The sequence below is a fragment of the Bubalus kerabau genome, chromosome 9, assembly GCF_029407905.1.
Source record: "Bubalus kerabau isolate K-KA32 ecotype Philippines breed swamp buffalo chromosome 9, PCC_UOA_SB_1v2, whole genome shotgun sequence".
NCBI classification, from domain to species: domain Eukaryota; kingdom Metazoa; phylum Chordata; class Mammalia; order Artiodactyla; family Bovidae; genus Bubalus; species Bubalus kerabau.
In genome coordinates this window covers 96,779,438-96,923,616 of record NC_073632.1, presented here as the reverse complement: position 1 = coordinate 96,923,616, position 144,179 = coordinate 96,779,438, and the positions used below count along the sequence as shown (strand labels likewise).

The 144,179-nt window shown below is 40.5% G+C and overlaps 2 protein-coding genes across 3 annotated transcripts; one reads left to right on the top strand and one right to left on the bottom strand.

Annotated features, from left to right (window-relative positions):
- Positions 1-45,779: 45,779 nt before the first annotated feature.
- Positions 45,780-133,525, bottom strand: CCDC170 (coiled-coil domain containing 170). 2 transcript variants are annotated; one of them, XM_055534707.1, is made up of 12 exons: positions 133,404-133,507; positions 125,680-125,717; positions 111,076-111,204; positions 108,356-108,612; positions 104,457-104,598; positions 99,399-99,584; positions 80,892-81,209; positions 70,516-70,716; positions 63,266-63,439; positions 60,196-60,438; positions 49,851-50,087; positions 45,780-47,712 (listed from the first exon to the last, which is right to left on the bottom strand). In XM_055534707.1, the coding sequence occupies exons 1-12, from the start codon at positions 133,465-133,467 to the stop codon at positions 47,524-47,526; spliced, it is 2,178 nt and encodes a 725-aa protein (XP_055390682.1). In that variant the 5' UTR covers positions 133,468-133,507; the 3' UTR covers positions 45,780-47,523. The 2 variants fall into 2 exon arrangements, 1 of the variants encoding a protein (XP_055390682.1); XR_008697892.1 differs by lacking the exons at positions 45,780-47,712; positions 49,851-50,087; positions 60,196-60,438; ... (5 more) ...; positions 108,356-108,612; positions 111,076-111,204 and having other exon boundaries at positions 125,266-125,791; positions 133,404-133,525.
- Positions 133,526-140,778: 7,253 nt separating this feature from the next.
- On the top strand, positions 140,779-143,121 carry LOC129659932 (translation initiation factor IF-2-like). Its single transcript, XM_055591447.1, has 3 exons — positions 140,779-140,833; positions 140,908-141,764; positions 142,712-143,121. Exons 1-3 carry the CDS (start codon positions 140,779-140,781, stop codon positions 142,760-142,762), a joined length of 963 nt encoding a protein of 320 aa, XP_055447422.1. The 3' UTR covers positions 142,763-143,121.
- The last annotated feature ends 1,058 nt before the right edge of the window (positions 143,122-144,179 follow it).

Genomic DNA, 144,179 nt, shown 5'->3' with positions numbered 1-144,179 from the left:
TCGAATGCAGTCTTATTACTATTGCCTTTGACAGGTCCTTGCACCAATGTCTGGAAGGTATTTAATGGAGCTGGTAAGTCTTAGACAAAAACAGAACTGCAACTTAGATTCAATAGAAAATTATTCATTATCTTTTGTAACAGAGAAAAGCCATTTGGCTTTAATTAACATCCAAATTAAGTGATAGGTCTTTTAAATGGCAAAAAGTAACATGAAATTTTTTGTAGTTTATTTTGATAGACTCAAGATGGAGTCTGTATGTCTTAGGAAGATAAACCCAAAGGCCCAGTACAACATGATGGGAGCAGAGCTGCCTATGCTAGTTTGAAAAAGCAATGTTAATACCATGGCATTTTAATTATTTATGGGAAAACTGACCAAAAAAGATAGAGATTTTGTGAAATATAAATAGTATGCTCTTATAAAGGATGTATAACAGTCGGTAGACTGAAGGGCTCAAACAATGTAATAGCTAAATACATAAAGCAAAAGTTCTTTCGAAGTGTAAGAATTTGATTAAAATGCAATTATAGTGGAAGATGTCAATAGATCTCTAGTAGGAGAAAATCAGTGTTACATTCAATTATCTACATTTGATAGTGACATAGAGACCCTGAGATTCAACTGCAGAGTATTTTCCCATCAACCATTTATAAAACTTAATTATGAACTCAGGCACAAAGAATGCGCTGAAAAATTTTTTCAGAGAAATTATAGGTCTACAGGAGAAATAATCTGATAATAATCCAATAAAATTGGAATATAAAAGATAAAGTTTTTACTTAAAAATTAAGATATATAAGGGCTTCCCTTGTGGCTCAGCTGGTAAAGAATTTGCCCGCAATGCCGGAGACCTGGGTTCAAACCCTGGGTTGGGAAGATCCCCTGGAGAAAGGAAAGGCTACCCACTCCAGTATTCTGGCCTGGAGAATTCCATGGACTATACTGTCTGTGGTGTTGCAAAGAGTCGGACATTACTGAGCGAATTTCATTTTCACTTTTTAAGATATATAAGCTTAACTAACCTTTAGAATTGAGGAAATCAAAGATGATGCTCAAACTATCTTGACAGCAATGCAAAAGATGCTTCAGACCAAAACCTATGGGCCACAAAAAAGCTGACTTAAATGAAGTTTTTTTATATATCATATATAATGATACATTCTATATAAGTTATATATAATTATAAGGATATCTATATAATTGTATCTTATATTTATAATTATCTGTATAATTATATCTATATTATATAGACATCATTATAATTATATATGTGATTTTATATTATATATAAACATACATAATAATATAAAATAATACATACAACATATCAGTATGAAAACATATATCATTATATACTATATATATATACAAATATACAATTTAATGCTCATTTTAAGAAATCAGAAAAGAGCAAAATAAATCCAAAAATTTAAGATAAATTAGAACCTGAAGTTAAGGAAGGACCAAAAAAAGATGAAAAGAATAAATAAATCTGAAAGCTGTTTATTTGAAAAGACCAATAAAATAGATAAATCTCTTGTAAACCTGATACAGAAGAAAAAAGAGAGAGAGAAAGAATTAAATATATCAAACTAGCAATGAGAAAATAGTAGTGTTTAAAAGAATTACACATACAAACCTAAAACAACATAAAAAATGTCCTGGCAGGCCTTCCTAGAAAAAATCTAAATTACTAAAATTGACCCAAGAAATTGTGGGAAAGTTGAGTAGGCAAATTATCACACAGTGGGGCTGAGGGGCTTCGCTGGTGGCTCAGTGGTAAACAACCCACCTGCCAATGCAGGAACTCCAGGGTTCAATCCCCAGTCCAGGAAAAATCCTATTATGCCGAAGGCCACTGAGTTTGTGCACCACAACTGCGGAAGGCCCTACAGCCCACTCTCCACACGACAACAAGAGAAGCCACCGAAATGAGAAGCCCACGCACGGCAACAGGGAGTAACCCCCTGTCTCTGCACCTGGAGAAAGCCTGAGCGCAACAAGGAAGAGCCAGCACAGACAGGAAAAAAAGAAAAAGAAAATGAGATTATGATCCTACAGGATCACCGCTGATTCCTGTGTAACACATAAAGGAAACATGAATTCATTCCCTTAATGCCCTAGTCAGCTCCCCACTCCTCACGGGCCAGAGGCATGGAGTTGGGGTCTGGTGGGACCAGAGGCAGCAAACACTCCTCCTACATTCCCACCTTTATTTGGTGGCACCAAAGCAGCAGTGAAACTTGAAGCCAGGCCACCACGAGGAGCAGCCGGAAAGCCTGCCTGACCACTTGTGGGAAAATACAGCTAGTTGGTGGAGCAGGGTGGTTAAGACAGTAGGTGCAGCAGTTGGGCCTGGGATTGGCTCCTCTCAAAGCCTCCATTTTGTCATCCATAAAATGGGACTAATAGAGGTGCCCACTTCAGGGGTTACTGTGTTGATGAGATGAGCAGTAAAGACATGCAAAGATTTACCACCATGCCAAGCACATGGCATGTTCAGAAAGTGTTAACTATTATTTTGTAGAAAACTACAAAAATAAATACACAAATAAAAGAGAGCAAAAAGTAACAAGAGAACAGCTGCCATCAGGAGCAAGAACTTCTGGACTCCCCTGGTGGTGCAGTGGGTAAGACTCCACCTGCCAATGCAGGGGACACAGGTTCTATCCCTGGTCCGAGAAGATGCCCCATGCCAGCGGGCAACTAAACCTATGCACCACAACTGCTGAAGCCGACTCACCCTAGAGCCCGTGCTCCGCAACAAGAGAAGCCCCTGCAATGAGAAGCCCACACCAGCAATAAGACAGTAGCCCCAGCTCCCTGCAACTAGAAAGCCCGCTTGCAGCAGTGAAGACCCAGGACAGCCAAAAATAAATGAAAATTTAAAAGAGCAAGGACTTCTAACTCCTGATCACCTTGTGCTGGGAATTCTCCAAGAACTTCCTCCCATTCCCTCAGATCAGATCAGATCAGTCGCTCAGTCGTGTCCAACTCTTTGCGACCCCATGAATTGCAGCACGCCAGGCCTCCCTGTCCATCACCAACTCCCGGAGTTCACTGAGACTCACGTCCATCGAGTCCCATTCCCTGGGGGCACAGCTATACCACATGTTCTTCTCTTGTCTCTGCTCCACTTCCTGCTTGATCCCTTTAACACATTCCTCTGAGATCTATTTTGAGCTCCATCCCACCTCACTTTCTACATGTTATTTCACTACATCTTTTTCTGTGAAAAAGGTAAAAGATAGGTAAGGTGAGCCATTTCCTCAACTCCTTCCTCTCCAATATGTATGTTCTTCACCTAGACGTGCCTCCCATTTTTCTCACCTATTAGAGAAAGAACCATTGATTCATTCAACAGACATTTCATTGAGCTCCTACTGTGTACCAGCAGCAAAGGACCCTGTGCTGATGGAGCAGAAGCGGTCTCTGCCCCAGTGAAGCTTGTGCACCAGTGGAGAGAGGCGGACAAGAGATAAACAAGAGAACATCAAGTGGTAATAAATGCAGTGAGACATGGATATGTGGGTATTGGAATGGACACTGGCTGCTTTGGGTTGGATGGTCAAGGAAGGCCTTGATGAATTTAAAGTGAGAGCTGGGTGCTACAAAGAAGCCAGCCAAGAAAGGGTCTGAAAACAGAGCACTGTGGGAAGACAGACTTGCTGGAGCAAAGATCCTGGTGAGCATAGCCTGGGCAGGGGTGAAATAATGCAAGAAACATACAGTCATCCCTCGGATTTCGGAGAGACGGATTTCAGGACCTCCATGGACACCAAAATCCTCGGATGCTCAAGTCTTTTACATAAAATGGTGCATACAGAGTGAAGTACGTTAGACAGAGAAAAACAAATACTGTATATTAACGCATATATGTGGAATCTAGAAAAATGGCATAGATGAACTTATTTGCAAAGCAGAAATAGAGACACAGACATAAAGAACAAATGTACAGACACCAAGAGAGGAAGGGGGTGGGAAGGGAATAATGGATTGGGAGACTGGGTCTGACATATATCCACCACTATATATAAAGTAGGTAACTAATGAGAACCGACTGTACAGCTCAGGGAACTCTACTCAGGGCTCTCTGGTGATCCAGTTGGGAAGGAAATCCAAAAAAGAGGGCATCTATGTATATGTATTGCTGGTTCACTTTGCTGCACAGTAGAAACTAAGACAACAGTGTAAAGAAACTCTACTCCAATTAAAAATAAATAAACAAAATAAAATGTTCAGTTTAGTCGCTCAGTTGTGTCCGACTCTTTGCGATCCCATGGACTGCAGCGCGCCAGGCCTCCCTGTCCATCACCAACTCCCAAAATTTACTCAAACTCATGTCCATTGAGTCCGTGATGCCATCCAACCATCTCATCCTCTGTCATCCCCTTCTCCTCCTGCCTTCAATCTTTTCCAGCATAAGGGTCTTTTCAAATGCGTCAGTTCTTTGCATCAGGTGGACAAAGTATTGAAGTTTCAGCTTCAACACCAGTTCTTCCGATAAACACCCAGGACTGATCTCCTTTAGAATGGACTGGTTGGATCTCCTTGCAGTCCAAGGGACTCTCAAGAGTCTTCTCCAACACCACAGTTCGAAAGCATCAGTTCTTCAGCGCTCAACTTTCTTCACAGTCCAACTCTCACATCCATACATGATGACTGGGAAAACCATAGCCTTGACTAGATGGACCTTTGTTGGCAAAGTAATGTCTCTGCTTTTTAATATTCTGGCTAGGTTGGTCATAACTTTTCTTTCAAGGAATAAGCGACTTTTAATTTCATGGCTGCAGTCACCATCTGCAGTGATTTTGGAGCCCAAAAAAATAGTCTGCCACTGTTTCCACTGTTTCCCCATCTATTTGCCATGAAATGATGGGATCAGATGCCATGATCTTGGTGTTCTGAATGTTGAGCTTTAAGCCAACTTTTTCACTCTCCACTTTCACTTTCATCAAGAGGCTTTTGAGTTCTTCTTCGATTTCTGCCATAAGGGTGGTGCCATCTGCATATCTGAGGTTATTGATATTTCTCCCGGCAATCTTGATTCCAGCTTGTGCTTCCTCCAGCCCAGCGTTTCTCATGATGTACTCTGCATATAAGTTAAATAAGCAGAGTGACAATATACAGCCTTGACGTACTCCTTTCCCTATTTGGAACCAGTCTGTTGTTCCATGTCCAGTTCTAACTGTTGTTTCTTGACCTGCATACAGATTTCTCAAGACGCAGGTCAGGCGGTCTGGTATTCCCATCTCTGAAGAATTTTCCACAGTTTGTGGTGATCCACACAGTCAAATGCTTTGGCATAGAGTCAATAAAGCAGAAATAGATGTTTTTCTGGAACTCTCTTGCTTTTTCGATAATCCAACGGATGTTGACAATTTGATCTCTGGTTCCCCTGCCTTTTGTAAAACCAAGCTTTCACATCTGGAAGTACACATCCTCCTGTATATTTTAAATCATCTCCAGGTTACCTAATGCAATGTAAATAGTTGCCAGTGCAGGGAAAATTCAAGTTTTGCTTTTTGGAGATTTCTGGAAACTTCTGGAAAGCATTTTGGATATGCAGTTGGTTGAATCTATAGATACAGAACCTGTGGACGTGAAGGACTGGGTGTAAAAGACAATAGAGACAATAGGAAATATAGCTAGAAAGGCAGATAGGGGCCAGTTCACGAGGGCTTTGGAGGTCCAGGAAAAGAGCCTAGATTTTATTCCAGGTGCAAAGCAAGGCCATTTTTTTCCTCCCTGCAATACTAAGTGCCCCCCACACACACACCCCTCAATGCAGTTGATCCATAGCCTCTGGTCTAAGTTTACCTTCAATATCTTTCATTTGTTCCCTCTCTCATATGCCCTTTCCCTCAACTTGATACATTCTTTAAAATCTCCCATGAACTAAAGAAATAAACTTCCCTGGATTCCCTCCTCACTCCAACCAGTCTCATTTATATCCATTTTCACTACACCACTATAAAACCTCCTAAAGATGTCAGACACACATAATACTTATGATGCCTGGCTCTGTTCTCAGAGCCTTATCTTTATTAACTCTTTTAACCCTCACAACAACCCTATCAGTGATTATGTGGTGATGCCCATTTTACAGATGAAGAAACTGAGGCGGGGGTAGTTAATTACTTGCCCAAGGTCAGCCCACTAATCCCAAGATTCCCACTCAAACATTTGGTGCCAGAGTCTTCCCTCTTAATCTGAACTCGGTGCGCCTGGGGCTTGCTCCTTGAAGCAAACTTTTCCCTCCCAAGGCTGTCACTGTCCCTTCTTTCTCTACCTTCCTAAATTTTTGTCATCTTCATCGTGTTGAAAACCTTCTCTGTGGTGGGACTCACTCCTCCCATGTCTCCTCTCCCCTGCTCTCCCCTCCCGCGAACAGTAGCCCATCTCCAGAAATTAGCACCACACCCAGATCTCAGGACGGCAGCTTCCACACTGATGTAAGCCCTCCAGGAGGCTTCCCACCTCCCATCCAACCTCCCTACCGCTGCTGCGAGTGTCTCTAGTCGGCAGCTGTCATCGACACCCCGCTCAGAGATCTGCTCCGGCTCCTATAGACCTGAGGGGTCTTGGAGCAGGTCAAGGAGGAAACTGCAACGGGCCTGGCCAGCTCGGTGGAGACTGGATGGAGGGGACAAGTGGTCTCAGAGCGGTGGGCCCTTTTGTCATACTCATCTACTGGGAACATGATTGCTGTTTCCACAGGGTGGGGGGAACATGTAGTTTTCACCATAGAAGTAGTTGACACTCTTAAAAATCATCCAATAGATGCTCTTAAAGTATCATGATGGCCAGAAGATGCACCTGTCTTTGCCCCCAGGCCAGCTGTGCAACTTCTTTTCTTCATTGAACAGCTGAAAAAAAGAGGGCCCGTATTTGGGATCCCCTGGGAAAGGGACTTTATTTTTTGTAATATCTCCAAATCTCAGGCTTAATTTTTTTCCAGTGCAGTTTTTCTTCCCCACTGCAGCTTTAAATCAATTTCAGAATGCCAGTTACTTATGGCAGACCCCTTTCAACAATTTTCTGTGAAGAGCCCAAAGAAAGACACTGAAATTAGCCAATTTCTTCTGATGACTATAGTTGTACTAATGGAATTTTTTCAATAATTTCTTAGTTTTTCAATGCAATTCTTTAGACCCTGACAAAGTAAAATGTAATTTTTAAGTGATACAAGGAAATACAGCAGGAAATAACCGTCCAAGAGATTTAGGGGAATTGAAATAAAATAACCTAAATGATTTGAGAACTAAAATGGGGAAAAATTCTTGTCTCTGTCTCTTTGGAGTAATCATTTGAGATAATATCTCTACATCCCTAAAAGAAGATATGTGTAAGAATGAAATCATTTCTTAATATGCCATTCTGTTTTAGAAAATGTGATAAAACATTTTATGTTAGCCATGCGAGATGATTTAGAAATCATTTATTCTTGAAGTATTTGAAACCTTTTAAGTCTTGGCATGGGAAAAGGGAGGGTAGATCTGTTTTTAAAAGGAGAAGAAAGAGAATGCAGGAAAGGATGAAAAGAATAGTGCTGGCCTAGGACGGTTACCACGAGGATGCTCATCCCTCTCTCCGGGGCCAGCCAGCTGTCACCCCCTTCCCAGCCCCTTCACCTTCAGCTAGGGCATCAAGGGACTTGTTCCGTATCTGCCAAAATCAGAGTTCAGCCTGAAAGTAAAATATCAATGTTTACTCTCAGTAAGCTCCGAGTGGCCCAAGAAAGGAAAGGGGAGAAGAAAGGGCAGCGATGAGCAGGCTTGTGTGCAGAAGACAGAGGAGGCCACGCAGACAGCAGCCAAAAGCCGCCCCTCCTCCTACCTCCCGGACCACGGAGGGGGGCTTTCGCCGGTCCAGTGGCATCCAAGTTCCGAGTTCACAATCCTTTCCCCGCATTGTCTCTTTAAAACAAAAATCTCTCCAAGGCCAGATTTAATGATGAAATTAACAATGATTTATGTTTCATGACAGACGCTTCTAAAAAACAAACCACTTAAAAAAAATCAGTGGACTGGATGGAGCTTAGGTTCAAGTCCAATTCCCTGTTACCCTGCTATTTCTCTGACCCAACCCACCTCATTTTCTTGTTTAATGGAGGAGGCTCCCAGCCAGGAAAATAAGAGCATGAAAGCGACCGCGCAGGACACAGCTGCGAGCAAGGAAGAATATTAATTCTGCTCATTCTGAACTACACCCCCTCCCACAAAGAGAATTTCGGGTGTTCACAAAGCTCACTCTGATTTTTATCACTGCTATTTCTGTTCATAATAATAATAGCAATACAAGAAAAACATATTTTGAGGACTACAAATTTTTGGCAGTTAGATTTGGCATGTCTTCTACCTAATCTATAATTGAAAGCAATAACTTGGAAAATACTTATGTTTAGTTGTTCAGTCATGTCTGACTCTTTGCGACCCCATGGACTGTAGCCCATCAAGCTCCTCTATTGCTTTGTAAACCCATGATAAAAGGATTATGAGTGTTATCGTTGTTTCTCCTAAGACCATCTTCAAGGCAAGTCTGTCTTCCTTTCCTATTTCCTTCTAAGTTTAGCAGTGAGAGAGTTTTGTTGAGGGAAAGAAAGGGTTCAGAGGCAGAAAAAAAAGACATCAGATTTCTCTTTACTGACTTTAAGCAACCACACTGATCAGTCTCACACGTGGAAAAAATGGAAAATAAAACTTTACACACAGGATAGGGAGATTTAGACTGTTTTTCAAACTTTAAGAAAACGGTGCAGTCCGGGTTGAAAAAAATAATTTTACTGTTTTTGCCAGGCAGGTGCTGTGTGTATGGACTTGTTTGGGTGCTCCATCACTGACCTTTATCAGATGGGCTAAAGAGCTGGGTATTTGGCAGGTCACGCCGGCAAAGATAAATCTGTACCTGGTATTTTTCTGCCTAAAGAAAAACTACCTTCTCGTGTTATCTGAAACATTATCCTTATCATACCTGATACATTTTTAATACTTATTTCTTTGGTAATCCTTTTTTAAATATGTTATTGGGTTTACCAGTAGATCATTTAGAAACTAAGTCAATATCAGTATTAAGTTCTCTAAATTAATTTACTTGAAAATACGGTAATGGCGTCCTGGTTTAATGTGCTCTCAGGGAAGTCTGACCTTCTCCCAGTAATCCGTAAAAGCAGTGTTCACTTCCATCTGGTGGTAACAGGAGTTTTCAGCGTGTTCTACAGTCTAAGTATGGTTTTCTCTGTGGGATCTACATCTCAACACTTCTTTTTCTTTTGAAGTATGGTTGATTTACAACGTCGTATTAGTTTCTGGCGTACAGCATAGTGATTCAGTTATACATATATGCAGGTTCTTTTTCATATTCTTTTCCATTATGGTTTATTACACGATATATTGCTGCTAAGTCACTTCAGTCGTGTCCGACTCTGTGCGACCCCATAGACGGCAGCTCACCAGGCTCCCCCGTCCCTGGGATTCTCCAGGCAAGAACACCGGAGTGGGTTGCCATTTCCTTCTCCAATGCATGAAAGTGAGAAGTGAAAGTGAAGTCGCTCAGTCGTGCCCGACTCTTAGCGACCCCATGCACTGCAGCCTACCAGGCTCCTCCATCCATGGGATTTTCCAGGCAAGAGTACTGGAGTGGGGTGCCATTGCCTTCTCCGATATATTACCTCGCTGCTAAATCATCAGTTCAATCTTTTTTTTTTTTTTTTTTTTTTACTTCAAATCATGGTAACCTTTATCCACGTACCAAGAGTGTAATGCACTGGCATGACATCAGAGGCAACCAGAGGGAAGTGGAGGTGGTTTAGTCACTCAGTCGTGTTCAACTCTTGTGGCCCCATGGACTGTAGCTTGTCAGGCTCCTCTGCCCATGGAATTCTCCAGGCAAGAGTACTGGAGAGGGTTGCCATTTCCTTCACCAGGTGATCTTCCCAGCCCAGGACTCGAACTCAGGTCTCCTGAATTGCAGGCAGATTCTTTACCAACTGAGCTATTAGGGAAGCCCTGGAAGCGGCTAAATACACCCAGGATCCTTTCTGGAGTGGACATCTTTGACGAACAGGGTCTGAGGCAGTGAGCCAAAACCACCACCACAAAGAGAACCCCGCCAAGCAATAGGGTTTCAGTGAAAACCTTCACGCTCTGAGTTCCCTTTGGAGTTCATTTCCTTCACTTTTACGTTGCTGATTCTTTCACAGTCTTGTTTTTTCAGTATCTGGAAGAATGGGTGCTTTGTTCTAGACCACAGCCACAAAACACATAGTCAGAGCTTCCCTTGTGCATTGTTCTCCTCTGGTCTCTAATCGTCACCTGTGTAAGGCTTTTTCTCCAAAAAGACTGTTGTCTCCCCAAATATCAGACTGTACACTTCTGAGCCACTGTAGCACCTCTCTCAGCCCTGGGGACACAGTGAAAGCTCTCCCAGGAAATAAATGGGATTGAACAAAGAAGGGACACAAATCTAATTCTCAGGTCAGTGATTCATAACCCAGAGAAACTAATGCGTTTCCGTAATTACAGTAACCACAATTTGAGGTAGTTAGGCACCAATTGAAGGCACTAATCCTTCGATTACTATGGGCAATCAATCTGGAAAAAAAAAAAATTGAAACCAAAGGCACCAATACATTGGTGAGAACCAACTCTGAGTCTATATTCCTCAGGTCTTACTAAATGTATTGAGGAAAAGTGCTGACATTTAGACTGTAGTCCAGAAATCTCACTTAGATGCAGCGGAAGAATAGGTCTCAAAATAAAAGTGTTGAGTAGAATATTATAAATGAGATTTTGAAGTAACCAACCCACTGGGAGATCTACAGGCCCAAGTTAATTTCTAAACCAACTCCTTCCTGCAATAGAGACACAATCTCAGACACGATGTGTCCCAGGTGCTATACAAAGCATGCCGCATGTAACTGAATAATCACCAAAAAGGAAACTGAGGCTCAAACAGGTGAGAAAATGTCTCCAAAAGCATGCAGCCAAAATCCACCTTACCAGTAGAATAGCCCAAACCATCTGTTAAACAGTGAGCATCATGACCCTCAGGTAGTTTTAGAGACTTACCCACCATTACATTGGGTTCAGGGCCAAGCCATTCCTAGACCCAGGTCTCCTGAGTCACGCTTGAGGCATGCTTTCCTTTATAGAATAAACAATGACTTAATTTACTAGCTGCACAAAAATTCAACAAGAATTTTCCAGAGAAGCATGGAACAACACTCCACATATTTTTTCTTATAAACAAACCCCTTCATCTTCCAAATAACGCACTAAAAACTTTTAAAACTCTTCTTTGCCACTGATGTTGAACAGAAACTGAGACGTGGTGGACTTGGGACTCATTTGGACCCTGGGGTTGAGAGCTGCCTCACAGAAGAGGAAGCAGAACCTCCAAACACTTCCTCGTGGCCCATGTCCTCTGGTTGGTGCCACTTGCTTACCTGCGGTCTTCCCTGCTTTTCAAGTCACCACCCACGGATTTGCTGCCACAAAAGTCAGGGATGAGGAGATGGAGAGAATTGGTAGCAGCAGTCCTGGGCAATATGGCACAGATGTCAAGCTCAGCCCAAGACCCAGACAGACTTGGGTTTGGATCCTGGTTCTTTCATTTCCCAACCATTGATGGAGGACAGTTTATTAACCTCTGTTTCCTTGTCTTTCACCATGGTGCTTATCCCCAAGGTTGATATGAAAAGGAGATGAAAATCAGTTCTCAAAACGTGTTAGCCATTATTATTTCCTAGAGCTGGAAGTAAAACTGTGTGGTTGCCCATAAACTGTATGCTGGCAGCTAAAGAAATGGAGTTTTTCGCTATGACTGCATTCCTACTGGATACCTTCTAATGAGACTTCCTACTTTTAACTCAGATTTATATTTCGAAGCATTTTACATGCATTTTTCATTTAATCCTCACAATAATCCCATAAATGAGGTTTGGAAGATGAGGAAATACACACTTAAAAGGGCAAAGAGTTTGACCAGAGTCATGTTCTACCAGTGACAGCAGTGTCTTCAGAACGTAGGTCTGTTCATCTCAAAGTTTAGCTACTGATCTACACTGACCAACCGTCATACTGAACTTGCCACGGAATCATAACAAATGTGAGAAGTGAAGTCATGGCATAACCAGGTTGAGAGTATAAGAATGACACATATTTATACTAATCATCCTTAGCTATGCAATGGTCACTGAAGTTGCCAGAGCAAGTCATAAAGTCCTTTGAAGAAATTATAGGGAATTATATACATTTTCGGAGAAGGCAATGGAACCCCACTCCAGCACTCTTGCCTGGAAAATCCCACGGATGGAGGAGCCTGGTAGGCTGCAGTCCATGGGGTCGCAAAGAGTCGGACACGACTGAGCGACTTCACTTTCACTCTTCACTTTCATGCATTGGAGAAGGAAATGGCACCCCACTCCAGTGTTCTTGCCTGGAGAATCCCAGGGATGGAGGAGCCTTGTGGGCTGCCGTCTAAGGGGTCGCATAGAGTCAGACACGACTGAAGTGACTTAGCAGCAGCATATACATTTTATATACATTTTCCACATTATATACATTCATTGCACCTAGACTTGATGCTTTTGAACTGTGGTGTTGGAGAAGACTCTTGAGAGTCCTTTGTACTGCAAGGAGATCCAACCAGTCCATCCTAAAGGAGATCAGTCCTGAGTGTTCATTGGAGGGACTGATGTTGAAGCTGAAACTCCAATACTTTGGCCACCTCATGCGGAGAGCTGACTCATTTGAAAAGACCCTGATGCTGGGAAAGATTGAGGGCAGGAGGAGAAGGGGATGACATAGGATGAGATGATTGGATGGCATCACTGACACAATGGACATGGGTTTGGGTGGACTCCAGGAGTTGGTGATGGACAGAGAGGCCTGGCGTGCTGTGGTTCATGGGGTCACAAAGAGTCCAACACGACTAAGCAACTGAACTGAATTGAACTAGTTAAATATACAGAACTGATGTTCCATTCTGATTTCTTTGAAAGTATTGAACTCCAAAGTGCTGAACTTATGAGTATGCAGACACATCTATTATAAAATGGACATATTGCACATAGATACATGCTAGTAATTCTCTTATTCTTTTCACCATCATAAATAAAGATGCCTTTCCCACAAACAACTGTCAGTAGAAATGCATTATTTTTCAAGACAAATTATGCCTAATAGTTTCTTATGTTTCCGTACCTGTTGCCACCTTAGTTTGGCTTTAATGATCAGCCAAAATCTTCTATAAATTTTAGGAGTAAACATTATAGATTGACATGTATATCACACATGTTCTTTTTCTGTTCTTTGTTTTTTGGCTTAGTTGAGATTCACACTATTAACTGTTACTTTGAAGAGAAAGCTCTTGGTGAGGTTGGAGTGTTGGCAAGGAAGACTCTGGCCTTGATGACTTACCCCTAACAAGGGTCCAATCCCTAGACTTTGCCAACAACCAGGGCATGGAGCTTTTTTTCAGAGGCTGGCTCACAGAGTCCTATAGCTCAGCCTGGATACCACCAGTTTATTCCTTAGTCATAAGGTCTTGATGGTAAAAAGGGCTGGGACACTCACATCACTGGCCAAACCATTTTATGAGTGGAAGTTTGCAGGATAAACAAAGGAACCAGAAAAGGAGAGAGTTGCTGGCTGATTCTATATAGGAAAGACTTCCCCCTGGGGCTGAATGAGTCTGGGGTTCCAGTCACCCCCTCTGCCAGTCAGTGCTTTGCCATTGCCTTCATGTCTTGGAACAGACTCCTGGGGCTTTCTTTTGGGAGCCTAGATGGGCTGTTTTCAGGAAACCTATTCTAGTAGACTTATACACATATGTACTATGGCATTTAAAACCTGGATTTAGACCCAGGCTGGGCTGCTTTCCTAGCTCTGCAGTCTTAGTTAGACATAAATTCTCTAAGCCTGAGTTTCCTTATCTGTAAAGTGAGAATGATATTCCTTCTCTCAGGACTATGTAGGGATTAAATGAGATAAGGTTTTCCCTAGTGGCTCAGATGGTAAAGTGTCTGTCTGCAATCCAGGAGACTCGGGTTCAATCCCTGAGTTGGGAAGATCCCCTAAGAAGGAAATGGCAGCCCACTCCAGTATTCTTGCCTGGAAAATCCCATGGACCCAGAGCCTGGTAGGCTACAGTCCATGGGGTCACAAAGAGTCGGACATGACTGAGCAACTTCACTTCACTTCACTAAATGAGATAATAACTTTAATGCACTAAGAACAGTGCCTACCACATAGAAGGTGCTTATTATATGACATCAATCACCATTTTAAATAAAAATGTTATAAGCACATATTATTTATAAATACATATTTAATATTGGCATCTGAATTTTGCATGGAAGGAAAAACAGTGCGAGGTTGCTGACGCATTGAAATTAGTGGTCTTTAGTGCTTTGTGCATGCTGGGAATCAACTATTTTTATTAGATAAGTGGTGTCAATAAGCACGATTTTAATAAAATTAGCAAGTAACAGCACTAACTGTGTTTGTATGTAAAGATTATGAAATCTTTGTTAAATTCAGAGTTCAAAAATTTAGTGGCTTATTGTTACCAAAAGGGAAATGTGGGGGTGGGGATAAATTAAGAATTGGGGAATAACATACACTTACAACTATAAAATAGTGTACACTATTATTTTATGTATACTGTACTTTATATATATTATGTATAAAATAGATAACCATCAAGGACCTACAGTATAGCACAGGGACCTATACTCAATACTTTGTAATAACCGGTATGGGAAAAGAATCTGAATACATATATATAACTGAATCACTTTGCTATATACCTGAAACTAACAAAGCATTGTAAATCAATTAAACCTCAATTTAAAATTAATTAATTCCTTAAAAAATTGTAGAAGGGTAAAAGGATTTCATAATCAATAAGTGCTTATGTGGGCCATTTCATCTCCATGGAAGGAAATATTTAGAGAAACCAAAAAGGTCAAACTAACCTGAAGCACAATTTTGTTGACAAGAGTTTAAGTTACCTTTAGCATATTTCATTACACTGTAATCAGAACCATCAACAAATATTTACCAAAGTGCCTACCACACTCAAGGCACTGTAGCGTGGGTTGCATTCATGGCTAACTGATATGAAAAATTAGTAAGAAGTGTACAATAAGGTACCTTTCTTGGATGATTAAAATCTAATTGAGCAGACAGAAGGTAGCATAAACATAAATCTATAAAAAAAAAAAGTGACAAAAACGAGCCTACAAAATTTTCCACTTTTTTGGGAATGTGGCCAGATTACTCTAATACTGAAAAATGTTTTAAAACACAAAGCTTATGATGAGGGAAGACAGTAAAGAATTCTCTAATTATCACAAAATGTTGGTCAATAACCTTAAAAAGAAAGATTTAGATCAAATGATATGAAAATGTCAATATTCAACCATTTTTTAACATGCGTAACCACAAATTTTTTATGGTTTCATTTCAGTGAGCCATTCTTTAACCTCAGATATATATATATTGGCCTGTGTGTAACCCATAAATTTTACCCACTCTAAACTCCTGCTTATTTCTTCTGGGGCTTTTTCAGATTCAAAGTCAATTTGGGGAGAAAAAAATTACATGATATTTAAACTCAGGGGATGGAAGAAGTAGCATAAAAAGTTGATTAGTGATGCATGAAGTTTCACTCAATACATTTCATAAAGGGAAAAGTGCTAATGTGCTTGGTAGAGTCACTCCAGTAACTCCAGTTATTGACACAGTACAATGCAGTGAAATTAACTAACAATCAGATTTAAGAATAATTTTCCCCAATAAAGGACTTGTTTTGCTTAGAAGATTGTGCAGATTACAAACACTTGTGGGCTACACTTTCTACCCAAAATATTTAACTTCACAACAGATTGTAAATAATTTCAATGTAATATAATGGAGAAAATTTTATTTTTCAAGTTTTATGTCTTCAGAGGTTGTCCAGTTTAACTAAAGTCCCTTTTGTCATGATACAGTGGATCCCAAAATTTTAAATGCATCTATATTTTGCCATGTATTTTCAAAATAAGTTTTAATTCCTACACAACATTAAACTTACTTATAACCATACATTTAAAATCCAAGTTTTTAAGAAGATGTGATAACCTGATCTGAATAGACAAAGAAAGATTTTAAAAAAACAATCAAAATATGCTCCCTGTAAATAAGCATAGTTGAAGCATTACTTTATCATTTGCTGATAAACTAAGAACTCTCCTAATGTGAAAGGTTGTCATGATAATTTAGGAGCTCTGAAAATCTAATAACCTTGCATTTTCAAGCACTTGAAGACACCAAACACACAGCCCACATCCATGTCTTGGCATCACTTTATAAGAACCAAATTCTTTCTGTCTTGTATGATTGTAACCCATAATGTGAGGTCTTGATCTGATTATATCTTTTCCTAGTATATTAGAGTATTGAAGATTATTATTTCATCAAGTAGAAAAATTAAAACTTAACCATTTTTGAGAGCTAGAGAATATAAGTCCCAATCAAATGAATTGGTATCAGATTCTGAAGACATTTGAAGCTAGACATTCATTTATCTTACCAATCAGAAATTTAGGTCTACCAAAATAAAATCTATTAACCAAAATTTTTTTGGACGAAGCTCACAAAAAGTTTGTTTAGGCATTGATAGTATGTCTGGCTGAGTCACTTCTGCTTTCAGATAAATTTGTTTACTGAAAGAAAACTCAAAACAACTGTCTCAAAAGCCTTCAGTAATTTCTCCAAAATCTGGCAAATATTTGCAGTAAAGGGAATACTGACTGTCACTGGTATTCATGGTCAATACATCACTGCTGCTGCTGCTGCTGCTGCTGCTGCTGCTGCTAAGTCACTTCAGTCGTGTCCAACTCTGTGCAACCCCATAGACGGCAGCCCACCAGGCTCCCCCGTCCCTGGGATTCTCCAGGCAAGAACACTGGAGTGGGTTGCCATTTCCTTCTCCAATGCATGAAAGTGAAAAGTGAAAGTGAAGTCGCTCAGTCGTGTCCGACTCTTTGCGACCCCATGGACTGCAGCCTACCAGGCTCCTCCGTCCATGGGATTTTCCAGGCAAGAGTACTGGAGTGGGGTGCCAATACATCACTAGTTACTGAAAAAGTGCTATAGCAAATAACCAGCTTGCATTCCGAGCTTTAGCTAAAAACTAAAACCAAAAATAAATGCATTTAGAAAAGAGATCCTGTAAAGGATTGAGCTGGCCTAAATGTTTGTTCAAGTTTTTCCATAATATGACAGAAAATCCAAATGAACTTTTTGGCAAACCCAATACTAATTATAATAAACACTGGGTTAATAGTCATAACATATAAAGAGCTCTTTAAAACTCTACTCAAATCTCCATAATGGCCTATATGGGAAAAGAACCTGAAAAAGCGAGGATATGTGTATATGTATAACAGATTGACTTTGCTATACACCTGAAACTAACACAACATTGTAAATCAACTGTACTCCAATAAAAATTAGTTTTTTAAAATCTATTTTTTAAATGAAACATGTGAACAGGAAAACTAACTAAAGATTTACAAAAGACAAAATACTGAAGGCCAATAAATATAATTTTTTAAGCTCTACCTCATCAGTAATCAAAGACTTAGAAATTTTTAAAACCGTATGCTCCCAGCTTTGAAATACTATTTATAGTTCTGATGATGCAGGAAATAGGCCCTATGGGACAGAGCTGGGGGCAGAATAAATTGTTACAATATTCCTCAACAACAATTTAAGTTCAAAATCTCAAAGCAATCAAGAAAGAGAAAACCTTTCCGATTGCCTCATCTACAATTCAGAAAAAATAATTGAAAAAATATCCCACTCATGAAAACAAACAAACAAAAATCTTTATATTTTCCCTGGTGGCTCAGACAATAAGGAATCTGCCTTCAGTGCAGGAGACTGGGATTCAATCCCTGGGTGGAAAAGATCCTCTGGAGAAGGGAATGGCTACTCAATCCAGGATTCTTCCCTGGAGAATAAAATATCTTAAAGTATCCATTATGTTATAGATTCAGAAACTTTATATTGCAAATGTAATCTTATTTCCAAAATCAGTCTCTGCATTGAGGTCTTCTGGAAGAATAAACACGTAAGAGTAGCCTAGATATATCTCAAAGGAGAAAAGTTAACCTGCACATTTTACTAAGTATTATTTTAAAACTAATATTGATTTAGTATGAAACAGTTCATTAATACACCAAATTACTAGTCTCAAACAGTACTGCTGTGTCAGGCTCTGTCATGCAATGGGTAGCCCATTGGACTTCTTCTCTTTTTTTTTTAGTCACTTTTTTTTTTAATTAATTTATTTTAATTGGAGGCTAATTACTTTATAATATTGTAGTGGTTTTGCCATACATTGACAGCAAAGAGACACAGACGTATAGAACAGTCTTTTGGACCTACTGGACTTCTAAAACAGCACTGTTATGAGATGAACTGTGTCTCCCCGCCCCCACAAAATTCCTATCTACTCAGTACTTCAGAATGTGATTGTGTTTGGAGATCAAATGTTTAAATAAGCAATTAAATTAAAATGACATCATTAGGGTGGGCCCTAATCCAAGATGACTGGTACCCTTATAAGAAAAGGAAATTTAGACACACACACACACACACACACACATAACAATGCCAAGACACAGGGAGGCCAAGGAGAAAGACCTCAAGCAGAAACAAACCCTGCTGACAACTTGTTCTTGGTCTACTAGCCTCCAGAATTGTGAGAAAATAAATTTCTGTGGCCTGTCTGTGGCATTTGTTATAGCAGCCCCAGCAAACTGAAATACAAAAATGAAGGATATTTAATAATTTAGTACATGATGAAAATGGCCTTTCAACTCAGTGAGGAAAGAAGAGAATATAGGCAAAACATTTTCAGACATAAATTGTAGCAGTGTTTTCTTGGGCCAGCCTTCCAAAGCAACATAAATAAAATCAAATGGGACCTAATCAACTCAGTGAGGAAAGGATCAGTTCAACAAATTATTTTGGAATAATATTGGCTTCCCTTTGGCTCAGTTTGTAAAGAATATGCCTGCAAGGCGGGAGACCTGAGTTCGATCATGGGTTGGGAAGATCCCCTAGAGAAAGGAAAGGCTACCCTCTCCAGTATTCTGGCCTGGAGAATTCCATGGACTGTTTAGTCCATCAGGTCGCAAAGAGTCGGACACAACTAAGCTACTTTAACTTTCACTTTTCACATATTGGGAGAAAATGCATTATTTTGAGTTCATAATTTGTAGCTGTATTGTAAAGCATAAACTAGAACACCTTGGTTGGTCTTCATTTTCAATGAAAAGCATTTTTATAGTACTAGAAGAAAAATAAATTTAACCTTGAGGGAAGGGAGAGTTTTCTAAGCAGTAAAATATCATTTAATGTATCATCTTATCTGTCTCATTTACCAAACTTTAATTCACGTGTAGTTCTGTTTATTAAATTCTATATAACAAAAAATACAAAAAGCAAAACTAAATGTAAAGCCACAAGTGAAGGAAAATATTTACTACATATACAGCAGACAAAGAATTTTTTAATGTAAAGAGTTCTTATTAATGAATGAGAAACAAATATCACAGTCAAAAAATAGCCATGGATTGACAAAAGAAGAAATAAAAATGGCCACAGGACATGAAAAAGATTCAACTTCACAGCAGTAATGAAAATATAAATGAATGAATGAGATACAGTTTGTACTCATCAAACTAGCAAAAAGTTTCTTAAAATAATAACAATGAGAATCTTTTCTTTCATATTTAGCACTTATTTTAAAAAAAAGATATTGTTCCCTACCAAAAGTTCAATATACAGTCATGAAATTTTCTGCAAAAAAATTAAACTTTGTTTTTTGACATTGAAGCCCTTGAGACATCTGGAGTTGGATTTTGTATGTGGTATGACACACAGGGCTTCCCTGGTGGCTCAGACTGTGAAGAATCTGCCTGCAATGCAGGAGACCCAAGTTCGATCCCTAGGTTGGGATGATCCCCTGAAGAAGGGAATGGCTACCCAGTCCAGTATCCTTGCTTGGAGAAGTCCATGGACAGAGGAGCCTGATGGGCTACAGTCCATGGAGTTGCAAAGAGTCAGACATAGACTGAGCCACTTTCACTTTCATGACACTGGAATTCAATTTTCAGTTTTATCTTTTCCTATTATATTTAACCATTTTTACCCAGTAGAATAATCCATCCTTGCCTCAATAATCTAGCATACCACCTCTGTTATATGGCAAACTTCAGTTCATGGGCTGTCAAGAATATTAATATTTTGTTTGTCAATTTGCTTATTTCTATGCCTTGTTTAATGATAGGTTCAGAATAAATCCTAATATCTAATAGGGCAAGACTCTCTTTTTTATTTTTCTTCTTTAAAATGTTCTAGTTACTCTTAGCTCTTTACTTTTTCACAAAAATTTATTAATTTATCACATATCATGAAAAACCTTGTTGGGACTTTTATTGGACTTTCATTGAAATTATAGATCAATTTGAGAATTGACATTCTCAAAATAGTATCTTCTCATGGATGAATATGATACGAACCTTCTTAGTCTTTTTAATATCTCAATGAAGTTTTATGACTTTTTCTTTCTCAAAGAACTTGTAACATTTTATACTGTTCTCAGATTCTTGATATTCTCTAATGTCAGAGTCTTTTTTTCCTGTCATCTTTGCTAGTACATTGAAATGATAGTGACTTTTGTATATTCAGCCATATTATGGTCTCTCCTATTGTTTTAGTAATTTTCCAAAGGTTCTTTTTTGCTACGTAAATAAAATATAATTTGAAAGTGATAGATTTCTTTCTTTCTTTGCAAACCTTATGCTTAAATCTATAGGTCTCACATTTTTTGCTTCATTTATTTTGAGGTGGTTAATTGGGTGTATATGTGTTTAGAATTTACTACATCTTCCTGGTGAGTTGAAACTTATTTCTTTTCCCTATTACTAGTAAAGATTTTTGTCAAAAAATGAGTTTTGTCTGATGTTAATGTAGCTGTACTCACTTTCCTTTGGTTAATATTTGTTCATTTCCTCCATCCTCTTATTTTCTGGTTTTGGGTGTATTTATGCTCCAGCTATAGTCATATGAAAAACATAGGCCTGGCATATTTATAATCTGAAAGTTCCTTTGAGCTGGTAAATTCAATCCGTTTGTAGTTACCGTAATTAGTGATATATTTATATACCTTTCTATCATCTTATTTTACTCTTTCAATTTGATTCTGTTTTCTGTTTCTTTTTTTAACCCTTTCTTATTTTTTTTCTTCTTCCAACAAGTTAAGAATTGAGCATAATCTGATATCCCTTATCTTTCCCTACATCTTCATCAGTTCCCTTTATGTTGATCTAGCATTTTAAGCCTGGGAAATCATGAGTAAAGTTTCCCATTTTGTATTCTTTGCTATTGATTATATCTTTAAGTTAACAAACTTTACTGAGATGCTTGATCATCTTTATTTCACACATCTCTTGTGTGCATGTGACAGTGAAGAGTCTGGGTACCAGAAATTGCAATCATTTCCTGCCCCACCGAACACCTCCTCGTGTCAGCGTTTCATCCTCAGCTACCTATGGGCAGGCAGCACTAAGATGAGGCAGTCCTTAAATTACAGCCCACCACCTCCTCTTTCCCTCAACCTCCTGCTCTCCCAGGAAGCTTCCTCACTGCCCAGACTTTGCTTCTGAGGATACACACGGCAGCAGTCTGAGCCACTGCCGTGGGGGCAGACACTGAATGCTCCAGGCTAAAGCAGAACTCCGAAATCTCATCTCCTATTTAATCATCCCACAGACACACCTGGCTGCAGTCACCACCCCTAACACACACAAACACACACACACACACACACACACACACACACCAGTTCAAAGCAATCTTCTCAGTTCTTTTTCTAAATCTTAATATTTTCCTTCTATAATTTGTCCAGATGCAGAAGATGAGAACCAGTAATCTCTGCTAGTTCAGCATTGTATAAGAACTCAAATCTCAGAAAATTTTATATACAGAAACGTCCATCACAGGGACTTCCCTGGTGGTCCAGCGGCTAAGACTGCACTCCCAATGCACAGGGTCCGGGCTCAATCCCTGGTCAGGGAACTAGATTCCACATCCACAAGTAAGAGTTACATGACACAGTTAAAAATCCTGCATGATACAACTAAGACTCACCATCGCACATGCCTCAACTAAGACCCAGTGCAACTGAATAAATATTAAAAAAAAAAAAAAAAAGAAAGACATGTCCATCACAGGATCTTTATAACACTGAAAGTTTTTTTTAGCCCATAGTAAAATTTTAAATAAATAGATTCAATGTATCTATAACATAGAACACAATGTAGCCATTAAATTGTATTATAGAAAAAACATCAAATGGTATGGGAAAGCAGCTTTAATAGTTGATAAAATTTTTAAAAACAGTTTACAAAACAAGCCTGCAATATGATTTGAATTCTGTCTCTCTCTTTGTCTCTCTGTCTGTCGTCTCTCTCCATGTGTATATATATACATGTATATATATATAAACATATATGTATATATACACACATAAAATATATACACACATATGTATACAAACACATGTTCATATACAAATAGGAATAGCAGAATGCATGTAAATATTGACAAAACCAGAATAAGTCTGCAGCTCATTTGATAGCATTTTACCAATGTCAATTTCCTTATTTTAATAATGGTTATATGAGATGTTATCATTGAGGGAAGCTAGGTGAAGTTTACATGGGACTCTGTATTGTGTTTGTAACTTCTTATGAGTCTAAACTTATTTTAAATTACACATTGCAACAGAATTTTGGGGGTGGGAGGGGTGGTAATCCTGCTTAGCAGCCATTCCTCCTTTCTGAGATCACTTCATTTCCCTTTGGAGAATAAAAGTGTAAATATTCCCCCACCGTGCACAGACAGTCTTGATGGAGTTCTAATCTAGGAGACTCGAATTTCCAAGCCAAATTCATCCACAAGATCCATCACAGATAACTTCAGCAAGAAAATTCCTCTCATAGCCAAGGCCTAGGGACACCACCCCAGCTGGTCTCATCAGACCCTCTCTCGAGGGACTTTTCTTCTGACCAGAGTGACGCAAGAAAGGAAGATGGTTGGAGACTCTTCATTCCCAAGTGCCCAAATAACTCTTGTTGTCCTGGTCCAGTGATTTTACTCTATGATCTACATGGCACCGAACCAATACAATCCTTTTGTGTTTGAGTTTACTGAAGCCAATAAACAAAGAACTATAACTCAATAAATGCTGTCTCATCCATGTCCATTTTAAATAAACTCAAGTGAATGTGTCCTTTGTGAACTCACTCCAAATTAGGGGCTAGTGTTCACAGATTCTTGTTTCTTTGAATAATAGCTCTAATTAAAATCTTTCCCAACTCTGCCAAAATTTTATAGATTTTCCCTAACTCTGTCTCTGGTCTCCAGACTGATACTTTCACAGAGCATTTTTGTCTACCAGATCAATTTTTCGGCCAGACAGTCTTAAGATAGTTGGTTTCACCTCAGGGAAATTCTCTGTCAAAACTAAAAGACTTGTGCTCGCAATTCTCTGGAACATTATTTAGACAAAGGACATCAAGAAATTGATTGTAGGTAAGACTATAGACTTTGGAATCAAGCTGAGCTGACTGGAAGCTTGTCTCCATTGTGTGCTGGTGGTTCAGAGCTTGTGCGACTTAGCTGACCTCTTTGAACTTCCGTTTTCTCCTTCAAAAATGAAAGATTATATCACTGCCTTGTGGATCATTTGGAGAATTAAGTAACAGTTTCTGTACTGCACCTGGAATTGTGTCAGGCACGAAGCGAGAGAGTCATTAAGCCTTCGGCTGTGCATCAAACAACACAAGGAAGAATAAAAAGAAAAAGAGGATGAAGAAGAGAAAAAGAAAAGGAGGAATGAAGAGGGGAACATTGTGCTCCTTCCTCTACTGTAAAGACAACAGAATGGAGACGGCTTTATGTTTTTGTGTAACTTTATATACATCATCTCCTTGTATCCTCACAGCAGATTGACGAAATCAACAAAGCGCGTATTCTTTTCCCTGCTGTGATGAGTGGAGACTGAGGCATTGTGCTGAGGTAGGGGAAGGTGCCAGGCCCAACAACTAAAATTCTGACCCAGGCCCTGTGATTTCCTCTTCCTGATCCACTTTTTTTTATAACATTTATAGATGCCACCTGGAGAAGGCAATGGCACCCTACTCCAGTACTCTTGCCTGGAAAATCCCATGGATGGAGGAGCCTGGTGGGCTGCAGTCCATGGGGTCGCTAAGAGTCAGACATGACTGAGCGACTTCACTTTCACTTTTCACTTTAATGCACTGGAGAAGGAAATGGCAACCCACTCTAGTATTCTTGCCTGGAGAATCCCAGGGACGGGGGAGCCTGGTGGGCTGCCGTCTATGGGGTCGCACAGAGTCAGACACGACTGAAGCGACTTAGCAGCAGCAGCAGCATAGATGCCACCAACAATTGCCTGGTTCAGAATCATCTCCCTCCCATGCCAAAACTCAAGACTGTCACTGGTGTTCTATCCTGAACAATCACTTAGGCTAGGTGTGCAAAAGAAAAAGTACTATATGTGCAGAAAAGTAACAGATATGAGCATTGTCCCCTAAATCAAGTCATAAAATCAGGACAGTTATCTGCAAAATGGTTCCGACTATGTCACCTAATGGACTGCAGTGGTACTCAACTGGAACTTGACCATGGACAGTGTCAGGCCAGGACAAAATAATATATGCATTTTATGACGTCTCATTATGAGCTGCAACAGCTTTCAAATCCACACAGACATTTGACTATGAGACGGTATCATGACAGGACAAAATCTGACTTATTCTTTCTCTCTGTTAGAGAAAACACGATCTTGTTAAAAAAAAAAAACAAAAAAACAAAAAACCTCTCACCATATTTTGTATTTTATGATTTTGACAATATCCTAGAGAGAAAGCAAATAATTCTATCAAATGTATCACTGCAATAAGCTATAACAATGAATGGAAACACATTCTACCATAGACTAACAGCTGGCTCTCATCACAATTTCAATAATAGAATTAAGAGCCCATAGTGAACTTATCAAAATGTTTAATCTGTAAATGAAGGTATTAATACAAATCAAGGTAGACTCCTAAAATGTTTGGTGAGGAAACTTTAGAAATGATTACCTTAACCACTGTCCCCTTTACCCATTTTTAGGTCATGAATCTGAAGGTCAGGGAGATGAACAGGATTTCCAAGCCAATGAAGACACAGCAAATAAGATGGTAGAAAGCTTTCAAGATTTGGAATTTGGAATATGAATTTTGTCTCTACATCATGCCATTTCTATCACCTTTCTTGTGTCATTTAATAATCTATACAATTAATGGGAACCTACTGTGTAGTACAGGGAGCTCTATTCAGTGCTCTGTGGTGACATAAATGGGGAGAAAATCCAAAAAGAGGGAATATATGTATACGCATAACTGATTCACTTTGCTGTACAATGGACACTAACACAATATTGCAAAGCAACTATATGCCAATAAGAGCTATTTTAAAAATAAATGAAAATACAAATATAAAAATTGTCTATATATAAGCTACAATAATTCATATTTTGGTATCTGGGGAAAAAATAGTCCAACTATTTCCTCATAGTAAAATGGTGTAGTTATAAAAAAATATGTACGGCTGATTCACTTTGCTGTACAGCAGAAAGCAACACAACATTGCAAAGCAACTATCCTCCAATTTTTTTAAAAAATTACCAAAACAGACTCCAGGGAGTGAAACCATTCAGAGTAAAACTTTTACAAGTACAGTTGTGGAACAAAGTGAGCACATAATCACCTAGGACTAATAACGTGCTGACAATAAGTAGCACTTACCGGTACCAGATACGCTTCTAAATACCCTACATGCATTAATGCTTTTATTTGTCACAGCATTGCACGGCACGTACGATTATGAACTCCATTATACAAACATGGACTTTGAACTCCATTGTACAAATATTATGAAGTCCATTATACAAAAATTAGGCTTCCCCGGTGGCTCAGATGGTAAAGAATCTGCCTGCAATGCAGGAGACCGGCGTTCAATCCCTGGGTTGGGAAGATTCCCTAAGAGGGAAAAGGCAACTCACTCCAATATTTTTGCCTGAAGAATCCCATGGACAGAGGAGCCTGGCAGGCTACAGTCTATGAGGTCGCACAGAGTCAGACGCAACGGAGCGACTAACACTATACAAACAAGAAGCTGGGGCAGAACAGTTTCTTTTCTATTGTTCACAATTCTCATCAATGGTGGAGGACTTGGACACATACATTCTAACTCCAGAATCTATTCTCTTAGCCACTATAATTTTTCTTTAATACATGAATCTGGGTGTCAACAGGATACCTTGACTCAGTAAATGACTTTATTTATGGATGGCTTTTAAAAAGAAAAGAATGAACAAATCTGGCTAGATTGATAAGATGTCATCATAACTGGCTATTGCTCTTCCTTATCTACAGAGCAATCATGATTTAGACAAATAATTGATATCACCTTGAGTTCTATACAGTTATTTGATTTCTATTTATTTGTACTAAGGGCTTTTTAAAAATTTCAGGTAGTTTATCCAAAATAAAACATCAATTTTTAAAATACAGAATTAAAAATGTGATATAGAAATTTTGAAAAGTAAGGGCAAACTAGGTAAAAATTGGTAGTAAGAAAAGTGAAATCTACATAATATGTCTGATCTTCTAAAAACAATATGAATTATCAATATAGGTACAAGAGTAAATGAACTTAACTATACCAATAACCATAGAATAAATTAGAAAGTTAGTCAAAGTCTTTCTCCTAAGAAAAGCACTGGGTCTGAATATCTTTACAGGAAAATTTTAGAATCCTCTCAAGAAACAGATCTATATAAAAGTCACCTCATAGACCAGGAGTCAGGAAACCACAGCATAGGTAGTCCTGTCACCTGCTTTTGCAAATAAAGTTGTACTGAAACACATGCCTGTCATTTGCATATAGGCTATATGGTCACATAATCATTTGGAATAAATACTTGAAATATATACAGTAACACAAGTATAATGTGTTTCATTGCAATGCTGCTTATAATTGTGAACAATTGAGAATATCCAACAGCATGATTAAATAAATTATGAAATATTCATGTTATGAAATACCACACAAGATATCATGGGAGGGAAGATAAATATATACGTATTGAAAGATCTTTAGACATCCTAGTAAGTGATAAAAGCAAGATCTAGAATACTGCATACCATGTAATACCATTTATGTTTAAAACTCCCAATAGCTTTTCTCTCTCCCATTATATCTCCATATACACACACACAGACACACACAGACACACGCACACATACATCTATTTATAAACTGATTATTAACTGATTGTATTTGGATTCAGTTCAGTTCAGTTGCTCAGTCGTATCCAACTCTTTACAACCGCATGAACTGCAGCACCCCAGGCCTCCCTGTCCATCACCAACTCTTGGAGTTTACCCAAACTCATGTCCACTGAGTCAGTGATGCCATCAAACCATCTCATCCTCTGTCGTCCCCTTCTCCTCCTGACCTCAATTTTTCCCAGCATCAGGGTCTTTTCAGATGAGTCAGCTCTTTGTATTAGGTGGCCAAAGTATCGGAGTTTCAGCTTCAACATCAGTCCTTCCAATGAACACCCAGGACTGATCTCCTTTAGAATGGACTGGTTGGATCTCCTTGCAGTCCAAGGGACTCTCAAGAGTCTTCTCCAACACCACACTTCAAAAGCATCAATTCTTCATCACTCATCTTTCTTTATAGTCCAACTATCACATCCATACATGACTGCTGGAAAAACCATAGCCTTGACTAGACGGACCTTTGTTGACAAAGTCATGTCTCTGCTTTTTAATATGCTGTCTAGGTTGGTCATAACTTTCCTTCCAAGGAGTAAGCGTCTTTTAATTTCATGGCTGCAGTCACCATCTGTGGTGATTTTGGAGCCCCCAAAAATAAAGTCAGCCACTGTTTCCATTGTTTCCCCATCTATTTGCCATGAAGTGACAGGACTGGATGCCATGATCTTCGTTTTCTGAATGTTGAGCTTTAAGCCAACTTTTTCACTCTCCTCTTTCACTTTCATCAAGAGGCTCTTTAGTTCCTCTTCACTTTCTACCATAAGGGTGGTGTCATCTGAGGTCATTGATATTTCTCCCAGCAATCTTGATTCCAGCTTGTGCTTCATCCAGCCCAGCATTTCTCATGATGTACTCTGCATGTAAGTTAAATAAATAAGCAGGGTGACAATATACAGCCTTGATGAACTCCTTTTCCTATTTGGAACCAGTCTGTTGTTCCATGTCCAGTTCTAACTGTTGCTTCCTGACCTGCATACAGGTTTCTCAAGAGGCAGGTCAGGTGGTCTGGTATTCCCATCTCTTTCAGAATTTTCCACAGTTTGTGGTGATCCACACAGTCAAAGGCTTTGGCATAATGAATAAACCAGAAATAGATATTTTCTGGAACACTCTTGCTTTTTCGATGATTCAGCAGATGTTGGCAATTTGATCTCTGGTTCCTCTGCCTTCTTCTTATTTGGGTGGAAGAATGCAATTAGGAGTGGTGAAAGAAATTTTAGCTTTACCTGTTTTTTTATTAATATCCATGAAAATAATCTATTCATATATTTTTTCATGGAAAATGTATATTTTTAAAAATCCAAATCATAGCAACAGTTCTTTTTTTTTTCTCTTTATGGCCTACAGAGCAATATCTGAGGCCCCCTAAACATTGCATATATTGGCATGTGTTACATAGGTAGGATCTAGAAACTCCTCCAAAGATTAAGGTTACAAAGAAATGACATTGTCTGGGAGTTTTGTTTCTACTAATTCCACAGAAAAGCATTGCATGATTATCAGAGAAGAGTCCATGAAACATTGCTTCCAGTAAACTTTCTAACAGATAAGACAGAACTCATTCGTGATAGGTGGATAGCTTGATCGATGATTGATAGACAGACAAGAAGAAATAAACATACATATGTTCAGTAATTGTCTAGATATCAAAATATACATCACACTACTGTTTGCTGTTTGCAGTCAATGTGACTAAGCATCAAGGAGAAAAATCTGCTGTGTTTTCTGAGAAGGTTTTACAAAGGAACTGACAGATTACAAAGAGCTCTAAGAACCATCTTCCTTTGAACCTGGCGACTACTTCTGTCCTCAAGACTCAGAACTAGATAAAACATTTTGTGAAGACCAAGCCTGGAACCAAAGACCCTCACCCAGGCCAAGAGCCTGTTCTTTTTCCACTTAGCCTCACTTTTGTAGGAACTGTTTACCAAAGATGGGATAGTTTATTTATCCACCCACCCACAGTTATCCATCTGCTCCTAATATCTCTCCAGTGAAACCTTTTAATACTACATGAGCTGGACATCAATTCCTAAGAGCAGCCAGAGCTCATGTTTTCACTTTCCCTTCAAGAATGTACAGCAGTAACTCTCCTCATTAAGTTCTTGTCACCCTTAGCGCCCTCTTCCATGTTAGCCCTTGGAGTAAACCATGGAGCAGGATTTAGTAATCATGTAAGCAACAATGTTTTCTTTGTGCTTGGGGTTTTATGGTTGTTGATAGCAAACCAAGAGACCACCGGTTGTTATTAATCAATCTGAATCCTAGGACTGGGGACTTGGGGTAGGAGCCTTGTGGAGGGTCTATAAGGACTAGCAGATTGCTACAGGCTGGCCATCTAGACGTGAAGTCAGTCCTGAATCTTATCTTTACCCACTCGTGACCTGTCTACAGTCTGAATGTGACTGTAGGGTTCCGTAAATATAAGTGTCCTTGGCCTAGACCAACCACAATATAGAGAAAGGATATCAACAGAGAGACACTGTAGCCCAGAGAAGCCTGTGCTAAAGCAAGGCTCACTCTTGCCTCCTAGCACCACCTCCTTAATCTAGCTGTGCTTCTGGATTCCAAGGGTTCCCTGTCTCTACCAGCAGGACTTGGCATTCCTCCCTTTGCTGTTCAAACACAATCTTGTTTGTGCATCACGTAGTTTATTTAACATAAGCATGACTAACATCTCCTGAGTCCCATTCCTATGCCAGGCACTTTCCAGCCATGTTCTTATTTAATCTTCACAACCACCCCATGAGACAGGCATTACATTTTGTCCCATTTTACTCAGGATAATAGCAATACATTGTCCAAGATCACACAGCTTTAAAGTGGTGAATCAGCACTCAGCTCCGATCTTTCTGATTTCAAAGCCCAAGCTCTCAACCACTGTGTAATAAGATTTCCAATGTCTTAGTGCCACAAGATGGTCATCAAATGACATTTAAGATTGTTTCTGACAAATCCAATTACATGGAAACCTTAGAATATTAAGTCTGTTTACATTCATTCAAATATTCATTCATCAAAGAAACATTTACTTAAGCTCTGCTATGTCTCATTTCAGCTTCAATAAAGATTCACATATCAGGAAGATACTATCCCAGCAGCTCATAGTCAAGCAGAAGAGACAGACACATAAATAATCACAATACGGTAGACAGAAGTGACGGAGTGGAAAGACACTGGCAGTTCCCCTCTTCTCTACAAACATTTCCTATTTCTCAGCCTTAATTAGATCTCCTATTCTTTCATAATTTTCATAACTACATTGTTGCACAAAGATTTTTACTATAATACCTCCTGCACATAAAATTATCAGACTCATCAAAGAACTAACAATCTACTAATCTTTTGCCCAAAATTTGATCATGATAGCTAATGTATTTGTATTTGTTCTTAAATTTTGTAATTTGATAATACAATGCTAAGATTAACTTAAATCTCCCAAAGATTATTTACCTTAAAAATTGTTATGAAAAAAATTTGTAAAAAACATACCTGATTAAACACTATTACCCAAAACATACAAAGAACTCTTAAAAATCAACAGTAAGAAAACAGCCCAATTTAAAAAAGAGCAAAAGATCTGAAGAGACACTTACCAAAGAAGATATACAGATGGCCAACAAACATGTGAAAAGATGCTCCACATTATTTGTCATTAACAGACCGTATTTAAAACCACAATGAGATATCACTCTACCCCAGTAGAATGGCCAAAATCTGGAACACCAACAACAACAAATGCTGACAAGGGTTTGGAGCAACAGGAAATCTCATGTATTGCTGGTGGGAATGCAAAACAATAAAGCTTCTTTGGAAGACAGGCAGTTTCCTACAAAATTAAGCAACATTCTCTTACCATGTGGTCTAACAATCATGCTCCTTGGTATTTACCCTTGTGAGCTGAAAATGTATGTCCACACAAAAACCTATACACAGATGTTTGTAGCCTAACTTGCCAAAACTTGGAAGCAACCAAAATGTCCTACAAGTAGGCGAATCAATCAATAAATTTTGGTGCATCCAGATAATAGGATATTATTCAGAACTAAAAAAGAAATGAGTTGTCAAGCCATCAAAAGACATGTAGGAAATGTAAATGCAGACAACTAAGTGAAAGAATCCAATCTGAAAAGACTATATACTGTGTGATTCCAATTATATGACATTCTGGAAAGAGCAAAACTATGGAGACAGTAACAAGATCCGTGATTTTCAGAGGTAGGAGGTTTGCATAGGCAGAGCACAGAGGATTTTTAGGTCACTGAAACTACTGTGTATCATACCATACTGATGGATACATGTCATTATGTATTTGTCAAAACCCATAGAATGTACAACACCAAGAGTTGTAAAGCTCATGGGGCTTTGGGTGATGTAGGCTCATCAGTTATAACAAATGGACCTCTCTGATAGAAAATGTTGACAGTGGAGAGGCGATGCATGTAGAAAGGAGAGGTTTTGTGGGAAATCTTTCCCTTAGTTTTGCTACAAACCTAAAGCAGCTCTTAAAAATAATTTTCTTTTAATGTCCATTCAAAATTAATTCTGTTTTATCTATTCCATCCTAGTCGTGGATTAAATGTATTTTCCCCTGAAGATGTATCATCCTCTTCAATGTCCAAACCACTCAATTCATTTCATCTAAATGAAAAGAATAAAAAGAGGTCCAGGAAGGGAAGCTGAGTCACTGAAACACAGCAGCGTCTGTGTGTATATTTCGGTTGGCCCACGTAGAAAGAATAAGTCGCATGTCACTTCTATTCGGCAGCCACGGTACAAACAGGCTCCCATCCCTTCAAATACAGTAACATTCAATATTATTTAGTCAACTTCTTAGAGCTCTCTAAAATAACCCAAGTCCTTACTCCACTCTCCTTACTAACCACATGTTTTGGAAAAACACCATTAGGGTGCAACTGGCACTGACATTTTCCAAATAAAACATGCATTTCTGAAAATATAAATTGTCTTATTTTTCTGTTGTAAACACTGGTTTTGTTGGCAAATGGAATGTGACTAGCAGTTATTGTGGTGAAGCAGTTGGAGTGCCTGTGGCGTTTTTTCATATTTCCACAGGCCCAAGGCCACAGTGATGGCTTTCCCATCAGGCCCGTGTCCTGGCAACTCCCTGGGCAACTCCTGATGGACTTCTTGGCAACAGGACATAGGAGGTGCTGCTCTGAGTTCTTTCCTCACAGCTGTTCACTTGTCACTGGGATTATAGTATTCACGCTGCATTCTTATCACCATAGGTTTCATGAAAGGTAAGGCCTCACAGTTTTATGCAGTCGTGACAGAGAATAAGCCAATCATCTATTTCTCCATCACAAATCAACCCCCTAAAGATCAGTGGCCAGGCTTCCCTGGTGGCTCAGCAGTAAAGAATCCACCTGCCAATGCAGGAGACACGGGTTCAATCCCTGATCCAGGAAGATCCCGCGTGCCTCGGCACAACTGAGCCCATGTGCCACAACTCTTGGGGTTGTGCTCTAGAGCCCAGGGGCTGCAACTACTGAACCCACGTGCTTAAGAGCCCAAGCTCTGCCACAAGAGAAGCCACCATCACGAGAAGCCCAGGCATCGCAACTAGAGAGTAGCCCCCGCTTCCCTTAACTAGATAAAGGCCCACGCAGCAACGAAGACCTGGCACAGCCAAAATAAAATTTATTAATTAAGCTATTTTTAAAACATTCAGTAACCTAAAACAATACTAATTTATTAATCCCCGGATTCTGTGGGTTCTGTTCACCACTGGGGTCCCCTGAGTAGTTGCACTCAGCTGGAAAATGGACTCAGGGTTGGGCTCACTCAGAACACTGGGATGGCTGGGCCTCTCTCCCCACAGGTTCTGAGGATATCTCTCCAAGACTAGCAGGGTCTGGTCTTTCTGGCACGGCAACTAGGTTTCAAGACGGTGGGTCCCAATATGCGAGTGTGTATCAAACCTCTGGTTATATTACACCTGCTGACCTCCCAACTGTCCAAAGCAAGTCACATAGCCAAGACCACACTCATCATGGAGGGGGAATATTGTGGCCTCGGTATCAAGAGGCATGATTCATGGGTGGCCATCCACGTAACATCATCCAGAGGGAGGGAAAAAAACAGTCTTTGATGATAGTGATCTAATCTAGGAACAAAAGTATTAAATATGAAAACATGATAATTGGGCATAGTAAGGGTTTAATATTAACAATAATTTAATTAATATAACTAATAAATATACAGACAATTATGCTATACCAGGCATTGTACTAAACAGTTCGCATTATTATTTAACTAGATTTTCATAGCAACTGTAGAACATTTGGTGCCATTGTGATTCCTCATTTTACAGAGGAGAGAACCAATCGATGCCTGAGTATGGAAGCAAACAGTCAAAGGTAGAGCTCAGTTGAAAGTCCAGTGAGTACAACTCCAAAGTCCATGCTATTACTCCCCAAGTTACCTGACTTCTGACCAATGGTCCCGAGGTCCCCATGGTAGTGGCAGTAGCATGTCTTTTTTTTAACATCTAAGTATTTAATTTTATGCAAGGCTAGGCAGATTATACTTAATAAAATTGAGATTTTGTAATAATTTAGGAAGTAAACATGGATCTAATTCCATAGGATTTTCTATCTTAATGCATGAGAAAGGAGTCTTTGGGGATTTATTTCACTATTCTCCCAAAATGTACTCAGAGTAGCCCTTAGCTCTTACAATTCAAATAAGTGAAAGGAAAAAGGGAAGTGAAAGGAAAAAAGGAGAAGGCAATGACAGAGGACGAGATGGTTGGATGGCATCACCGACTCGATGGATATGAATCTGAGCAAACTCCAGGAGTTGGTGATGGACAGGGAAGCCTGGTGTGCTGCAGTCCACGGGGTTGCAAAGAGTTGCACACAACTTAGCAACTGAACAACAACAATGGGGCATAACTGTCAGAGTAGCCTGTCTTTTAAAACTAACGTTTAACATTCAGTTGAAGTCAATGGTCCCAACTCCCTAACCGGTGAGTCCGCGTCAGCTCCTGTCCACACAAAGATTGCTGCTGAGCATATCCCTTCTTCCTTGTCCACTCCTCTAGGCTAATCCACCTAGAGGATTCTCTGGCTAATCCACCTTCAAGACGCTCCCACTCTCACTCTCCTTTAGGTCAGGGCACAACCGGCCAGGTCCCCACCTTCAGGACTGGCAAGGGGTTCCTCCATGGAGAAGTGCAAGAGGGATAGCACTGCTTAGAACACCCAGCGCCCAGCAGGGCCACTTGACCCTAGTCCCTTGAGGTACTTTAGACCGTTTCTTCAGCTTTAAAGCGAGGCTAATAACAGTGTCTGCCTCGGAGAGTTTAGGGGAAGATTAAATTAGATAAAGTTTACACAGCAGTCTCTGATACATAAATAAGTGGATACCACTGGTGTTGAGATTAAGCGCTTTTCACAGGGAAGTCTGCCCAATGTTATGTGGTAGCCTGGCTGGGAGGGGCGTCTGGGGGAGAATGGGTACATGTATGTGTATGGCTGAGTCCCTTTGCTGTCCACCCGAAACTATCACAACATTCACTGTTAGTCAGCTATCAGTTCAGTTATCCAGTCATGTCCTACTGTTTGTGACCCCATGGACTACACCACGCCAGGCTTTGCTGTCCATCACCAATTCACGGAGCTTGCTCAAACTCATGACCATTGAGCCAGTGATGCCATCCAATCATCTCATCCTCTGTCATCCCCTTCTCCTGCCTTCAATCACTCGTAGCATCAGGGTTTTTTCCAATGAGTCCATTCTTCACATCAGGTATTGGAGTTTCAGCTTCAACTTCAATCCTTCCAATGAATATTCAGGACTGATTTTCTTTAGGATGGACTGCTTTGATCTTCTCGAAGTCCAAGGGACTCTCAAGAGTCTTCTCCAACACCACAGTTCCAAAGCATCAGTTCTTCAGTGCTCAACTGTCTTTATGGTCCAACTCTCACATCCATACATGACTACTGGACAAACCATAGCTTTGACTAGACAGACCTTTGTTAGCAAAGTAATGTCTCTGCATTTTAATATGCTGTCTAGGTTTGCCATAGTTTTTCTTCCAAGGAGCAAGCACCTTTTAATTTCATGGCTACAGTCACCATCTACAGTGATTTTGGAAGCCAAAAAAAAAAAATAAAATCTGTCACTGTTTCCATTGTTTCCCAATTTATTTGCCATGAAGTGAGGGGACCGGATACCATGATCTTGTCTTTTGAATGTTGAGTTTTAAGCCAGCTTTTTCACTCTTCTCTTTCACTTTCATCAAGAGGCTCTTTAGTTCTTCTTTGCTTTCTGCCATAAGGAGTGTGTCATTTGCATACCTGAGGTTATTAATATTTCTCCCAGCAATCTTGATTAAAGTCTGTGCTTCATCCAGCCTAGCATTTCACATGATGTACTCTGCATATAAGTTAAATAAGCAGGGTGACAATATACAGCCTTGACATAATCCTTTACCAATTTGGAACCAGTCTGTTGTTCCATGTCCAGTTCTAACTTTTTGACCTGCATACAGATTTCTCAAGGAGGCAGGTAAGATGGTCTGGTATTCCCATCTCTTGAAGAATTTCCACAGTTTGTTGCATCCACACAGTCAAAGGCTTTAGTGTAATCAGTACAACAGAAGTAGATATTTTTCTGGAACTCTCTTGCTTTTTCTATGATCCAGTGGATGTTGGCAGTTTGATTTCTGGTTCCTCTGCCTTTTCTAAATCAAGCTGGAACATCTGGAAGTTCTTGGTTCATGTACTGTTGAAGCCTCACTTGGAGAATTTTGAGCACTACTTTGCTCAAAATGTGAGATGAGTGCAATTGTGTGGTAGTTTGAGCATTCTTTGGCATTGCCTTTCTTTGGGATTGGAATGAAAAATGACCTTTTCCAGTCCTGTGGCCACTGCTGAGTCTTCCAATTTGCTGGCATATTGAGTGCAGTACTTTCACAACATCATCTTTTAGGATTTGAAATAGTTCAACTGGAATTCCATCACCTCCACTAGCTTTGTTCGTAGTGATGCTTCCTAAGGCCCACTTGACTTCACATTCGAGGATGTCTGGCTCTAGGTGAGTGATCATACCATCATGTTTATCTGGTTCATGAAGATCTTTTTTGTACAGTTCTGTGTATTCTTCCACCTCTGCTTAATATCTTCTGCATCTGTTAGGTCCATACCATTTCTGTCCTTTATTGAGCCCATCTTTGCATGAAATGTTCCCTTGGTATCTCTAATTTTCTTGAAGAGATCTCCAGTCTTTCCCATTCTATTGTTTTCCTCTATTTCTTTGCACCGATCACTGAAGAAGGCTTTCTTATCTCTCCTTGTTATTTTTTGGAACTCTGGATTCAAATGGGTATATCTTTCCTTTTCTCCCTTGCTTTTCACTTCTTTTCTTGTCACAGCTATTGGTAAGGACTCTTCAGACACTCATTTTTCTTTTTTTGCATTTCTTTTTCTTGGGAATGGTCTTGATCCTTATTTCCTATACTATGTCACAAACCTCCATACATAGTTTTTCAGGCACTCTATCTATCAGATCTAATCCCTATATTAATCAGCTATATACTCCAATATAAAATAAAAAATTTAATAACAAAAATAATTTTAATAAAAAAAGATTTTTTAAAAGATTAAGTGTTCTTCAGAACTTCTTTACAATTTATCACATATTCTGTGAGAGCATCCAAGAGGCTTTATCACCTCTGTGAAGGACCTCCTCAGAACTAACAGCATTAGCTTACTTATTAGAAATAATCAAAGAAAACTTTTAAATAAGACACTTAGCTGGGGTTGGGGGGGAATAGCAATGTGATTCTTGAAAGCATGTGAATCACATGTCCCAAAGCCATGTATTATATATCCTGTTGGTTTATATGCTCAACCTCTGTACTGAGGGTAATAAAAATTAAATTGCACTGATGAAGAATCACATTGAAATGTGCTCTTTTTAACCAAATATTTTACTTAATTTTATGTATTTTAGCTAAAACAGGAAAAATTCAAAAACAAATACTGAGTTAAGATGTTTAAAGAGGCCTGAAGACTTTGTGGATGCTTTTCCCATGTTTTACAAGCTTGGCATTCCTCACTCTGCTACAACCAGACACAACTAAAGTCCCATATGCATGATACACCATTGTGCTAAGTTTACAAAATGGAGATTCCTAGGGAAATCTTTTTGGTTACTTACAAATTCTTCCCTGGTGGCTCAGACAGTAAAGAATCCGCCTCCATTGTGGGAGACGTGGGATCAATCCCTGGGTTGGGAAAATCCACTGGAGGAGGGCATGGCAACCCACGCCAGTATTCTTGCCTGGAGAATCCCATGGACAGAATAGGCTGGCGGACTACAGTCCATAGAGTAGCAAAGAGTGACTAAGCACAAATGATAAATTCTCCCAGTTAGATTCTTTAAACACTATCACAAACACAAGGAAACCATAGGATGCTAAAATAATGCCTGCAAATAATCCTCACAATTCCCAGTTACTTTTGACCATCAATGCCCTGGAAAGAGCAAAGTATGTCTTAGAAAGCTTTGGATAAAATGGGCAGTTTAAGTACCCATTAGAATGTCTCTTTTTCTAAAACATGAAAGCTCAGTCTGCCTGATAAAATCTGTTTTGAGCATTTTTCACTTATACTCACCTTGAACAATGAAAGCAATGGAGACATTCTGGTACAGTATGAAAAGCAAGAGCTATACCTCAGCCAGAACTGAGTGCAAACTCCACATTCTTTCCCTTGCTGGTTTAAGGATCTTGAATGAGCCCCTCTTAATCACTTTAACCTTTTTTCTCTTCATATGCAAAAATGAGAATCATAATTCCTCCTTTAAAGATTATTGCAAGGATTATAAGAGTTATTGCAAGTGAAATGTTTGGCACACTATTTGGCACAGAATAGTCATTTGTTAAATGTTTATTTATTCTGTCTTCTCAATAGGCTTTTGTTTCTTAAAATCAATTACCTTCCAACCTACACTGAATTACGGAAAAAGTCCTTCTTGAAAGCCTCAGTCACTGGCATATAGGAGCTTTTACTTAAAAGCTCTACATTAAGGGATTAAATTCTTTACATACCTTAACAATGAAATTAACAATCGCCTTCAAACATGCGACAGGTGAACTAATCTTACACTTCACATTCAATACACACTACCATACTCTTAGACTAAATCATTAGATTTTACACCTACGTGTATAACCAGAAACTTAATTAAAGCCAAACAATATTTTTTAGGAGTACAACAACTGATCCACAAGTGTGTTTGCCATCAAAATTGCCTTGTGAGCTTAATCCAACTTCTACTGAAAAATTACAAGGTACCAATCACTCTTTCTCTCTGTTTTCTCAGACAAGTGTCAATCAGGTTATTAAGCACACAGAGCTATTGCAAAGTACAAATTTACAAAAGGAGAAATTGCTGCCCCAAAGACTAGAACCTGCTCTCCTGATTCTCAACCCACTGTACTCTGTATCAGATTACTAAATCCCTTCTGTGAGCAGCCTTAAATCCTTTCTGTTAATTCAGAGGCAAGGGAGGGAACAGTAGAGTAGAGTAGATACTGTGGATTGGCACTCAACATCCATTTGTCCCTTCTTAAGATGTAGTATTTTTCAAACTACCAGTTGCCATCCATTAGTCCGTCACAAAATCAACTTGGGGGGTCAAGACCAGCATTTCTTAATGGAGTGGAGTAGCCTAGATCAGCATAGAATTGCACAGCAGAGATTAGAATAAAAGTCATTGGGGGCATCACATTGTCTTGTGAATCTTTTATTTCAGTTATACATGAATGTGATTTTGTATACGTGTGGATCAAATAAATTTTACAGCAGAGTATGTCCAAAATGTGAAAAACGTTGTCCTGACATGTCTTCCTACACCTCCAACATTGGGAAGCTAAGTACTCTGTGTTCAGAAATAAAAGATTTCGGGTATAATTTGGGTTTGGTTGATCAGATGCCCAAGGGTGCGATGTGGAAGATGGCAGTGGTCAGAGCTCTACTGCCACATCTATCTCTCTTGGCAAGCATGTCACTGACACTTTGCATCTTCTGGGGCATCATTAGCAGAGGTCTCAGCACACGGTCACAAGATCCATGTGTAGCAAGAGGGAGGACACAAGGCACCCCAGATGGCTGCAGGGGAATGAGGTTCTGGAGTTAACAGCAGTGGGGGAGGCACTCTGCAAACCTGAAATGGTGGCTTCCAGAGTTTGGAGACAGCAACGGGATTCTGCCTCCACTGACTTTCTGGTTGTAGCAGTAGCGGCAGCTCTCTTGGTGGTTTAGTTCTGTGATGGGCCCTTGGGAACTGCTATGGAAATTCAACCTCAAGTCTATTCCTTCAGCCTCCACATGATTCTACAAGCGACTTAACACCTTGTAATAAATCCCTTCTTGCTTAAGCTACTTGGAAAAATGTCTGTTCCATACCCTATTGAGACTGATTGTTGTTGTTCAGTCGTCGTGTCCGATTCTTTGCAATCCCATGGATTGCAGCATGCCAGCCCTTCTTTTCCCTTCAGGAGGCAGCATGGCTGAAAGTGAACACTGTGGATTTAGAAATAAGATTAGTGTAGCTTTCAATTCCAGACTCTGAGTCTTCGTGTTCTTTTGTCCATGAAAGGAGATGTAACCATAAGGATTATTGTAATTAAGTGCCGGTAGAGTTATCCACAGGATACCATGGAAACCCATAGGCAGATGAGCTAATTCTCTGGTGGGGGTATCAGAGACCCTAAGAATAAGCAGGAATCTGTCAAGTGAGGGAAGAAAAGACAATCCCAAAGGTCAGCAGTTGCAAAGCCCTAGAGGGGAAAGAGCACTGTGGGGACTGCAAACATGGTTTTATAGAAAGTATGACATTCATAGAGGAGAAGGGGAGGAATAGAGCCCCGTGTGCTGAGTCAGCAAGGCTGGCCTCCATCCAAAGCGCAGTGAGAACAATTGATGGGCATAAAGCAAGAAGTCATAGGATGCTATTTGTACTTTTTAAGAGATCCCTCAGACTACAATGGAGAAGGAGGGGACAATGCCTCATGCCAGGAACATTAAAGCAGAGACTGAGTAAGAGATAATGATGTGTAAACAACTGTGGTGTTAATGGTGTATAACGGGTAGATGAGGGAGAAGGTAAGCGGCGGAACAGACAGGATTTAATCACATTCATTGAGCTCTTGTAACACCCAATGTTCCAAGCTATGCACCTTACATATGTCAACTCATTGTACTGTTATAAGGACTCTATGAGGAAACTACTCTTGCTATTCCTATTATAGTCCTGAAGCACTATAGTGCTCAGAGTTTAATCAAGTAGCTCAAGTCACTCAGGAGAGCCTGTATTTGAATCCAAGTCTATTTTGCTCAAATCCTGTATGTATCCCCTTCACACCCCTCAGCTGCCTAGGTCAGTGTGAAAATCAGGACAAAGTCCTTATCTAGAGAGACAAAAGCTGGCATCATCATCACATAAATGATCATTAAAGCCATGAGAATGGGAGGAACTGCTTAGTGATATTCACATGCATTGAGTACTCCCCATGTTCCAGAATATTTTGTAAAGACTTTCTATTATTTATTCCTTACAGCAATCTTAGACTGTATTAGTTTCCTAGGGCTTCATTAACAAAATTCTACAAACTCGGTGGCTTAAACAACAGGATTCACTGACTCACAGTTCTGGAGGCCAGAAGTGTGGAACCAAGGTGTTGGCAGGGTGGTTCCTTCTGAGGGTTGTGAGAACCACCTGCGGCATGTTTCTCTCCCAGCTTCTGGTGTTGTGCTGGCCACGTCTGGCATTCTTCAGTTGGTGGCTACATCACCCCAATCTCTGCCTTCATCCTCACCGGGTGTTCTCCCTGTGTGTGTGTCTTTCTGTGTCCAAATTTCCCCTTTTTATAGACACCAGTCATATTGGATTAAGGTCCACCCTGATCACCTCATCTTAACTTGTTCATCTGCAAAGACTCCATTTCCAAATGAGATGTCGTTCACAGGTCCTGAGAGTTACGACTTTAACATCTTTGGCGGGGGGAGCACAAGTCGACCCATAACAGACGGGTATTTTACGTCCATTTTACAGATGAGGAAGTTGAGGCACAGGGAGAAAAGTAACTTGCCTAAGGCTAATGCACCGGAGAGTGTATAAGGTATGGGGAAAGGAGACCAGGGACTGAGGGAACACTTACATCCAAGAGACAGACAAGGAGACCCCACTTTCGTGACCACAGTACACAGACCGGAAATGGGGGCCTGATCTGAGGGGGAACCGATTTACAGGCTTGTCCCTGCGTAAACGTGCTGCTCATCCTGAAGAGTGACTGACTACACCAACCAAGCTCTCCCTAGGAAGTGAATCAGAGAGAGACAGAATGAGGGGAGTTGATGGTGGGAGCCGAGGTGGGAAGATATGCAGAAAAGCCAGGAAGCACGGGAAAACAGAGACAAGGGGAAGCCCTGAAGACGCAGAAATGGATGCTAAAGGCTGAGAGGGAAACAGAGAGCGGATGGCGGTATGGGCAGAAGCAGTAGAAGGAGAGGTTGAGTCATTGTGGCATCCAAGGACACCAGCACTCATGTGACAAGAATCCAGCCATGGCAGCCGTACAGTACCCAGAAACTGGCACTCCAGTGCCTGGATTAACAACTTGTTCCAGCTGATGGGATGCATGACAACTCCACTGAGTTCTGACCGTGAGGTCAAGATTCCCATTCACAGTTATATCCACACTTATCCTTACACGAATCTCTCATTTCGTGTCTGATAACCTTAAAATAATCTAACTCAAGTGCCCAGAGAGGCAGAAAGAAAGGGAGTTGAATGTCACAGTATGGGAGTTAATGGAAGAGAATGTTTCAAGAAGGAAATGGTCAATTACATCAAATGTTTCAGAAAGATCAAGTGAGACAACACTTTAAAAGAAACAGATTTGTTAACCAAAAAATGTAAGAGCTGGGTGAGGGGAGACAGAGGCCAGGTTGCCAAGGATGATGGCATGAATGGGACATAAGACCAGAAAAAGACAACAGTACAAACCACACTTTCAACTGGTTCAACTGTGAAGAGAGAGAAAACCAAGGTTCTAAGTTGTGGAGTAGAAGCAGTGACATTTTTTAAGACAAAAGAGATTTGAATATATTCAAATGCTGATGGAAAGAAGGTACTAATGGTGAGGTTGGGAACAGTTGAGAGAGGAAAACAACTAATAGGGCTAAGTTGCTGAAGATATAAGAGGCCAGGTAGAGGGAATAACCCAAGGCAGGAGGAGAGAAGGAGGCAAAGATGGGTGGGCACATGTACTGGGCTATGTTCGGATCAGATATTAAAGGTATTTCCTGTAATGACTTCTATTTTCTGGGTGAAGTAGGAAACAAGATTATTGGCTGACAGTGAAGAAGGAGGACACAAGGTAAGAGCCTTGAGGGAATGGAGAACATTTGCAACAGTCATTTTGGAAAATGGCAGTGAGATCTAACCAGGAATATGGTGAAGGATTACCAATTGGTGCAAAGGGCTCAAGTGAGATCAAAGGCCATGGATCCAGCATAACACTTAGCCATGCCTTCATGTGATTTCCAGTCTCATTCAGTGAGGCAGGAAAAGCAGCAAAAACATTGCTAGTTGGGATTAATTCCAAGTTAAGGGAAGAAGGGCAAGGGAACAAGAAGTTTAAGGTATTAGGAAGAGAATGATTGAGGAAATATCTTGGCTGGCTCCAGATGAAGACTAGCAAGTCTAGTAAGGAGAAAAATATGAGGACCAAGGGATCGCAAAGAACAGCTATTTGGGAGTGAAAGATGGAGTTCTGGGATATAAGAGGCTCTGGAGAATTTAAGATTTCAGAGGTGGAGAAGTTCTAAGTGATTAGAAGGTCTTCAATTTGGCCATGTGCAATAGATTGTGCTGTCTGTCCTTCCAGCTTCTCTTTCTCTGGGGAGCTTTCTATTTTTACACGTGGTTCTTGTTGAACAGATTATCCTGGAGCTTCACCCCACCCTCACTGCAGGGGCTGGCATGGGTGCAAGTCAGTGAGCTCATCCTTCTGGCTACAGTGATTGACTCAGGGGTGGGTATATGACTAAGAAGAGATGATCAGACCATTCCCTGAGATTTCTTCCATGAATGTTAGAGGCAAATCTCTCTTTCTCAGCTGTTTCTAACTTATGAGGATCTTGTAACTGCTTATGAGCATCTTTCTTGGCAGCCTAGAGAAACCATTTTCAGAAGGAGCAAGTGAGTCCAACGTACAAAGACAAACAAATCAAGCATAGACAAAAGATGGATAAAAGCAAAAAGAATCAGAAAACAGTGTTCAATCCCTGGATCTAGCCATGCTGAAGCTAGTCTAACCCTGGATCTTTCCACAGGGCTCCCCAAAATCTCTCTGCTTAAGGTGCCATGCCATGCTAAGTCACTTAAGTAGAGTCCGACTCTTTGCAACCCTATGGACTGTAGCCCTCCAAGCTCCTCTGTGCATGGGATTCTCCAGGCAAGAATACTGAAGTGGGTTGCCATGCCCTCCTCCAGGGGATCTTCCCAACCCAGGGATAGAACCCACATCTCCTTGGCTTCTGCATTGTATATTCTTTACCACTGAGCTGCTGGGGAAGCCCCTGTCTAAGGTAGTCTACATTAAAAATAACACTGTGCTCAGTTGCTTCAGTCGTGTCCAACTCCTTGTGACCCTATGGACTGTAGCCCCCCGGGCTCCTCTGTCCATGGGATTTCCCAGGCAAGAATACTGCAGTTGGTTGCCATTTCTTTCTCCAGAGAAGGTCTTCCCAACCCAGGGATCAAACCAGTGTCTCCTGCAGTTCCTGCATCACAGGAGGAATCTTGAGCACTGCTATAATCTTCAGTCTAGGAAGTAAGTGGATGAAACAAAGGAGGTAAAGATACGACAGCTGAGATGGCTGAGAAACTAAAGACAGAATGTTGCGTCGGTTTGCTTTACAGGCTTGAAAGTCATCTAAGACAAAGACAGTTCTTGATGGGAGTGGAAAAGACACCTCTGAACCATTCTGACAGTCTTAGGTAGGAAGAATAGAAAAGATGTTAGTAGGTAGCTGCTATAAGGATAGAAAGTTATATGTTAGCAGGAGCCTCAAAAGAATGATGCTTTTTATACAAAGGCGAAAGAAGAATAGGGTGGAGGTTGCAGAGGGGAAAGGGAAACAGCCAGACCCCACTTGCTGAAGAGAAGTTACTGGGGTGTGTGATAATGGAGATAAGATTGCTGCTGGGTGAAGCGGGCGGAGCCTTCTCAGTCAAAGGCTATGTAACCACGAGGTGCTTCCCCAGTGAAAATCAGGCTCCATGTCTAAGTCCTAAATATGACTACAATATCAATAACGTAGACATTCTTTAACAACTTTTCCACCTACCACTCTTTGTCCTTGAATCACTCACTGTTCATCTGAAAGACAAAGGAAAACTGGAAATTTAGATGGATCAGGTTTAAATGTATTTTTCCTAATGGAGATATTCTATGCATACATTCAAATGCCTCAGACCATGATCAGAATAACAACCTCGGTAGCAATTATCACTCAAGTGATTCAGTAGAATAGTTAATGTTAAATATTTTAACACTCTATTTAGAAAATCACATCACACTAATGCATTTTATTGGACAACATAAAATATACATGGATATTACAGAAGAACAAAATCTAACACAAAATTTTATGAAGCTGGCCTGCCAACTCTGGAATGAAGCCACAAAGGGAAGGACGACACCCAGCTGGCACTTCAACAAGGAGGGTAATAGCTTTACTAAAGGGTTGTCAATGTGTCCAAATGACACATGCTTACTGCGCATGTGGACATATGTACACAGACAGAGTTTATTTTCCTTATCCCATGTAGACATAGTCTTTCCACCAGAAATTCCTAAAGATTATATTCAAAGAGTTTAAATATTTCTACGTGTATTAAAGATGATTGTATCTGTACTTGAGTTATATATTGGAAATATTATATAAATGTCTATTTGGATAAGTGGAATGTAATTCTGTACGATAAAGAGAAAGTACAGTACTAACCACTCCAGACCCTTTTTAATCCCTTATATGAGTATAGAAATAGAATTAATGAATAGAATTAATAAATCAAAATGGAAAAATAACATTATGACAGTTTATGTTTTTAAAGTGATGTTGTTAAAAGTACCTTTGAAGAGTATAGAAAGGAAATGTACACAGAAAATAAATGAAGTTCATCAAAGAGTGTATTTGGAAAATAATAACAGAGTGAATGTACAAATACTGATCTCCCCCTGCCCTGGACCTGCCCCTCATAGCCGGCAGCAGACTGTGTTCTGTGGCCTGGCTGGAGCAGAACCACCCAGCACTTCCATCCCCCAGGAACCCAAAGAGTGAAGTCGCCTTCTCCACGGAGGTGAATGTGGTCCAGAGCAGCAGCCACTGCACCTTTGGAGACGTGAAGGATCTCCAGAGACCTCGGACCTTCCCCTGGAGGAATACACAGCTGCCTCCCCCCCTGTGCAGAGCTGGTCCATGTCCTCAGTCAGGGCTGTGCAACAGCAGAATGCATGTGGTGGGAAAAGCCAGGCAGAGATGACCCACGCCCAGCAGAGTCTCTTGGTCACACTCCCTCTATGTCAGCTGTCATCCAAACTGTGTGAAACTCATTTCCTTTCTTCTAGAGTCTTCATTTTCTCTTAATGTTTGGGGAAAGTCTATTTTCTTCCTTCTCCTTTAATTAGACACTCATGCTTTGTTAAGGGATTGTAAAAAAAAAAAAAAAACTTTTTTGGAGGCAAGAAATAAGAATATTGCCCAAAGAGAACACGTTTTTCTTGGGAAGATAAGAATATGGTTTCCTGGAAAATATTTGTGAAACAGAAATTTAAAAGGAAGACATAAAATAATAGAAATGCACTACATAATCTCCATCTTGAAAAAATTATCCCTGTTGTCAGTACATTTGATATAAAGTAAAAGTACAGTGAAAGTCATTCAGTTGTGTCTGACTCTTTCTGACCCCATGGACTGCAGCCCACCAGGCTCCTCTGTCCATGGAATTCTCCAGGCAAGAATTACTGGAGTGGGTTGCCATTTCCTTCTCCAGGGTATCTTCCCTACCCAGGGATCGAAACTGGGTCTCCTGCAGAGTAGGCAGATTCTTTACCATCTGAACCACCAGCAAAGCCCCTTACATTTGATATATTAGTGAATAAACTGTGTAGATTTTCTTTATCTTATAGGTATTTTATGTTAAAGTTTTTATTTTTCAAGTACAGAGCTCAGCTCTGTTCAAACATTAAAGATTACCACCATATGTGATATGGTTGCAACATTTAAAAGAGGTACTTTTTTTTTTTACAGGACCTCAGTCTTAGGTGTGTTTCAGTCAAATTATTAGGTATATGGCTTTTTAAAGAAATCATATGTGTCACACTTATAAATCTCAGTCACTTTTGGGCTTCAATCCTTGATTGTAAGGATGTTTTCCTCCCTTTGTGGTGCAGGTAATTTTCACCAGAATCACAGGAGTTCAAGAGAAACAGAAAGACTGAAATAACAGAGAAGGTGTAGCTTTTGATACAGAGGCAGTGTAGTATTCATTCTGGTTCTGTCAGAAATTAACTGCAATCATAGGGAGGTAACCAAGATCACCTCTCTGAGCCTCAGAGAGGTTATAAAATAAAAGCATTACAGTTTCTCCACATTATTATTACGAGAATTAAAGTGGGTAGTAGAATCCCTGACTCATAATAGATACCACATAAATGTTCATTCCCTACCATCATTTCCAGTTCTAGATAATCCAGTAAAATTTTTCTTGAGTCCCAAAGTGCTAGCAAATAAAATAGTAGTTGTTTATAGTGCCAAACACCTAAGGATGGCACTCTTAAGATCCTTTTTTGTCCATGATAGATTCTTGTAGTATCATCAGAGAATGCAATATTCACTCCCAGATCAAATTTCAGAGGATTGGGGAATTTATGAAATTGAGAATTGCATCCTATCTCTCATCATCTCCACCTCCCTCAAGAGACACAGTGTTCAGTGAAGAAGTTGTGGGGGCCTGTCTTGCTTTGCAGTCACATCTTTGAGGCAGGCACAGGGGACAAAGTGATGCTGGTGTGCATGGATCAGTCTTTCCAGACACTTGATGATTTCATAGTCAGGAAGAGCAAGACTCATCATGTTCAAGCCCAGCATCTGAGAAACCACCTCCCTGAAGTCCACCAGCTGCAATAGCAAACAGAACCACATGAATCGCGAGAACAGATTGCAGCAACACTACCAGATCAAAGGCAATCCAAACACCTGTGGAAAACCGAGGTCTGCATGAGCTAGCCCAATTACTTAGTCTCGTTACTCTTCAGGTAATTCTCTCATTTATAAAAAGATGAAGAAGAAGAAGGAAGGGGAGTATGGAGGAGGCTAGCCTACAAAATTACCTCTAAAGTCCTTTCAGACACCAACTTTCAGCAATTTAATAACCACTTTGTTTTTTATTTACTTTTGATTGGAGGATGATTGCTTTACAATATTTGCTGGCCTCCGCCATACATCAACATGAATCAGCCATAGATATAAGCACGTCCCCTCCCTCCTGAGCCTTCCACCCACCTCCCACCTCCCACTCCATCCTACCCTCTAGAAAACCACTTTTATGATGAGACAATTAATGTGGTAGTAGCAGTAAAGTCACTCACTTCTGTCTGACTCTTTGACACCCCGTGGACTGTAACCCATCAGGCTCTTCTATCCATGGGATTCTCCAGGCAAGAATGCTGGAGTGGATAGCCATTTCCTTCTCCAGGGATCTCCCCGACCCAGGGATCAAACCTGGGTCACCTGCATTGCAGGCAGATTCTTTACCGTCTGAACTACCAATTAATGTGGTATTGGCTACCAAATCAAGAAACCCAGTTCAGCAACTATAAAGGAGACTCTGCCCTTGATAAGATTTCATTTTCTCACTTCTAGGGTTAATGAGCAACCTACCTACCTCCCTCCCATGCCTGTTCTGAAGTTAAGATCAAATGAAATGATAGTTGACTGTGTATGTGTTCTGCACACTAAGAAATGCTTTACAATTGTTGGTGTGGTTGAGTCTGTCACATGATAAATGCTTATGCCCTGGGGCGTTAACTGGGCAATGAACCTCTTCAACTAAAGGAAGAACCAATAGCAGAAGAAGTATGAGCTGATGAATATGGAGGACTTCTAAGTGTTGATCAAATCACATCACACAGATTGCCATTTCACAGCACATTGGACTCTCTGGGACAATTATTTGTCCATCACAAAAGGAAAAATGGGAGTTTGGGGCCAGAGAAGATGGACAACATGTGACTTATACCCCTTCAATTCTCACAGACTGGTTGCTGTGATTCTAGCCAAAAGCAGTAGTAGATCAACTAGAGATGGCCAGACGACCCCTTCCATTTCAGAAAAGGTGTGAACCCATCCAAAGACAGATGTTCCTCCAGGAGAAGTGCTGTCCAAACATCACCTCCGTGTGCTCATTAACTTCCCAAGCCCTTTCCTATGCTGAGTCCAACATGGGAAAGCAAACGCTCTCTCCAGCCTAATCTCCCCAGTGAAAAAGCTTTCCTCAAACTTTCCCCCCTTCTGAATATGGCCAAAGCTATTAAGCTGAGAAGTTCCCACTGAGACCACTCACTCTTGGACTTTGGCCTTCCTCAGCTCTGCCTGACACATGAGCCAAAGCAGAGGCTGCTAAAGAGAAAAAATATCCTGGGATCAGAGTCCTCACTGTGCCCTTCTGGGCTGCAGAGAGCGAGTGAGATGAAAGCCAAAAGCAGGGGTCAGGCTGCCCACGACATGTTTCTTTCTGCCTGACCTCCTGATGGGCTCACCAGATAGCACCCCGCCTTGCACCCAGCGGGCGCACAAGTTCTGTTTTATGGTTTACATCTGGGATCGGCCGGCCATTGGGTCTGGGTGCCACTGTTTGTGATTTGGGACCGTTTCCTGCAACTGATCTCTGCTGGAGATAAAATTTCCCTCCTGAGGCTGAAGCCCTGGATAACGTTAGATCTGGGATAACTCGAACTTCAGAGGCAATCAGCAAACATAATAAAAAAAAGAAAAAAAACTCTCCATAGCCAGGACCTGGCTTTTCACAGGCTTTCCATGGCTTTGCAAGCCATTAAAAGGTGAATTGCTTTTCTTAGTGGAGTAAATTCATAATGGTTGTTTTGATGCCAAAAGGATGGGAGGGGGCAGATATAGATATGTTGGAATTATGTAGAAAGCCTGATTAAATAGTTATAAAGAGATACATGAATAATTATCACACTTTTGAATTGTCTTATCTTTCCAAAATAAGGTTTCACCACCAGGTTTCTACCCACCTGCCTTTCTCTCTTTTCTGCTTCTTCCAGAGATTTTTTTAGTGTCTTCATTTCACTGGTTACAACTTCTAGCATGTTCCTGGCCCTCTCTTTATTCTCCTTAGCCTCATGCTCTGTAGTCTCCAGTTCTGATTTGACAGACAGCAGCTTTTTCTCAGCTTTCTCCTTCATTTTTTCCAGTTTGTCTCTGGATTTATTTAGGTCTTCAATGGCTCTGGTCTGTTCCAAAGTTTTAATCTAAGAAGTCAAAGAGAATGCTAATAATTTCGTCTGCATTTATTTAGGAAAGCTGTATAAACAAGACAAACCAGAAGTCAATGAAATTCACTTAACAACTTTTTTTAATAAACAAATAATGGAATGAAAAATGATGTAACTGCTGTGAATAACAGTTGGGCCATTTTCAAACTGTAAACACAGAGTTGACCTATGACCCAGCGATTTCACTCCAAGGTACATAAATCCAAGAGAACTAAAAACTTATGTCCACACAAAATCTGTGCATGAATGTTTCTAGTAGCACTATTCATAATCACCAAAATGTGAAAATAGCCTGAATATCCATTAATGGATGAGTAGATAAAGAAGATGTGGTATATCCATACAACAGAGTATTATATAGCAGCAAAAAGGAACAATGTACTGATACATATTACAATACGGATAAGCCTTGAAAACATTATGCTAAGAGAAAAAAGTCAGTCACAAAAGACCACTTATTGTATGATTCCATTTATAGGAAGGATCCAGAAAAGGCCAGGGGCTGGTGGGAGTAGAGAATGAAGAGTAACTGCTGACAGATACAGGGCTTCTTTTTTGGGGTGATGAAAATATTCTGAAATTAGATAGCAGTGACGTTTACACAATTCTGTGAATATACTAAAAACCACTGAATTGTACACTTTTAAAAGAGTGAGATTTATGGAATGTAAATTGCATCTTGATAAAACTGAGATCAGAAAGCATATTTACAAAGAAGCCTCTAAAAAGGATCAAAAGGAATTGCTTTGAAATAAATTAAGAAGTGCATATGGGATGGACAAAGCAGAAAGACTAGCAGAGCTCTGAATTTAGTTCTGAGCCTCCTAACAGTTCAGACAAGGCCTACAGTCATAGTCTCCAAGAAAAAGCAAGAATTTGTGTTTCAATTTTATTGAAAGTCATTTAAAGGTAACATCTGAAAGTAATAAAAATAAAAGATAACAAATAATGAGTGTGCGCTGTCTCCTCCCTCCCCCTTTCATCACATCCCTTCTTTCCTGAGAAGGAAGGATAATTTCTTGTTGCATCTACTCCCATCCTGTGGTTCCCAGGGTGAAGCTGAATAATGGGGAGAGTGTCAGGGAAGAAGAAAGTCTGAGAGACTAAACTGATCTACTGAGAGAGGAATGGAAAGAGTCTCTGTTAAGTAGGCTGCAAAAGCTACTCTTGGAAGAAACTTGGGAGGATGGAAGAGGGACTTGTGAGGAGATGTAGGATGCCATGTAGGGAGGAAACTAAAGAGAGAGAAATGGAAAAAAGATGCTTTAAAATATTGCCACTCTTGAATGAAATCCTTCTTTGGTTTTCTCTTTTTTTCTTCCTTTTTTTTTTCTTTTGAATAACAATAATAAAGCAACCACTATCGTTTAGTTTGTCAGACAGCTGATTGTTTATTGCTGAGGGATTTTGAGATTGTTGTGATTTCCCTAGACTACATTTGGACGCTACCGTCAGAGATTAAAATCTTGACCGAGTCTTGGGGTTAGAGCGCATCTTCACAGAGACTGAGTTCCAGAATTATGGCGTAAGGAGCACAAGCTGACCTGACCTAAACCCTGAAGAGTCCTCCAACACTTCTGGAAAGTCAGAGGAATGGTAGAAGCTATTCTCAGATTGGATTATGACACGCTATGGAAGAAAAGTGCCTGCTTGGGATACTGATGTCCAGATGGAAAATCATCAGATTTATATTGTCTGGGTGACATCATTAAACTGAGAAAGCTTGAGTCAAATGCCTAAACTGGAAACTTGTTTTTACCTACCATCACACACACACACACACACAACTTCTTAAGAAACTAAATTCCTTTCCAGGCAGAGAGGAAGTTGATGGCAGACATGCTCACACAAGTTCACCAAATTTTTTACTGGTTCCATGAAGGAGAGAGGAAATCCCTTGGGAACCTGACAGCTGCTGTGGGACTTGCAATTGAGAAGGTGTGAGAACAACTGCTATAGCTTGGGAAACATGGAGGAAATAAAAGCAACATCAAGGGGAAGGGGTTCTGAGTCAGCTTTCTAGTCAATGAAATAGCAGCAGTAGAGCAAGCATTCGCGACAAGGAAATGGGGGCTGACCTTGGAGATCATTCAGGAACTCCAAGTTATCGAAGCCCATATTTGAATATAGATGGTAAATCAGCACCAGTATATTACAATGATATCTCAGTGTTGATTCCTGGGTGCAGCTATTTTACTATGGTCACACAGAAGAATTCTCTTGTTCTTAAGAGATACCTGGGAAGTATTTAGGCATGAAGTGTCATGATGTACTCTCAAATGATTCCTCTCTCTGTCTTTGTCTCTCTCTCATTATGCAAAATATAGCAATCAGTAAAATGTTAACAATCTACATGAACAGTAGAAGAATGTCTGTTATGCTATTCTTGAAACTGTTCTATTTGTTTGAAATTTTGCAAAATAAAAACTTGAGAAGGGAGCTTTCCCATGCATGATTGAGGCATGTGTAAAGTATCCTATCAGTAAAAAATTTTGAATATATATGCACATTTATTTATAAATTATATAAACAAGAACTCTAAAAATACATTCTGTATTTTTTCAAATATTTTACAAATAGGGGACGTTAGAGGGGCAAAATCAGTATCAACCTTAAAACAAAGTGATCTCCCTTTCACAGAGATACCCTTCACGTGCCAACAATCTCAGGGCTGCAGAGAAAATACGGGGTAAAGAGAGAAGTTTCTGGAATTGTTACATGGAATTAAAAATGTTGTATTAACAGAAGAGGAGATATATTCAGCCTTTCTGCTCAGCTTGGAAAAAACATTTACAGTGGGCCATCTACCAAAAGAGATGGAACACAGCTTGGAGAGTTAGAAGCACATAAATCAAGTCCTAATGAGAAGAATTTATAGCCAAGAATTTCTCAAAAATATGAGACTTTATCACAGTCCTGAGGGCTGCCTGAATTCCTGTTGTCAGGGAGCAAGTTACAGAGTCCAAGCCAAACCACCAGGACAGAACTGGGAGCCAACTTTGGGAAGGCATTCTCAGCCTCCTAAGTCAAACAAGATTGCTGGGAGGGGAGCAGGGCAAATGGGTTTCTTAATCCAACTAAGGGAGCTTCTCAGAGCCAGCCCAGAGTTCAGTGAGAGTCTGTGTCCCTAAGTTTTTCCCAGTGGGTCTGAGATGGTCATAAACAGGACTGATGCACCATGCAGACCCCAGCCAGGATGGATCACATTCTAAGAGTTTCCCTTCTGGTGAATAACGTATCTGGCATCTGCCTCCTGGAGGAAAAGCATTTCAAATCTGGCGAACGATTCTCTCTTGTGTTATAAGGGCCAAGGGCTCTGAAAGATAAGGTGATTAAATTTAAAATCTGATCTGTTGAATCTGCAAGTGGATCTACAATCTTCACCTGGAGGGTTTTCTGAAGATTGTACAGAAAAGAGGACCCTAAGGTTACAGCCACTATGGAGAACAATATAAAAGATCCTTAAAAAACTAAAAATAGATCTATCATATGACCCTGCAATCCCACTCCTGGGTATATATCTGGAGAAAAATGTGATCCAAAAGGATACATGCACCCCAACGTTCATTGCAGCACAGTTTACAATAGCCAAGAAATGTCCATCAACAGAAGAATGGATAAAGATGTGGTACAGGTATACAATGGAATATTACTCAGTTATAAAAAAGAAAGAAGGAATGCTATTTGCCACAACATGGATAGACCTGGAGATTATCATACTGAGTGAAGTAAGTCAAACAGAGAAGAAATATTGTATGACATCCCTTATATGTGGAATCAAAAAAGAAACAATACAAATGAACTTACAAGACAGAAAAGAGACTCACAGGCAGAGAACAAACTTAGGATTGCCAGGAGGGAAGGGATAATTAGGGACTTTGGGAAGGTCATGTACACACTGTTATATATAAAATGGATAACCAACAAGAACCTACTGTATAGCACATGGAACTCTGCTCAATGTTATGTGTTAGCCTGGATGGAAGGAAAGTTTGCAAGAGAGTGGATATATGCATATGTATGACTTAGTCCCTTTGCTGTTCACCTGAAACTATCACAACATTGTTAATCGGCTATACTCCAACACAAAATAAAAAGTTTAAATAAACAAAAAAACAGGACTCTGCAGAAGCCCTGAACTGTACAGGCACTCTCTAAAGAGGGTGGGACAGCAGAGGAGAAGGGTTGCCCAGGAAAGCTGCATTCCTCCACAAAGAACCCCAGAGATTTTGCTAGGAGGGAACTATAGCAGAAACCATAGGAAGCTGTTCTACTTTGCAGGCTGAGTTCACCTCCACTCCCCCACCTCACCCAAGAGGTCCTTTCTCACAGGTTCTGCTTGATGCACACATTCAAAGCTGGGTGAGTCCAGGGCAATTCAAGGTCAATGAGTCAACATAATCAGAGCTCAGTTCATGATTGGTAGGTTAGGGGGAAAAATATAAACTAAAGTCACACGGGCTGGATTGGAGAGCATTCTGAACTGTGGGAGGAGCATGGGAAGCAGAGTCTGTAAGCAGATGAGAGCTTTGCTGGTGGCTGAAGATTCTTATTCCTTTTGAGTGTGTCCTTGAGAGACTACAAGAAAGATAATGGTTGTTTTCCACTAGTTTCTGGTTATCTGACTACCGATTTTTGGCCACAGCTCCCTACTAAGATTGTGTCCTGTAGAACAGTCTGAAAGCGCTCCATTGAATATCTGGTCTTCCTTTATTACTTCCCAGAATAAAGATCCATCTAAGTGAGCTCCTGGGGCTAAGTTCCAGCCAATGAAGACTAAGAAGTGTTGTACTGTTCCTGGAAAGCAGCGTACTGGGTATCCTTCCACCTTGCTTCCTGCCTCGTGCCTGGAATGAGGCAGAGCCCAGGTAGCTGGCTTGCCCTAAGAGGTGGTCTTGAGGAGGAGTTATTGCCACGACAGTAAAGCAGAGAGAACAAGCCAGGATTAATGATGACCATGAAGCTATCCTCCTAAACATGGAATGACTACGCCCATGCTTTCTTTCAGTGAGAAAGTAGCAAACATCTCTCCTGACCAAGCCACTGTTTTGCGTTTCAGCCTTTTCAGCTGAAACTAATCATAACTCACACCAGCTATGAAGCAACTGGCATTTCATGAGTTATGCAAAGGGCTGGAGTCCTGCCACCTGTTTCAGTCCCTGCGTTTGCATTTGTGCATAAGGCTACGCTTCTGCCAATTAGTAACACACCTTTAATTATCTTAGGTTAATGAAGAAAGAGCAAAGGTAGAGTTAATACATAAATAATGTGTTCATGCCAAGTGGAGGCCACGCTGTGTCATGATATATGTACAAACAAAGCATCTGCAGCAGCAACATAAAGGCACATAGTAGAATAATTCACTCTTGCTGCTGCTGCTGCTGCTAAGTCGCTTCAGTCGTGTTCGACTCTGTGCGACCCCATAGACAGTCTCCTACCAGGCTCCTCTGTCTCTGGGATTCTTCAGGCAAGAACACTGGAGTAGGTTGCATTTCCTTCTCCAATGCAGGAAAGTGAAAAGTGAAAGCGAAGTCGCTCAGTCATGTCCGACTCTTAGCGACCTCATGGACTGCAGCCTACCAGGCTCCTCCGTCAATGGAATTTCACTCTTAGACAACATAAACTGTCCACATGTCAGAACCAAAAGAGCCCATACCACACACAAGCAATTGGTACTATGCGTTCTTGGTAATGGTGATTTCAGTGAAATAAAATCTAGCATAGTGAATTAATATTGCCCATCTTTGCTGCTAAGTCACTTCAGTCGTGTCCGACTCTGTGCGACCCCGTAAACGGTAGCCCACCAGGCTCCGCCGTCCCTGGGATTCTCCAGGCAAGAACACTGGAGTGGGTTGCCATTTCCTTCTCCAATGCAGGAAAGTGAAAAGTGAAAGCGAAGTCGCTCAGTCGTGTCCGGCTCTTAGCGACCCCATGCACTGCAGCCTACCAGGCTCCTCCATCCATGGGATTTTCCAGGCAAGAGTACTGGAGTGGGGTGCCATTGCCTTCTCCGATTGCCCATCTTTAAATATATATTTATTTCTTTGGCTGCACCAGGTCTTAGCTGTGGCACTTGGGATCTTTAGCTGTGCCATGTGGGATCTAGTTATCTGACCAGGGATCGAATAAGGATCAACCAGGATCTGACAGGCCCCTAAATGGGGAGAGCAGAGTCTTAGCCACTGGACCACAAGGGAAGTCCCCAATATTGCCAATTTTTAAATTCTAGTTTTACACTTTGTTTTGATTTCTAAATTGATTTGGATTTTATAGTGGTAAAAATGTAATGAGATTAAGAAATTTCTATATAGTATTAAGTTTGTACATATGCAAGCAATATTAAAATAAAATTACTCTGGCTCAACACAGGAAGGGGAAATACAGACAATACTTTTTCTTTCAAAAACGGATTTCTGCAATACTTATGTTTGTCTGCTAAACTAAAATTTAGTAATTTATCTGGAAAGGTCTGCTTTTCCCTGGTCTAGAATTCAGGAGGAAATTTAATACAAACCTTTAAAAGAAAGGTTTGAGTAAGCTATGTTTTGCAATAGACATAGAAACACATAAAAAAAAACTGGCATGCAAATTTTCAAAACAGACTTATTCATCATAAACAAAAATAATGGAAATAATCCAAATGCCCATCAGATACTGAATAAACAAAACACAGTATGCCCATACAATGGAACATTATTCAGCCATTATAAAGAAATGCGATAGTTAAGTTTATGTGTCAATTTGACTGGGCCACAAGGTCCAGATATTTGGTCAAGCATTATCATGAATTTTCTGTGAGGTTGTTTCAGCATAAGATTAACATTTCCCTTCCGTAATGTGGGTGCACTTCAACCAATCAGTTGAAGGCCTGAATAGAAAAAAGACAGACTTCCCCTGAAGCAAGAGAAGAACTCTTCCAGCAGACAGGCTTTGGACTGGCTCTTCCTGGATTTCCAGCCTGCTGGCTCATCCTGCAGATTCTGAACTTGCCAGCTTCCATAATTATGTAGGTCACTTCCTTAAAATAAATCTGTGTGTGTGTACACATCCAATTAGCTCTGTTTCTCTGGAGAACTCTGATTAATACAGGAATGAAGTACTGATCACAATATGGGTGAACCTCGAAAACACAGAAAGTGAAAGAAGCCAGAGGCAATAGGCTCCATGATGTATGGGTCTATTTATATGAAATGTCCAGAATGGGCAAATCCACAGAGACAGTAGCTCAATCATTACAGAATCTGCCTGCAGTGCAGGAGACCTGGGTTCAATCTCTGGTTCAGGAAGATTCCCTGGAGAAGGAAATGGCAACACACTTCAGTACTCTTGCCTGGAAAAGCCCATGGACAGAGGAGCCTGGCAGGCTACGGTATGTGCGGTCTCAAGAGTCGGACGCGACTTAGCAACTAAATCATCATAGAGATAGAAAGTAGATTATTGATTTACAGAGTTTGAGGAAAGGATGAATATGGAGTATTGTCTCTTGGGTTTTTGTGTTTTTTTTTTTTTGTAGGGGTGGATAATGGGCAAATTCTAGAATTAGGGAATGGGGATAGTTGTACAACCTTGTCAATATATTACACCAAAAACCACTGAACTTTGTACTTTCAAAGAGTGGATTTTATAGCATGTAATTTCAATCTCAATTTTTAAAATAAAACACATAGAAATGTAGTCCAAATGATTATTTTGGATTGACCATCTATAAATGGTGAAATTAATTCTTAATTGAATAAGAGTGTCCCCCAACCCATGCAAAAAATACATCTACCAGAACCTCAGACTGTCATCTTATTTGTAATAAGGGCCTTTGCAAGTGTAATTAAGAAGCTCAAGGTGAAATTATCCTGGATTTGGGTGGGTCCCAGATCCACCAGTGGGCTTCTCCAGTGGCTCAGATAGTAAAGAACCCACCTGCAATGCAGAGACCTGGGTCTGATCCCTGGGGTGGGAAGATCTCCTGGAGGAGGGCATGGTAACCCACTCCAGTATTCTTGCCTGGAGAATCCCCATGCACATAGGAGGCTGGTGGCTACAGTTCATGGGGTCACAAACAGTCAGACACAACTGAACGATTAAGCACAGCACAGCAGATCCACTGGAGCTGGTACTCAGCACTGAGTATAAAGCTTATTGTTTAAAAAGTAGACCAGAACAGGTTATAGGACATAATTACCTCTAATTAAGATTTTCACCTTGATGGTGAAAGAATTGAAAGCAAAGTTAAAGGGAACTCATTTTTCACTTAAGGATGGAACATTATATAATACCCCATCCTGTACCACCTAGAAGCAGTGTGCACACACCAGTGGTGTCTGTTCCACATTTGAAAATGTTGCTTACAATGTTGATACTGGAATTGGAAATTCTCAGGCCAGCCACAGTGACCAGAAACACAACTTGTATAATCACATCATCCGGAAAGCAAAACTTCATTATAAGAATCAGGCTTTCTTGTGAAAAGGTTAAGTGGAAAGACGCTTGTAAATAATTAAAAATAACGCAGTGAAAAAATGATGAAGACCTAAGTCGCTGAGACCAAAAGGGGAACAAACTACAGACATAGCCCTCAGTTTCCACTTGCTGCTTCCTGCTTCCGCTCTCTCTTCCGGCTTCCGCTCTCTCTTCCGGCTTCCGCTCTCTCTTCCTGCTTCTGCTCTCTGCTACCGCTAGGGTGACTCCTCTTAACCCAACGCTTCTGGTTCACAGGGTTGTCTTGGGCCAGGAGTCCTATGGCCACTCTCACTACACTTAGCCAGGATCACGACTTAGAACATCTGCCCCAGAGTCTCTGATGGCGTGTCACTGTGTCCGTCACTTGAGAGGGTCACCCTCGCCTGCTCCCACAGCACGCTGTCCCTCTCGCATCTTTAGCCACCTTCCATATTCCCCATGGGCGCAAATGGAGCCTCAGGCTCTGGAAGGGTGCAGTCTAGGCCCCCTGCCCCAGCACTCCTGCAGCCCCCACCAGCCAGGGTGGAACCAACCGCATGCTGACGTCAGGGATTTTCCCTATACCCACCAGACACACACCCTAAAGGTCAATTTCAAGGTGTGAGCAGGGTGTCCAGGATACTTACCTCCGACACTTTCTCCTCACCCAGGGACCCCATCAGATGCTTTCCCTAGCTTCTTCCTTTACATGCAAATGTGTCCCTTCCCCTGGGCTATGTCTGCCCTTTCCTTCTCTAGGGAAGCCAGCCTCTGTTTAGCTACCTTGTTCTGATGCCAGAAGGGCTTGGAGGAGGGAGCGGGGAAGAGCTAATGACTCAGAAGAGAAAATCAAGTGGGAACTATGCCCTAAGATATGGTTCTGCTACACAGATTCAACTGCTGGCTTTATTCCAGATTCCTTTTCCCAACTGATCTGTCTCCAGACTCAGAAACATTCCATTTCAGAGCCCTCATCTGCAGAGAGGAAGGACATCACTGTTGCCAGTACGCAAGACAGGTGTACCTGCCAGGGATTCCAGTGTATATGAAGTTAACATATTATTGCCAGGGGCATACACACGTGACATTTGAATATTTTTATTAAATCCTAAGTTTTTATTTCATTCTTCTCTATACTCATTAGAAGTCAAAGACCTCGAATCCAGGAAGCACATGGCCCCAGCCTGTCTGCCCTCTTCCCTGCTTGGTGTGACAATATCCCAAAGCATAATAACACACACCCTACTGCCGTCTGATCCTTCTCAGTGAACACTTGTGTGTATTCATTTTCTCATCTTCTCTAAGCAAATGCCAACGCAAAAAAAAAAAAAGCCTATATGATTCCTAATATCATAGTCACCCACACTTTGAAGATATGTTTTTATTTTCTGTACATCACATCACCCCTTTTTGACTTGATTTTTCATTCAGCAACTATGGATGGCTTCATTTCAGATATTGAAGAGACACAAAGTTGATCTACCCTGCTGATTTGTGAAATTTGTTGCATTTTCTCACAGCTCTAGAAAATCAGAGAAAGTTTTCAGCTTTTTTTTTTTTTCCTAGTGTGGCCCTTATAAGGCTGTCACTCTTTTGCATAAATTTTTATGGAAACACAAACAGTGACAAGGAAACACAGCTGAGCACTTGCCTTAAGTTCATTGGTGTCAGCCAGTTTGGCTTTGAGCTCGGTGTTCAGCTCTTGACACACACTCAGCTCTTTCTGCAGCCTCTCCACCTTCTTCTGCAGCTTCCTGATGGTGACATTGGCCTCATCGCGCTCCACCATCAGAGCCGAGCGCACCTGCTTCTCCTGCTCCAGGTGGGCTATTTTCTGCCGGAGGAGGTTCATGTGCAGCTCTTTGCTCTCCAGTCTTTCCTTCTGAGTCTTTAGCTGGTTTGATACAAAAAAAGGATTTTTTTTTTTAGCTGTGAAATCCCATTCATTTATTTTTTAGGTTTTTTAAATGTATTTAATTTTAATTGCAGGATAATTGCTTTACAATATTGTGTTGGTTTCTGCCAAACATCAGCATGAATCAGTCATAGGTATACATATGTTTCCTCCCTCTTGAGTCTCTCTTCTACCTCCCTCCCCAAGGGATTTTTTAAAATAATCATTGAATAGTCAGTAAATATAAATGAATTCCTCAGATAATATTGATCTTTATCTATACTTCAATAAGACTAATTTGTAAACCATCAAAAAAAGGCTATTGGATTCCTCTTCCTGATTGCATTTTTTTATCCCTATTTTTCCAAGAATTAATTTGGTAGCTGCAAAGTATGAGACAAAAGAGCCACAGAAAATGCACCAAGGAGTAGGCTTTCAATGTCTCATTCCCTCCAACATGACGTGCATTGTAATAAAAATGTAAAATTACTTTTAAAACTACTAAAATTAGATTATCAAGAACAGAACATAATAAGACAGACAAAATCCTCTCCAACACCCCATGGCAACTATGCTCACACTGGTCTTTTCTGAAAGAAGATACAGTGCAAGTTAGCACCAAATACCCAGACCGGCTAATTTCAACCATTTAGAAACAGCTTCAGTGGCACCAAACATGGGATTTGATATGTTTTTAAAATAAGCTACATGAAGGAGATTTTGAAGAAAGCTTTATTTATATATTGAAGATTTTAGAAATAGGTGTTAATTCACCTTCAAGAAGGTGTTATTTCATTAGTGTCTTTATTACACACCAGACCTAAACCATCCTCAAACCAAGCTGAACAAGGTCTTCACTTGGCACTTAGCATTGACAGTCAAACTTAATGAAAGAAATTGAAATGTTTTTTAGAAAAAGATTATGGACTCTAAAAGAAAAAATCCTCTTGGTCTTCACATGTCACAATTAGTGAGTGGAATATTAAGTATAGGAACCTCATTCATCCATTACAGACACTGAAAATTGGAATCGTGTAGAAATATAGAATCTTAGAGCTAAAAAACATCCCATTTTCTCCAATTATATAATCTGCATTAGTAAAGTGTGAAGAACTTTGTGAAACATGGGCTTAAATATCTTGCCAAACAGTGACAAGCAATGATCGTGCCCATATCCTTTTTTAACAAGGCTCTTTTAGTATTTCTGTAACTAACCTCCTTTCCCTGAGCTTCTTCATGTCAAGTTCCACTCTTTTGCAAATTTACCCTGGTAAATTCTGTACACTGGTCATTTTAATAATTATACAACACTTAAGAAAGAATAGTATTGGATATTGAGGGAAAATCAATTATCTGAGAACTTCAGAAAGAACCTCAGCTCAGTTTCATGTCTCTGATGGGAATAGGGGTTGTCTGCTTTCTTTTAGAAAATATTCCTTAAGACACCATAAATGGAGGTCATATATGAATAGAGCATCTTCTATGAACCAAGAGTTCAAAAATGCTGTTTTTAAAAAATTAACACCACGAGATAGGTATCATTCCCATCTTAAATACAAGGAAATGAAGACAGAAAGGTATATAATTTTGCCTAATATCATACAGCTTGGTGGAGCCAAATTGAGAACCCAGATGTGAGTCATTAAGCAGCCTATACATGATAATTCTACCACAGAATTTTCTCCTAAGAACTATTCTAAGGATACATCTGTGTTTACCTCTTTCTTTCCCCAATGCCAATAATTATATAACTAATAATTATGTTTTTATCCATTTCATCCATTCATTCATTTATGTAGTCTAAACTGTTTCTAAGTCTTCCTTTGAGTTAGTGGAAAGTAAGCGCTTCTCCCCTCTACTTTCTACTGCAAGAGAGCTTATGTAAAGGCATAAGCTTTTACTCTCCTCTTCTCCCACAGTCATAGAAATAGTGATTTTTTTCAGCTAGGCAAATGGCTACAGAGTAAAGACTACAGTTTCTAGCCTCCCTTGCAGCTAGGTTTAACCATCAGAACACATTCTAGCTGTGGGAGATAAACACAAGTTCATGTAGAAAACTCTGGGAGCCTCCTTTAAAAGATAGTTCATGCATGCTCTTTTGCATTTCTCTTCTTCATCCCTTTCTTTTTTTAAACTTCTGCCTGGTCCTAGGTACTTCTGTGAACCATGGTCATAAGGAACAGAGAAGCAATGGCACCCCACTCCAGCACTCTTGCCTGGAAAATCCTATGGACGGAGGAGCCTGGTGGGCCACAGTCCATGGGGTTGCTAAGAGTCGGACAGGACAGAGTGACTTCACTTTCACTTTTCACTTTCATGCATTGGAGAAGGAAATGGCAACCCACTCCAGTGTTCTTGCCTGGAGAATCCCAGGGACAGGGGAGCCTCCTGGGCTGCCGTCTATGGGGTCGCACAGAGTCAGACACGACTGAAGAGACTTAGCAGCAGCAGCAGCAGCAGGGATGAGAAATTGCTAACTGAAAAGAGCCTAGGTCCTTGGAAACTTTACAGAGCAAAGATGTCACATTCACCCTAACCTGCTACCTCCAGAAATGTATGTTAGAAAAAAAAATACCAAAAACAAAAAGCAAAACAACAAAACTACTTCTAATTGCTTGAGTCTGCAACTTTGGGCCTCTATTACTCAGTTAAACATAACCTTGGATGATACATTTACTTTCCCTTCAGGCTTGAAATCAAGACTCAGCTTCTGAACACATATTTGTATGTTTCCTATCCACATTGGCAAATATGGTAGAAGTACATTATTTTTCAAGATTTAAGTTTCTCAGAATTTCCTTCTCACAACACCCACAACACTCCCTACCTTTCTCTGTAAATTGTGGGCGATCGTCTTGTTTTCAATGACTGCATTGCTCTCAAGGCGGACCAGCTGCTCTGTGCGAGCTAAAACTACATCCAGACGCATGTCAAAGCCAAGTTCAGCAGCCATCTGGTCCAACTTCATTTTCTCTGAAAGCTGATCCAGAAATTTAAGATACTAAACTCAAGAACAAAAATAAAAATTGGACACAAAAGTAGAGTTAATAAGCCATCTCACAGAATCTTTCTCTTTCTCCCAAGCTTACAGGTAGTTCTTATTAAACCCAGTACAGAGCCCAGCCCCTGACTCCAGTGCTTGGTGATGAATTCTTGAACTGCCCTGTGAGCTCCATGTTCTGTTTCTTGTCCAAATTTTCTTGACTCTTCTGGTCAGTGGCCTTGATGTTTAGTCTAACATTACACAGTCTTCTTAACCCTGTGTTGTTGTTTAGTCGCTAAGTCATGCCAGATTCTTTTGTGACCCCATGAACTGTAGCCCCCCAGACTCCTCTGTCCATGGGATTTCCTAGGCAGTAATACTGGAGTGGGTTGCCATTTCCTTCCCCAACTCAGAGGATCTTCCCAACTCAGGGATTGAACCAGGTCTCTTGCATTGGCAGACAGAAAATTTGCACTGAGCCACCTGGGAAGCCCTGCCATCTGACAAATGAGGCATGTCCCCGACTACATCCACATCTCTCTGCTTTGACTAGATGCTGCTGCTACCATGACCCTCCCAACCCCTGGGATCTACTGGTTAATCCAGCCCCTGTAGACCAATCATCTACATACCTTCCATGGCAATTTTGTCCACCTAAGTGAGCCCTGGCCTCCAAGGTGGAAACTGACCACTTAGCCAACCATTTTACTCTTCCTGGGTTGTGGTTCTACAAATCACACTAAAACCAGAGCTCTCCATACAAACAAACGTGGACGATGTTTTTGTTTAAGTTAAAATTCTTTAGAAAATGTCTTTAAAAGTTTTTAAGTATCAAGGATAAAGGAACAACTTTTTTTTTTTAAGTCTTTATTGAATTTGTTATAGTATTGCTTCTGTCTTGTGTTTTGGTTTTTTGGCTGGGAGGCATGTGGGATCTTAGCATCCAGGAATCGAACCCATACCACCTGCATTGAAGGCAAAGTCTTAACCACTGGACCACCAGGGAAGTCCCAACATTCTAAAACAGAGCTGTATCAGAAAAGTCAAAATTCAGTTTAGTAGGTAAAAGTCACAAAACTAGCCTAGGATCCTCCTCCACTTGATCTCTGGGGCTTATCTGGTCACATCAGACATTAAATGCTTACTGAGTTCTTGACAGATGAATAAATCAACCAATGGGCTTTCTGTAACAGAATTCCATGATTTAGATTCTATCTTGAAATTTCTTCTCATTGCAATAGCTCTTCATCCAACAGGCATTTTTAGGCAATTATATGTTGAAACAAGTATCATTTTCTGATGACTGAAGCATGCCAGCTTAAAGCCCTGAACTACCTATATTTCAGTCATCAGGATGAAAGTATTTGTAAGTGTATATCTTCTAATTTTGTTGAAAAGCATACATAAAACTTCATCTTTCCTATATAAGTCACAGTCATCACAGGCATCGCGGTTGTATCAGGTGACAAAACCACAGGCTGTTTCTGTCTCTGCATCATCAGTTTGTAACTTCTAAATGCTCTGTCGGCCCCCCACCCCACTCCCAGCATGGACTATTTCATTTCTAATCTATGCAAATGAAAGTGAAATAACTGCTATTGCTTGTATTTTAAATAAAATAGAGTTGGTAACTTTTCTGGGAAGGTATAAAAGCTTCATTTTCTATTTCTATTGCCCCATCCACTCAGCAGGCAAACATCTACCTCAGGCCAAAGGGGATTAAGATAAGAGGGAGCCAAGACCCGAAAGAGGAAGCGCCTTTTCAAGAATCTTGGCCAAGCCTCAGAAAGTTAAAGTTGCTGAAAGGATTCCTGTACATTTTGTTCATTTGAATCACAATGAATCACAACTTAGCATGAATATATTCTATGCTGTGTAAATTTCAATTACCTGTATTTAAATTTAATTTCTGTACACCTTTGCTTTTCAATCTTACATGCCTAGAAAAAGCAAGAGAATTAAAAAAAAAAAAAACATCTACTTCTGCTTCTTTTACTATGCTAAAGCCTTTGTCTGTGTGAATCACAACAAACTGTGGAAAATTCTTAAGTAGATGGGAAACCAGATTTTTACCTGTCTCCTGAGAAACCTGCATTCAGGACAAGAAGCAATAGTTAGAACAGGACATGGAACAATGGACTGGTTCCAAACTGGGAAAGGAGTATGTCAAGGCTGTATATTGTCACCTAGTTTATTGAACTTCTATGCAGAGTACATCATTCAAAATGCTGGGTTGGATGAAGCACAAGCTGGAATCAAGATTTCTGGGAGAAATATCAACAACCTCATATATGCAGATCATACCACCCTACTGGAAGAAAGCAAAGAGGAACTAAAGAGCCTCTTGATGAGGGTTAAAGAAGAGAGAGGGAAAGCTGGCTTAAAACTTGACATTCAAAAAACTTAAGATTATGGCATCCAGTCCCATCACTTCATGGCAAATAGATGGGGAAAAGTGGAGATAGTGACAGATTTTATTTTCTTGGGCTCCAAAATCACTCCAGATGGTGACTGCAGCCATGAAATTAGAAGATATTTGCTCCTTGGAAGTAAAGCTATGACAAACCTAGACAGTGTATTAAAAAGCAGAGATATCACTTTGCTGACAAAAGTCCATATACTCAAAGCTATGGTTTTTCCAGTAGTCAGGTATAGATGTGAGAGTTGGTCCATAAAGAAGGCTAAGTGTCAAAAAATTGATGCTTTTGAATTGTGCTGGAGAAGACTCTTGAGAGTTCCTTGAATAGCAAGGAGATCAAACTAATCAATCCTAAAGGAAATCAACCCTGAACATTCACTGGAAGGACTGCTGCTGAAGCTGAACTTCCAATACTTTGGTCACCTGATGTGAAGAGCCAACTCACTGGAAAAGACTCTGATGCTGGGAAAGATTGAGGGCAGGAGGAGAAGGGGGTGACACATGATAAGAAGGTTGGATGGCATCACCAGCTCAAACAACAAGAGCTTGAGCAAACTTTGGGAGATAATGAAGGACAGGGAAGCCTGGCATGCTGCAGTCCATGGGGTCACCAAGAGTGGGACACGACTTAGCAACTGAACAACAACATGCCTACTATCCTTATTGGGCAGTAAGGATACTAGTACAAGTTTATAGGCAGTTATCTATGGAAGATTCACCACGGGCAGAACCAGTTTACACAACTCGCTTTCATAACTGAGAGCTATTTTGATATGAAAGTGTGAAAGTGTTAGTTGCTCAGTCGTGTCCGACTCTTTGCGACCCCATGGACTGTAGCCTGCCAGGCTCCTCTGTCCATGGGATTTCCCAGGCACGAATACTGGAGTGAGTGACGTTGCTCAGTCGTGTCCGACTCTTTATGACCCCATGGACTGTAGCCTACCACGCTCCTCTGTCCATGGGATTTTCCAGGGAAGAGTACTGAAGTGGGTTGCCATTTCCTTCTCCAGAGGATCTTCCAAACCCAGGAATTGAACCGGGCTCTTCCACATTGTAGGCAGACGCTTTACTGTCTGAGCTATTCCCTTCTCTAGGAGATCTTCCCAACCCCAGGCCTCCTGTATTGCAAGCAGATTCTTTACCTATGAGCCACCAGGAAAGCCTATATTTTGATATAACCTCTATTCAAATTAATGACATCATAATGAAGGATGGAAGACACAATGATCTACCTAAGAGTCTTGCCTTTGATGTCCTTCTTCTATTACTTAAATAATATTTATTGATTCTTGCTCTAAGTCCTGGAAAAACTCCAGAAAAAAAGATTTTCCTAGGCCTCAAGAAATTCAGAGTAGGTTGGAAAAGTCGAGTTAAAACATGGATACAAAAAGGGTGGTGAGTGCCATGACAGAGTCACATACACGATGAACAAAGAACTAAGCCTCTAAGGAAAGGTTTCTAGAAGAAATGACAATGGAACTGGATCCGAAGGGACAGCTAATGGGACAGTAGGGCAGTTTATCTCCAGGAGAAGAAGATGAGGAGAACACTTTTCAGAGAGACCAGCAATGTGCAATTTGGGTTGCCGAGGGGGCCTTATCTTAGACCACAGGACAAATTTGAATGTGGACGTGTTTGGACTCTGACCACTCATTGCACCCAACCAGTACCCCGATGGTCCCTCGAGGCTTCTGACTTTGCAACCACTGTCCTGAGAGATTGCAGGTGAGAGAAGAGCCTGGACTGATGAACTGGCCAGGTCACAGCCATATAAAGAAGGAATCAAGACCTAATCCTGAGGGAGGCCCATACAGAACCTTTGACCAGATGGAGGAAGATAAGATTAGACACGCATTTTATTAAGACCATGCTGGGAGTGGTGGAGCGATCAGTAAGAAGGTTGTTTCCACAGTCTATGCAAATGATCGTAATGCTCCAAACTACAGCACTGCTTCTAAATTAGAGATGGGGAGGGGATATCTGAGATCCATTGTGGATATAATGCTTTAGGATTTACAGTGCTTAGGAATCGACTGAAAAGATGGAGGCCTTCAGGCTGACCCTCAGGATTCTGGCTTGAGCAACTGGAGGCAGATTACATCATCACTGAGAAGGACAGAAACAAATTTGAGAAGGGAGAGTCATTTTTCTTTTGAATATTTAGTGCAAGGTATTGGTGGAACCCATGTGAGTAGATGTCCAGCAATCAGATTTCTTCCAATTAAACACGTTAAACTCAGGTGCTGGATTTCCTATCAAGCTCAAAATGTCAACCAACACACGTTTTTGAGACATCTGTTTGAGAAATTCCTTTCACTGCTTGATCTCAACCCCTATTATTTTCTCATCAAAACTATTCTAAGAATAGTTTTATTCTAGAACCCAAAGGGCTCCTCCTTTTAGCCTCTAGACTCTCAGAGTCACCCTGCCTTCGGAGAAACCTTTCTTTTAGTCAAAACCCTTCTATGGCTTTCCATCACCCACGGGATAAAGCCTCGCAAGATCAGCCTGCCCTGGCGCACTGAGCATCACGGTCCAGTCTCCCTGTCACCCTCCAGTCCTTCATCATTCCTGCCATCCCCCAGCCACAAATTCCTTCCCCACCTCTTCTACCTAACAAGCTCCTACTCATTTTTTCTGGCCGCTCTCCAGTGTTATCTCCCAGGTGAATGTGGCTCATTTCCTCACACAATGAGATAGGAAAGAAGTAATTACTCCTTTATCTGAATTCCTATTGAATTGTGTACTTTTCTCATGGCGCTAACTGTACTGTGTCCTGATTTGCCCATCTCATCTATGACACTGGGATTCCCCATAGGCATCTCTTATGTATCTTTACATATCCAACCCTCAGTATAGGCAGGATGCTTCCTCAGTTTTTTTTTTTTTTAAGTGAGAGAATGAATGCATGAGTGTCCAGAGTAGATTTTTCAACTGAAGAGTATTTTTCGTGCCAAATTCTACGCCTATGAGTGCATGCTAAGTTGTTTCAGTCATGTGCGACTCTTTGTGACCCGATGGACTGTACCCCACCAGGCTCCTCTGTCCATGGGATGCTCCAGGTAAGAATACTGGAGTGGGTTGCCATGCCCTCCTCCAGAGGATCTTCCTGACCCAGGGATCGAACATGCATCTCTTTCAACTCCTGCATTGCAGGCAGATTCTTTAGCACTGAGCCACTGAGCCCTGAGCCTATGCATGAACCCATGTATCCCTATAGATGCCCACGATAAGGTACAAACATGTATCTTGCGATTCTGTTCAACAAAACCTTTCTTTGATCCTGCTTTTCATAGCTTCATGCCTGTTTTTTCTTTGGTCACCAGACTTCATTGTCATCTAAGTCTCTAGCTTTTCCCATAGTAGTCTCCCCTCGTCCTAATGCAAACTGACTTCTGTTCTCCACCATTCTGCTGAAACTTTTGCTCAGACATCACTGATGGTCTTCTTAGGGTCAAATCCTAAGCATTGACCCCTTCTTTTCTCACTCTACTTTCCTTATCTTCCTCTGGGTTATCAGACACTATCATTTCTGAGTCTCTCTTGAGTCTGCAATCTCAGCTGCCCGGTGACACTATCTTTGTAAAACACTGTGATGTTCAAAAATTGCTTATTGCACTTCGGAGTCTTCAGAATAAAGAGAGCTCAGTCTTCACAACCCAAGGCATTCCAATCTGCTCTCCCACCACAGCCCCACCAAGAATGCCAGGTTCCAGCCATATGGGAATAGCCACTCTGGCACCCCACTTCAGTACTCTTGCCTGGAAAATCCCATGGACGGAGGAGCCTGGAAGGCTGCAGTCCATGGGGTAGCTGAGGGTCAGATACAACTGAGAGACTTCACTTTCACTTTTCACTTTCATGCATTGGAGAAGGAAATGGCAACTCACTCCAGTGTTCTTGCCTGGAGAATCCCAGGGATGGGGAAGCCTGGTGGGCTGCAGTCTATGGGGTCGTACAGAGTCGGACACGACTGAAGTGACTTAGCAGCAGCAGCAGTAGCAGCAGCAGCCCTGTGAAAATACTTGAAACCTTCCAGACTTTTGTTCACTATTTCCCCTCTTTCTCTTCTTTCTCTCCACTAAAATCCAATTTATCCTTCAAAGATGAACTTGATTGTCTCCTTCCCTGTAAAATCTCCACTTTATCCAGAATTTATCATTCCCTTCACTGGGCTCCTAAAGCACTCTATTGGTCAATATACCTATTATAATACTTACTGCCTTATAGTACAGTACAGCACATTATTTGAACATCTGTCTCCTCTGTTGAATCATGAGCTTTTACGATCAAGAACCATGTGTTAGGACTTTTCTGGCAATCCCGTGGTTAAGACTCTGTGCTCCCAATGCAAGAGGCACAGGTTCAATCCCTGGTTGGGGAAGATCTCAATGCCCCACGGAAAAGTCAAGAAAAAAAGAACTGTGTGTTATTCATACCTTACCCCCAACCCATCAGAGTCTCATATATAATAGACATTCAATAAATACCTGTTGAATTTAAGTGAATTAATTAATAGGAAGAAACCCCAAAACAATATCCATTGTTCCCTGAAATTTACTCATGACTCAGAAGTTCACCAAGATACCAAAGTACTGTAAAATTCAAAATATTTACATAAAATCTTATATTGCAACAGAGGTTTCCACCCATGAGCCGGCCCTCGTGTTATTACTTTTTGCTTCTCGAAATGCAAATTGTCTTGCAGAACACCTCCAGAGACCACCTCTTCCTCCAGGTGTGTCAGCCGGCCCTGAAGAGCCTCCAACTGGTTTTCTGCTTTCTGGGCTCTCTGCAGGGCTTTCTGGTGAAACTGGGACTCATTTCCCAACTGTTCAACAAGCTTAGAGATTTGGGCTTCAAGCTGGGAGACCATCTGGAAACAAAGACACAGAACAAGGATAAGCCTTGTTTCAGATGCAACAAAGTGTTAAAATCTAGTGCTCAACCCCAAAGATACAACTATTTATAACTCCAACGTTCAGATTCTTTGTAACAATTAAATTTAAAAAACAGGTAATTGATAGCTGTATTTGCCTCTGCTTGAAATAAATCTACATTCATTATCTAACAAAATATTTTTGATTGGTATTTTTAATTTTTACATCATCCCTTAAACAAGTTCTTTGGGAAATCTTGAGGGAAAACCTTTACTTACCCCTCTCTAGTCAAGGCTATGGTTTTTCCAGTAGTCATGTATGGATGTGAGAGTTGGACTGTGAAGAAAGCTGAGCACCGAAGAAGTGATGCTTTTGAACTGTTGTGTTGGAGAAGACTTTTGAGAGTCCCTTGGACTGCAAGGAAATCCAACCAGTCCATTCTAAAGGAGATCAGTCCTGGGTGTTCATTGGAAGGACTGATGCTAAAGCTGAAACTCCAATACTTTGGCCACCTCATATGAAGAGTTGACTCATTGGAAAAGACCCTGATGCTGGGAAGGATTGGGGGCAAGAGGAGAAGGGGACGACAGAGGATGAGATGGCTGGATGGCATCACCAACTCAATGGACATGAGTTTGAGTGAACTCTGGGAGTTGGTGATGGACAGGGAAGCCCGGTGTGCTGCGATTCATGGGGTCACAAAGAGTCGGACACGACTGAGTGACTGAACAACTGAAAACTACCTTGGCAACATGGCATATGGGATCTTAGTTCCCTGACCACAGAGCAAATCCACACCCTTTTCATTGGAAGCTCGAAATCTTAACCACTGGACTGCCGTGGAAGTCCCATTATTAACTTAGGAGTTTCAAAGCCCAGTTGGAAAAATAGAAAAGCAAATATTGTATATTACCACATATATGTGGAATCTAGAAAAACAGTACAGGTGAACCTATTTGCAGGGCAGGAATAGAGCCAGAAACGTAGAGAATGGACTTGTGGTCACATCAGGGGAAGGAGAGGGTGGGACAAGTTGGGAGATTAGGATTGACGTACATTACCATGTCTAAAATAGACAGCAGCTAGTGGGAAGCTGCTGTCCAGCACAGGGAGCTCAACTCTGTGCTTTTTGATGACCTATTAACAAATGGGTGGGATGGGAGTGGTTCAAGAGAAAGGGGATATATGTATACATATAGCTGCTTCACTTCATTGTATAGCAAAACTAACACAACAATGTAATGCAATTATACTCCAATAAAAAAGAAAAAAGCTTAACCGGAAAAAAGAATTCAGACATAAAGTACTTTGAAAAACTATGACCATTTTCTAGAGATACTCTTCTGACACATATAGCACATTCAGATTACACAGGATTGACCTTGATAGATAACCTTGGGCTGTAATTGGGAATTTAAGTGCAGAAACATATTTTTCCAAGCTTTATTTAGGACTTTGTATGAGTATTGGTTACTCATGCACTAAACTGCAGAGGTACTGTGTCTGTGCTGCACAGTTAAGGAGCAAAGTCATCCGTTAGCATTCAAAAGGTCAAAATGCCTTCAATTCAGTGAGTCAGAATAGGGTCAACAGCAGAGCAGAAGAAGGCAGGGGAATCTAACTACCACCTCCTCTTTGAGCATAAAGTCACTGTTCCTCTGTTACAGGACCCCAAACTCCCCCCAATCCCCTACCTTACCCAGTGCTTCCATCCTTTCCAGGAGTTTCTCTTCTTGTCCTGACCTTCCCTTAAACCAAGAACTTAAATTTACCAAACACCTCGGGTACACCTAGAGAATATTCAAACTAATTCCGCCAAATCCCATTTTCAGAAAATGTTGAATTCAATTTTTAAAAAAGTAAGTTTAAGGTCATAAGTTTATTTGGTTTTGATGGTTTCTTTTTTTTTAAATTCCCATCCACCCATCTGCAAACAACGAAACCTAAAGACAAGAAGACAATCAAGCTGTGTTCAAATATTTTTAATTAATTAATTTATTTTAATTGGAGGCCAATTATAATATTATGTTCAAATATTTTAAAAGGCTACTATACAGAAGAACAATGAGATTTGTTCTGAGTTGTGCCTTCAGGGTTCAAGTTGAGGACCAACAGGTATATATCAAATATTCCTATTTCTATGTAAATAATTTTCCTCCTTCCCCATAATTTCAAAGTAATACATACTCATTGTAAAAAATGCATTACGGACAAAAACAAACATGTAACTAAGCAAAACCTAATTCCCATGGTCTTACCAGAGGCAACAAGGATTACTCTTTTAAAATAATGTATTTGCATGTATTGCTAAACTATAGTTGAGACACCACGTGTACAGTTTTGAGGTTTGTTTTGCCTCGTGCTTTAAGCGTCTTCTTATCTCTGGTAGTGAAGTGCCAGTCCCTGGAGGTGGCTAGGATTTGGCCAACCATTTGTTAATAATGTTATGCGGGGGACTGAAGTGCTACAGTCAGGAAGGTTCAACTACTTGATCTCTAATTTTGTGCTTCTAAGACTTTCAAGTTCCCATGTCTATAATTCAATTAATTCTATACTCCTGAATGTGCTTGAAATCAGATATTTGATGGCAAGCTGCTTAGCGCCATATCCAAAAAATTACATTTCTGAAGAAAATTTCTACTTTCATTATATACCATGAGACTCTCAGAACCCCTCTTTCATATTTTCTACCCTTTGTTGTTGTTGTTCAGGCACTAAGTCATGTCCGACTCTTTGCGACACCATGGGCTAGAGCACACCAGGCTCCTCTGTCCTCTGCTATCTGCCCGAGTTTGCTCAAACTCATGTCATTGAACTGGTGATGCCATATAACCATCTCATTCTCTGCTGCCCCCTTCACCTTTTGCTTTCAATCTTTCCCAGCATCAGGATATTTTCCAATGAGTTGGCTCTTCATATCAGGTGGCCAAAATATTGGAGCTTCAGCATCAGTCCTTCCAATGAATATGCCCTTAGTACTTACTAATAGCAGATCTGATCTTAATGCAAAAAATGCATCAAGTACAATACACAAAGTAACCTACAAAACTCTAATGATAGCATGTTGTACGAGAGATGGCACATGTTTCTGTGCCACTGAAAATATGGTTTCATATTGGACTCTAAGTCGAAAGAAAGTAAGTCTTTCTACCTGAAGATTCTTTGATGCTTCTATCCCATAGTTGACCTGGCAAAGAGAATGAAGCCAAAGAGAAAACAAATGCAGAAAATCTCAGTTGGAAAGATGGGAAACTTGTGATCGCTCAGCCACAATCAGCACGCTGCACACCTTACCAGAGGAGAGCCAAGTCTTCCATAGAAATCAGTAAAGACAACGAGTGAGTACAGTAACTGACTCAGGGAGTGATAATGATCCTGAAGGAAGAGGCAGACACCTGATGTAGACCAGACTGTGGGACAGGGACTTCGGAGTCAGACAGTCCTGATTTCAAGTCCTCACCCTTCCCCTGACCAGCGTGTTAACTGAAGCAAGAAATTAACTGCACTGAAACTCATACTTTGTTCTTATGAGTAGATGAGCTAAATTAATGATCGTTTGATTAGCACAGTATCTCATACCCAATTGAAGTTCAACACATTGCACCCTCTTTTATCATCAGTATTACTCCTCCAGTATGTGGGTTCACCCAATCCTAGTCTTTTGTCATAAGGAGTTTGAGGAGTTTTTCAGGAATTGTCCTCTATTATGTTTCTCAAGGGCTTCCCAGGTGGCTCAGTGGATAAAGAATCCACCTGCAGTACAGGAGACGCAGGTTCGCTTCCTGACTTGGGAAGATCCCCTGAAGGAGCGCATGGCAACCCACTCCAGTATTCTTGCCTGGAAAATCCCACAGACAGAGGAGCCTGGTGGGCTACAGTCCATAGGGTCGCAAAGTGTCAGACACGACTGAAGCGATTGAGCACGCGTGCACATTTCTCAAACTGTTTTCAGATCATAGAAGCTGTTTTTCAACTAGAAATCTTTCTGGGAAAGAAAAAATAAGGAACAAATGTGTTGAATTGGAGGTGAGAGGGTCCCTCTTTCATCTTTATCGTGTGTGATCCTGAGAGTGATCTATGGAAACTATAGATTCAGCAGAGTATGACTTTTACAAACACCAGTGTGGCTGACCTGGGCAGAACCTCCCCAGCCGTCCTGCCAAGATTCTGGTGTCCAGAGAGGAGCAAACAGCTGTGAACTTCCCAATATTCTACGCACCATAGAACTTAGCTTCGTATGCTTACCTAGATCTCCATGCATATGACAACACCAGGTCTTTTTAAAGTTAAATTTACATATTTTAATTCAAATAAATTAATATTCCAATCTGACTCAGTTCTTGGGAACATCAAACGCCAGTGACCAGGTGAATGTTTCCCATCAAAACTGCAAAACTGTGTTGTGCTTTTCACACCGACAAATCTAAAGAATCAGTAAGACTTTTTTCCTTTTTTTTTTCCCTCTCCTTTTTCTTAGTATAATCTGCTAACATATCCCTGATACTCTGTGGGACAAAATGTGCTAGGAATTTCAACACTAGAGATGTGGGACTTGCCTGGTCGTTCAGAAGCTAAGACTCTGAGCTCCCAATGCAGGGGACCCAGGTTCCATCCCTGGTCAGGAAGCTAGATCCCACATGCTGCAACTGAAGATGCCTCATGCAGCAACTAAGACCCAGCACAGCATATAAATGTTTTAAAAAGTGTTGCCTACTGATGTTGTTCTGATTAAACACTTAATTTCTATTTCTGTAAAAAACAAACCACTAGAGATGCCTGGAATGGGCAGGGAAGGAGGGTGGCTTGTACTAAAGAATACATATCAATGGACATGAGTTTGAGCAAGCTCTGGGAGATGATGAAGGACAGGGAAGCCTGGAGTGCTGCAGTCCATGGGGTCGCAAAGAGTCAGACATGACTGAGCAACTGAAAAACAACATCGCAATTTTTAAAAACAAAAAAAGGCACTGAAATAAACTATAATACTCCAAAACCAAGCAGCTTGGATTTTGGAAGTGAAATAATAATGCCCTAAGAGAACTAATTTACTTTCCAAGGACAAGGAGTTGTTGATTTCACCCGAGAGGCACTTCTGCTCTAAGATTAAATCCAATGGAAGCACAAGAGCTCTAAGCTGAAGAAAAAGCCACTTGGGTCACTTAAGGACCAGTGCCTTCTGGACAGAAACAACTCTTCTCTGATTATTCAAGCTAGATTTTCACTTAAGAAATATATAAAATGAGCTACCAGGAACCAATCAAATTATCCTTCCTTCTTGTCATATGTATAGCCAACACTATTGACTGGGCTGATCCTACACCACCACCAATGTGTATGTCAACTTCTGTTATGGTTTGAATTGGGTCCCCTCAAAAGAGTTGTGATAAAGTCCCCTGGTGCTTCAGAATATGACCTTATTAGAATCTTTACAGAGATAAGTTAAAATGAGGTAATGAGGATGGGTCCTAATCCAATATGACTGGTGTCCTTATTAAAAGGGGAATTTTGGACAAAGAGACACACACAAGTGGAGGGAAAATTATATGAAGACCCAGAATGTGATCCATAAACCAAAGAGTGTCTGAGGCTATCAGAAGCTAGGTGATAGGTTTGAAACAGATTTTCCCTCTAGGCATTCAGAAGACATCAATCCTACCAACACCTTGACTTTGGACTTCAAGCCTCCATTTTGAGACAACAAATTTTTGTTGTCTAAGCCACCTTATGTAGTGGTACTTTGTCATGGCCATTCTAGGAAATTAATACACTTCAGAGGCTGGGAGAGCTGAAACCTCTATCCCTGGACTTGCCCAGATGCCCTTGGAGCCAAGAGTGACTATGTAACGTAATACTGGATGATGAAATGTCAGTGCAAGTGTCCCTGAAGCTTCTGGGTAAATGTTTGGTTTAGAATATTGGAGGATTAACAGAGCAGAGTTAAGAGATCAGAAAGGGGGAGTAGGGGAGTTGTAGAGATATTTCTACAACTATCTCAGGTTGTTTATGGTATCACATTGAGTCCCCAGAGCTCTCACACTGGACTAAAAACAAACTCCACTGGAGGAAATATAGCCTTGTGTGTGCTCTAAAGCAGAACAGAAGAGCTGTCTAGAAAAATGTTTGCGAGCCTGTACTAATTTGTTTGCAATTAAGGAGGCAACGTGGGACTCACTCATGGTCAATTCTCAGCCAGATAATTATCCAGCTAGGAAATATCTAAAAGTTCAAAACAAATAAACAAATGCTCACCTCAATACTCTGAAATCTGAAAATATCATAATTTCCTGTCATTGTGCAAGAAATCATTATTTCAAAAACACCTGTTACAAGTGTGCTGAAATTTCAAGGCTACGTAACTGAAATACTCATTTAGAATTCCTGGGAACTCCACAGTAGAACATTCCTCTAAGAGAGAGGTTTTCAATTAGGGGCAGTTTTACTTCTCAGGGTCATTTGGCAATGTCTAGAGATACCACGGGGCTTCCCTGGTGGCTCAGACGATAAAGAATCTGCCTGCAAAGCAGGAGATCTAGGTTTGATCCCTGGGTCAGGAAGATCCCTTGGAGAAGGGAATGGCAACCCACTCCAATATTCTCGTCTGGAGAATCCCATGGACAGAGGAACCTGGTGAGCTACAGTCCATAGGATTGCAGAGTCGGATACAACTGAAGCGACTGAGCAAGCACGAACAGAGACACCACTGGTTGTCACCAATGGGGGAGAAGAGGCGGTACTATCAGTATCTAGTGGGTAGAAGCTGGAGAGGTTGCTAAACATCCTACAATGCACAGAACCGCTTTTACAACAAAGGATATTCCAGCCCCAAATGTCAACAGCTGAGAAATCCTGCTCTAAAGTATAGTAAAGTACTTAAAAAGAAAATTAGGTCTTGCTATAATCAGAAGAGCATGGAACAAGTAGAAAGCACTTACTGAAAAACGTGTGGGTGGTGTCCTGAGTTCTACCTAGAATTGCAAATCCAGGAGAGTGAAAATGAATAGCAAAGAGGTAAACAAGAAAAGCAATGTTCAGTGAGTCGGAGTCACGGTGAAGGGGAGGATTTGCCAGGCCCAGGGCACATGGGTGTTACTCAGCTGGGGACTGTGTGTTTACCCCCGACAGCTGGCAGGGAATGCACCCTCTGCAGCAGATTCACCAATCTGTAAAGCTCCCATTCTTCACAAACAGTTCTAAGACAATATATAAAATCCGTTTTCTCCTGATTTTACTTGACAGTGAGTCACACAAGATGCCAGCTACAGGCTCAATTTCGGGCTTTTAAAGAGTGAGGGCAGCTATTGAAAAAAAATTACAGGCTAGGAATGGCAGACAAAGGCACTAAAAAGGCGCTGACTCATTCTCATTTTTACGAGGAAGAGGGGGAGGGCATAGCCAGCTTAACCAATTTACATCATTTTGCTTTAGAAAATAAACATATACATCATGCTGACAACTTTATGCCATGTTTCACATGCTGGAATTAAAATAGTTTGAGGAAAACATTTGGAAAAATAGAAGAGGGAAGCAATAAAATGTAATGGCAAAGATCCATTGGCTATTGAAGTATGTCTATTACTATTCAAGGTAACTCACTTAATGAAGCTTTTCTCAGTCCTTTTCTGAGTCCTGTAAACTCAGTCCGGGGTTTCTCCTCCAACCCAGGACCTATATGTGTACTGAATCACAAGACAGACTGAGTGACCACAGACACCCACACATGTTACCTGCGAATTAGCTGCTCAGTCGTGACCGACACGTTGTGACCCCATGGGCTCTAGCCCGCCAGGCTCCTGTGTCCATGGGATTCTCCAGGCAAGAATACTGGAGTGGGTTGCCACTTTCTTCTCAAGGGGATCTTCCCGACCCAGGGACTGCACCCGGGTCTCCTGCATTGCAGGCGGATTCTTTACTGTCTGAGTTACCAGGGAAGCCCCACACGTGTTATGGGATGAACATTTTCTATCCACAAAGAGAATCCTACACTTGGACAAAGGAGTCACTGGAGGTGCTGCTGGAGCACAAGTGAGTTTTGCAGAGTTTTCAAAGGGAATTTAAATTGTCTTAGCGTTAGAGGAAATTTACAAAGGTAACCCTGAGCTGTGTGTTAGTGTTCACTCTGAGTTTTTGAGGAACGTGAAAAGATAAAAAAGTTCATTTTCTCCTTTTGAGCAAAGAATGAACTCAGGAGAAGAAATAGTTCCTAATGGAATTAAAGGATTATATCAATGAATATCATAGAATTTGGATTTATTTAGTTAAAACCCTCATTAATTAGGACTTTAAAATCTGGATTTAATGACAATTTAAATAGAGTCTGGGCTGAACTTGACATGGCTAAGCAAAGCTTTATGGGAAAGGAGAACTGTTAATAATAGAAATAAGATAACAAAATTAAGCAAGCTTCAGTCATATGTGTGATGTAAACCATTTTTAAATCCACTTGTTAAACAGGGCCCCTAAAAGACTGTTTCAGGTACATCAGGAAAAGAAGAGAAGGAGAGAGGAGGTGAGAGAGGAGGCGGGACCAGGGCACCAAGAGTTAATATTTATCATTACTATTGGCCAGACAGTGTGTTAAAGACTTCATAATAATTTTTTTTTTAATTTAAGGTTTACAACAAACAATAACTTTAAGAGGCAGATCCAGTTACAGGCTTAGCAACTCTTATCTGCAATTCCAAAATCCCAAAGGATCTGAAAGCTGACGGGTTTTTTTTTTCCCAAAACTCATTGGCTGGCAAAGCTTGACCTGATGGGATCTGGCAACAAACCCTGACCTGAAGTGGCCGCAGCTCTTCACAGTTCTGGTGGATCCCACGAAGCCGAGCTGCTCGTAGCTTTCGCCGCAGAAGATGAACGTGGTTGATTACGGAATGCTAACCAGAACCCACTGAGGAGCAGCGTGTCAAGGTCCTTTCTCCACTACCTTCCTGGGGACTATTTGACCTTTCTAAATGCTGAAAAATTCTGAATTCGAAAACCGCAGCAGAAAAATGGTACAGGTGAATCTGTCTGCAGCACAGGAATAGTGACACAAATGTAGAAAACAGGCAGATGGACGCAAGGTGAGAAGGGGAGGGCGGGATGAACTAAGAGAGTACATTGACATATACACGCTTTGTTGTTGTTCAGTCCCTAAGTCGTGTCTGACTCTGTGACCCCATGGACTGCAGCACGCCAGGCTTCCCTGTCCTTCACTATCTCCTGGAGCTTGCTCAAACTCATAGCCGCTGAGTCAGTAATGCCATCCAGCCATCTCATCCTCTGATGTCCCCTTCTCCTCCTTCTCCTTCTACCCTCAATCTTTCCCAGTATACACACTATCATGTGTAAAATAGATAGCTAGTGGAAAGCTGCTGTATAGCTGAGGGAACTCAGCTCAGTGTTCTCTGATGACATAGAGGGGTGGGATGGGGGTGAGGTGGGAGGGAGGTCCAAGAGGGAGGGGATATATCTATACATATGGCTGATGCACGTAGTTATATAGCAGAAACTAACACAACACTGTAAAGCAATTACACTCCAATTAAAAAAAGAAAAGAAAAGAAAAAAGCCCACAGCAGGCCTCAAGGGTTTCAGATAGGGGTGTCGACCCTGGACTGTCCCTCTACAGCAGGCCAGGGGAAAAAAAAAATCTCAGAGGCTGTCCTCTCAGGAACCTCACATCTGGAGCAAGTGAGCATGCAGTAGAGACAAGATTCAGCATGGGTAGCTCTGCGTCCAGAACCTGCATCATTCACAGTGAGATGTGACTTCAAAAATATAATATATAATTGAAAGTAGGATTCTTTACCACTGAGCCACCTGGGAATCCCTGAAAGTAGTACAACCACATTTAAATGCTACTTTTAACTAACTTGGGCTTCCCTGGTGGCTCAGATGATAAAGAATCTGCCTGCAATGCAGGAGACCCAGGTTTGATCCCTGGGCTAGGAAGGTCCTTCAGAGAAGGGAATGGCAATCCACTCCAGTATTCTTGCCTGGAGAATTCCACAGACCAAGGAGCCTGGCGGGCTAGGGTCCACAGTGTTGTAAAGAGTCGGACACGACTGAGTGACTAATGCTTGGGGAAGAAACGCTTTGACTAATTCAGACAACTCACTCACTGAATATGCTAACTGAAGGAGCTGACTGTCCTTAAGAAGCTTGTAAGCCCCCAACCCCCACTCACCTGTTTCCCGCTCTCTTCCTGGCTGCCCATTTCTCGAATCCTCTCCAGAATGGCATCCTCCGAGGGCCTAAGTGTGCCCGAGCTGCCCCTCAGGAGGGCTGCTATCTTCTCCCTAAATGAGGAGAGCTCAGTCTGGGAGGCTGCAGTTGCCTCCAGACTGGCCTTCAGACTCTTCTCCAGCTCCAAAGAGCTCCGCTTCAAGAGGCTCAGTTCCTGCTTTGAGGCATCCCAGACCCGCTGACCAGCAAGCAGCCTTTCTTGGAAGACCTTAACTTCCCTCTCAAGAGCTTCTTTGGCCTCCATGGCACCGAGCAAGTCCTAAAATAATTATGGAAAGTGAAGACAATAGCATTAGTAGCCAACGAGGGGAGGCTGCATTTGCTTCTCATTTATCTTGCTTGCTGATGACTTCAAGGAGTTAGGGTTAAATGCTCATTCCATTCTTCATTCTAGGTGCCCTATCCTCTCTTCATAAAGACATTAAATTGTAAAGCTATGTTAGGTGAATTTAAGTGTCTGAAAAAGAGAAGGGATATAAAATCAGGGCTAGAGAACCAAACTGTGGATAGTTTGGGGAAGGAAAAGGTGGGACAAATTGAGAGTAGTATGGAAACATACACACTATTGTAAAATAGAGAGCCCGTGGGAATGTGCTGTATGACTCAGGGAGCTCAAATCGGGGCTCTGTGACAACCCAGAAAGGTGGGATGGGGTAGAAGGTGGGAGGAAGGCTCAAGAGGGAAGGGGCATATGTATACCTATGGCTGATTCATGTTGATGTATGGCAGAAACCAACAAGATATTGTACAGCAATTATCCTTTAATTAACAATAAATACATTTTTTTAAAAGTAAGTGGGAAAAAATCAGGTCTAGGGGTGAAAAAAAGGAAACTGACATATAAGACTTTTCTATAAGGACCTCTGGAGAGATTTAATGAAAATACATCACTGGCTAACATACTAGTAGATTCGATCCATAGGTAGAATATGTTTACAGGGCTATGTGTTCTCAAGCTTGGTTTAGATGGAAATTGATGTTGAGGAAACAGTCAACTCTCAGAGTACTAATTAGACACTAAAAATTATTTGAATGAAGATAAATAACAGAGTAGAATTATCATAAAACATCATTGTATAAAAGAGAGTAAGATCTTTCTTCCAATATTCATTGACTGTGTATCTCCCTGTCTGATAAAGACAATATTAATATCGGTAGGCCCTGAAGAAAGGAAATAGGAAGGAGTAGTCAATTTTGGGGTGGGAGGATTAAAAATGGAGAGAGAGAACCATACTGAGAAGAATAACTTTAAAGAATATGTATGCTTAGGTTTGTAAAAATAAAGGGCACCAAGAAAGTTACCAGTGTACCTACTTCTATTTCCTATATCTAGAATGGTCCAAAGAGACATCAAAAGGATATCTTTAAAAATCATTTAAAAAAAAAGTTTGTTGACATCAAGTTCCAAATTAAATTAATTCACATCAAAAAAGATTGTGGAAATTAGTTCATGAAATGCTTTGCTTTTCTGGCTCCTGGTGACTGTTCCATTTCTCCACTCCCTTTCCAAACCAGTTCTTTTTGCAGAGAAGCCCCATTACCACTGTGAATTAAATAGTATGAAGAGTCAAGGACACTTTATCACAAATACAATACTTTAATACTTTAACAATTTACAATACTTTAATACTTCACAGATTTATTTTTAGATGGTAATACAATATCTGTTCAGCTGGACTAACATTCTAATCTAGCATCAGCATTGGTGACAATAAATTGGAATTTATTATCATGTATTAACTTAGAAATTGCAATCTAATGTGTGGTTAGAAAACTGAGTCCTGGGGACTTGCCCAGTGGTCCAGTGCCTAAGACTCCAAACTCCCAATGCAGGGGGACAGGGTGCAATCCCTGGTGAGTGAACCAGATTCTGCACACCACAACTAAAGATCCCACATGCTGCAACTAAGCCTTGGTACAGCCAAATAAATATTTTTTTAAAAAAAAGAAAGAAAACTGAGGCCCTAAATTTGATGATACAGTAATGAAAGTTAATCCTAATCCCCTCAGAGTCCTAAAACCCAGGAGAAAATTATATATCAACTTTTACATTGAAAGAAAGTCCCTAATGCAAAAGAGGAGCCTTTCCATGACCAATGGAGAGATACTTTTAACCAAGAATTTACAAAAGTTCCTACAAATACACAGAAAACATATCAGACACTTGAGTACTATAGACTTACTGTCAGTTTGGAATAAACTAATCAATTGGCAGCTTACACCAAGAGACCAATAAACACAATTAAAATATTTCAGCTATGAGAAATTTTTTCCACTCTGATATCAGACTGCTGTCTCACTGTCTTAGAGACCATGGCCAAAACAGTCCTCTTTAACAAATCCGGAGCACTAATGCTTATGTCTAATAAAAACCAGAAAATTCCTTCATGGTCATAGAATATAGTGGCACAGGGCAGCAGCTCAGATTTTTTTTTTTTTCTGGACACATTTCAGCCCAGTTAACTATATACTGTTTCTCATATGAAATGCAGGAACTTGGGAGCCAGCGACCAGGCCTCGGGGACCTATTCCTCCAGCGCTCTGATTAAGTGCTTCAGAATTCAGGGGGCACAGGGCTGAATGGCTGGAAACAGATGTCCTCGGACAGCAAATGCAATTACTGATAGAGCTTTAAGCAGGAGACAGCGGCTGGAGTGGGTCTGGTTGCATGGTTACCTCAAGGATACACTGAAGAAATGTGACATCCGTGTCACCGGCTGGGATCCGGGAATGCTGTCAGACCACGCTGACTCACAGAACAAGAAACAACCAGCTCCCTCGGAGCAAAATCAGGACAGACTTCCAAGAGGGAACTGCATGGGCAAATGAGGACAGGCGCTATGGAAATAGTGATGGGAATCACTTAAAATTTTTTTCCTAATTTATTTACTTTTAGTTGAAGGATAATTGCTTTACAATATTGTGTTGGTTTCTGCCATACGTCAACATGAATCAGCCATAGGTGTACATATGTCCCCTCCTTTTAGAGTCTCCCGCCCATCTCCTACCCCAACCTACCCCTCTAGGTTGTCAAAGAGCCCCAGTTTGAGTTCCCTGAGTCATACAGCACATTCCCATTGGCTATCTATTTTACGTATGTTAGTGTATATGTAACAAATCTTTAGCTTCAGATCTAGTAATGCAACCAATGTATAATGATCCTTTCATGACTACTTGTAGCAAAAACATTTATAAATCATATGATCAAGGCATTTATTTTAACTTCCCACTTAAATGCATGAAATAATGAAATGATTCAAAGGTTTGTGTTTTTAAAATATATTAATTCCTATTATGATATTTCTAACCATCCTGTGGCTTTGGATATGTCTGAGATCAAACTGCCTCTCAGAACTAAAATGACTGATTATCATCAGGGTAGAGAACCTCTGGCTTGAGCTTAATTCATCCAACCCTAGACAATTTTCATAAAACTAAAAATTAGTTGGTTATTTCTACCTACTGCAGTTAATACTAACAAACAAACTCAGAAATTCCCCCAAACATGCCTCTCATGCATTGCTGGTGATAGTGTGAATAGGTATAATTTTGGCATAAATACCTAAAAAAGGTAATATGCACAATATCCTTTGGCCCTGTAGTTCCCTGATCTGTTAGAGAAGAAGCTATAGGGTAACATTTTACTTCAAAATGAGGAAGACCTTTCCTAAATCTGAGCTATCCCAGTGGCATCATCAACCTTGGAAAATAACAAGAATTCAGTTTAAATTTGAAATTCTCATTATTGACAAACTCAAGTTAACAATGAATTAAACTGTCCACGAGGCCAGTGTGTTCCTGGGCTTCACTTCGGTACTGCAAAACACTCTGCCCTGAACTGGTCAGACTGTGCCTGGAGGACCATGGACAGTTCCCAGCTGAACTTTAAAGGGGGACATTGTCAAAATGGATTGGGTTCCGCCTCACATGCTAGGATTAGATCCATAATAAAAAAATTTACATAACCATGTTATTTTTAACTCTGTTTCAATTTATTGTAAACGTGTTGAATGAACCTAAAGACAAAGCACTGAAGACTTATAGTTACAGAACAGAATGTAAGTATTATATAACTTGACAAGGTAAATATAATGATATAATAAAAACTGTGAAATGAATAATGGGAGAAAAAAGTAGGAGGCATTAAATTCATCTTATTTCATAGCAGAACATCCAAAAAAGTACTATTTCAGGTTGTCAGGTATAGTATTGCTTTAAAGTCCTAATGGTAATATTAGAAGTTAAAACGAGAGTGTCAACTGTGGCTAGAAGTGGAAGGAGAGATGATTCTTAATTTTATTTTGGGGTCTTATGAACATTTTAAACTTTTTATAATATGAGCAGATATTATTTTAGTGTTCATTTACATTTTAATGCCTCACCATTTTAGAATCTTCCCTCTAGCTTATTAGCACCAGGTTGCAGACCTATCCACCATCCCGTTGGCATCAGGGCTGGGACGTCTCAGGCCAAGTAGCTAGCTGTGCAGGGATATAGCACCACCAGTAGGCTAGCTGCCTTAGGACCCCATGATTCCCTAACCCACCCATCAGAGTGCCCAGGACCACCCCCCACCCCCCAGTGCACCTCACTAGCCCTGGGACCCCTGGGACCTTACTTGGCTGCAGGAACCAGCCCCACTCACCAGCAGACAGGCACCAGACCCAGGACCACCATAACCCAGGAGTCTGCGATATCAGGACCCGGCCCCCCACATGAAGGAGCCAACTCTGGGACACCTTGCACCACTTGGCCAGCTCAAATTCCTAGAAACACACAATCTTCCCAGACTGGGTAAGGAAGAAATAGAAAATATGAACAGACTAAACACCAGTAATAAAATTGAATCAGTAATTTTAAAACTTCTCATAAACAAAAATTCAGGATCAGATGGCTTCATAGGTGAATTCTACCAAACATTTAGAGAAGAGTTAACATCTATTCTTCTCAAATTCTTTCAAAAAAAAAAAATATTGTAAAGGAAGGAACACTTCCAAACTTGTTTTCAAGGCCAGCATTATCTTGATACCAAAACCAGACAAAAACATCACTAAAAAGAAAATCACAAGCCAGTATTACTGATAAACATACATGTAAAAAACCTCAACAAAATACTAGCAAATCAATTTTAACAATACATTAAAAAGATCATACATTATGATCAATTGGGATTTATCCCATGGATGCAAGAATGATTCAGTGTGATACAGTACATTAATAAATTGAAAAATAAATATCATATAATTATCTCAATACATGCAAAAAAGATTTTGACAGAATTCAACATCCACTTAAGATAAAAACTCTCCAGAAAGTGGGCATAGATGAAACATACCTCAATGTAAAGAAGGCCATATATGTCAGCTAACATCCTACTCAATGGTGAAAATGTGAAAGCATTTCTTCTAAGTTTAGGAACAGATAAAGGTGCTAACTCTAGTTACTTTTTCTCAATGTAGTACTGGAGATCTTAGCCACAGCAATCAGATAAGAAAAAGATATAAAAAAATCTAAACTGGAAAGAAACAGGTAAAACTATCACGTTTGCAGATGACATAATACTAATACATAGAAAATTCTAAAGATGTCACCAAAAAACTACTGGGACTCATTAATGAGTTCAGGAAAGTTGCAGGATAGAAAATTAATATGAAAAATCTGTTACATTTCTACACACTAACAACAATCAGGAAGAGAAATCAAGAAAACTATCTCATTTATAATTGGCTCAGAAAGAATAAATACCTAGACATAAATCTAAGGAGGTAAAAGACCTGTATTCAGAAGACTATAACACACTGGTGAAGAAACCAAAGGTAATAGAAACAGATAAAAAAATACACCATGCTCATGGATTTAAATAATTAATAGTTAAAATAACCATACTACCCAAGGCAATCTACAAATTCAATGCAATTTCTATCAAAGTACCAAAGGCATTTTTCACAGAACTAGAACAAATGATTCTAAAATTTGTAGGGGAATACAGAAGACCTCAGACAGTCACAACAATCTTGAGAAAAAAGAACAAAGCTGGAGGTATCATGCTCCCTGATTTCAAAGTATTACCGCAAAGTGACAGTAATCAAAATAGTATGGTACTGGCACAAAAACAGATACATGGATCAATAGAATAAAATAGAGACCCCATAACAATAACCCAGTGTACGAGACAGCAAAAGAGACACTGATGTATAGAACAGTCTTATGGACTCTGTGGGAGAGGGAGAGGGTGGGAAGATTTGGAATAATGGCATTGAAACATATAAAATATCATGTATGAAACGAGTTGCCAGTCCAGGTTCGATGCACAATACTGGATGCTTGGGGCTAGTGCCCTGGGACGACCCAGAGGGATGGTATGGGGAGGGAGGAGGGAGGAGGGTTCAGGATGGGGAACACATGTATACCTGTGGCGGATTCATTTTGATATTTGGCAAAACTAATACAATTTTGTAAAGTTTAAAAATAAAATAAAATTAAAAAAAAAAAAAAAAAAAAAAATAAAAATAAAAATAAAATAAAATTAAAAAAAAATAGAGGCCCCCAGAAATAAACTCACATTTATGTGGGAAATTAATCTACAACAAAGGAGGAAAGAATATAATGTGGGGAAAGCACAGCCTCTTGTAATAAATGTTGCTGGGTAAACTGCACATCTACGTGCAAAAGAATCAAACTGGAGTACTTCCTCAAACCCCGAACAAGAATAAATTCAAAATGGATTAAAGACTTAAATGTCTTTAATCTGAAGACATGAAACCACATGTCTTCATGTGGTTTCTGAAGATCTGAAACCACAAAACGTCTAGAAGAAAATATAGGCAGTATGCTCTTTGACATTAGTCTTAGTAATATTTTTTGAACCTGTCTCCTTAGGCAAAGGAAACAAACTCAAAAATAAATAAATGGAATCTCCATACTGTTCTCCATAATGGCTGTATCAGTTTACATTCCCACCAACAGTGTGGGAGGGTTCCCTTTTCTCCACATCCTCTTTATTATTTACTGTTTGTAGATTTTTTTTTTTTTTGATGATAGCCATTCTAACTGGTGTGAGGTGATACCTCATTGTAGTTTTGATTTGCATTTCTCTAATAATTAGTGATGCTGAGCATCTTTTCATGTGTTTCTTGGTCATCTGTATGTCTTCTTTGGAGAAATATCTGCTCAGACCTTCTAAGAAAAATGATATTGATGAACCTACTTGCAGAGAAGAAATGGAGCTCCAAGGATGTAGAGAATGGACCTGTGGACACGGTGGGAGAGGGCAAGAGTGGGACGAATGGAGAAGGTAGCATTGACATATATATACTATCAAGTGTTAAGATAGATAGCTGGTGAGAAGTTGCTATGTAGAGCAGGGAGCCCAGTCTGATGCTCCGTATGACCTAGAGGGATGGGATGGCAGGAGGGAAGGGAGGCTAGGGAGGGAGAGAATGTATATGTAACTACGGCTGGTTTGTGTTGTTGTATGGCAGAAACCAACATTGTAAAAACATGTTTTTAATATAAATAAATAAATGGGATTACATGAAACTAAAAAGCTGTTGCACAGCAAACTATCAACAAAATGAAAATGCAGCCTAGTGAACGGAAGATATTTGCAAACAATAAATCTTATGGCAGGTTAATATCCAAAATACACAAAGAACTGATATGACTCAACATCAAGGGAAAAAAAAAACTCAGATTAAAAAATGGACAGAGAATTTGAATAGATATTTTTCCCAAGGGACAGACAGATGACCAACAGACACACAAAAATATGCTCAACATCATTAATCATCAGAAAAATGAAAATCAAAATCACAAAGATATTATTTCACACTTGTCAGCACAGTTGTTATGAATGAACAACAAATGGCAACAAATGGTGAGGACGTGAAGTAAAGGAAACCCTTGGTCAAGGTTGGTGGAATGTAAACTGGTGCAGCTGCTGTGGAAAGCAGTATAGAGATGCCTTAAAATTTTTAAATTGAACAACCATATGGCCTAGCAATTCTACTCCTGGATATTTATCCAAAGAAAATTAAAATACTAATTATAAAAGATATGTGCACCCCTATATTTTTTGCAGCATTCTTTATAATATGGAAGCAACCTGAGAGCCTACATATAGATGAATAGATAAAAGAAAAAGATATATAATGAGAGAGATATACATATATACATGCATATACATACAACTCAGGTATAAAAAAATGAAATTTTGCCATTTGCAACAACATGGTTGGACCTATGGGGTATTATTCTGAGTGAAATAAGTCAGACAGAGAAAGACAAATAGTTTATGATTTCACTTATATGTGCAATCTGAAAAACAGAACAAATGAACAACCATAATGAAACAGAGTCAGAGATACAAAGAACAAGCAGGTGGTTGCCAAGGGTAAGTGGAGGAGGGAAGGAAAAAAGTAGGTAAGGGAGATTAAGAGGTAGAAACTTCCAGTTGCAAAATAAATGAATCATAGGTACGAAAATACACAGTGCGGGGAATACAGTCAATAATTAAGTAATATATTAGAGAAGGAAATGGAAACCCACTCCAGTATTCTTGCCTGGGGAGTCCCATGGACAGAGAAGCCTAGCAGGCTACAGTCTATGGGGTTGCAAGAAGCAGGCATGACTGAGCGACTAAGCACAGGTAATATATCTTTTCATTGTGATAGTAACTAGACTTATCGTGATGATCATTTTGAAATGTATAGGAATACCAAATCACTAGGTTGCATAACGGGAACTACCATAGTGTTGTAGGACAAATATATCTCAAAAACAAGCAAATGAAGTCGTAGAAAAGGAGATCAGATTTGTGGTTAGCAGGGGTGGGACATAGGGGAAGGGGAAATTGGAGGAAGGCATTCAAAAGGTACAAACTTCCACTTAAAACATAACCAAGTATTAGGAATGCAATGGACAACATGATAAGCACAAATAACACTGCTGTATATAACACATAACAGTTGCTAAGAGAAAATCCTGAGAGTTCTCATCACAAGGAAAAAGGCTTTTTCTATTTAATTTTGTTTATTAAAGAAATAGAATTCTCCTATTTCTTTAATATGATGATGAATGTTCACTAAAGTTACTGTATAATTGTTTCATGATGTAAGTCATACCATTATGCTATACATCTTAAACTTATACAGTGCCATATATCAATTATATCTCAATAAAACTGAGAGAAAAAAGATAAAGCCAGGATGACAACATGATTACAGGGATTCTGATCCTGACTTGCTACAATGAAGAAGTGTCAAACAATTAGAACTTCACAGAGAAGGTGGACCCCCTTGTATAGAAATGAGTTCCCTGACTCTTAAGGAGCTCAAGGGAAGGCTGGATGCTAACTATAGAGGGACACTTAAAAGATGATTCTTATTTCACATAGAGAGTTAGACAAGCTAGATTCTAAAAGGTCTTAAGGTCACTTCCAACACTGTGATTCTAGGACAGTAAAGAGATCTTTAATTTCTTTAGTAATTTACCTGTCTAATAATTTCTCATTTCCAGGAACCCTTTCCATATGTCTGTACTCTTAAAATAACCATATGTTTATTTTAATGCCTAGATAAAAGTATTTATTAAAATAAACATATGGTTATTTATTATTATTATTATTATTCCTCATTATTTAATGAGGAAAAGGAAATTAAAACACTGAGCATCAATTATATGCTGGGCTTGTCTTGAGTACCTTATGTATATTACATCATTCAATCCTAACAATAATTGTAAGAGATAGACCTTTAAATTATTTTCCAGTTTCACATACAAAGAAATTGAATTTCAAAGAGGTAAAGTCATATGCCTTAGATCACACAGTCAAACAATTCTGGAGCCTAGAAAAAAACCCAAGAGCCTGGCCTCTTAGCCACTCGGCTCGGTGCGTCTGTCTTATCCTCTTCCTTCTTACAAACACTCTGCTGCGGCACAACAAACCAAGAGAGCAGAAGGAACATCCTTCCAAACCAAGCTTGCTGACTCCAAAACCAATATGCTTTCCTAGCTTCAATTCTGGCCACTAGAGTTAAAGAAAATGTGAACAGTGTGAAGGAAAATAAGCAGTTTTAAATCCATTATGTAAGTTTAATTCCTGATTCATTGATTGAAACGTCTAGTCTATAGCAAATGTACATGGCTAATGTAGATAAAATGACTCCTTTTCTCAGCTTTAGATTACTTGAAGACAACAAAAAGAAAAGGTGCCAAACTTCAATACTTTTTTAAATGTACTGCAATTTTTAACTGTTAAAGATTTTCAAATAATATATCTTCTATATGTATAATAAACTACCTGGGTTTTTACTTGGGAAATTTTCATAAAGTAACAAAAAATTATTAATAAAATAAGAAAAGCTGAGTTTGGTAGAAACAGCAACCCAGCCCTTCAGAAACTTCTTTCTCTGCAGTCATTCAGGACTTTACTAGTAAAGTAAGTTTCCTACCCCAAAAACAGAGCTTTAGAAAGCATTATGAAGGTTCTCTCTGAGACCGTTAATGTGTCAGTAAAACCACTTGACAGTGTTTTTCAGTAGTAAATCTCTGGAGTCATAATCCCATGAATGAGCACTTTATTAAAGACCTCAAGCTTTTTATTGCCCATATTTTTTATAACTTTTATTATTTTGGCAGGAACTTGATCCCAAAGTGAATGTGTTTCACAAGTCTGAACAACATTGCATCACCGGTCATTTACAAGGGTAAAGACACTTACATAAGAAGAGGAATAAATTCTATACTTCTTAATGTGCTCTTACAACATACTGTCATTTCCTATTGCTCATCTCCAAAAATGCATTTTATAGACAAACTCAATTCTTCATAATTTTCTAGGCTTGAAAAGTTAGTAACTACTATCTATCATCAAATTAATGTCATTCATTCACTGAGGAAATTTGCACAGCTATTCATCTTTACTGTTCCCCTGACAAATAATTTTTGGCACCAGACTTGTATGTAGGAAGCAGCCGTGAATCTATATATAAAAGGGGTTACTGTTAAAAGCAAGACAACATCATGACCAGGGTTCAAATCATTTGCCACTTATTAGCTGTGCATACCGAGCACAATACATAACCTCTCTGAGCACCTAGCAGTGATTGGCGTTGTTGTTGTTCAGTCACTCAGTTGTGTCCAACTCTATGCGACCCCATGGACTGCAGCACGCCAGGCTTCCCTGTCCAACACCATCTCCCAGAGTTCGCTCAAACTCATCATGTTCACTGAGTTGGTAAGGCCATCCAATCATCCTGTCCTCTGTCATCCCCTTCTCCTGTCTTCAATTGTTCCCAGTATCTGGGTCTTTTCTAATGAGTCAGCTCTTCACATCAGGTGGTCAAAGTACTGGAGCTTCAACTTCAGCATCAGTCCTTCCAATGAATATTCAGGATTGATTTCCTTTAGGATTGACTGGTTTTATCTCCTGGCAGTCCAAGGGACTCTCGAGAGTCTTCTCCAATAACACAGTTCAAAAGCATCAGTTCTTCAGTGCTCAGCCTTCTTTATGGTTCAACACTCACATTCATACATGAACTACTGGAAAAACCATACCTGTGACTAGATGAACCTTTGTCGGCAAAGTAATGCCTCTGCTTTTTAATATGCTGTCTATATTTGTCATAGCTTTTCTTCCAAGGAGTAAAAGTCTTAATTTCGTGTCTTTTAATTTCACCATCTGCAGTGATTTTGGGGCCCAGAAAAGTAAAGTTTCTCAGTGTTTCCATTGTTTCCCCATTTACTTGCCATGAAGTGATGGGACTGGATGCCATGATCTTAGTATTTTTAATACTGAGTTTAAAGCCAGCTTTTTCACTCTCCTCTTTCACCTTCATCAACAGGCTCTTCAGTTCTTCTTCACTTTCTGCCATAAGGGTGGTGTCATCTGCATATCTGAGGTTACTGATATTTCTCCCAGCAACCTTGATTCCAGCTTGTGCTTCATCCAGCCAAGTGTTTCTCGTGATGTACTCTGCATAGAAGTCAAATAAGCAGGGTGACAATATATAGCCTTGACGTACTCCTTTTCCAATTTGGAACCAGCCCGTTGTTCCATGTCCAGTTCTAACTGTTGCTTCTTGACCTGAATACAGATTTCTCATGAGGCAGGTAAGGTGGTCTGGCATTCCCATCCCTTCAGAATTTTTCAGTTTGTTGTGATCTACACATTAAAAGGCTAACCGTAGTCAATAAGGCAGAAGTAGATGTTTTTCTGGAATTCTCTTGCTTTTTCAATGATCCAACGGATGTTGGCAATTTGATCTCTGGCTCCTCTGCCTTTTCTAAATCCAGCTTGAACATCTGGAAGTTCTCACTTCATGTACTGTTGAAGCCTAGCTTGGAGAATTTTGAGCATTACTTTGCTAGCATGTGAAATGAGTACAATTGTGCAGTAGTTTGAACATTCTTTGGCATTGCCCTTCTTTGGGATTGGAATGAAAACTGACCTTTTCCAGTCCTGTGGCTGGCCACTGCTGAGTTTTCCAAATTTCCAAGTGATTGGTAAATTGTGACTATTATACTCAAGATTGCTGACAGTACTAAAGTAAAAACTCTGAGAGTCATAAATTTCACTAAGAAAGTTTACTTATAGGTAAAATACTGAAAGTGTCATTTTTAAATAATCTTATTTATATCTATTTATAAGACATCTATATATATATTTATAAGACAAAGCAAATGAGTAAATATTATTATTAGGATCCAAAAGATTACTAATATAAAGTAAAAGGATATTAATAAAACTCTAAAATATTACTTTTAATTAAAAATATCAGAATTACACAGTACTCTCCTCAATGTGATGTGGCAGCCTGGATGCGAGGGGCTTTGAAGGAGAACAGACACATGTATATGTAAGGCTGAATCCCTTCACTGTTCATCTGAAACTATCACAGTATTGTTAATCAGCTATACTCCAATACCAAATAAAAACTCCCAAAAGTATCAGCATTAATTCATTTCTAAAAAAGCATTTCTAGCTCTATCCACTAAAAGCAATGACATCCCAATAGCAATGAGCATACCTAAAGCCTGAATCTTGGTTGCTAACCACTCTTCACCTGTAAAAGGAGCCAAAATTCCATAGGGAACAGGCTAATTTTAGTTCTGTGGTCTGAAAATTGTAAGTGAGCCTAAGATATCTTCTGTTTAAAAGCACAGAAGCATTGAAAGACTAAAGGAGTCAAGTTATAAGGTCACAGAGACAATCCTGCAGGGACTCCTTCTGGCCAAACATGGAGGATTTGGAAAGCCAAAAGGAGAATAATTGATTATTAATAGTAAGTAAATAAAATTTCATGTGTCCATAGATTTGAAAATAATAAGAAAGAAAATAAAAAGCTTTTTTTTAGGAAGAATGTTGACTAATAAGTAGAAGGAATGATGAAATTTGAATATTACCACTTTGCCACCCCTGATATAAATTAATCCAGGCAAGAATCAATAGATGAAAACATCACTAGGTAACTCAAGGGGGAACAGAAATAACCTGCCAATTCTCACCCTACAGATACCTTCAGATCAGATCAGATCAGATCAGCCACTCAGTCGTGTCCGACTCTTTGCAACCCCATGAATTGCAGCACGCCAGGCCTCCCTGTCCATCACCAACTCCCGGAGTTCACTGAGGCTCATGTCCATCAAGTCACTGATACCATCCAGCCATCTCATCCTCTGTCATCCCCTTCTCCTATTGCCCCAATCCCTCCCAGCATCAGTCTTTTCCAATGAGTCAACTCTTCGCATGAGGTGGCCAAAATACTGGAGTTTCAGCTTTAGCATCATTCCTTCCAAAGAAATCCCAGGGCTGATCTCCTTCACAATGGACTGGTTGGATCTCCTTGCAGTCCAAGGGACTCTCAAGAGTCTTCTCCAACACCACAGTTCAAAAGCATCAATTCTTCGGTGCTCAGCCTTCTTCACAGTCCAACTCTCACATCCATACATGACCACAGGAAAAACCATAGCCTTGACTAGACGAACCTTTGTTGGCAAAGTAATGTCTCTGTTTTTGAATATGCTATCTAGGTTGGTCATAACTTTCCTTCCAAGGAGTGAGCGTCTTTTAATTTCATGGCTGCAGTCACCATCTGTAGTGATTTTGGAGCCCAGAAAAATAAAGTCTGACACTGTTTCCACTGTTTCCCCATCTATTTCCCATGAAGTGATGGGACCAGATGCCATGATCTTTGTTTTCTGAATGTTGAGCTTTAAGCCAACTTTTTCACTCTCCACTTTCACTTTCATCAAGAGGCTTTTGAGTTCCTCTTCACTTTCTGCCATAAGGGTGGTGTCATCTGCGTATCTGAGATTATTGATATTTCTCCCAGCAATCTTGATTCCAGCTTGTGCTTCCTCCAGCCCAGCGTTTCTCATGATGTACTCTGCATATAAGTTAAATAAGCAGGGTGACAATATACAGCCTTGACGGACTCCTTTTCCTATTTGGAACCAGTCTGTTGTTCCATGTCCAGTTCTAACTCTTGCTTCCTGACCTGCATACAAGTTTCTCAAGAGGCAGGTCAGGTGGTCTGGTATTCCCATCTCTTTCCGAATTTTCCACAGTTTATCGTAATCCACACAGTCAAAGGCTTTGGCATAGTCAATAAAGCAGAAATAGATGTTTTTCTGGAACTCGCTTGCTTTTTCCATGATCCAGCAGATGTTGGCAATTTGATCTCTGGTTCCTCTGCCTTTTCTAAAACCAGATTGAACATCAGGAAGTTCACAGTTCACATATTGCTGAAGCCTGGCTTGGAGAATTTTGAGCATTACTTTACTAGCGTGTGAGATGAGTGCAATTGTGCGGTAGTTTGAGCATTCTTTGGCATTGCCTTTCTTTGGGATTGGAATGAAAACTGACCTTTTCCAGTCCTGTGGCCACTGCTGAGTTTTCCAAATTTGCTGTCATATTGAGTGCAGCACTTTCATAGCATCATCTTTCAGGATTTGGAATAGCTCAACTGGAATTCTATCACCTCCACTCGCTTTGTTCATAGTGATGCTTTCTAAGGCCCACTTGACTTCACATTCCAGGATGTCTGGCTCTAGGTCAGTGACCACACCATCGTGATTATCTGGGTCGTGAAGATCTTTTTTGTACAGTTCTTCTGTGTATTCTTGCCATCTCTTCTTAATATCTTCTGCTTCTGTTAGGTCCATACCATTTCTGTCCTTTATCGAGCTCATCTTTGCATGAAATGTTCCTTTGGTATCTCTGATTTTCTTGAAGAGATCTCTAGTCTTTCCCATTCTGTTGTTTTTCTCTATTTCTTTGCATTGATCGCTGAAGAAGGCTTTCTTATCTCTTTTTGCTATTCTTTGGAATTCTTCAGAATGGACTGGTTGGATCTCCTTGCAGTACAAGGGACTCTCAAGAGTTCTCCAACACCACAGTTCAAAAGCATCAATTCTTCGGCGCTCAGCCTTCTTCACAGTCCAACTCTCACATCCATACATGACCATCCATTCAGATGTTTATATCTTTCCTTTTCTCCTTACTTGGCTTCAGAAAATAAAATGTACCTTTTCACTGAAGATATGGGCAAACAGTTTCAGCAACAATGGAACAATCTAACACTATTTGCTTCTAATGCAATTCAATATGAAGTTTACAACTTTATCTTTGAAATATTCCTGCCAAAAAGGTTTAACCTGAATCCAATACTGCCTCTAAATCCAACTTTACCTGTATAGGGTATAGTTAAGCAAGTTAAATACATCTTGAAGAAACAGTCAGGCCACTGCTTTGTACTCTGTATGAGAAGTCAATAACATTTTTTTTAATGCTATTAAAAAAAAATATATATATATATATATATAAAAGGCTAAAAATAACCAAAAAATGCAATGGATGAACCTAGAATGTACTGCAATTTGGGGAAGAAAACAGCTATAAAAGACATTCTTGTAGAAAATTATTAAATTTGAAAGTCAATATTAGATGTTTATTATCTATTGCTGTGTAAAAAATTAGCCCAAACTTAATGGCTTAACACAACAAACATCTATTATCTCACAGCTCTATGGGCCAGAAATCTGGGACTGACTTAGCTGGATGTTTCTGATTCAAGATCTCTCATAAGGCTATAATCAAACTGTTGACCAGGGCTACTATCATCTCAAGATTCAGCTGAACGAGGATTCACATCCAGTCTCACTCATATGGTAGGTGATAGGCCTCAGTTCCTGGGCTCCTGGGCCATGCAACTGCCTACCTGAGTGCCCCCCCATATAACACCTGGCTTCCCTCAAAAGCAGTGACTCAAGAGAATTCAAGAGAGTATATCTAAGACAAAAGCCACGGTGTTTTCATAACCCAATCTCCAAAGTGAGATTTGACCACCACTTCTGACATATTCCGGTCACAGGAAGTGAGCCACTTCATCCAGCCCACAAGGGGAGGGAGATTAAACTTCACCTTTCAAGCAGTACAAAAAGCTTGTGGGCTTGGAAACCTCCATGAGTAATTGATACTGTGGCATCACTGTTGACTTTTAGATGTGATAATGATATTGTGGTGATGTAGGATAATGCCCTTATTCTTAAGCTTCAGTGGTCAGAAACAATACATATAACGTCTAAACCTATTTTTAAGTGATTCTGCAAATATGTCTGCATGTGTGTGTGCATGCGTATCAGGTAATAAAGCAAATACAGAAAAATGGTAACAATTGTTGCATTTGGATGTATAATAAATGGATGCTCATTGTATTCCTTCACCCTTTCTATATGTGTTTGACATTTTTTTTTGACATTTTTCTTAAGAAAAAGCTGGAAAAAAATAATTATTTGAATGGTATCCCCTCAAAATTCAAATGCTGAAGCCCTAACATCCAATATGATGGTGTTTGGAGATGGGACCATTGAAGGATAATTATCTTCAGATGGAGCCATGGGGGTGGGGCCCTTGTGTTGGGATTAGTGGCTTATAAAAGACACCAGGGATCTTGCTAATTCGGTCTGCCATGTGAAGATACGGCAAGACAGTGGGTGTCTGCAAGCCAGGAAGAGAACTCTTACCCCCTTGATCTTGGACTTCCCCACCTCTGGAAATATGAGAAATAAATGTCTGTTTTTTAAGCCCCCAGTGTATGGCATTTTGTTATGAGAGCTGAAGCAGACTAAGAGAAGGTGTTGAAATGATTGGAGTGACTTGGTAATGGTGGTAAAAATCTTTTCTCCTTTCACAAGGTTAATGTGACAGAAGAAGAAATCTAGTGGTCAGAAGGGCTCTTTGATGCAGGGAATTGGAGAGAAATAGAAATTATTATCATTACTGGATCACTTTCACATTCCAACTTCCCATCTCACCTCACCTTGGCAGTGATGTCCCCATAGACATGGAAGACCTCAGGATTTCCCACGAAGATAGCTCCTTCACTGAGTCCTGCCAATTCCAGAACCCCCTTCACAGCCTGTGGGACACCACTGAAACTTCACCCCTCATGGAGCCTCTTTTTCTCAGCATTAGTCAGTCTTTCATTTTAAACTCCATCTCCTTTACTCTTCAATTTTCTCCTACGTATTTTACTAACTGATGGCACTAGCTTACTTTTGGTTTTGGAAATTAACCCCTATCATTAATCCCATAATTAGTTTCTTTGACAGAAAATTTTAAAAATGATTATATAGTGTTTAAAAAAAACATACAGTATTAATTCCCATGCTCAAACAGGTTCTCACTCATTTGGAAAGATCAAGCAACTAATTATATAAATAAAAGTTCAGAGGTAAGAGTCACTTCCCTTGGGCAATGTCTCTCAAAATTAAAACCCCTATATCCTTTCAGCCAGCAAGTCTACTTTTGGGATTTTTGTCTTACTGACAGAGTCTCACATATGAGAAATGATGGATTATTCCTAGCGGCCTTGTATACAATACTGTGTAGTACCTTACCAATTTTTCAAAATAAACAGAGAAACATTGAGTGTGCAAAGTTGTTGCCATTTGTGTTAAACAATAAATAAAAAGAATAAATATATGCATATAGAATATTTGTAGAAAGGTATATAAGAAATTATTAACAGAGGTTGCCTCTAGAGAGAGCAACTGGGTGGTTGGGGGGAAGGGATTGGGGGACACATCTCACCACATTCTCCTGTGTCCACTTAGAATTTTGTATCTTGTGAATGCATTGCCTCTTTGTTTAAAAAATAATAATAAGTTAAAAAAATTTTACTCCTTATAATTCAACCAAATAAGACACATTAGTACACATGTTTTACTTAGTAAGTGTTTTGCATTTCTTTTTTTCTAATTAGAAAAAAGCTGTATCCAGAGGCCTGATCAGGTCAGAGAGTCCCACGTGCCCCCCAGCCCTTCTGCTGAGAGGGGCCTTTGGGAACTGTGGTCGGTGACACCAGTACGCTCATCCACACCTGATTTTCAGTTTCTGCCTCATAAACATGATCACAGATGCACACACGTGCCCCACATACTGTACCTGGCTCAGCTGGCCTTTCTCTTCAACGTAGGAGGCAGCTTTTTTCTGCTCTCTGTTTACTTCTGAAGCCAGCCTCATGATTGTCTCTCTGCTAGCTTTTGCCTCCATCTCATGGACATTTATAGTCTCTTCAAGAGCAACAATTTGTCCTTTCACAAATGCATTTTCCTTGCACAGCTCTCCAAGCTGAAGAGAAAGCAATTACAGCTGTCCTGTAAAAATGAGTAATTTCATACTACTCTCTCTAAGCAACTCTGATCTATGTACCCCAGTGATCACATTATCACATGAAAACAGTAAAGGCACTGTTCCTCCATCCACTCAAAAGATAACATTTTCAAAGGCAGCCTCTAAACTCTCTTGTTATGGGCAGACAGGATAGGCAAATTGAAATTAACCAAAAGGTAGCTACAAGGCAACAATGATGAGCATTCAGCCAAAAGCTTTCAGACAGAACAGGCATTGGCAAGCCCCTGGCTGCTAAATACTCCAGGGATGGTGATGTTTCTACAGAGTTACAGCAGGCAAGCAAGGAAGTTCAATTCAGTCCACGTCCGCTGGCACCAACTGATTATAAGGCGTTACCTGGCACAGAGGAGAAATACAGAGAAGAAGGCAGGACTCTCTTTATTTCAAAAGAAAGTCCTTCTAATTAATATAAGCATAGAAAAAATCCTGATAACATGCACAAACCATGGTTATCATTGGGACTAGCTGGGCTTTTCACTCTTCATGTTGTGCATTTGAGGGGCTAGCTGGGAACATTAATAAGATCTGTATGATTTAGAAGGAGGGAAAATAAAACCAACCAGGCTCCTGGGCCCCAGGGAAACAGCCATGCAGACAGCACAAGGATGCCTGTAGGAAGACCTGAAACTCCACAAGACATGGCCAGCATGTGTGTTAGGACAATCTGGGGAAGTGACGCATCTTTAGCCTCAACAATTTGCCAACATGGTGCCCTGCTCCTGAATCAGGGCTGGTCCCTCTCTCTTGAACACTTATCCTTTCCAACATCCTTTTATTGAAAAAAAAAAGAAAAGAAAGAAAACTTTTAATTTTATATTGGAGTATAGTTGATTAAGAGTGTTGTGATAGTTTCCAGTGGACAGCAGAGGGATTCAGTCATACATACGCATGTATCCAGTCTCCCCTTAAACTCCCCTCCCATCCAGGCACATAACATTGAGCAGAGTTCCCCGTGCTATACAATGGTTTCAATATCCCTTAAAAGTCCCCATTCCAGAGGGCACACCTTAGCCAATCTACCTAAACTAGCATTCCATGCCTCTAACATGCTTCATGGTCTTTCCCCCGAACCTGATTTGTACTTCTTCAGTGCACCTTTTACTCTGGGGGTAATAGTATATACTTATTTGTTATTGCCTCTGCATCTTGACCCACAACAGTGGAAACTCTTATGTGGGCACAGACTCCATCTTGTCTCATTCACTGCTATATCCCAACACCCAGAATACTGTCTATCACATGGTAATCACTCACTCAACATTTTGGAAGTGGATGGATGGATGTCAAATAAGTTCTTAGAAGCCCTTCTTTGCTACCATCTTTCCTTCAGTTCAGTTCAGTTGCTCAGTTGTATCTGACTCTGTGACCCCATGGACTGCAGCACACTAGGCCTCCCTGTCCATCACCAACTCCCAGAGTTTACTCAAACTCATGTCCATTGAGTTGGTGATGCCATCCAACCATCTCATCCTCTGTTGTCCCCTTCTTCTCCTGCCTTCAATCTTTCCCAGCATCAGGGTCTTTTCCAATGAGTCAGCTCTTTGCATGAGGTGGCCAAAGTATTGGAGTTTCAGCTTCAACATCAGTCCTTCCGATGAATATTCAGGACTGATTTCCTTCAGGATGGACTGGTTGGATCTCCTTGCAGTCCAAGGGACTCTCAAGAGTCTTCTCCAACACCACAGTTCAAAAGCATCAATTCTTCAGCCCTCAGCCTTCTTTATAGTCCAACTCTCACATCCATACATGACTACTGGAAAAACCATAGCCTTGACTAGATGGACTGTTGTTGGCAAAGTAATGTCTCTGCTTTTCAATATGCCATCTAGGTTGGTCATAACTTTCCTTCCGAGGAGTAAGCGTCTTTTAATTTCATGGCTGCAGTCACCATCTGCAGTGATTTTGGAGCCCAAAGAAAATAAAGTCTGCCACTGTTTCCCACAGTTTCCCTATTTACCATGAAGTGATGTTAAGCCAACTTTTTCACTTTCTTCTTTCACTTTCATCAAGAGGCTCTTTAGTTCTTCTTTACTTTCTGCCATAAGGGTGGTGTCATTTGCATTTCTGAGGTTATTGATATTTCTCCTGGCAATCTTGATTCCAGTTTGTGCTTCATCCAGCCCAGCATTTCTCATGATGTACTCTGCATACAAGTTAACTAAGCAGGGTGACAATATACAGCCTTGACGTACTCCTTTTCCTGTTTGGAACCAGTCTGTTATTCCATGTCCAGTTCTAACTGTTGCTCCCTGACCTGCTTACAGATTTCTCAAGAGGTAGGTTTCCTTAGAGGGTGTGTATACATGTATTTATGAGGTGAAGAGAATAAGGGAATGGTTTTGAAACTGGAGAGGTTTTGGTAACCTCAGGGAACACCTGGTGAGTGTTGAAGACAGCAGGCTTTTTACTCTTGACCAGTGATTTCTATGTAAGATGGGGAGCGGGAGTTCCCTGATGATCCAGGGGTTAAGAACCCGCCTTCCAAAGCATGGGACATGGATTAGATCCCTTGTCAGGAAGCATGCCTCAGGGCAACCAAGCTCATGCACCACAACTAGAGAAGCCGTCATGCACTGCAACAAAGACCCAGCGCAGCCAAAATAAATAAATAAGGTGAGGAGTTGCTAGGTGATTGAGATGCTAAAGCTCCAGGGTCCCAGTATCTGTTTAAAAATATAGGTTATATTATCCTTCAGGTACAGTGAGGCCAACAAATCAGGAGAGACTGAAAGAGAGTTTGTTGCTCACAGTTCCTGAGAGAAGGGGGCACACCATGCCATGTAGGGCCACCCAGGGAGCACCAGGGCTGGGCAGGAGACAGAGGGAGCCAGGGTGAAAACATGTTTTCCACAGGAAGAAAGAGGTGAGGCAGGATGGGCAGGCTTAGGGTTGCCTAGTTTGAAGAATTTCAGTGGGTTCTGGAGTGTGGGAGCCATCTCTAGTCATCCGGCACCTGGCTCTGGGGTGATTGGTTGGATAGTGGCCCAGAGTGTAAAAATCTGCTAGAAGAAGTGGTTGGGGTGTGGGCTGCTCTGAGTTCGGTGGTTTGCATAGGAAAGCTGTGCACCCAGAAGAGTCATTTACTAGGAACTGGCTCACCCTGGAACCCAAGGTCAGCAAGGCCCCAGATGTCAAGGCATTAGAAGAAAATAAAAAGGCGAAGTTAATATGGTTTCAACACAGGTTAGTACTTGGAGATTGCCTGTGAGGTGGGAAAGGGTGTCTTAAGGAAGAAGTATTTTAATTGTCTTCTCTTTTCCCCACCACTTGCTTTAAAGATAAGCTTCCAAACTACAATGCAAAGTAGACTTTTACAGCCAGGCTTCCTGGTCACATGTTAGCAACAGAGAGGAGGATAAAGAGCTGAATCTAGCACCTTGAGGGAATTAGATGGACCTGGGCCTGAGCAACCAAAACTCATCAGTGACATGGAACTTCCTGAAGTAAAATGAAATCATTTCACAGCTCTCCCAGGGAACACACGGGATGTTTACTAATAAACCACTGAGGGGAGGCCTTTGAGAATGGCCATATCCCCAGTGTTCAGGGCAGCACTATTCACAACAGCCAAGACATGGAAGCAACCTAAATGTCCATCAACAGTGGAATGGATAAAGAAGATGTGGTACATATATATAAGGAATATTATCCAGCCATAAAAAAGAATGAAATAATGCCATTTGCAGCAACATGGAGGGACCTAGAGATTTTCACCCCTAGAGTCTGGGATTAACATAAACACACTACTGTATATAAAACTAGGATCTACTGTATAGCACAGAAAATTATACTCAATATTTTATAATAACTTATAAGGGAAAAGAATCTGAAAAAGTATATATACACACACACACCCCCGTATATGTAACTGAATTATATGTCTATGAATTACTTCACTGTATACCTGAAACTAATACAACATTGTAAATCAACTATACTTCAATTTTAAAGAATAAATAAATAAAACACTGTTTTAAAAAAGAATGGCTGTGTGGAAAGCCATTCAGAAGCAAGGGTAGGTGCAGAGATATGGTGCCCATTCAAATACCTTCAGGTTCCCTAATGAATCACCGCAAGCCAAGTGAATTATTCAGTTGATATCATTACCTTCCATCTCAATGGCAACGTACCATCACAGCAAGATTTTTATTTTTTGACTTAAGCATAAAATTAAAAAGTACTATAGTGCTCATTTTAACCTGACACACAAGTATCCCCAAAATGACACGCAGCGGGTTCTGGTTTTTAGTTGTGTGCATGTGTTTCTGACTGTACCTAAAACAAACAAAAATCTTCCTAAAACATATCATTTAAATGAATAATTATTTTTATTTGACAATCTAAATATATTTTAAGCAAAAAATCAATCCCTTCTGGAGATTAAGTAAGTAAGTATTGGTCACTCAGTCATTTTCAACTCTTACAGACCCCATGGACTGTAGCCCACCAGGCTCTTCTATCCATGGCATTCTCCAGGCAAGAACACTGGAGTGGGTTGCCATTTTCTCCTCCAGGGGATCTTCCCAACCCAGAGATTGAACCTGGGTCTCCTGCACTGCAGGCAGATTATTTACCATCTGAGCCAGAGAGAGCTTCTGGAGAAAAATTAATCCCAAATTATGCTAGAAAGAATCTTGGAATTGAGGCTCAGAGAGGTGGTATGGTTTTTCCCAGATCACACAGTTGGTTAATGCCATATGGGCTCCTGTCCTGTTCTCCTACACCCCGAGACTTAACCTCAGCTCCTCTTCATGGCACACATCAGAAGGACTATTCAATGCATAGTCATTTTAGTCTTCATACAAGCACCTTAAGAATTAAATCTTCATCTGATGCTTTTTCATTCTTCTCTGGATCTAAGCAGTCACGAAGTTGAGCCAGAAATTCCTCATGTTTCCTGCAATTCTGTGAGACTTGATTCTTATTCTCCTCGTTTTCCTTTAAACATTTTCTATTGGTCAAATAAGAAATAAGTTTTAACACCAAAGAAGATAACATTCATCAAAGTTCAGCACTTGAGCTCTCTGTTGGGAAATAACCAATCATCATTTTCAACACAACATAGTTTCCCAGATACAGAGCACATAATTGTCTTAAAAGCCTAGTTAAAGAAGGAGAAAAATGGAAGCAACTCTGGAGCACCTATACTTTGCAAAAATGTAGGGAGATCTTCATGTCATCTTAGCAAGGAAGACAGGTCATCTGCCTCCTGTCCTTGACCTTTTAGGATCTGCGGAAGGGGCAGGTGTTCCTCTAGATTAGGGGTCCCCAACCTCTGGGTCATGGACCAGTACCTGCTGTCAGATCAGTGGCAGCATTAGATGAGAAATGACATGCACAATACATGCAGTGTGCTTGAATCATCCTGAAACCACGCCCACCACTCCCGATCCATGGAAAATCTGTCTTCCATGAGATAGGTCTCTGGTGCCAAAAAGGTTGGAATCTGTTGCTCTAGATCAAACACGGATCCATGACTCAGTTGAGGCTTCATGGGGGAAGAAAGAAAGTAATGCTACAGTGGACTTAGAGACCAAGCTTTGGTCACTATACAATAATTCATAAGGGTTACTTAGAACATTCCTTGATTCTCTAAGTGAAGTGAAGTCGCTCAGTCGTGTCCAACTCTTTTCGACCCCATGGATTGTAGCCTACCACACTCCTCTGTCCATGGGATTTTCCAGGCAAGAATACTGGAGTGGGTTGCCATTTCCTTCTCCAGAGGATCTTCCCAACCCAGGGATCGATCCCAGGTCTCCTGCATTGTAGGCAGACACTTTACCATCTGAGCCACCAGGGAAGTCGATTAAATATAATTAAAAAATACATCAGAAGCAGAGGATGTGCCCACCTCTAGAGAAAAGAGGTGTTCTGTCATCAGCAAAGATCACAACTAGTTTTTGCACATCTAAAATTTTTAAAGAGTACTGAAATGGGCCAATCAAGGAAAATCAGTCAATTTATGCCCTGCTGTGAATATTTTATTTCAAATCTCAGATAGGTTTGCTGAAATAGCATGGTCTATTTCTAATGCTTTAAATGTTAAAAACTAAGAGAACATTAAAAACAGACATATTTTAAAGGCAAATTAGAATCATTTCAATAATTTGGCATCATTTTTAGTACCCTAGATAATAAACATGATTATTGCTTTCCCTTTTTACCATTTTAAGTGTTTACAACAACACTCAAATGTTACTGCAAATTCTTTCACACAATTCAAAGATTAACAAAGTATGTAATTGCATATACTCAAAATCATGCCATATTTCTATTTAGAAAAATGTATAACAATAAAAGACCAGCATCAATATTCTGAGTTCTCATTTTTAACATATGAAAGGTAGTATGTATTCAGTCTCTCTAACTCATGAAAGTCATAGTAAATGCCATGGCTCTGATTAATTTATGTATGTGATTCAATACATTTACTCCAAGATTTCAATCTTACTTCTCTATTTCAGGAACTTCTAAACTATTACCACTTCTATTTGCATTTCACTTTGACCTAACAAAGTTCCAGGCATCCACCATAATGACATAATCATATAAATGTGAAAATATGAACACATATGGATCCTCATTGCATCTTGGTTTACAATAATTTTTTGAGTGGAACTAACCTAAGTGTCTAAAGGAAACAACAAAAAGAACTGGTTAAGTAAATTATGATATTAACATGCAATGGAATATTACTGGCCATTAAAAAATGATATCATGAAAGAATTTTTTAGTATCTATAACATATTATTCAGGAAAAATATTTCACTACATGATGCCATTTAAGTACAACTGTCTGAATATCTGTTCAACAAACTGTGAACTATAGTTTTTCTGGAATCATAAGGTTTTGAGTAATTTTCTTTTTGACACTGTACTATATCTTTAAAAACTTTCCCACAATGAATGTGGGATTGTTTAATAAATATTTATTGTGCACTTACTATGCATCAGGCTCTGTAAAAGGTGCAAAAGATACAGTAGTAAACGAAACAGATTAACATCCTTGCCCTCATGGGACTTAGGTCCTAATTGGGAAGATGGACAATAATAAAAAAATAAATGTATGAAAAATGCATAGTATATTATAGGGCTGAAGGAAAAGATTAAGCAGAAAAGGGAGTAAGAAACATTTAGGGGGAGTGGGGTAAAATTGGAGATGCAGACTAGGTTAGTGGCAATGTACAGTAGTTAAAATTTAGATTTATTTTGATGGTAGAGATAAATGATGAGATTTACTGAAGCATCTAGGAAAGGAAAGCAAGGATGATCCAAGATTTTTGCCCTGAACAACTAGAGGGATGGAATTATCATTCAGTGAGATTAGGAAAACCACAGGACAAATTTGTGGAAATACTAATTTGGATGTGTTCATTTGAGATGCCTGTTGGACATCCACGTGAAGATGCCCAGTAAGTCATAAGATATGCAGGTCTTAGGAAGAAACGTGGGAGTCACGAGCATTTAGGTCATACTTTAAGTCATGAGACTGGATGAGAGCACTAAGAGAGTGGATTTGGATAGAAACAAGAAGAGAGTTCCCTGATGGCTCAGTTGGTAAAGAATCCGCCAGCAAGGCAGGAGACCCTGGTTCAATCCCTGGATCGAAGAGATAGGCTACCCACTCCAGTATTCTTGGGTTTCCCTTGTGGCTCAGCTGGTAAAGAATCCACCTGCAATGCGGGAGACCTGGGTTCGATCCCTGGGTTGGGAAGATCCCTTGGAAAAGGGAAAGGCTACCCACTCCAGTATTCTGGCCTGGAGAAGTCCATGGACTGTATAGTCCATGGGGTCACAAAGAGTCGGACACGACTGAGCGAGTTTAACTTTCAAGGAGAGAGTCAAGGACTGAGCCCTGGGGCCCACCAATACTTGGAAGTCAAGGAGATGAGGCAGATAAAGCCAGAGATCATGACAGAGCAGCTAGAAAGGCAAGATCAAAAGCAGGCGTGCGCAGTGCCCTGAAAGCTAAAAGAAGAAAGTGGCTCAGGGGGAAAAGCCAACTGTTGACTGACGTACTGGAAGATCAGATAAGACTGATCATTTAATTTGCAGTGTGCAGTCACTGGTCACCTTAATGAGTGGCTTCAGCGGAGTAGATCTGAGAGAGGAGAGAAATTGGCACAGTGAGTACATACAAACATGTTTAAGGAATTTTGCTCTGAATGGAAGGAGAGAAAGAGGACAGGAGCTGGAAGCACTGGGTTTTTGTTTTTAATCTTTTTAAGATGAAATAAGTAAAATAAATACCAAGTGTTTTATTAGTAAAGGGATTTAAGTTATTATACACAGAATTATAAAGTATATTTTAAGAACAGTTAGCTCCCAATTTTATCTCAATTATCACCTTTTGGCAGAACTACATGTAGAAAACCTAGATTTCCTGAGTTCTCTGCATAAACTGGCAATAAAACTTAATGAGGAGTGTTAAGGGTGGTCTGGGGCGTTCTGGGCTTCTGAGGTATTTTTACAACTAGCTTCTGAATAAACGCCTCGCTCTGCGTACTATTGCACAACCTCCAGTTAAACCTCTACTTAGAGGAAATCTTCTAAATTATATATATATATATATATATGCTTTTTTTTTCCTAAGTGGAGTTTCAGGGCCAAATAATGCAAAACCCCAGTACCTTCAAAGGCATATCCTGCTATTAGGAGTTAGTGTTTTAACACTAACTCCATTGAGAAATATATTGAAATATCCTTACTGTAATTTTTCGTCTAGTTCTACCACTTTCTTCTTTAACTCTTGGTTCTCCTTGATTGCAGACTGAGCTGTGATTTCAGTTCTAATTTTAGAAGTGGAGAGAGCCACTGATTCTTCCTCTAGTTCCTGAACTCTGTCCCTCAGAGAGATGAGGAGAGACGATTTTCTGGCATTATTTTCTTTGTAGCTCTCCATCTCAGCTTTTAACTCTTGACAGGAAACTTCTTTAGAAAGCATCTTGGATCGCAGTTCTCGAAGCTGACATGGGAAAGAAGTAAAAAGAGGGAAAAGATTTCAAGGATATAAGTTTGAAGTACCTTGAAAAAAAACCAAAATCATAATTTAAAATTTCAATTTTTTATTCATGACTTAATCCAACTTTACTTTCTTTTTTCATATTTGTTTCTGTATTACTAGATGGGAAATTACGCCTAAATAGTGGGCCCTCTTATTCTTTTTCAAAAAACTATTGAGCAATGTTTTCTCTTTCTTAATTGGAGGATGCTTACTTTACAATATTGTGATGGTTTTTGCCATACATCGACATGAATGAGCCACCGGTGCACATGTGTGCCCCCAGCCTGAACCCCTGCTCCAACCTTCCTCCCCACACCATCCCTCTGGGTTGTCCCAGAGCACCAGCTTTGAGTGTCCTGCTTCATGCATCAGACTTGCGCTGGTCATCTATTTTACATATGGCAATATACATGTTTCAATGCTATTCTCTCAAATCATCCCACCCTCACCTTCTCCCACAAAGTCCAAAAGTCTGTTCTTCACATCTGTGTCTCTTTTGCTGCCTTGTACATAGGATTGTCGTTACCATCTTTACAAACTCGATATATATGTATTAATATACTGTATTGGTGTTTCTCTTTCTGACTTACTTCACTCTGTATAACACACTCCAGGTTCATCCACCTCATTAGAACTGACTCAAATGTGTTCTTTTTATAGTTGAGTAATAGTCCATTGCGTATATGCACCACAATTTCCTTATCCATTCGTCTGCCGATGAACACCTAGGTTGCTTCCATGTCCTAGCCATTGTAAACAGTGCTGCAATGAACACTGGGGTACATATGTCTCTTTAAATTCTGGTTTCCTCAGTGTGTATGTTCAGCAGTGGGACTGCTGGGTCTTATGGCAGTTCTATATCCAGTTAAAAAACTATTGAGCAATGTCTTGTGATGAAAGAATCTCACTCAAGAGACAGGTGTGGTGTGTTTTGCAAAAAGAAATAAAATATTCTGCAATGGAAACTCATTTTCTAAATCTGTATTACTGCTATTGCTGCTGCTGCTGAAACGAGGAAGCTACACGTAGGCCATTTGTAATTTCATGGCCATGACCCTTTCATAAGTCAATACAGACTATTCAATATATTACAGAATTTCTTCCCCAGCCTTCTGGACCCTTATTGCAGGGGATAAAGAAAAATAATATTCGGATGTCTGGAAAAAATATAGGAGAAAAAGAAAATCATTATAGGATTTATACAAAGGAAACACATTAACTTTTCTCTCACACTAAAATGCTGAACACAGTATGTGCCTTTTAAGATATCAGATCTGTCCCATTAGAAAATTTCATGAATACATATACTTTTTGAAGGGCTTTCCTGGTGGCTCAGATGGTAAAGAATGTGCCTGCAGTGCAGATTGGGTTCAATCCCTGGACTGAGAAGATCTTCCAGAGAAGCAAATAGCTACTCACTCCAGTATCCTTGCCTGGAGAATCCCATGGACAGAGGAGCCTGGCGGACTACAGTCCATGGAGTTGCAGAGTCTGACACAACTCAGCGACTCTCACTATACTACACTTCTACTACTATACTTTTTGGAACTATGAGCATGCGTGCCTACATTTATTCACATACACATACACACACATTATCAACTCATCTTTCAATGGGAGCCTGACAGTCTAGTGAGACTGTCACTTACCTCACAGGCAAGCCTAAGATTCCTGGGGGCCACTAGTCTATAAGCGCAGTGAGTCTAGCAAGAATCTCCCAGAAACTCCACAATAGACTGGATCCAGCCCCAAGGGTAGATGGATCATGGTCACCTTCCTAGAATCTCCCCCAAGCGAGCAGAACCACCACAAAAAAGGAGGCAGATTTCCACCCCTAGAACTGCAGATTGCAAGCAATCCACCTTAAAGAAAGCTTCTCCCAGGATGCTAAGAGCCCTCCAATGCCCATGTGGCCCCCCAAATCCCCAGGTGCCCCTGGTGCTCTCAGGAAGGACAGCTCCCCTGAGAGCCAGAATCCAGCCCAGGTCACCTCACCTCCCAGCCCAGCAAATGCACAGTCTTTCAGGAATTCTCCCAACCAGAGGGTACTAGCAGTCGCTTCAGTTGCTGCCAACTCTGTGCAACCCCATGGACTGTAGCCCACCAGGCTCCTCTGTTCATGGGATTCTCCAGGAAAGAATACTGGAGTGGGTTGCCGTTTCCTTTTCCAGTGACTCTTCCTGACTTTGGAATCAAACCCGAGTCTCTTACATCTCCTGCACTGGCAGGCGGATTCTTTACCACGGAGCCACCAGGGAAGCCAACCAGAGGTTTGAAGCACAATAAGAGAAAAAGAGAATAAAATTTACTGAGAAGTTTAAACCTGCGTCCCTTCGTCCTGTTTCTAATCACCTCTATACTCTGTTTCGCTCCACGGGAAGCTAACAATGCCTATTTGTGAGTAATGAAGACACAGATGCTCACCTCAGACTGAGCAGATTCAAATTTGACCAGCGTTGCTGCAAGTTCACTCCGGGCAGCCTCGGCCACATTCCGATAGTGGTTTATCTGCTCCCGAGTGACCGGGACTTCCAAGAGATGATCATAAGCTTCCTGATAGGGTTCCCCAAAAGACAAAATATACAGAAGAGAGTTAAACAATCTTTTCTGTGCAGCTGTGCAACGCAAGATTAGTACAGAAGCATTCTTTGTTACCCAAATATGTTGGAAAGGCTGCTCAGAGAAGGGTTTGGTTCAGAATGTTTCATTCTCATTCTCAAAATTCTAAGTGAAGGAGGAGGCAGCCCGGGAACCAATGATAGGGTCCCCCAGGAATGAATGACAGCTCTCCCCAGATGGTAGCTGGGGTTGGCATTTAAGAGTTGGCCTTTGCCAGGATTTCCCCGGTGGTCCAATGGTCAAGACTCTGTGCTTTCACTGCAGGGGCACACGTTCGATCCCTAGTTGGGGACCTAAGATCCTACAAGCTGTGTGAAGAGTTGGCCTTTGCCATTTTACAGAGTTTTCCTTCCACCCTACTCCAGTGCTATTTGACCTCTGACCAGAACAAACAGAACTGACAAAGAACCACCAGATGTTAACCTTGAGGCAGTTTTCATAGTTCTTCTGTTTCCAGACTACAAAGATTATCAACTCATCTCTGGGCTGTTGAATAAAGTGTTTATCAAAGAAACCATGTGATTTAAAAGTAGAAGTCTGTCTCCTTCATAATCACCCACAATGCCATCTACTCTCAATCTCATCGCCTGTCTTGGGGTTATGAAGCTGACTCAAACGAATGCCTGAGGCCAGAGACAGTGGTGGTGCCTGGAGTTCTTCTCCACCCAGAAGGGAAGAGCTCCCAGCCCCACTCGTGGCTGCCAATGCAAAAATAGGGATGCCAGCCTGGCCAGATTATTCTAATTTTTTAAGACAAGTCCTACATCCAGACGTTTTAAAAATTGTATTGATTTATTGTTGGCTGTGCTGGGTCTTCGTTGTTTTGCACGCTGTTCTCTAGTTGCAGCGAGCAGGGCCTACTCTCTGGTTGCAGTGCCCAGGTTTCTTATTGCGTGGCTTCTCTTGTTGCAGACCAAGGGCTCTAGGGCACAGGGGCTGCCGCTGTCGCGCTTCCCAGGCTCTAGAGCACAGGCTCAATAGGTGCAGCACACTGGCCTAGCTGCTTCACAGCACGTGGGATCTTCCAGGACCAGGATCGAATCCGTGTCTCCTGCATCGGCAGGCAGATTCTTTACCACTGAGCCACTGGGGAAGCCCTAATCAGACTTTTTGAAGTAAAAAAAAAGTCCCAGAGTTTGCAACTGGGTAACTAATTTAATTTTTTTTTTTTTTTAACACAATCCCAACAAACACATCTGCAGAAGAGATTAGATGAGTTTGGACCATAGGTCTGCATCTGTAACCTCTGGTTCTGTTTCTGCCCTGCTGGTGCCATAACATTTGCCTCCTGCAAGAATTATTCCCAAGTTTGGACAGATACCCACTTCTATGAAGTTTCCAGGGCTTGTGGTCTTTGTGAAAGACATACAGGAAAGCCATTCATTTTTTAAGGAATATGAAAGAGGTCATATAAAGGAGGGTTTCCCTGGAATATCTTGTGTCCTCAGGGGCCACATCAGTAAAACCTGTTAATGACTCTGCCTGGCTACGGAACTGCTGAAGACTACTGTTTGGAAATACTCATGAACGCAAAAGTCATCTTAAAGCCCTGAATTTCATAACAAGCGTTGTCATGACTAGTGTGTTTCAATGCACAAGATGCCAAACAAAACCTTCAGTGCACTTAGTAACAGGCAGTGTTTGCCAATCACAACACATTCAAGAAGATGGTAGGTATGTACTCCTGGGGTGAAGGCACAAAGCATTTAACTGCATCTATGAAGAGAACCACATCCTGTCAACCTCATTCAGTATTCAGATGCAATTTCTCCACGCCAACCACTCCAGCCGTGTTTCCAAAACAGGCCACGTGAGGACCTAGGTCACTCACAAGAGGTTTGAACTATAGCATGCCTGGCACACCATTTTCTAAAATTCCTTAGGGAAATAAGTTTCTCAATGACTATGATTATTTCTTTCATTGACTAACATGATTTTTTTAAGACATGACATAGTCATTCTTCAATTGTATATCTCTTTCTTATGAAAAATATTGTGTCCGTTGGCCATAATAGTAAGAGCCTCTGAGACAGTTCAGAAGTGGGCCTTTATTTGAGGAGATTACAATGAAACACAGAGTACCACCAGAAGCATTAGCATCTTCACACGCTCATGGGCAAAAGAAACTATACATTAAGATACTACTGCCTCTAACACTGGAACAGGGCCTACAGGAGGAAGACTCTTTTGGTTACTAAGTTTAGAAGACAGTTGCCCTTTAGTTGCTAAGTTGTGTCTGACTCTTTTGTGACCCCATGGATTGTAACCTGCCAAGCTCCTCTGTCCATGGGATTTTCCAGACAAGAATACTGGAGTGGGTTGCCATTTCCTCCTCTAGGGGATCTTCCCAACCCAGAGATGGAACTTGCAGATCCTGTATTGGCAGGCGGGTTCTGTATCACTGAGCCACCTGGGAAGCCCTTAGAAGACAGTTGCTAGGGTCTAAATCACCTTTCAAAGTCCAGCAGACTCGAGACTATTTATCAGCAAATGTTTATGAAAAGTGTATTCTGGGTCAGACACTGAGCTTACCTATGGAGTATACCACAGAAATCATTCCCTCAAGACACTCTGAGGTAGCTTGAAATGAGAAGAAATGCACAGAAGCATGAGAGGATTACAAGGATAAGGAAAAACAATACAAAAACTGAAAGAACACATGAATTTATTTATGCCTACGCATTTCCTCTTAGCCCTTCCTTCTCTGTCCAATAGACCCTTACGTAGTGTTCTTTGTGTTTAGCCTGAGTTTCTCCTCTTTTTTTAAATTTTTTTTACTGAAGGATAATTGTTTTGCAGAATTTTGTTGTTTTCTGTCAAACCTCAACATGAATCAGCCATAGGTATATATATATATATATCCCCTCCCTTTTGAACTTCCCTCCCATTCCCTCCCTATCCCAACCCGCTAGGCTGATACAGAGTCCCTGTTTGAGTTTCCTGAGTCATACAGCAAATTCCCATTGGCTATCTATTTTACATATGGTAATGTAAGTTTCCCGGGAGAAGGCAGTGGCAGCCCACTCCAGTACTCTTGCCTGGAAAATCTCATGGACGGAGGAGCCTGGTAGGCTGCCATCTATGGGGTCGCACAGAGTCGGACACGACTGAGTGACTTCACTTTCACTTTTCACTTTCATGCATTGGAGAAGGAAATGGCAACCCACTCCAGTGTTCTTGCCTGGAGAATCCCAGGGATGGGGGAGCCTGATGGGCTGCCATCTATGGGGTCGCACAGAGTCGGACACGACTGAAGTGACTTAGCAGCAGCAGCAGCAGCAATGTACATTTCCAGTGGATGTTGGCAATTTGATCTCTGGTTCCTCTGGTTCTCTAAAACCAGCGTGAACATCTGGAAGTTCACAGTTCATGTATTGCTAAAGCCTGGCTTGGAGAAGTTTGAGCATTACTTTATTAGTGTGTGAGATGAGTGCAATTGTGCGGTAGTTTGAACATTCTTTGGCATTGCCTTTCTTTGGGATTGGAATGAAAACTGACTTTTTCCAGTCCTATGGCCACTGCTGAGTTTTCCAAATTTGCTGGCATACTGAGTGCAGCACTTTCACAGTATCATCTTCCAGGATTTGAAACAGCTCAACTGGAATTCCATCACCTCCACTAGCTTTGTTTGTAGTGATGCTTTCTAAGGCCCATTTGACTTCTCATTCCAGGATGTCTGGCTCTAGGTGAGTGATCATACCATCGTGATTATCTGGGTTGTGAAGATCTTTTTTGTACAGTTCTTCTGTGTATTCTTGCTACCTCTTCTTAATATCTTCTGCTTCTGCTGGATCATTGAAAAAGCAAGAAAGTTCCAGAAAAACATCTATTTCTGCTTTATTGACTATGCCAAAGCCTTTGACTGTGTGGATCACAATAAACTGTGGAAAATTCTGAAAGAGATGGGAATACCAGACCACCTGACCTGCCTCTTGAGAAACCTATATGCAGGTCAGGAAGCAACAGTTAGAACTGGACATGGAACAACAGACTGGTTCCAAATAGGAAAAGGCATACGTCAAGGCTGTATATTGTCAACCTGCTTATTTAACTTATATGCAGATTACATCATGAGAAACGCTGGGCTGGAAGAAGCACAAGCTGGAATCAAGATTGCCAGGGGAAATATCAATAACCTCAGACATGCAAATGACCACCCTTATGGTAACCCAGGGATCAAACCCAGCTTTCCCGCATTGCAGGCAGGTGTTTTAACCTCTGAGCCATCAGGGAAGCCCTGGCAGAAACTGAAGAGGAACTAAAAAGCCTCTTGATGAAAGTGAAAGTGGAGAGTGAAAAAGTTGGCTTAAAGCTCAACATTCAGAAAACAAAGATCATGGCATCTGATCCCATCATTTCGTGGCAAATAGATAGGGAAACAGTGTCAGACTTTTATTTTGGGGGGCTCCAAAATCACTGCAGATGGTGACTGCAGCCATGAAATTAAAAGACGCTTACTCCTTGGAAGGAAAGTTATGACCAACCTAGATAGCATATTCAAAAGCAGAGACATTACTTTGCCAACAAAGGTCCGTCCAGTCAAGGCTATGGTTTTTCCAGTAGTCATGTATGGGTGTGAGAGTTGGACTGTGAAGAAAGCTGAGCGCTGAAGAATTGATGCTTTTGAACTGTGATGTTGGAGAAGACTCTTGAGAGTCCCTTGGACTGCAAGGAGATCCAACCAGTCCATCCTAAAGGAGATCAGTCCTGGATATTCATTGGAAGGACTGATACTGAAGCTGAAACTCCAATACTTTGGCCACCTCATGCGAAGAGTTGACTCATTGGAAAAGACCCTGATGCTGGGAAGGATTGGGGGCAGGAGGAGAAGGGGATGACATAGGACGAGATGGTTGGATGGCATCATCGACTCGATGGACATGAATCTGGGTAAACTCTGGGAGTTGGTGATAGACAGGGAGGCCTGGCATGCTGCGATTCATGGGGTCGCAAAGAGTCGGACATGACTGAGTGACTAAACTGAACTGAACTGAATGTAAGTTTACATGTTACTCTCCATACATCTCACTGTCTCCTCCCCTCTCCCTATGACCATAAGTCTGTTCTCTATGTCTGTTTCTCCATTGAGTGAGTGAGTGAGTCAAGTCGCTCAGTCGTGTCCGACTCTTTGCGACCCCATGGACTGTAGTCCACCAGGCTCCTCCATCCATAGAATTTTCTAGGCAAGAGTACTGGAGTGGGTTGCCATTTCCTTCTCCAGGGGATCTTCCCGACCCGGGGATTAAACCTGGGTCTCCCGCATTGCAGGCAGACGCTTTACCTCATTACTGTCCTGTAAATAAATTCTTCAGAACCGTTTTCCTAGATTCCATATATGTGCATTGCTGCTGCTAAGTCGCTTCAGTCGTGTCCGACTCTGTGCGACCCCATAGATGGCAGCCCACTAGGCTCCTCTGTCCCTGGGATTCTCCAGACAAGAATACTGGAGTGAGTTGCCATTTCCTTCTCCAATATGTGCATTAGAGTATGATATTTATTTCTTTCTGACTCACTTCACTCTGTATAATAGGTTCTAGATTTATCCACCTCATCAGAATGGATTCAAATGCATTCTTTTTTATGGCTGAGTAATATTCTATTGTGTATATGTACCACAACTTCTTTATCCATTCATCTGTTGATTGGCATCTAGGTTGCTTCCATGTTCTACCATTGTAAATAATGCTGCAATGAACAATGGGATACATGTGTCTTTTTCAAACCTGGTTTCCTCAGGGTATATGCCTAGGAGTGGGATTGCTGGGTCATATGGTGATTTTACTCTTAGTTTTTTAAGGAATCTTCATACCATCTTCCATAGTGGCTGTATCAATTTACATTCCCACCAACAGTGCAAGAGCGTCCCCTTTTCTCCACATCCTCTCCAGCATTTATTGTTTGTAGACTTTTTGATGAGGGCCATTCTGACCAGTGTGAGGTGATATCTCATTGTGGTTTTGATTTGCATTTCTCTAATAATGAGTGATGTTGAGCATCTTTACAAGTGTTTATTAGCCATCTGTATGTCTTCTTTGGAGAAATGTCTGTTTAGGTCTTTTTCCTACTTTTTGATTGGGCTGTTTGTTTTCCTTGTGTTGAGTTGTATGAGCTGCTTGTATATTTTGGAAATTAATCCTTTGTCAGTTGTTTCATTTGCTATTATTTTCTCCCATTCCAATGGTTGTCTTTTCACCTTGCTTATAGTTTCCTTAGGAGAAGGCAATGGCACCCCACTCCAGTACTCTTGCCTGGAAAATCCCATGGACGGAGGAGCCTGGTAGGCTGCAGTCCATGGGGTTGCTATGAGTCGGACACAACTGAGCGACTTCCCTTTCACTTTTCACTTTCATGCATTGGAGAAGGAAATGGCAACCCACTCCAGTGTTCTTGCCTGGAGGATCCCAGGGACAGAGGAGCCTGGTCGGCTGCCGTTTATGGGGTCGCACAGAGTCGGACATGACTGAAGCGACTTAGCAGCAGCAGCATAGTTTCCTTTGCTGTGCACTGAGTTTGTCCTTTGACCTGAGTTGTTTTAAAGGCTTCATTGTGTTTGTGGCTTTCTGTTCTCAGAATTTGTTAGGATGCCTGTTTTATCACACTGTGCTCAGACAACCCATCTTCATTCTGGGCTGACATTCACAGGTGTACACCAGTGGAGTGAACCAGTCTCCATTCAGAACTGGGTCCATTCAAACTGGAAGGTTGTCCTTATTAGACCAGTCATTACACATTTTCACCATCTTCCTGGTCTCTATTATTTCTACTTCAGGGAATTCATCAAGGTTTTTGTGAATGTTCAGTTTTATGAACATCCAGTGGGTAGTTAAAAAGAAGATATAGGATTTCCCTGGTGGTCCAATGGTTAACACTCCACGTTTCCAATGCAGGATGCATGAGTTCAATCTCTCATTGGGGAAGTAAGATCCCACATGTTGTGGGAGAGGGCCAAAATAAAGATAAATAAAAATAAAAAGGAGGTATATTCTCATACTTACAGATGTAGAAAACAAGCTTATGGTTACCAGGGGGTAAGGTCTGGGGAGATAAATTGGGAGATTGGAATTGACATATACATACTATTATATATATGAAATAGACAACAACCTACTGTATCACACAGGGAGGTCTACTCAATATTCTGTAATGACCTATATAAGCAAAGACTCTAAAAACAGTTGATACATGTATACGTATAACTGATTCACTTTGCTGTACAGCAGAAATTAACACAACATTGTAAATCAATTACACTCTAATAAAAATTTTTCAAGTACTACAAAAAATAAAAAGAAGGTAGAGTCTCTTTCTTTAGAGCTTCAAGTTCAATATGGATTAATTCATTCTACTTTGCTCATCATTTTAATTAGACATTTCTAGTCTTATCTATTTCTATCCTTTAACTTGATCAGGGCTCGAGAAAGATCAGTTAGAGCCTCTTATTGCTACTGTAATTCTCTGTCACCTTGTAGCACTTGCATTCTTGCTTAATGGAAACTAGTACTGTTTGACTTGGTGCAAAGATTCAGAAATTGCATACAGTCGTTGTAAATTATACCACGTAACACCATAATGTGCCATTATCTTTCTCACTTAACCATTTCTGCTCAGAATTCAGCACTTTCTGATACTGAGATCATGATCCCGAATTTCTTTTTGTTTGTATCTGACTACATATACCTCTGTTCCAGCTTTTAATTTTTAACCTTTCTGTATCACTTCGTCTTAGATGTAAATAAAGCTGGTTAAGCCCTCTGGATACCTTCTCAATCACACTCTATTAAAATTTAAATGTAAGTACTATGACCCAGCAGTTCTACCTCTCAATTATCTCCCCTTGGAAAACAGTCATATATGTGAGTGACAGTAGGTCTTAGGATACTTATTACACCATTATCGGTAATAACAAAAAAGAGAGAAGGGGTGAAACAATACAAATTCCCATCAACAAGGCAATTGCTGAAAAAGGCACTCTCATACTATGAATACTGCCAATAAGCAGTAGGAGACTGCCCTGTAGGTTTGGGCATAAGCATATCTCCAAGATACACCACTGGACAAAAGTAAGAAAGTATAGATCCATAGTTTGATACTTTTTTCCCCTTAAAGCACACATGAAGGGAAAGAACTGTCTTTTCTGCAAATATATTTAGAGAAGAAAAAAAGGTCTGAAGGAACACACATCAGCTGTGTAACAATCCTTATCTCTGAGGCTGACAGTAGTATTGGAGCTGGGGAGGGGAATGGCTCTGGTTTCTTCTCAAGAAGGTATATTTATGCATTAATTACATAATTAAGCATAATTAAAAGAAAAGAAAATTACTGGGAAGAAATGTTACTAAGGTTATCTTTTAGTTATAGAACTACATTTATTTTCTTCTTTATTACGTTTTTATATTTTCTAAATCTTTTACAGTGACTGTGCATTAATTTCATAATCAGAGTAAATATTTCCCCTTTAAAAGAAAAAAGGAACAAGGACAAGAATCCACAAAAGTCACAAATTCTGCCATGCAGCATCTTTAAGGCGAGCACAGGGGCAAAGAAAGCCACCAGTAGCAAAGGGATTGAAATGTATGTGAGGCCAGGCCTCTCAGGGTTTTGCTCTTTTAATTAAGCCTCCCTAGAGTTAATAAAAATTTTGGAAAGCTTTTCTATAAATATTAAATAATCTTCACTTTAACAAAAAACTAATTTTACCCTAATTTCAAAGTGGCAAGATTAAAACTCATCCATTTGTCCTCATATGAGGACACTCTAAGTTATTAGGTCTTCCAGCCAATCCATGAAGCAATTTCACATTAATTTTAGAAAGCCAACTACCTATGATTTGATTCAGCTACTGATATTATGATAATGATTGAAATTGCCTCGCAGGGTGGCTCATAGGCTTTTCAGAATAAAGGATGGTTTCAAAGCTCAAAGGCAAAGAGAAGAGATCAGCTTATTCATAACTTGGTACACAATGTGTCCAATTACCCAGCCTGAGGACAATGCCTTGGGCCAGTCTTGCTTCTATGGTGTTTAGTTGTCTTATTTTCCCATGGACAGGAAAAAAAAAAACAGAGAGAGGGAAGAAAATCGCTGCCAACCTCTGACACACAAAAGTACCTAAATCCATTCCTGTCTTTCCATCTCATACCCAGTCTCCTCTTTGTTCCAGCATTATTCCATACCACACTGCACAACCGTGTCACTGAGGCACTTTCACAGGGGAAGGCGTCCTTTGGTCTCTCTTTTTCTTTCTATCACCTTCCCTCTCTCTCCCCTTCCCTCTTCAAGCCTCCAGGGCTGCCCCAGTGAGCAGTCCTCGCTAAGACTCTCTCCCCTACTCTCTAACTTCTTCCCCTCACATAGTTTTTTCCCTAATTTATGGTGCATAACTTAAGTACTGCAAACTGTATTTATGGGCTTCCCTGGTGGCTCAGCAGTAAAGAATAGACTTGCCAATGCAGGAGACATGGGTTCGATCTCTGCGTCCAGAAGATCCCCTGCAGAAAGAAATGGCAACCCACTGCCCACTCTTCTTGCCTGGAAAATCCCATAGGCAGAGGAGCCTGGCAGTCTACAGCCCATGGGGTCACAAAAGAGTCAGACTCGACTTAGTGACTATACAACTTCAACAAAATGTATTTCTCCAACCAATGCCGATTTTGACCACTTATCAGTTCTTCTCCAGACTTTGAAGCACTTTCCTGCTTTTCTTTCTTACATCTGCATTTGGTTTCTGGGTTTCCGAAGTGCTTGCCAGGGACAGTGCGATGGGCGCGGAATCCAGGAAGCAAATCAGCGCGTCATCATCTTAGCCGTTGTGGAGCAAATTTTGGAGGAAAACATCTCTGCATTAAATCAAGCTTTGTGAAAAAGCTGATCTATTATTTTGACACTGTTCTCTAATCACATTTTTCTTGGGTGTCATTTGAAACCCCTTCTATCTCAATATCTTTATTGAAAAGAATACAGTATTCCAAAATGTTCTTAATACTATGGCTCCACTAAAAGAAACCGAATTATTTTTTCATGGATGGGAAGGACCGCAGTGAGAAAAACTTAGATGCCAAACTTTCTGAGGGCTTGCTTCAAATACTAATCCCGATGTAACTCTAACAAATATTAAATATGTAATTATATATACTAGATATGTATCATATATGTATCTAATATTCACTGACCCAGGAACTATTCCCATTCAGTCTTCACAACAGACCTATAAGTAGAGGCTGTTCTTATACCCTCATCTGAAAACGAGGCAATGAAGGGCTAAAAAGGCAATTCCTTTTTCAAACAGCAAACAACTGGTAGTAGATCTGAAAGCAGCAATAGCTTTTCTGTGCTATCTAATTTAAAAGTTAGGCTTAAAGGACATTTAATGAATGTGCATATGAAATGTTCCTGACACTGCAGGAGGCACTTCAGCATATACACCAGAACACACAATTCTACTGGTAATTCTACGTGAATGTTCATGGTTCACAGTATCCATCAATATAGGAATTGGTCATCCATAAGAATAGTACATCCATGTACTATTATATAAGAATAGTCATCCATGGAATAGTACATCCATAAGATGGGAATCTAGAAAACAATTAATAGAACTGAACTAAATCTATTTAAAGCAGCATGGATAGATCTCAAAAACATACTGTTTTTCAAATAAAGTAAATCAGAGAACAAAACTAATAGTATGATACCATTTATGTTTCAAAAATACTTGTTATTTTAAATTAGCTTAAAGAATAAAAATCAATAAAAAGCAAAAAAAAAGGAAAATTAAAAAAGTGGTAAACAAAATAAAATATTCTCTATAGGTATTAAGTATGAACACAAAAAGTATTTTTAATGATCTGGCGGATACTCACCAAATGTATTTAATAATTACCTCTGGAGAACGGGGGAAGGGGATTAAGATTAGTGGTAGTTGACAAAAGAAACTGCAGCTTAATGTGTAATGTTCTCATTTTTAAAGGAAAAGTGGCTGCAATTATAATATTAAAATTAATTTCTTAATTAAGAGACAGCTGGAAACATGTTTAAAGAGTCCAATTCAGTATGTTCTCAATTTTAACACCCTAATCTTTAGATTTAAGAAGCTGAATACCATGTAAATTCTTTACTGGCTGCAGAGGCAGTGGGAAACCCTGAACTTGAACCTCGGCTTGCACAAGACCGCAGAGGTAGAAAGAATTACTGAATTTCCAGCAATGCTTGGAATGCATTTTTTATTCAACAAGAAAGTTTTGACTACTTCTTGGATAGGAAGTTCACCACAAAAATGAATGGAATAATACAATGTTATAGCCAAAATAGTATCTTCAAGGATTAAAACAAGAATTCAATGATTCTTAATGTTTTTATTAACTGTAAAAAGATCTCCAACTAACAAAGGACAAGTTAGAAAGAGAAAACAACCTAAATAACATGTACGTTGCAATTACATCCCTGCTCTCTCTTCTGGGGTGACCCTTAACTCTGCCCAGAGAAAATTCAGCTAAATGATGCTACTTCATCATCCCTAGCAGCATTTCTTCTGTTAAAAGGAAGCCACGATTTCCAGCATACACACTTCTGAAAGCGACCAAGTCTCCCCAGAGACAAATTTTGTAAAAAATGAGAAGACAGTGGGACACGTTAGCAACAAGTAATCTCTCCAGGTTTCAGGTTAGGAAGAAACCAAATAATTTTTAACCTTCCTATAAGAATTCTCGCAAGGGAACAAAGCAAGATCTACAGTAAGTTTTTAGAAGGAATTTTTCTCTCTTTTGTGTCCAGAATAAATCGGGTTATAGGCAGATTCCAAATCCGAAATTGTAGTGCTTAGCAACTCTCACTAGTTATCATGAAGACATGGATGTCCTCAGCCCGCTCTAGAGGACAGTCTACTAGAGTGGACAGACCCCTGTTTAGGAAGCCCTTCCTTTCTAAAGCTAGACCCCCTAATCTCACCCTCTCTCCTCCCCAAGACCTGCATCACACCATAAAGAGCTCTGCAGAAGGCAGGTTGGAGAGATCAAAGAAGGGGTGGAGACCACCAAGAAAATCAACTAATGGACAGTGTATTCACCTTCATAGCAATCTTCTCACTCTTCTTATAGGTGCCATTTCAAAGTCAGTATTGCCTCAGCAAGTATTCAGAAGGACCTGACCAGTCGAAATTCCCACCTGACCACACCACTATCTTCCCACTATATAAAGACCCTGATGCTGGGAAAGATTGAAGGCAGGAGGAGAAGGGGACGACAGAGGATGAGATGGTTGGATGGCATCACCGACTTGATGGACATGAGTTTGAGTAAACTCCGGGAGTTGGTGATGGACAGGGAAGCCTGGCTGCTGCAGTGCATGGGGTCGCAAAGAGTCGGACATGACTGAGCAACTGAACTGATTCTCTCATAGCAGCCTATGCTTCTCCTTCAGATCACTTAGAGTGGTAAGGAATGCATGATATGTGTAATTAAGTATGTAAGGTCTCTCTCCCTTAAAACTCTGTGATAGGGCTTCCCTGATGGCTCAGTGGTAAAGAATCTGCCTGCTGATACAGGAAACACAAGTTCGATTTCTGATCCAGGAAGATTCCACACACCAAGGAGCAACTAAGCCCATTGCCCATAACTACTGAGCCTGTGCTCTGGAGCCCAGGAGCCGCAGCAACTGAGCCTACACTCCTTAAACCCATGTCCACAACAAGAGAAGTCACCGAACTGAGAAACCCACATACCGCAAAGAAGAGTAAACCCCACTCACAGTAACTGGAGAAATGCCCACGAAGCAACAAAGACCCAACACAGCCAAAAACAAACTTAAAAATTATTTTTTAAAAAGTCTTTGATATCCACTAAGACATACCTAGCACCTAACCAGAACCTCACAATGTAAATGCTTGATAATTATCTGCAGAATAAAGGAATGGATGCTATATTGCTCTTCTTATTAATAATCCCATCCTCCCATGTGACTCACTCCCCAATCTCATCCACTATGCCAAGTTCCACCAGCCTCTGGAGTTGGCTGACTTCTACTGCACCCCAAGCTCCAGGGATGATGGGCTGGTTTAGGAAGCACACAGATTCTCCCACTCTGCAATATCAGAGCCTGTCCATCTATAGTAGTATTGTTGTTTTTGTTTAGTCCCTAAGTCCTGTCTGACTCTTTGTGACCCCATGGACTATAACCTGCCAGGCTCCTCTGTCCGTGGGATTTCCCAGGCAAAAATACCTGAGTGGGTTGCAATTTGCTTCTCCAGGGGATCTTCCCAACCCAAGGATTGAACCCATGTCTCCTGCTTTGCAGGAGGATTCTTTTACCTCTGAGCCACCAGGGAAGCCCAACAGTAGCACTGACATCCATAAAACCATGGATGTATCAGGTAACTATGAGCCCTGACAAGAGAAACGTCTTGCTTTTGACTCCGTGGGTGTTCTGGAACGTACTTTCCAATCACTGAATTTTGTTACTGTTGTTCAGTCACTAAGTCGTGTCCGACTCTTTGCAACCCCATGGACTGCAGCACATCAGGCTTCCCTGTCCTTCACTGTCTCCCAGAGTTTGCTCAAATTCATGTCCATTGAGTCAGAGATGCCATCCAACCATCTTGTCCTCTGTCGTCCCTTTCTCCTCCTACCTTCAGTCTTTCCCAGAATCAGGGAGCTAATCACTGAATAGCTTCTCCTAAGCCATGGCAGGACCATAAACTAAAGGCTAGTCCCAAATCCACTAGTGTTTCCTGTAATCTTTACAGTTTACCAGACGTCTAGATCTTAGAGAAAGGCTTTAACTTCCACCCAACGTCTCAAGTTTATTTTTTACCAGTGCCAAAACAAGAAAAACAAAAAAAAGGAATTAAGAAAATGGCAGGAAAGAAAGGTTAAAAGAGAGAACAAATAAGAGGAAGCAAGTATCCTGGACATACAATAAACCCTTTACATATGAATGAGTTTCATTTCGAAATCATATTTGTTGAATCCAATTTATTCAAAAATCCAACAAAATTAGCCTAGGTACCTAACTAACACGATTGGCCATATAGTACTGTGAATACGTTTACAATACTTTTCACACAAATAATACATTAAAAAACAAACACAAAACATAAAACACCTTTAATCTTATAGTACAGCACCTTGAAAAGTACAGTGGTACCAAGCACATCACTTCTGCCTGTGCACTCGCTTCAGACACCCTGGGCTTGAAACAAGATCCTGTAGTACTGTGCTCTTTAGAATACCATGCAGTAAAAGCACAACCACTTGCAGAGGATGCACACACGTGACAATGTATGTAAGTGAACTAACTTACATGGCTGGACACGCAAATGCATGTTCACATCTTTGAAGTTCGTAACTTAAAGGTCTGCAGTAGGGGACTTACTGTACTGTTGGTACCGAGCACTTGTTAGGGGATGGACCGGTTTACCTTGGCTCTTCCAAGTAGATCAACCTGAGTCACACGATCTGCCAGGACCACAAAGTAAAGCAAACAAGTTGCTCACTACAGGAAATCACAAATTTCCAAACCTGTGGAACAACTGAACAGCATAACATCAAGCCTTTGTTCAGTAAAAGCACTTCAGTAGCAGGGTCAAAACAATAAAGTCCAATTAGCCATCTCGCTTGAGTCTTGACTTTTCAGGGATAATCTGAAGTAGAGCAGAGTATGAATGAATGCTGCTTCTTCAGTCAACCCTCTGAATGTCATCTGACAACATCAACTTAGTTAATATCAGAAACGCATTCCTGAGACCTCTTGTATTAAGACTCATCATCTGGACCCAGCCTCCAGCTGAGATCAGTGGAAGTATGTCCTGTTAGGTGAGTATAGGGACTACCCTGATGGCTCAGCTGGTAAAGAATCTGCCTGCAGTGCGGGAGACCTGGGTTTGATCCCAAGGTTGGGAAGATCCCCTGGAGAAGGGAATGGCTACCCACTCCGGTACTCTGGCCTGGAGAATTCCATGGACTGTATAGTCCATGGGGTCGCAGAGTCAGACATGACTGCGAGACTTTCATTATTGCTAAACAATGGTCCTGTTGGAACAAATATAGGTGGAATTTCACTCATCTCCTGTAAAAATGGAAAATAGCAAGTCTCATATTTTTAAAATTAGTCATGCCAAGAGATCAACCTAGAATAGAAATAAGAGTTTCAGCAAAAACTGGGAGGGAGAGGAGAGAGTTGACCAAGATATACTGGGAAAGAAAAGCCAGGAATTATTTATTCATCCACATTTTGTCAGATGAGAATAAATGTTTAAAACATCTGAAAAAAAATGCTTATCTTGAAGGAACAAAAATTATAACTTTCAGTCGTTGTTAGGGTGAAGGTCCTGCTGCTGCTGCTAAGTCGCTTCAGTTGCGTCCGACTCTGTGCGACCCCAGAGACGGCAGCCCACCAGGCTCCACCGTCCCTGGGATTCTCCAGGCAAGAACACTGGAGTGGGTTGCCATTTCTTTCTCCAATGCAGGAAAGTGAAAAGTGAAAGGGAAGTCGCTCAGTTGTGTCCAACTCTTCGCGACCCCATGGACTGCAGCCCACAAGGCTCCTCCGTCCATGGGATTCTCCAGGCAAGAGTGCTGGAGTGGGGTGCCATTGCCTTCTCCAGGGTGAAGGTCCCCTCCTATCCAATTTGTAATTTTTCTCTATCTTGTTAGGAAAATATTTTGGTGAATAAATTTTCTATTTAACTCATCCTGCCTTTACAAGCTTGTAGCCACTCCCTGTGTAACAGCTATACTTACATGCTACATGGACTCTATGGGAAATTACATTAATTCACACTGTATAATATCACACTGCAGTATCTTTAGGCTGTAACCTTGTTGGTATATGTAACTTACAATCACTTGTTAATCAGCAAACACTGAGATTTTTGTCTTGCCTTTTTCTTCAGTTGTGACTGTAACTTAAAACGTCATTTCCAAAATTAGCGTAAATGTGGGATTTTTCTCTGAAACTCTTCAAACAGCTATTAGCCTCTCTCTGCTTGTTTCCACTCTTGAATTGGCTATGACCACCTCACCAGAATGTAAACTCCGTTTGAGGGCATTATTATCTATAGCCACCAGGTAGTAAACACTAATCACGCTAGGTCTATATTAAGTATGATTCAAATACAATGTCATTTAACCCCAAGTGCCACCACGTGAAGCTATTACAACTAGCCACATTGCCTAAAAAAGAATTTAGGTTTAAAGATAAGGCATTTGATCTGAATCTCACAGCTGTGTTTTCTGGCTTTCTTCTTCCCCTCCCTCCCCTCCCCTTCCTTCTCCTCCTCTCCCTCCCCTTCCTCTCCCCTGCCCTCTCCTCCCCGCTCCTTTCCCACCTCCTTCTGACCTCTTACTCTGGCTCACTCTACCCAGCCTATTTTCAGTCTTTAAGTCAATGTCCCCTGAGCCTCCATCTAAATTAGTTTTCTGTGTTATTCACTCTCATGTTACCTGATACTTATCCTTCTTGTTATCACCAAATTTACTTATTTACTTGTATGATTTTTTCTTTTTTTAGCATTTATTTTATGATAATTTATTTAATGTCTATAACCCCACTGGACTATGAGGTCCACAGAGGCAGGAAAATGCCTGTCTTGTTCACCACTGTGTCCCCAGTGACCGGGTGTCAGTAAAATCACAGAATGAATGAAGGAATGAAATGGCACAGCCAGAATTCAAACCAAAGCCCATCTGACTCCAAAGCCCATACTGTTCATCACTATGTTATCGTCATATATAGATATGCAATCATTTCTCCCTAAATTGAATTCTCTTCTGAACTTCATTCAATATTGCTGTTCTGCAAGGCAAGTCAGGCTGTTGCAGTAAAGAGCTGCATTTCCAAAATTAATGATAAGTTTACAAAATTTAACTTTGATAAATTCATAAATCTCCTTCCAACCACTTTTTGGAAGATTCCTAGGAGGGAGGGATAAATTGGGAGATTGGGATTGACATATACACACTACTATATATAAAATAGATAACTAATAAGGACCTACTGTATAGGACAGGGAACTCTACTCAATACTCTGTAATGACCTATATGGGAAAAGTATAAAAAAAGAGTGGATATATGTATAATATAACTAATTCACTTTGCTGAACAGTAGAAACTAACACATTGTCAATCAACTATATTTCAATAAAAAATAAATTTAAGAAAGATTCCTTCTGCTTTCTACAAGTTCATATATGCTGTACATGTTGGGTCTAGTCAATTTAGAAGCTTATATTTTCATTTAATATAAAGTCTTCTGTGGAAAATTCTTAAAGAGATGGGAATACCAGACCACGTGACTTGCCTCCTGAGAGGCAAGTGTATGCCTGTCAAGAGGCAACAGTTAGAACTGGACATGGAACAACAGACTGGTTCCAAATCGAGAAAGGAGTACGTCAAGGCTGTATATTGTCACCCTGCTTATTTAACTTATATGCAGAGCACATCATGCAAAATGCTGGGCTGGATGAAGCCCGAGCTGGAATCAAGATTGCCAGGAGAAATATCAATAACCTCAGAGATGCAGATGACACCACTTCTTATGGCACCAAGTGAAGAGGAACTAAAGAGCCTCTTGATGAAAGTGAAAGAGGAGAGTGAAAAAGTTGGCTTAAAACTCAACATTCAGAAAACTAAGATTATGGCATCCAGTCCCACCACTTCACAGCAAATAGATGGGGAAACAATGGAAACCATGACAGACTTTACTTTTGGGGGCTCCAAAATCACTGCAGAGGGTGACTGCAGCCATGAAATTAAAAGACACTTGCTTCTTGGAAGAAAAGCTATGACCAACCTAGACAGCATATAAAAAGCATTACTTTGCCAACAAAGGTCCACATAGTCAAAGCTATGGTTTTTCCAGTAGTCATGTATGGATGTGAGAGTTGGACTATAAAGAAAGCTGAGCACTGAAGAATTGATGCTTTTGAACTGTGGTGCTAGAGAAGACTCTTGAGAGTCCCTTGGACTGCAAGGAGATCAAACCAATCCATCCTAAAGGAGATCAGTCCTGAATATTCATTGGAAGGATTGATACTGAAGCTGAAACTCCAATATGTTGGCCACCTGATTCGAAGAACTGACTCATTGGAAAGGACCCTGATGCTGGGAAAGACTGAAGGCAGGAGAAGGGGACGACAAAGGATGAGATGGTTGGATGGCATCACTGACTCAATGGACATGAGTTTGAGTAAACTCCAGGAGTCGGTGATGGCCAGGGAAGCCTGGCGTGCTGCACCCCATGGGGTCACAAAGAGTTGGACACGACTGAGCGACTGAACTGAACTGAAAGTCCTTTGAATTTTTTTTAATCTGTTCACTTTACCAAGATAACGTCTTAGTTAAGTAAGCCACAGGCAAATTAATTAATATCAGGTCCTATTTTAAGTGACAACAATTTCTCAGCATTTGTATTGGATAGAGTTCCATGAGAGATATTGGGTGTAGCTTTCAAGGCTCATAATGAACGCAGATTTGGGAACATTGTCACATGTCACAAATAGCTTGAGTGGAATGGGGGAAATGAAAACCTCTGTTGACAAAGAGATGGGACATTTTATTCATCTGAATCCTACATATCTTTTCACATATTAATGATTCTAGACTTCTTCTCAAGTGGGGTTTTTTCACTCCATCTATTATCAAACACTTGATAAATTATCTTAAAGTGAAAATTTTTCCAAAATGTAATATTTCAGTTCCTATGCTGAGTGGTATGCTTAAAACTTTTAACAAGTTGTCTATTCAAATTGGCTCCTCAGGAATATTTCCCTTAGAAGGAATTTGAAATACAGTTTAACCAATTTTCCAAAAGAGCAATTCTCTAGTGCAATAAAACTGTCGTAGGGAGATTTAAATTTTGCTGGACTTCAGTTCAATATTCATCATTTTATGTCAACCTTTAAGAGAAGGAACAAGTAATTTTAAGATAAAATTTTCTAAGCATGATTTACAATTGCCAAGTCATGAAAACACCTAAGTATCCATCAATGGATGAATGGATAAGGAAGAAAATGTGATATATTTATACCCATCTCTATCTCTAGATATAGTTATAACTAGGGGCCTTCCTTGGAAGCTCAGCTGGTAAAGACTCTGCCTGCAATGCAGGAGACACCAGTTTGACTCCTGGGTCAGGAAGGTCCTCTGGAGAAGGGATAGGCTACCGACTCCAATATTTTGGGGCTTCCCTGGTGGCTCAGATGGTAGAGAATCCTCTTGCAATGCAGGACACCTGAGTTCAATCCCTGGGTTGGGAAGATCCCCTGGAGAAGGGAACAGCTACCCACTCCAGTACTCTCGCTTGGAGAATTCCATGAACAGAGGAACCTGGCAGCCTACAATCCATGGGGTCGCAAAGAGTCGACACGACTGAGCAACTTTCACTACACCGGGTGGCCAAAAAGTTCCTTCAGGCTTTTCCTTAGATAGTACAGAAAACCAAACAAACTTTTTATATCTAAATATATCTATATCTAAAAATGGAATACTACCCAACCACAGAAAAGAAGAAAATTTGCAACAACATAAACGGACCTTGAGGGCATTATGCTAAGTGAAATTAGTCAGAGAAAGACAAACATTGTATGATCTCATATGTGGAATCTAAAACAAGCAAAAATCTCATTAAAAAGAGAGATCAGATTTACAGTTACCAGAGGCAGGGGGCGGGGGTTGTATGGGTTGCAGGAATTGGATGAAGATAGTCAGAAAGTACAAACTTCCAGTTATAAGACAAATAAATACTGGGGCTATAATATGCAACATAATGACTATAGTTAACACTGGTATACGATATTTTGAAAAGTCCTAAAAGTTCTCATCACAAGGAAAGAAACATTCTTTTTTTTTTTTTCTTTTGTATCTATACAAGATGATGAGTGTTAATTTAACTAAATTTATTGTGGTAATTACTTCACAATATATTTAAGGCATTGTGCTGTATGCCTTAAACATACACAGTGCTGTATGTCAATCGTATCAGTAAAATTGGGAAAAATATGTTCTATTATCTGTCTTACTATCACCTGCTCTGTTGCTTAACAATGCTCTCTATACAATGCTTCTGCACAGTTTCCTCTCCCCACGTGACCCCATTAACTTTTGTGGGTCCTATGGGTTTCCCAGGTGGCCCAATGGTAAAGAAACTGCCTGCCAAAGCAGGACACGCAGGAATCATGGGTTTGATACTTGGGTCGAGAAGATCCCCTGGAGAAAGAAATAGCAACTCATTCCAGTATTCTTGCCTGGGAAATCCCACGGACAGAGGAGCCTGGCAGACTACAGTCCATGGGGTCGCAGAGTGGGACACGACTTAGCGACTAAACGACAACAGTGCACTTTTATTAACACCTTCGTGGTCTCTTTCCTCCATACAGGTGTTAAAGCTCTATTCTACAACCTACTTGCATGAAGATGAACGTAACAAAATACTACACACTGAAATATTTTCTCAACTGAAAAGTTATTTTTTTCTCCCTCTCCTGATTTTAAAAGAATTTAAAACATTCTCATGGGTCCCTTAAAGTAGGTGGTCCCAGGGGCTCTGATAGATAGGTTGATCCTGTCCTTCTAGGAAAATCAGGCAGGAGACATGACAAACTCTCCCCACTTTCCTGCTGTTGATCGCCAGCCTCTGTGTCTGTGTTGAGAACCTGTGGCCTTACTGCACTGTCCTTTCTGATGGACTATAAACCCATTGGTTCTAACAACCTCCTCAAGCATGGAAGGACTCAGTGAAGTTATCCTGTGTATTAGGATCCTCCAGAGAAACAGAACTAGGGAAGAAAAAAAAAAATACATATATATATATATATATATATATATATATATATATATATATAGTTGTTGTTAAGTCCCTAAGTTGTGTCTGACTCTTTGTGACCCCATGGACTGTAGCCCACCAGGTTCCTCTGTCCATGGGATTTCCCAGGCAAGGATACTGGAGTGGGTTGCCATTTCCTTCTCCAGGGGATCTTCCTGACCCAGGGATTGAACCTGCATTTCCTGCATGGGCAGGTGGACTATGTACCACTGAGTTACCAGGGGAGCCATATATAAATATATATACACATACTTGGCCCAAATGGCATGGTTTTTAAACCATGGACCAGAAATGGCCTTAAAATACTTAGCTAATTACTAACAGAAAGAAACATTTAATAATCAATATGGACAAAACCATAATCATTGTTTTGGGCAGCTACTCCCCAAATTCTGTCAATTCTAAATAAACCCAGGGGAAGGGTGCTCCAATATATGGAAAAAGGAGAACTGGAGGGAGCCATGACCACCACTCTGCCAAGCAGCTTTCCTTTCTCTGCTCATCTGGCCCTCCTCTCTCAGTCCCTCCTGCAGCTCATCCTCCTTCACCCATTCGTTAACCTGCGACTCTCTGGACTTCATCGTCAATCCTTCTTCACCACATAAGACACCTTTACTGGTCTACTTCATGCTCTCCTGAGATTTCAACCATCTGCAATAATTGATGGCTCCCCAGTCTGCATCTCTAGCTAGAGATTCATGCTTCCAACTACTACTGAACATCACCTACAGGTCCTGTTGGTACTCCAAAGACAATGTCATCTCCATACCACCACCATCATTGGCCCCAGTAACTTCAGCAAAGCGTCCTCTCCCCCACCCGCTCTCCCCACCCCCATCTAGTAGAGCACCTCCCGTAACAGCTTGTTTGCCTTTCCTTCTAGATCCTTACCTGACACCATATCTTTACTCCAGCCACACCTGCCTTCTTCCTTTTCCAAACCTTTATTACCCCATTTATTATTTACTTAACTATACTGTGAGCTCGATAGTTAGAAAGAGCATCTTCTACTCAATATCCTGATTTGTTACAGGTACATAATTTCTTTAAAGCTTTATTTCAATCTTACAGAAAAGTTGCAAGAATAATAAAGTATATGCCACACTTAGAATCACCAACTGTGAGAACATTTCATCACACTTGATCTAGTCTTTTCTCTCTGTCCATTACAATCATGACAGCTGAATCATTTGTGAGTAATTCGCAGACATCACAGCCTTCAACCCCTAAATACCTCAGCGTGTATTTCTAAGGACAAGGACTTTCCTTTGCACACGGCTGTGAAATTCAAGAAATTTAATAATGACACCATAGTACTCACCAATTATCTCAATAACATTCCTTAGAGCAATTAAAAATACATCACATGTATTATCAGGTATCATTAGTCTGTTGAATCCAGTACTCAGCCTTTCTTTTTCTTTTGTAACATCAACAATGAGATAAACTGACATAAGGCTCCTGACATGATGCACTGAGAACACACCATCTCTCATATAGGATCACCGATAAATGCCAAAAGTGATTAACTTGAATCTAAGGATAATAAATCATGAGACACACCCAAACTGACGGACGTGCTACCAACTGTATTCTTTTTTTAATTGGGGTATACTTGCTTTACAATATCGTGTTAGTTTCTGTGTACGACAAAGTGAATCAGCCATACGTATACACATATCCCCCCAAACCTTGGACCTCCCTCCCTTTCAGTTCACACAGAGAACTGAGCTGAGCTTCCTGTGTATACAGCAGGTTCCCACTAGCTATCTATTTTACACATGGTAGTGTACTCTTTCTAAACACACTTCCCCTAGGGAAGCTGTTTCTAAAAACACTCCCTCCCAGTATCACGGACAACTCAGCATACCTGTCATCTCCTTGGGGAGTCATCTGGGCCCACCCTATCCAAAGCAAACCCTCTACACCAGTCAGTCTTGATCCTGTTATCCCATTTTAGTGTTAACCACACTTGGAAATTACCTTGTTTATCCATTTGTTTACTTTTGTTATCTATCTCCCCCACTAAAACGTAACTTATATGAGAGTGGAACCTTATCTAAAACAGCATCTGTTTTAGAACTGACCCTGACTTTTTAACTGCTGAAAAAAAGAATTTCCCTATCTTTGGTGCTCTGAAACTCACCACAGGGGTGACTCAATCAATGTATGATTCACCAAGCAGAGGTTTTCTGGTTCAGGTTTCCTCCCATGTTCTCATTTTTGCTTACTCCAAATAGTTACAAAATTTCAACATTAAGACTTTCTTTTTGCTTCTCCACTCTACCCATTTCATTTACCCTGAAGCAGAAAAGACTTACGGAAACGTGACAACTATAGTGGAGTGTTGACATTGTTCGCCTTTGCACTGACAATGAGATTAGATGATGATGACCTAGAAATGCTGAAAAATACGTTTCAGTACAAAGCTAACGCGGAAGACTCAGGAGGGACAGCATAAGAGTAAATGTAGTCAACAAAAAGGAAGTTATTTCAGTTACTCAGAAATAGAACTCATATATTTCCTTTTACTAGCAATATTTAAAGTATTTTATTTAAGCACTATCTAACATGTAGAGATAGAAGGCACAATCAATACTAGTGCTGGTATCAATAAGAGAAAGAGTATAGGGCTGCTGGTCCACCTCAGCAATGCCTTTGAACTTCTCTGCCTTAGATCAAAGCCACCAAAGCACCAATTTCAAAGGAAAAAAATTGGAAGCGAAACAAAGAAAAAAGAAATCTTGGGAAAAGAACCTAGCATAAATAATTCTAAGTACAGCAAATGTTACTCCCTTTTTCAATTAATTTTGTAAATTGTCCTTGAACACAGAAAAAGTAAGTCTTTATAATTAGTCGACTTAATTCAAGTACAAACCAAGAAGCACTCACTATTGTTTCAAATATCCTGTACATCACATTTGGCAACTTTAAGTAAAGATTCACACCACCTTTTTGAAATAGGAAGGGAAAATCAATCATGCTCTCTGCTTGGTGTTCAAAAAGTTCTTTTATCCACCTGTTATTTGAACGTTTCCCCTCAGCCAGGTGGTCCAAGAATAATTAGATACCAAGAGAAACTAAGTGTTGCAGTTTAAAGTTGGATATACAAAGAATTAACTGCTGGTCATTCATTTTTTTTAACTTTTTATTCTGAAGTTATTTTAGACCCAGAAAAAGGTTGCAAGATTAGAACAGAAAGATTCTGTGTACCATTTACCCAACTTCCCCTAATGTTAACTACTTACATATCCAAGGCATGTTAAAACCAGTAAATTAACATTGCTATAATACTATTAACTAAACATCAGATCTTATTCAAATTTCATGAGTTTTCTAATAATGTCCTTTTTCTGGTCCAGGGGTCAACCCAGACTCTCACATTGCTTCTAGTTGTCTTGTCTCCTTAGTCTCTGTCAATCATGACCTTGACACTTTTGAAGAGTATTGGCCAATTATTTAACAGAAAATCCTTCAAGGTGGGTTTGTCTAACATGAAAAAACTGGCTTAAAACTCAACATTCAGAAAACTAAGATCATGGCATCTGGTCCCATCACTTCATGGCAAATAGATGGGAAACACTGGAACCAGTGACAGACTTTATTTTGGGGGGGCTCCAAAATCACTGCAGATGGTGACTGCATCCATGAAATTAAGACACTTGCTCCTTTGAAGAAAAGTTATGACCAACCTACACAGCATATTAAAAAGCAGAGACATTTCTTTGCTGACAAAGATCAGGCTAGGCTAGGCTAGGCTAAGCAAAGCTATGGTTTTACCAGTAGTCATGTATGGATGTGACAGTTGGACTACAAAGAAGGCTGAGTGCTGAAGAATTGATGCTTTTGAACTGTGGTGTTGGAGAAGACTCTTGAGAGTCCCTTGGACTGCAAGGAGATCCAACCAGTCAATCCCAAAGGAAATCAGTCCTGAATATTCAATTGGAAGGACTGATGCCGAAGCTGAAACTCCAATACTTTGGCCATCTGATGCGAAGAACTGGCTCAATGGAAAAGACCCTGATGCTGGGAAAGATTGAAGACAGGAGGAGAAGAGGATGACAGAGGATGAGATGGATGGATGGCATCACTGACTCAATGGACATGAGTTTGAGCAAGCTCCGGGGTGTGCTATACAGTCCATGGGGTTGAAAAGAGTTGGACACAACTGAGCGACTGAACTGAACTGAACTCATGATCAGATTGTCATCAATAATTTTTAATTGTATAAAGCTCTTTTTTATTTGAAACAAGGAAAAACATTTAATTACTTATCTAGTTTAATCTCTACCAATACACTTTCTAGGACTTTGTCCAGTTGATTGTTTCATAGTCCAAAGGTATTTATTCCCTTGGGTAAAGGAAAAAATTCATCTGGCTAACTTCTACAGCCATATATAGCCCAAATATTTAATATCCTTTTCTTCTTCTTCTTCATGACTTAACCATTTTTGTATTTTTAGTTTTTTAATAGTTCCATTACCAAATTTTTGTCTGGTGGGTCTCTCAGATACATACAGAGGTATATTAAAACTGTTCTACTGTAGGTGAAGATTTGCCTATGTCTTCTCAGAGGTTTTTGCTTCTATTTTGGATTTATATATTTTGAGGCCATTTTATTAGATGCATATACATTTAGAATTGTTGCAACTTTTTCTGATAAATAAGAATTTTTATTATTATGTGGCAGTGATATAATTTGTATCATCATTGAGTTTCTTTACCTCTAGTAATGCTTTTTTGCTTTAAAAGTACTGTATAATATTATCATATCCAGTAAGGTTTCCTGTGCTTATTATGTGTCTGGTAAATCTTTTCAAACATCTTGCTCTCAATCTTTCCATATACTTTTGTTTAAATATGTGTTTCATAAATATCATATACCTGAATTTTTAAAAAAAAATTCAATCTGACAATTTTATTGGTTAACTGAGCATTTAATCCATTTATACTTATTGTAATTACTGATATATTCATATTTCTTTTCATCATCCTTTTTTCTTTTACTTTGGTTTTTCTGTTTCTTTCTCTCTCACTTCTTACCTTTGTGGGAGGCTTCAGGTTATTTTCCTTTATACCTAGAATACCAAGGTTTCTGACTTAAGAAACATGAAGACATATGATTAGAGTCAGATCTTTTCTTAACTTGAGTTTGATTAAAAGGAAGAGAAAATAAAAAAAGAACAGAACAAATCAAAGAGAAAGGAAGTGGAATAAAGTGGAAATGGTTCCTACTTCATACCCATTAAGCTGACTATACAAAAAAAAGAAAAGAAAGGAAAAGAGTGGGCAAAAGGAAGGAAGAAGGATGGGAGGGAAGGAAGGAGAGAATGAGGAAGTAAAAAAGGAAACAAGGGAAAATACAAGCATGGACAAGGATGTAGAGAAATTGAAACATCTGTGCATTGCTGATAAGAATGTAAAATGGTGCAGTTACTATGGAAAACAGTAAGGCAGTTCCTCAAAAACACCAAAAATTGGGGATTTTGCTGGTGGTCTAGTGGCTAAGACTCGCACTCCCAATGCAGAGGGCCCAGGTTTGATCCCTGGTCAGGGAACTAGATTCCAAGACCACAACTAAGAGTTTGCATGCCACAACTATAGATCCTGAAACCTACAACTGAGACTCAGTGCAGCCAAATAAATAAATATTTAAAAGAAAAAAAGTTATAAAAAATTGAAAATTGAAATGCTACATAATCCAGCAATTACAATTCTTATACCCAAAATAACTGAAAGCAAGATCCTGAAGATGTGTTGTGTACCCAGAGCATTATTCACAATAAAGTAGTAGCATTATTCACAATAAAATAGTCCAAGTGTCTCTGTATAGATGAATGGATAAGCAAAACATGACATATACATGCAATGGAATATCATTCTGCCTTCAAATGGGAAGAAGTTCTAATGCACATATTATTAATAATACAACGTGGATGAATGGATGAATGTCAAGGGTATTATGCTAAGTGAAACAAACCAGTCACAAAAGGATGAATATGGTATGATTCCACTTACGCGAGGTGCCCAGAGCAGTCAAATTCAGAAACAGAAGAAGAATGGTGGTTACCAGGAACTGGGGAGAGGAGGGCATGGGGAGTTACTGCTGAGTGTGCACAGAATTTCAGTTCGAAAGATGAAAAGTGTTTCAGAGATAGACCGTGATGATAGTTGTACAATAAAGCAACTGTACTTAGGGCCACTGAACTGTACACTTAAATTTTGCTAAGACAGTCAATTTTATGTTATGTGTATTTTACCATAATTTTTTAAATGTTTGAAATGGTGGGGAAATAAAGAAAAACTGACTTTACTTCTTTCATAATTATACATGACCAGTTTAAGTCCTCTTTCCTTTGAAGAACTATAGCTGCTGATAGGCCGTGTTGCTATTTACCTTTGCGTCTCATAACAACTCCATCGGGCAGCTATTCTAACTCACTCTTGTTTCACCAAGAGGAAAGAAACTTGCTCAAATTTCCAACCGTGATGTATTCGGTCACTCCATTGGCAGTGTTCCATATATTGACAGTGAATCTCCAAACCATGCTATGTCATAAGCTTTATGATCCCATGTTGCAGATGAAGAAACTAAGTTCTGAGACACTGTCATTTTTTTGCTCAAAGTGTCACAGTTAAGTGGTGTAATCAGGACTGCCTGAACTCATAGCTAATACTTCCAGTCCCTGCAGTATTCTACTTCCTCAGACACTTGGTTATTATTCCCACTTAGTATTTTAATCTGTTTTTCAGTGCATAATGGTATGGCAGGGAAAGCACTAAACTTTCAAAAGAAAGGTATTTAAGTTCCTGTTCCATTATTTGCTAACTGAACAAGCTATATCTTGTGTATAATGGGAAATTCCTGCCCTGCCTATCTGAGTTATAAGGTTGTCTCAGATAAGTATTTTGGAAACTGAAAAAGTAATTACAGTAAATGCTAGCATTTTGCTTCTCAATAAAATTTAGGTCTTTCGGGTCAATTAAAGTCTTGGACTTGGGGGCTTCCCCAGTGGTCTTGTGGTTAAGAATCTGCCTTGCAATTCAGGGGACACCAGTTCAATCCCTAGTTCCGGAAGATCCCACATGCCACAGGCAACTAAGCCTGTGAGTCACAACTGCTGAGCTTGCTCTCCTAGAGCCCAGGAACCTCAACAAGAGAAGTCACCGCGATGAGAAGCCCATGCACCAAGACTGGAAAGTAGTCTGGCTCTCCAAAACTACAGAAAGCCCGAGAGCAACAATGAAGCCCCAGAGCAGCCAAAAATAATTTTTTAAAAAGTCTTGGTCTTGGTGGATATTTTCCTTTATGATAAGGTGGTAAAATTTACCCTAAAAATCTCAGTATTAATCAGTAGGATTATTCAATACGATCATTTATTACTAAAATGTAATTATTTTTCCACGTTTACAGTAGAAAATGGGCAGATACCACCAATTAGGAGCATCACCAACAGTTGGACAAACTGACATCATGTACCTCCTACTCTGATGAACCGAGACACATCACTTAGACAGTATTCCTACCAAAAATCTCATCAGGAAGAACAATCTGATAAACCTATTTTACTAAACAAGATTCTGCAAAAATATCACCGAAGACAAAGAAAGACCGAGGAACTGTTCCAGGTTTACAGAGACTAAAGACACAGCTAAATTCAATGTGTGATCCTGAAATGAAAAAAAAAAAAATTGCAGTAAATGGCATTATTGGGACAACTGGCAAAATAGCAGATAGTGGACATTAGGTAATATTATTATAAGGATGTTAAACACACTGAATTTGATCATTGTGTTTTGGTTAGAAAATTCCCTTGTTCTTGGGAGACACACTGCTGCTACTGCTGCTAAGTCGCTTCAGTCGTGTCCGACTCTGCGACCCCATAGATGACAGCCCACTAGGTTCCTCTGTCCCTGGGATTCTCCAGGCAAGAATACTGGAGAGGGTTGCCATTTCCTTCTCCAATGCATGAAAGTGAAAAGTGAAAGTGAAGTCACTCAGTTGTGCCCGACTCTTAGCGACCCCATGGACTGCAGCCTACCAGGCTCCTCCGTCCATGAGATTTTCCAGGCAAGAGTACTGGAGTGGGGTGCCATTGCCTTCTCCGTAGGAGACACACAGCAGAGTATTTTTTTAGGGATGAAGGGCCATGAGGTCTGTAATTTACTTTCAATTTGTTCCCTCAAACAAATACAGCAGTACAAAAACTCCACGTATTTATGCATGGGCTAATATTCTTAATGCACAAAGGATACAAGATAGGGACAAAATATGTAAATTTTCTAGTGGAAGAAAAACTAATTTTAATTGTACAAGATGGCACTAGTTTTCCACAAATACATCAAGAATCAAAAAAATCTAAATGGAAGGCACTATCTGGTCAGATGTAAAGGCAGCCATCAGAGATGCTGAAAGTTAGAATTCCCTACAACTTGTTGGAGAATCCAGCCCAAGTTTTGAATTAAGAGCGTGCCCCAGGGACTTTTGTGGTCAGCTGAGCTGAGTACACCTCTGGGGTCAGCAAGCAGTTCGACTGAACAGAGTTCCCCCTTCGTGGGGAACCTCTGACAAACGCTCTGCCTGGTGGGCCCCTGCGCCGGGTCCAGAAGGGGACACTTAACCCAGGCTGAGCCTGCAAGTCCGCGATGCCCAAGTACCACCTGGGAGTAGACGAGTAAATGGATCCGACAACGGAATGACCGTTTCTGAAATGATTAGCAACGAAAAGAGCAGCGACTTCCCTCAAGACTGTATGTATTATTTATTATTAACCTTACCACCTCAGGTTTTTGAAGAAACTGCTCTGAACCACGTCTCTCAGTAGCTAAGAAGTTTAAGATAAAAGCAAGAATTCTTGGCTCCAGGGGCGGGGGTTCGGGGAGGGTCTACAGGAGCCAGACACACCGCTTTGAGAATGTCACCCGTGTCGATGACCAAGAGACGCGAACTGGTACAACCTCAAGTTCAGCCGCATTTCACAAACTCACGACCTATCCCCTCACTTCCTCAAATTCGCCGGCCGCTGGCAATACCAAGTCCCTCTCCGACGCGGGGACGTTCCCTCCACGATCCACCCGGGCTACGGAGAGGAGAGTTCGCCGGCGAGGAGCGTCGCGCGCAGCGCGGGCCGAGCCTCCCCGGGGCTCTCCCGGGAGGGGACCGACCGCCGGCGCCGCCCCGGCGCGCGCCCGCGGGCTGCGACGGTACCTCGGGCGCGGGCGACGAGGCGCCGAAGGCGGCGGGGCCAGTGGGTGGCGGGCGCCGCGGGCCGGAGGAGCTCATGGCGGCTGGGGTCCCGCGGCGCGCTCAGACCGGCAGTCGCGGGAGCCGGCGGTGCGCGCGGGCGCGTCTCCTCGGGCAACCGGTAAACACTGCGGCGGGCCAGCGGGGCCCTGGACGCTGGCGGCGCCCGCGGGACCCGGAGTCCTCGGCCGGGCTGTGAGGCGTCCGGGCCCCCGAGACGAGCCCGGGGGGCGCCGGGCAGACCCTGATCCTCCTGAAGTTGTCCCGGGAGGTGGTGCGGCGCGGCGGCCGAGCGGCCCCATCCCGCCAGGCGGAGGCTCGGCCGGGCCAGAGCGACTGGGGACGGCGGGGCCGGAGGTCGGTCCTCACCGCCGGGCTCCACCGCGTGCGCTGTTCCGGGTCTTGTCCTCGGGTCAGGGACAAGTGACAGCGAGGGAGGTCAGTGATAACCGTGCTGATGGCATGCGCTGTCATGAAGGTGCTTGAGCATTTATTTAGTGCCCACTGTGTGCCCGCGCTTCTGCGTCTTCCAGCGCCCAGCCGCCGCCAGCTGGGTGTGCAACCCGTGCAGTTGCACAGGCCCTGCGCTCAGAAGGGCCCGACGCTTGTTTTAACTCCACTCTTGAAATTCTTAGTGATTTTTGAACAGAGGGCCCTACATTTGCCTTTTGTACTGGGACCTGCAAATCATGTAGTCTGTCCTGGTGAGCAGTTCTTTCATTTAACCTCAACAACCCTGCAGGGAAATATAAATAATAGTAAGACTAGTGTTGGTAACAGCCACAGCTTCTAGTTATAAAACATTTACACGTGTTCTCTCAAGAGCTGTTCTCAGTGCTTTCCAACTATGATCTCATTAGTAAAAACAAGACTATGAAGTGGATATTAGAATAATCCATTTTTAAGCTGAGGAAACAATCACAGGGAAATGAAATAAATTGTCCAAGAGTGTATACAACTGGTCAGTGGCGGAATGAAGATGAGACCGCAGACTTTAAAGCACAGAGAAGGGGAGTCACCTGCCTTAGGTCCCACTGTTTATAGCAGAACCTCAAACTGAAACCCACATTCACCCCACTTGAAGGCCCTTGGTAGAACTTCCTGTGTGCTCTTCTAAAATTAAATGAAATCAAAGATATGGCAACTCTTCTTGGATTCCATTCAACCACCCTACATGCATTCATTATTATCTCTGAGATCTTCTTGGCCTCAGATGATGTCTTTTGATTTTATAGTAATAATTGTCACCTGTCCAATCCAGAATGACCACAATGCTTTCACTGGAAGCAGCATTAAAAAAAAAAAAATCCTTTAATGGAAACTAAAGCTGTCAGAAATCTCCTCTTAATAGAATAGTTTGTAATAAACATTCTTTTCAATTGCAGTTGTTCCTTGCAGTACATTACTACACACGTGTCAAATTTTCAGTGAAATGACACTGCCCGAGGAAACACAGAAGCTGACACAACCTCAAGACAACTGCAAGAGGAGCTGAGAAAGTCCCTTCTCTATTTACATCTAATTGTTGCAGAGCTCAATTTCATAAAGTCTATCTGGTCACTCTGGTCAAACTTGTAACTCTTCTTCATCACACCAGGAGATATGAATTTACACAGTCTTTAAAAATCAGTGTTGGTCACCAAGAACCAACTGTATAGCAGCACATAGAACTCTGCTCAATGTCATGTGGCAGCCTGGATGGGAGGGGGTGCTAGGGGGAGAATGGATACATGTATATGTGTGGCTGAGTCCCTTCGCTGTTCACCGGAAGCTACCACAACATCGTTCATCAGCTATGCCCCAATACAAAATAAATTTATTTTAAAAAATCAGTATTGGTGATGAATGTGTTAATTAGAAGGATGGGAGAAATCCTTTTACAACATACTTACATCAGGTCATCACTGTGCACACCTTATCTTACAGTTTTGTCAATTATATCTTGATGAAGCTGGGGGAAAATAGAGTAAACATTTGAATCAGTGTTAAACAGATTTTTCTCCATGTGGAAAAAAATTCACTTTCATGGTAAGTGGGAGCAGAAAAGTGCCTGGCCTGACCCCCATCTAGATGCCTTCAAACTTCATGGGATGTCAAGACATGAACGAAGTGATTCTTCAAGGCAATACGTGATAATGGTCCTTTGAGAACTCAAAGAAGGACCCAAGACTGGATGTAGGTCTGAGCTGGACCCTGGAAGAGACTACAGTTTGGGACAAGCTGGTACTATGGTGATAGAAGACGCAGGCTGGCAATGGGGGGAACTCTGGGTTTGATGATAGTTTAAGCAAGGGAGGGATGTAAAAAATATTCCTGCCCAGATTTCTCACAAAATTGCATGTGTGGGCAACATATTATGGTGTGTAATGTCTCAGTACAGACTTCTATTTTTCTTTATCATGACAACAGAACAGGCAGCTGCCAGCAGTTTGAACTAGTCTACTTCATATAACTGCTTTTTTATAGAAAGGGAAAGTTCCTAATTAGATGCCAGGCTAGTGTATAGAAACCATTCCACCAGGGACCAAGTTTTTAGCAAGAGTTGATTTATAATGTATTAGTTTCTGGTGGACAACAAAGTGCTTCAGTTTTATATGTATATACTTTTTCAGATTCTTTTCCATGATAGTTGATTACAACGTTTAGTTCCCTGTGCTATTTAGTAGGTCCTTAGTTACTTATCTATTTTTTATACAGTCGTTTAGGTCAAGGACAATGTTAAGGCTGCAACTAAAGGGCAACAGTAGGTGGGATATGTAGGAGGATCTAGAGGGGAGTCGGGGAGGCCTGCAGGAGGGGCTGTCACAGGCTGAGCCAGGTGAGAGCTCAGACTGATGGGCTGGGAGTGGTGAT

Coding starts and splice junctions, on each gene's coding strand:
- LOC129659932 (XM_055591447.1), top strand. CDS start 140,779: ATGACCGTTTCTGAAATGATTAGCAACGAAAAGAGCAGCGACTTCCCT. Junction 140,834..140,907: donor CAGCGACTTCCCTCAAGACT/GTATGTATTATT, acceptor GTCTCTCAGTAG/CTAAGAAGTTTAAGATAAAA. Junction 141,765..142,711: donor GACAAGTGACAGCGAGGGAG/GTCAGTGATAAC, acceptor TTTCAATTGCAG/TTGTTCCTTGCAGTACATTA.
- CCDC170 (XM_055534707.1), bottom strand. CDS start 133,467: ATGATACCTGATAATACATGTGATGTATTTTTAATTGCTCTAAGGAAT. Junction 99,585..104,456: donor ATGAAGATTTAATTCTTAAG/GTGCTTGTATGA, acceptor CTTTCTCTTCAG/CTTGGAGAGCTGTGCAAGGA. Junction 47,713..49,850: donor CAGAAAAGAGAGAAAGGCAG/GTGGGTAGAAAC, acceptor TTGCTATTGCAG/CTGGTGGACTTCAGGGAGGT.